Consider the following 108,734-nt stretch of genomic DNA (forward strand, 5'->3'; position numbering starts at 1 on the left):
GAATACATAGTACACACTATACTAGTGTGATTTCAGTCTGTCAGACATCAAATCACTTCAAGCATCTAGACTTAGAGGCAAAATCTAGACTGCTGTTGTACAAACTATACCTTTCTACATTATTCCCATTAAATTAAGGAGATGTCACCCTCAATTTCTGCATCAAATGCAAGACTAATTACCTTTGTTGGATAACATGTTCAGGTTGAGTTCATGTCTGTGATCCTGCACTAGGAGGTTTAACCCTCAGGCCACTGAAAAACTGAGTGAGGTGCCTACACTGATCTCCTCACATAATATATCAATTTAATTCCTGCTTGTCTGTTCTTTATGTTGTCTGTAGGTAGCTCTCCAGCTGGAGTAAATAGATAAGGAAAATTATTCTTTTGCTGCTTCTGTTATTTACTGTTGTTAGCTCTTCAGCCACTGTATCTTACCTTTTTATAGACCCATACTAGGATTTTCCAAACAGATTGAGAATCCTAGAAGTTTCACCTGCATGGAAGACAGAATCAAAGAATCAATTAAGTTGGAAAAGACCTCTGAGATCATCAAGTCCAACCTATGACTGAAGACTACCTTGCCAGCTATACCATGGCACTAAGTGCCACATCCAGTCTTTCCTCAAACACCTCCAGGGATGGTGACTCCACCATCTCCTGCGCAACCCATCCCAATATCTAATCACCTTTTCTGTGAAGAATTTCTTCCTAAAGTCCAAATTAAGCCTCCCCTGGCAGTACATAGGACTATGTCTTCTTGTCCTGTCTCTTGTTGCCTGGCTGTAGAGAGCAATAAGGTCACCCATGAGCCTCATTTTCTCTAGGCTAAACAACCCCAGTTCCCTCAGCTGCTCTTCACAGGACTTGTGTTCCAGACCCTTTACCATCTTCATTGCCCTTCTCTGGACTTATTCCACTACTTCAACATCCTTCTTAAATTTAGGGGCCCAGAACTGGACAAAGCACTTGAGGTGCTGCCTCAACCGTGCTAAGCTTCCCTGGTCCTGCTGGCCACACTCTTGCTGATACAGGCCAGGATGCCATTGGCCTTCTTGGCCACTTGGGCACACTCCTGGCTCATGTTCAGCGGCTATTGACCAGCACCCCAAGGTCCTTTCCCGCCAGGCAGCATTCCAGCCACTCTGTCCCCAGCCTGTAGCACTGCTTGAGGTTGTTGTGGCCAAAGTGCAGGACCTGGCACTTGGTCTTTATGAACCTCGTGCCATTGGTCTCGGGCCATCAATCCAGCCTGGCCAGAACCCTCTGCAGAGACTTTCTACCCTTCAGCAGATCAACACTCCAACACAACCTGGTGTCTATGAATGTGCTGTTGGTAGACTCAATCCCCTCATCTAGATCATTCATAAAGATATTAAAGAGGGCATGGCCCTACACAGAACCATGGGGTGCATCACTAGTGACCAGATGCTAACCAGCTAAGTCATTGCAAATCTTGGAAGGTACAGAAGCTGGCAATTTATGTGAGCCAAGTAAAAGAAACATAAATCCATCAGGTAAATTTTTGTTATTACTTTGGGGTTTTTTTCTTTCTTTAGTAGATCCAGATCTCTGCATTTTCATATGCATGTAACAGACCTCTATTGAATAGTCTCTATTCAGCTATGATATGTGCTTCATTTAAGTATATGCTTAAATATGAGAACGTGCTTGTACTGTATTGACCTAAGGCGAACTGAATGGCAGACCTGAAGCCAAGCACATGTTTGGGGTGAACAGGTGTAGTGGCTAACAGCTGTCCTGGAGGCCTTACAGTTTTAATTAATCCCAATTATAATTTTATAACTGAAATGTAATTATATAATTACCCTAATTATATAGCTTGACTGGTCTGGGCCATTGGAGAGCAGGTCTAGACCACTGGAGACAGGAGTAGCCATTGTCCAGTTAGCCAGGTAGCAACTAATTTAGCTAATCAGAAAAAAAACATGTGGACTTCCAAAACTGTATAAGGCAAACAGTTCTCAATAAAAGTCAGCTATTGTCACATGAACATGGAGTTTTGTGTCATTGCTTCCATCTCAGCTGCGATGAGTGGTGAACCCCAACGTGATTAGCAATAGCCCGGCCATAGGTGTAGCAGCAGAGATGGGATCTCAGTGGGGGAAGGTGGCTAAGAGAGCTGCCAACAGCCAAGAACTGCGGAGGAAGGCAGCCGGAAGGGCCGCCAGCAGCTGAGAGCTGTGGAGGAGGGGCAGCCAGAAGAGCTGCGGAGATCTGGACCTTGTAAATAGAAGGTGCAGGGGACCCTTGTAAATAGAAGACTTTAATAAAAAGAAAAAGCAACTGGAGAAATGGGAATGCGATTTTCTACAGTAGAAAGAAAAGTGGCTTAGAGCCATGGATTACACAGAGCCACAAGAGCCACAGCAGAGATGCCACAGGCACCACCCACAGGAGAAGCAGCAGAGAGAGTGAGTGAACCCTTGGGTGTGCAGGCTGGGAGGATGGGCAGGAAGCCAAGAGAGGGAAGGCCACTATCCAGGACCCCTCTCCCTGTGGCACCACCCAGCCACACTGCTGCCAGAGCTTCCCTGCTGCCACTATTGGCACTATCTGTATCGCAGGCAGGTTCACCCATACTGTGAGCACCCAAGCCACTACTGTTGGCATCAAGTGTGCAGGCGCAGCGCCTGAGCCTGCTCGTGCCACAGCTGCTGGAGCCATCTTTGTACTCTGCCCCCTGTATCGCCGTTGGCGCATGTGGCACACCTCTGCTTGCAGATGATTGGGCTACACAATCAGTGTGTGGTAGGCCCACTAATGGCTATGGTGTGCAAGCGGAACCTGGAAATCAAGTGGTATTCAGCACTGGAAGCGCTAATGCGGAGTTGCGAGCCTCTGAACCCAGAAGTGTTGGTGGAAGGCTGCCAGCACTCTATAATTACCTTCCATATTTGAATGAATTGCTCAATTAATTATTAAGTGTTTCCAAAGATGTATACAATTAAATGCCAAAGATCCTGCAAAAATTATTATACCTGTTGCACAGGAATATTTTGAATGGCGCTTTGCAAACAGCACAGCACTTCAAAGTGCTTTACAAAATTATTCAGGACAAATCACCTACCACCTACCTAGTCATAAACTGTTGCAATTAAGTGGGTCCGCTGCATTGTCACTGAGACCACTGAATCGTCATACACCACTGTAAATTCTCACTGTCTTTACTGACGGTTCTGAGAAAATGGGGAAAGCCATCGTGACCTGGAAGGAGGACAAGGGGTGGCAAACACTCAAAGGTCATGATAGTGGATCACCCCAGTTACTGGAGTTACATGCTGTCACTATGGCTTTCCAATGACTTCCTCACACTTCCGTAAATATTGTAACTGATTCTACCCATGTCGCAGATATAACACAAAGATTAGACCAAGCTTTACTGAAAGAAAGTGACAGTGCCGCACTATTTGATCTGTTAAAAGGTTTGTGGCATACAATCAAAGTCAGAACATCTCCTTATTGTATTTTACACATTCGGAGTCATACTAATTTGCCTGGTTTTATAGCAGAGGGTAATGCTCAGGCTGATTGGTTAGCTAGCCCTACCTGGACAGCATCACAGCCTGACATGCTGACACAGGCAAGAGCATCCCACGCCTTTTTTCATCAGGGTGTTAGAGCATTACAAAGGCAATTCTCACTGACAAACACAGAGGCACGCAACATTGTTAAATCTTGTGCTGACTATCAAGGTCACACTACACCACTGCAGATGGGGGTAAACCCCTGCAGTCTGTGAGACTTACAAGTCTGGCAGACAGATGTCACACTTGTCTCTGAATTTGGACACTTAAAGCATACGCACATTTCAGTGGACTCCTTGTCATCAGCCATATGGGCCTCAGTTCACAAAGGGGAAAGAAGCCGCAATGCCATCACACATTGGTGTTTAGCCTTTGCTGCTCTAGGCATTCCCCGTACAATAAAAACTGATAATGGTCCTACATGCATTTTGCAAAATACTCAGCATTTTTTAAAACTCTGGGGTGTGCTTTGCCACACCAGTATTCCTCATTCCCCTGAGGCCATTGTTGAGCGTGCCCATGGCACCTTAAAACACATGCTTAACAAATAAAAGGAGGGAATGTGTGGTGAAACTCCACAGAGTAGGGTAACTAAACTTAACTTTACAATTTAAATCATTTGACAGTACCTGCTAATTCTCAGAATCCTGTCGTTTTAAATCATTTTTTTATCTATGCAATCTTCCAGTGACATTCAGTCACCCAAACCTAAGGTATTGGTAAAGAACCTCCTTACCAATAAATGGGAAGGTCCCTAGGACCTTGTTACTTGGGGGTGCTGATGCCGTGCCTTGGTCGCAGAAGTGGGTGACGTTGGCTGCCGGCTAGCTCCGACCCACTCTCCCCTAGGCGCGCGTCACGAGCGGCCACTCCCTGCCTCAGCCACCGGCAGGCAGAGGGTAGCAGCTCGGCCGCAGGCTGTGGTCCCTTACCGACAGAAGCAGCTGATAAGAGTGGACCCACGTCAAAGGATTGAGGCAAAGGAAAGAGGGAAGGACCCTTGCTTGCGTCTCCAAGCAGACTTTATTTCTCCCTGCACAGGGAGCTGCACAGGTGACACAGTGTAACAGCTCAAAGGGAATGCAGAGGCAAAAAGGGGATGAAGTAGAGAAAAACGGCAACTTTTAGAGGGGGGCTGTCCCAAGAGGGGAAACAGCCTAACAACAAATTAAAGGCTAGATAGGAGGAGTATGGGGTGGATATATGTAAACATAAAATTAATAGGGAAGGAGAAGGGGAGAGTGCATACTTAACATACCAATGTGTGAAAGAAAATATAACTGACAATAAAGCTTCTAGATAAATGGGTGTAGCAAATAATGACAGACAAGCTGCAGAGGCAGGATTTGGAGGATGGACAGGGAAGGATCTGGAAATACGGGAGGTATACACCAGGACTGACATGGGGAAAGGCAGGAAAACAGGTGGAAAACAGCTTTGGGAAGAGACTATTAGGAAAACTGAACAGGGGTGAATAGGAACAAACCATTACAATATTTTAAACAATTTCTTGAACTTCAAAATCCCACTACCACAGGGCGCAGGTATGCCTGCATTTCCACAGACATTGGCATCCGACAGGTGCCTGCTCAGTGTGTGCATTCTGCTCTACGCTCTGCTAGAGATCACACACAATGTCTCCCCGACAATCCTGCAGCAGACATTGTAGAGCAGTAATTGGAATGACACTTCACATCACTGTAGGAAGATGTGGGACCAGTGGAATGACAGTCTACCTCTACCCATAACTTTACTTAGTCTCAAGAAGACAGACATTTTGGGAAGAAAACTAAGCACTTGGATTTGTACTTTTCAATGGAAACAAACCAGCAAAGTGTTACCCATAACTGTTTTTATGGTTTAACAATTTGAAAATAATTTATGTGTTTGTAAAGTGTTACCCATAATAGTTTCTAAGATTTAAAATTTCTTAAGTAAGTGTTTGTAAAGTGTTACTCATAGTAGTTTCTAAGCTTTAACAATTTTTTTAAGAAAGTTAGGTCTTTGTTATAACTGAGTTATAATTGTGAAGAGTTTGCGGCATACCACCCTGAGAAGCTGTTCCTGATGGCTCCCGGATTATATCATCATGATTATTCTGTATATTGTGCTGTGTTTGTCACCCTGTCTTCAAGGGCCCTGCAGAGGATGACAGACATTACCTTTTGCATTTAAAAACAAAAAGGGGGAACTGTAGTGCCTAACAGCTGGCCTGGAGGCCTTACAGTTTTAATTAATCCCAATTATAATTTTAAAACTGAAATGTAAGTAATTCTATAATTACCTTAATTATATAACTTGACTAGTCTGGGCCATTGGGGAGCAGATGTAGGCCAATGGGGACACGGGCAGCCATTGGCCAGTTAGCCAGTTGGCAACTAATTTAGCTAATCAGAAAAAAACATGCAGACTTTCAAAGCTGCATAACACGAACAGCTCTCAATAAAAGTCAGCTATTGTTGCATGAATATGGAGTTTAGTGCCATCGCTTCCATCTTGACTGCAATGAACAGGGATTCAGGCTATGTTTCATACTGCTAACAGCAAGCAGTCATCATAGTTTGCATCTCTCATTTTCTGACAGTCAGCATGTGGTCAGAAATACAGTTTTACTGTACATATTCATATACTATATATTTTAAAATGTACAGACACACTTTGCAAGTCAAACACACACAAGCTTCTTCTTTGTTCACTAGCATTGGTCTCACTAGTAGGATTGTGACTATGCAATTTTATTTTAGTGAGATCATGCTCAGTTACTCAAATTGAACCTCATTACCACAGCTCAGGGATTGATAGATATTTTTAATTCTTTTATAATTTTATCACAGCTTTTATCACCATAACAACAGAAGACACACTTTAATTTGGCAATATACTATAACCAAATCTTCTACTAATGTATTTTGTTATATACAACTTATAAGAAAGACCAGTGGATAAAAATGTGAAAATACAAAAATAAGCCATGTGGCAACATATTGCAAAAGCTCATGCAACATGTCTCAGGTAGTTACTCCTAAAATTGCCACACTAGCTCATGAGGCCTCTGTTAAGCAAAATGATGAAGGAATTTTCTTTCCTTCATGTCCACTGAGAGATGCCCCACAGGACCACTGTAAGAAAGGGAACAGGTTATCAAGGTACTTGAGCCGTGGTTAAGGAAAAGTGAAGCTCCATCAGTGGAAAATTCAGAGCACCCAAAGCTGGGTTTTCAAGAATGCTCAAGAGATAAAACCTCTCTCTTATTTATAACTACACAGAAACTCCAGAAATACTAACTGCCCTACACCAAAACTAGCTTCTAGATCCCCCTAAACAATCACTGGAATGCAACCATGTATATGATACCCCTAAAACATAATTCAAGGATATCCTTGATACTTAAGAAATTGATGTGCTCTTAATTGGACTTGCTTGATAGCATTGTTTCAGTCTCATCTAACTTAATGTTTCTTGACTATATAGTGAGCTCTCACCCATATAATTTTAACCTCAGACTAGGTGAGGCTGTTGAATGAATTAAGCAATTTGGAGAAAAATATATTGCCTGCTTTCAAAAGACATTGTTCTAGGCTATAGCTCCTCTCTATAATCTTTTTAATTACTTCATGGGGATTATAAGTAATGGACTTGAATGCTGAAATTGTGACTTTTTACAAGAGAGCTTTTTTGTAGAAGACTACCTTTTTACTGCTAACCCCGGAACTTCGGAGAAAAGTGCTGGGCCAATGAGAGGAAATAAATCAAAGAGAAATGATAAATCAAATCCTCCTACCAATTGTTGTTCTCTGTCCAGGATCAGGAGGGCAATAGACCTACCACAAAAACTGCACTTTCTACAGCAACCTCGGGCTGTCAAGAATTTATGTACCTGAGATACAGAAGTACAAAGCATTGTTATTACAGTTTGTATAAGTAACTGAGTCCTAGCCTTGGTCAATATATGAGTTGCAAACCACCAACAGCTCTTCTCCCTTCTTCTAGAGGATCCCCAGGAGAATGGGACAATTTCCTAAGGAGAACCAACATGCTGCAATGTTGCAGTGAAGAGAATAAAGAGATTCTGAAAGCATCACCTCTCATGAAAAAATCCCACTGATTTCAACCTCAAAGGACTAACTGATGATGAGACCTAAAAAACAAATACATTATTATAAACCAGGAATTATTCTGTTTTCATTAATAGAATTTTAAATCTATATGGAATCAACTAGGCAAAAATTATACCAATTTACATGCCCTTAAATTTATGTCTTAGTTTTCTATAAGATTACAACTTAAGATAAAGATAAGAGGTATATAATTAGATAGATAGACAGAGATAGATAGACAGATAGATAGATAGATAGATAGACAGACTGTTTCCCTTGATTTTCATCTCTTAGTGAACCTCCAGTGATAGAGGTTCAGCCTGAATCTAACCCACAGAAAGTCAGAGAATAGTTCCCATAAGCTTTAATGAAGACAGACTATTCAGAATTTTTAAACCAAATACAAGTGGATTTTGTCTCATTTTTCTCATTTGACTACATCAGAACTAAAATCACAAGTGGGAAGCATGTCCTAGATGTGGGAAAGTCATGGAATACTCGCCCCATGATGGATTCTGTGATCCACCATTTTTCTACACAATATTAAATCTGATTTAGCCATTGAAGTGGTATCTCTTCTTTCTGATTTAGCCTCAGTTTTTAAATGTATTAGGCTGAGATCCTAGTGGTCACACAAGCTTTGGCCACTTGTTGGAGGGTCCACTTTACACCACAGCTTTCAAATATCTTGTTTGGCATTCTTGGCACATCTGCTATCCATTATTCAGCCATTCAATGTTTATTATTCCACATGTTAACTATCATACACTCCTTGTATGAAAAGTTCATAGGAGCAATAGTCAATTTATCATCTTTGAGAGATCCAAACCTATTCTCTACACAGAGAAGACACTTTTTGAAGTTGTGTGTGTGAGCTCAAAGCTTGAACTTTAACCAAATAACCCTTCTGCAATCCAATTATTTGTAAAGTCTCTGCTATGCTATGGCTTAATTTAGTGTATACTGCACCTACAGAGAGTTCAGAAAAATAAACTGTGGGACACTGTAGGACTCCATACGACTTACTATTGGCCTGAGATATGCCAGAAGCAGCATAGTAATCCAGCTTAATAATGTGGAAAACACTGAATCTGAGCATCTGGTTAGCAAGAAGGATATTGGTTGATGCCAGTGATCTTAGAAAAAATAAACAGTAAAAGAGAAAAAATAAATAGCCAACCAAAATGAACCCCTCAAACCTCCACAAGGACAGAATTTTTGGCAAGTACAATTAAATTTAAATCAGGGGATTTAAGACCAGGAATGTACATTCCCCAGAGTGATATTCACTACAAATAATGTAAAGAGAGAAGCACAGCAGATGTGATAACACAGCAAGCTCTCTTGTTTATAAACAACATTATTCACATACCTTAGTGACTGGCCCTGCTACAAGAGAGATTCTGGGAGGAATTCAACAGTAACAACCCTGCCATCACATAGACTAGCAAGAAAATATGACACATTTGGAGGTCGATATGACAGTTCCATGTTTCACTCTCTGATTTCTAAAAAGTTGCTTATAGCATCACTCTATTAAAACAAAGTTACACACTCCTAGACCAATCAGGTGGTACTAGCAAGGTTTGAAAAGTCTTGGGATGCTGTGGTGTGGTTTTTGCTTTAAGTTTGTGTTTGCCCACTATTCTCCTCCCTAATCTCCTCCCCTCCCGAGTTACCAATCTCCCCAAGCCCTTCCCTAACTTCTTCCCTCCCAAGTTGTCAATCCTCCCTATCCCTACCCCTTTTTCCAGAGTGTTCCTTGTCTATCTTGCAATATTCAATACCCCATTTGTTACTTTGTATTATCCCCCTCCCCTGCTCTCCCTGATAGGTTTATAGAATGTTAGTCCTGCCCTAGATTCCTCCCCTACCATGCCCTCATTGGTTGGTTGCCCTATACCACTCCCCCTATAAAAACCTCTGCAGACGCCCTAGGTTTTGTCTTGGGGTCCCTGGTCGTGGACTTAATAAATCCATCCAGTTTTCCCCAAGTCCCATGTCATCGTTATCTGTTCCTGTGCTGGACCAAGAGATAACTGGGAATAGCAGAGCTCACGGGGGGAAGGTCGCGTCCCTGCTGTCGCTGCCCAGCACGCCACGACAGCACACTGCGACATTGGGATGTTTTCCAAAATGGAGACAGCAACTGTTGTGCCCAAACTGTGAGACTTTTTTGGTATAGACTCCTCCATCAAAAATGAAAAATCTAAGCTCAGTCGTAACTCCAATTTCAGAGAAAAGCAGAATCTTTGGAAAAAAATTAAGAGTATATTATGGTTCCCTGGCCTCCTTCTGAGTGCCTAGAGACCTATATGTCCCATGTGAAAGCAAGCCATACTTCTGTCCTCAGCAACATCACAAACAAAACAGGGACCAGCCTGGTTGGTCTGGTTACAAAGTACATGAAATCAGTTGAAATATTAATTGCCCTGCCTTCCCTGACACATGATCATTTGTTTAATGTATTGTATATGTAATATGTATTGCAATATGTATTTGCATATTATTGCAATATGTAATACATTTGTCTAATGTATTGCACAGGCATCCCAGTGCAATACATTAAACAAACTATGCTCACAACTAGTTGACAGCAGCAGTGACATATAAGATATACTGCATTTATTTGATTCCCTAACTACAGTATGCCACTACTGCTGCCACAAAAGGCTTCCCGAAAACCATCAGGATCCTGATGAAGAATGTCTACAAATATACCTAAGCTGACTTCTATTTTTAGTCAATATTAGACCTTGTCTAAAATAAATATTAATTACAGCTTCCCTAAAGTCATACACACTCTTATTCTCAACTTAAAAATAAGCTGTTGATTTCATGCATTTGCCTCTTATATTCAGTCTCCCCATTTTATATAAAACAAACAGGATACCTGTGCTGTCTAGCAGCTCATTGAAAGTCATTCTTCATCTTCCCCCTGTTTAAAAACTTATTTCCAAGGAAATACGGATGCACAAGCTCTGGAAAGGCTCAATGAAGACAACTGAAATAAAATGTTTAACTGTTTAACAAATAATTGAACATAAAAGAGAACCTGAAGAAATTACCTGTACAATGAAGGGCTGGCTGTGGCTGTGATTGTTGCCCAGCAACTCTCCAGCCTGCAGTGTTCTTGCCTAGAGGAAACTGCTGGCTCTGTCCAAACTTCTGGCTTGCTCTGCTGCTTTACTGAGGTGTCCACATGCACTCAGTCAGGTGTGACATCAAGTGTAGCTCTCCAAGCAGAAAGGCTCTCTCTAATTATCTAATTACAAAACTTTTTTTGTTTTTTTAAAGAAGGTTTCATACCACTACAAAGAACTAAGAAAGTGCAGCCTATACTGCATATGCTTAAAAGCCTAAACCTAGCAGGTCCTATGCATGGCCATGAGCAACATGCTACAAAGCAACCACATCTCCTTGTAAGACCTAATTCATGCTAGCCATTGCCACAGGTACATTCTTCCCTCTATTATTGTACTGAGAAATTCACATCTAAAAAAGACAACATTAAAACACCAGTGGATGTAGGATAGATACAACTATATATAAAGGCACACCCAGATTCACAGGAACTAGCATGGCAGTTTCCTATTTACTCACTGGTTGAACAAGGAGAGTACTCTAAGATCAGCTCAAATTCCATACTATTTTTAAGTAGCATGTGAATACTTGCATCTTGAGGAAGAGTACACACAACCAAGATCTCTCCTGCTCATCCTGTATCTACCTAGCAACATTTCTACCAGTCCATTCTAGAAATGAGGTCCCACCCTAGCAGAACCTGCATAAAATACACAGAGACTGTGCTTCACCTCAGTTTAATATCCTGAGAATCATTATGTTCTGAATGTGCTAAAGCTGAAAGGCAGAAAAAAATCCACATTTAACTTAGCTAGTGTTGCGGTTTAAGGAAAGTCTAGTTTTCAGTTGTGGGGGCGGGAGGCGAGGGTGGTTGCCTGTGGGGACCTGCCAGAGCTAATGAACTGGCTGGTTTTGAAGGGCCAGTCAGCTGGCTATGTTTGGGGATTGAGGCCTGGTTGGACCACTTGAAGGAGTTAAGCACACCCATGTAGAAAAGCACATTTAAAAAAGAAGGAAGCCCAGGAAAATTTTCTCTTGGCTTCTGCCTTTGAACAGGCTGGACTGGGCCGGGTCCGCACGGTGGGGCCAGGCCGCCCTGGCCCTGTGCAGCCGGGTTGGTGCACAGCTCGTTTGGGATTTCTGCCACCGCCAGGCCATGCCACCGGGACTATCCCAGCACGGTGGGCAACTGTGCGGCCAAGACCAGCACCAGGAGTGGCCCTGCGGCCAGAATCCATGCAGCCAAGGCAGCGATACGTGGCCATGGCTATTTCTGCATGTCTCCCAAATTAATTTTTTTTTATTCCGGGACCAGCGCCAGGAGTGGCACCATGGTCAGCACTGAGGGCAGTCCCGAGGCCAAAAGCGGCCGAGGCTGGGAGTGGCCACCGCCATCCTGGTGTGGGAGCGGCCATGTGGCTGGGACTGTGCAGCCGAAATTGGTGCGACTGTGATGGCGCCACGCAGTTGCGGCTGTCTCAGCATGACTCACAATGGACTTTGTTTGCATAGTTGCTTTTAGCCAGCTATGCTGCAGACAGAAGGACAAAAGGAGCGGCAGCAGTTATTTTCCTTTCTTCCAGCGCCCTGCATGAAAGAAAGGCGCAGGGGTAGCAGCAGCAGCCAGCACGGTTTGTGCAGTGCCAGCAGAGACCACATTATCAGCAGCAACAGATACAGTGATTCCTCGATTGTGGAGCCTGGACAAAATCAGCCTTTAAACATTTTTAAGACTATACAGTTTTAATTGATAAACTTGAGAACAAATGAACCTACGAACACTTTCTCCTGAGTCAGGAAAAGGAAAGGGTGAAAACATGTAAAGAATACAATAGGGACCCTGAGGTCAATAAGGCAGGAGTCAAATTCTAGACTCGGGGTCGGGGGAAGCAGAATTGAGGAGATGCCTCAGTCTTGGACTGAAATTCTCCTGTAAGCCATGGTGATGGACTATGATATATCAAACGCTTGTTTCCTTGTAACTTATAAAAATGCAGTTGGGGGGGATGTAGTGTTTTAACCACAGCCATGAACAGAGGCACCAGTGCTAAAGCGAGCAGATGAAGTGATTTTGATTCAATGAGAAATTTGAACAGAAGGAGATGAGAAACCTTGCCCCAGTGATAGTAATAGATAACCCTCTGTTCCCCGAGATAGATGAAGAGAACTTTTATTTTATGCTAGAACAGCCCATCCTTAAAAGAGCACCCCAATAAGTTGACATGGCCCATGAAAGCAGCTGGGAGACAGCTGCAAGGTATAGGAGAGATTTTTCACACTGCGAGCAGATTTTCCTTTCCTGGGCAACTGATTTGCTGTGACACTGAAGCCACGAGAGACCTGTTTTTTGAGGAAAAGTCCCCATAGCATGACAAGAGAGACTCCTCTCCCTAAGTAGACTGAAGAAAGACTATTCTAGAAATGACAAACTGACTGAAAATCCCAAGTTTTGTCTTCTTACATTGTCACTGGGAAAGAAAAGAAGGTGGGGGAAGAGGAAAAGCGTTCTGAATGTTTTATTCTGATTTTTTTCTTATTTTTTTATCTTAATTCTGGTAATGAAGTTATCTTTATACTCTTTAAGGTTTGTGCTTGCTTTGTTCTCCTTCTCCTAATGCTTATCACACAGCAAGAAAATGAGTAAATATACTCTAGTAAATGCACTGGCACTTAGCTAGTACTAGACCCACTACAGCTAGACACTGTACTGAATATTTGGTTAGATCAGATAAATTAAGTAACAACACTGGAATCTTAGGGCTGAAGTGTGGCATGCTTTAAATAATGTGCAGATAACTCATTGCAGGGCTTCAAGGTCAGGACAGTTTCCTTTAATGTGAAAACACATTTCAGGGAAGTAGAAGGTAGAAGCTCAGCCAAATTACAACTTTCTTTACCATAAGGGAAGACTCTAACTTTTCATCTCACCCTCTCTCCTTTTTCTTTTCTTTCCCCTCTTATTTATCTACGGTTCTGAAAGGGCCATGTAACTGGGCATACGCTGCTGTTCGTTCCTTTTTCTTTAGGCAAAGTTAAACACTTACAGAAATGCTGGACATGCAAGCTGTCCTGGCACAATCAGTATAAATGAAAGCCTGAGGAAAAAAAGGTAGCAACTGCCAGAGCATGGATAGACACAATGCAGAAGAACATGCAACTTACCGCTTGCTTCTGTTCTATCATTTCTAGTTTTCCATATAATGAATATAGACAACCAAAGAGAGTTTGAAAATCCCACACTAGTTGTGCTATGGAGGACCAGCATCTATGAACAGCTACACCATAGCTTGGTCTGGATATTCCTCACATAGTTGAGAGGCTGCTAGGCTTCTGCTCATATTGATGACCATAACAAAGCTTCAATGACGTCACAAAAGAGCTGTTTTTTTCTTGAAATAGCAAATGAAAAATAAGTTTCTTAATTTAACAAACTCCACAGAGGGGAAAAAAAGTATTTTCTGCAGCATACATAGAAGGACAATAGTATTTATGCAAGAGTTTTGATTTTACAAAAATCAAACCGAACTTCTCAGTATTCATTCCAGTTTACAGAGTCTGAAATCCTCATTTTAGAGGAAAGAACCAGATACCACATGGGAGAGTAAATAAATTTTAGTACAGATCACAGAAAGAGGTATTATAAATAGAAGAACTAGAAGTTGGATGGATTTATAGATAATGTTTATAAAAAGTTTCAAATAGTATGTTGCCAATAAATATCAGCCTTCTCACTGAAATGATACATGAATACAATCCCTTGTATTTTTAATCTATGTTTAATCCTTAGAGCACTAGAGGATGCTCAATAAACATTTTAAGTCTTATCTCTATAAACAGATCTACACATTTTCTGCACATGTATATAAGTTAATAAAATTACAAATATCATATATATTGTACATAAGACTAAGGCATGGTTCAATATAAGATGATGCAAATACTTTCTCTTGCAGATGCATCTTCTAACAATCATGTCTGAATGAGTTTAACTTCCTCTAACCTTTCCTAAAAAGGCAGCCCAATCTTTGGTTGGTACTACTAGCACCGTTTGACACTCCAACAACAAGACAAAAACATTACTCAAAGTAAAGCACCCACTTTCATGCATTCACCTTAATGTTATCTAAAGTAATGCCTTATTTACATATTGTCTTTTAAGAAAAATTTTATACTTAGTATACTTTCCATTATATTAAGGAATAATTATGTGATTTCTAATGAGTGTATATATATATATATATATATATATGAAGAAACACCCCAAACATTTAACTTTCCAAAATGTGAATTTGGGTAGTGGTTACCTGATTTTAGTTTTTAAAAAATCAGTAACTCTATAATCCCTCTTGTATTCTTTATTAAGGTTACTTAAGGGAAAAATATTTAGTCCATCCAATGTTGTATGAATATTAAATAGACTATTTCAGTTTGTTCCACTGCACTTAGGTCGCACTTGACAAAGTACAGTTCATAACTAGTTTCTTTCATGGAAAGGAAAAAGAACAAAACCAGAAAATGTGAAAAATAACATATCTGTGAGAACAAGAGAACTGTAGGAGAGCACAGTAATAGTTGCTGTCAAAGTAATAGATGCCTGCAGTGAAGTTCCCAAAGCCTAAGACAACATACAGCTTACATGGAAAACTGAAACTCAAATCTATGTTTTACATTGGTGTAATGATAGCAATTGGAAAATCCCACAAATCCTCAGCCAGCTATGAGAGGAACAGGCTTTTTCAGAGCCAAATATACTCATGTCAAGTCCAGTTGAGGTTGCTGCTCTCACAGTCTGAAGGATGCCTTTCTGCTACACAACAGAAGAAGACAGAAGGACTTACATTGGAAACATAAAAAATACTGGATCTTTAAAACAAATTTGATACATTTGGTATTTGATAAAAGGACAAAGTTTAACCCCTTTCCCCTGAACCTCCCAGAAGCTACTAATGATAAAGCAGCATAAAACTTCAAGTTTTGTCAGACACAAGGCAGTGGGAAATAAAGATGTAACTCTTGGTACTTAACTATCAAAAGGAAACCGTGTCCCTTTAAACCTTAAATAACAATTTAAAAGAAGATGCATTCTTTAAACTGCTAGTGGCCACATTAGGCCTTGGATCACTCAACTTGTTTCAATTCCAGTTTCACTAGAGTAAAAAAATTATGCAAATAAATTCATCTTTTTTTCTTTTCCTGCAGATGACCAAGAAAGGTGAATCCCAGAGCACTTGCAAAAAAAAAAAAAAAAAACAAAAAAACCCCAAAAACAACCCATCCCTTCTGTTCAAAGATGAGCAACGTAGAGGAAACAAAGAGAACTTGTAACAACAGAACAAAGAATGCAATTCTGTCAAGGCAGGAGAGATGTAACAAAGTTTCTAAAATGTAATAAGTATCAGAAGCACAGTAGTTTGCAGAAGAAATTGTAACACAAGTATTTGTTTTAGGGAAAAAAAGGCTGATGTTACTATTAGGGACTTGATCATGTATACTATTGGTTAGCAGATATATGAACAGAAATACTACTGGCTACCCAGGCTCACACTATCCTAACCTGATAGTGAAAATATTATAAAAGCTATATACACTTTTACTAAATGTTTCTGGTTATACCACGACTGCGGACAGTGCCTCATTTATACGTTGCAGACTGCTGCCCCTCAAGTACTTGTTAAAAATTATATTAATGGAGGACTGATCACCCTGAACTATCTTGGCAAACTAACATACATTACAGATATTAGTTATTGATATGGTAAGTATCATAGTAGCTAGAGGTTAAATTTATGCATACTTGTGTATCACTTCAGAGGATCACAACTTATATGCCAAAAAGGAATTACTTAAAAGAACAAAAATACATAATTTTCCATCATGGTGGACTTCTATGATGGAATGACTGCAAAGACCAACCAATGTCATCTATCTAGATATCTGTAAAGCCTTCGATGTGTCTCACATGACATCCTTCTCTCCAGATTAGACAGGCATGGGTTTGAAGGGTGGACTGTTCAGTGGACAAGGAAATGGCTGGATGGACACAGCCCGAGAGTTGTGGTCAATGGCTCTATGTCTGGACAGAGGACAGTGATGACAGTTGTCTGTCAGGGCTCTGTCTTGGGACTGGTGTTCTTTAACATCTTTATCTGTGACACACACAATGGGATTGAGTGCAACCTCGGCAAGTTTAGGTATCCCTGCCCATGGCAGGGGGGTTGGAACTAGATGATCTTAAAGGTCCCTTCAAACGCAAACCAGACTGTAATTCTATGATAATTTAGAACTTTTACAAATCAAACTTCTCTATTTGCTACATTCTCATGCTAGATTTTCAGCCCACTATATTATCTGTTTTGCAGATTGTGACCCCTTGGAAACTTGAATGTCTCCATTGACTTACAGTTTAATGTACTTGGATAGTTGTTCTTATGAGAGTGATTTCAGCCTGGAAATATCTCAGCTAACAATGTCTCCAACAGGAGTAAGAACAAAACTGGTGTGTTCTTTAAAAGAAAAATCATACCAAAGTTGTTCCAAAATTATACAGTAAATAAACTTTATTTCATCTCAGCTCTATTCATATTAGTGCTGTCAACAGTCACAGATCAGCGTATGATACAGTTATGTAGTAACTATTTACAATTTACAGGAACACGCCTTTTCTTCAGAAAATATAAGTACAAAAGCTAGGAGTAAACAAACGAGGTACTGCAATTTGGATTTATTGTAGGCAAAAGCATATAGAAGTGACCTTCTACCAAACAATCAAGATCAAATCAGGAGAGAACAGTCAACAAGAGTGTCTAGTTCATCAGCAAAATCACCTCAATCACTATCCATTCAAAATGTATTGCACAATTCAATCAAAAATAAAAAAAATAAAGAGAAGAAACAAATCATTTATTCCAACTTTTAGAAAACACACAGTAAAACCTGAATAGAGATACAGTAGCAGGCAATTCTTTCCTAGGATAAAGTCTTTTCTCTCCTTTAAAAAAATAACCTTTAACACAAAATAGAAGACCGTATTCAATAGAAGAGAAATAACCAAATAACCCCTGATTAGCATTTCTGCCAAGGCAGTTGATTATATTCACAGTCCAAAGGTGGTGCTAAGTTTTGGTTCTTGCTATTCTGTTTGTGACCTTGAATAATAGCTTTTCTTTTTGTCCCTTCTCAAGGGGCAACAAGAGATATAAGCTCATTTGTAAGCAGCAATGTCATGAGACATTCTCATGACAAAATCTTCAAGATGGTCGTAGCCACAGCTAGAAGAAAGGAAAGTTAAAAGAAATTATCAAATGTTACATTATTAAGAACAACTTAGAAGCTCTAAATATTAAAATAATTGCACTGTTTATTAATACAATTAGGAGACAGAAGAATTTCAAATAAGTCAAACTGCCAAATTATTTGAGCAAGCAATTCCATTCCAGTACCTGCAAAACAGTTGAGAAACTGATGAAAACAAAATAAGATGTAGCAAAACAGTCATCAGTCTCACTGGAAATAGTCTATCACATCACTGTATATTAATCCAAAGAAAAACAAATTTGGACTCTCTTGCATAAGGCTTATCATCAAAATTGAAATGATGATGCAGAATTTTGGACCTAGCACATAGCCTTCTCTACAGGAAAATATCAATTGCCTTCACAATGAAATCAGCATCCTCCTTAATTTCTATGTTATATACATGCAAGAATATGTGACAAAAATACTTGAGATGAAGCAGGCAACTACAATCTAATAATGAAGTCTGAACAGTTTGCATATACATTAGCTGATGTTATGAAAGTGTAACCAATAATTTCTGACATTAAGGTCAGTATCAACAAGCCTTTCTGTGATATGCTTCAAAGGCAGCTCAGAAAACCTGATTTTTTTTTACACCAGCATTACAGACAGCATGACAAGAATGTAAGTTTCAAACTTATCTTCTGCAACCTATTCTGCAATAGTGTTGTAAATAGCTTTGTTCCATTAGTATTTACAATTCAAGTATTTCCAATAAAGGCATAGAGAAAACAGTTGCTCATTTTGTCAGAACTGATGAAGGCTGTTGGCAAACAGTCCAAACTCTACTGCATTTTAAGTGCAATAAAGTGCATTCACTATTTTATTCAAAGATGGAAAAAACACAAAGTAGAAACCGTGACTGTTATAGAAATATTTTTTTTCCTTTGAAAGAGGTATTATTTTGTGTTGAAGGCTGTGTTTGCATGACAGCAGGAGAGGAAGATAACCTGTCAACTGCACTGTGGTAAATAGTAAATGGCAATGGCAATAGCCTTAATTAATTAATTTTGCTCTGGCAGTGAGGCAGGCAAACAAATGCATTTCAGCCAAGAGACCGCAACTGTTTCACTTGCACTGAATCAACTCCTGGCAACTGTGCAAAACTTTCCAGTTGCAAAGGAGGAGAAAAATGTTGAAGCGACCATATCCTATAGAATTCATCTGCAGAGTTTATTAAATATCATATACCACTAGTGATTCAATTCATAATCTTCATCAGCCAGTGCGGAAAGTTTTTTCCTGTGTACTTCCATAGCCTAGTCCTCTGTCAACCAGCTATTGCATATGAGTTGCTTGTTTAGCTAGGCTAGTCTGATGCAACCTGCATCTTCAGGCTTACATCAGCTGTTCCATTCTTGTAATGCTACAACTAGCATTGCAGATTCATAATTGAAGTAGCTTAACAAAACTTGAAGAAAGACACAAACTGAGAGCATAAAGCTCTTCTAATTGTTCTCTGTCATCTCTCTGCTTTAGCATCTCTTGATATCAAACCAAAGCTGTGATTCAGAAAGGTACTGATGTTTAAATGCAATCATATCCTAATCCCTCTGCAGAGAATATTCATCAATCTTTTAAAAGATAATGCATTTTTGTATTTACAAGATGTAATAATTCATTTCCAGCAGTACAGCACCTGTTCCACAAATCTGATTTGTTTGCCTATTCAAAAAAGGAACTTAGAAAATGAATAAATACAAAACAAAGCCAAGTGCAATAAAATTCAATATTACATAATAATTAATTTAAAATCTGATTTTATTTCTACAACTGAGATTTTTGTGGCTCAATCAACATTTGAAGTTATTCTTAGGGTTACGGTCACTCAAAAAGATCGGTTTTGAATCAGTATTTACCATTTTCAAACTCAGCTTTGTAAAGCAAAACATGATTAAGAAGAAAACAAAAATTATCATATGCATATACAACCAAAATTTGTTCTTTAACAAAGGAAAGCCGGCAAAAAAAAAAAAAAAAAAAGCAGAAGAACCATTAATTGCATGATACAGATTTCATTTTACATAAAACCAGAATGTATTAGACTTCACTCACCCACATGCTAGCTAAGCACAGACTGGTGGCATATTCAAAAGATACCACTGCGAGGTGAGGTAAACTACAAAGCCAGGAAGAAAAGAGCTTATTGGACTATTTGATTGATAGCATTATGTAGTGTTAACAAATAAGAACTCTGTGGACATCTATGGATGAGATTGCTGCAGTTAGATTACAACAACAACATAGTAAAAGCCAGATTATTGAAGATTACATTGATCTAGCATATGCTTATTAACCAGGAACTGCTACAAGTTTTCAGAAACTTGTTAAATATATGCCCACTAAGAGGGTATAAAATTACTCACAGATATTTAGTACCACACACTTACTCTAGTAGCACAGTAATTTAATAATTTATACATCAAAATTATTTACAGATGTTTTAGCAATAAACTAAAAGCTCTATGTTAAAATACACATTTATGCTGTAGTTCAGAACTTCATTACTCCTAAGAGCTAAACATTGGATAATTTAATATACCAGCATCAGTCTCTAAGTATGGAGAAACACTAGTGTCATGTCAGTCAATAAATAAAAACCAAAATAAACTAAGCATATTTCTTGACAGAAAAAATTATAAAGACATCTTCAACTTTTTAGTTCTAAACAGAATTATGGAAGACTCATCCCCACAGTAATTTGTGCTTCAGCAGATGAACATATAACATTGAAAGTGAAGTAAAAAATACTTCTTCCTTCATAATATGCCCTAATATTTGAGTTTCCATTAGATGTCTAACTCAATTTCTTGGTGGATTTGGAAAGGAGAAAATTCATAGGCTAGATATGAGCCAAGAAGGGACTGCTATGTGAAACCCAATAGCTCTTTGAACAATTATTAACAAATCAAATCACCTGTAGCCTGCAAAAAAAAAAAAACCTCACTGTGTGTTTTAGACAAAATTTAATACCAAGGATGAAAATTTGTTGGATGAATTCAAGTTAAATTTTAATTTTGTATCAGAAGTTGTGAATGTCTGTTGTAGGGAGAGCAGGTTTAAATATCAAAAAGCTGAAGTGGCTGCAACACAAGGCCCATCTCTCTCAAATTATTTCCTAAATATTACTCTGGCTTACCAAAACAAAACAAAAAAGGCTCATCTTTCTATTTTAATGTCAGAGAGAGAAAATCGAGCTGCAGTACAATCAATATTTTTATATTCTAAAAGTATTTAAAATATTTAAGATTGTAAGGCTCTCAGACATACTAACTGTACAGGAAAATGTTGACGTATTTAACACTTTCCTCAGATGTGATACTGCAAGATGAAAATACTTTAAAATTTTTTTCAGTGAATCAACAGGACTTTAATGTATCTACAAGTGAAATGAAATTATTAATATTTTTATTTTATTCTGTATTTGCAAGCATGAAAGAAATATATATGCAAGGTCAGTGAGAGAAACAGAATGCAATTCTTCCTCTCACTTAAATTCCTAAATATTTCACTAAGATGACCAATTAAGAGAGTGATCACAGTGTTGATTCCAGATACAATACAGAGGAAACTATTACTGCAGTTTTTATGTTAATTAAAAGTAGCTCCTATACAAAAAACAGTAAAAGTGATACCAAAGAAATGCTTATGCTCAAATAATCTTACTTCCTTTTGCATCTGCTTCTCAAAGCTAATTACACCTTTCTAGTAAATAGGTCAACTGGTAAATATGAAGCAAATGTCAAAAAAAAAAAAGAAAAAAAAACCAACACCAAACTGTTGACAACTCTTATTTTTGACCTGTCTTGACCCAGAGTGAACTTACTTATTTGTGTTTTTTCAGTACAAAAATAAAGCAGGCTCACACAAAAAAACCCAAAACCTAATCAAAACCCCAATCTTGTTAGGATACCCACTTAAGATAAAATTGTACACATCTCACTTCAAACACATATCTCAGGTGATTGAGATAAACCACTTTGTATTCTACAAGCAAAATGCCTGTTGTTTTTGCCAGAAATTTTATCCCAGGGCTGGAAATGTTTCTTGATATATTCTTCATAAAAACAGGTATGACTCCACAAAAACTTCTAAATGTAAGAAGCATTAATTTTATATATGTTTATATATATATATATATATATATATATATATATATATAATAGATTACTTTTTTAATTTAGAAAATTCATCCACAGAATAGTAGTGATGCTTGAACTTACTTTGATCCTATTGTACTCATTGCTATCAGAAATATGTCTTAACTGAGGAAAAATACTAGTAAAGAAAACATGCTTGCTGTTTTTCTCACCCTTGCTATAAACTCAAACCTAGAGCTGGAATTTGATATTCCACTGAAGAAGAGGGAAGGAGGGAGAAAAGGAGTCCACTTGAATGTGGACACACAAAAAACAAGACAGAACAAGTTTCTAATTCCTTATTCTTGAAATCTAATCGTCTTGAATAAACTTGATTTACTTACATAACTTACCACTGGTCGAGTATCTTCTCGTTCTAGTATCTTCTGAGTCTGATCTGCTGGGAACTTTAGCACTGTTGTTATAACCTTGGCCATTGTCTAAAGAGATATAGGTTATTCATATATAATTCCACATCCATAAAGATGCTCTGTAATATTTTAAAAATAATCGAATTTAATAATACTGGATACTATTTTATTAATGTCAATGGAAAACAGTGAAATCTGTAAGATATAAATACTTGCATCACATTGTGTATTCATGATGTGAATTACATGAAAACAATGTTTTCACATGGTCACAAACTTCAGCTACTGTAGTGTGATGTAAGTTCTGTGGCATCTATGCTCAAATGATAGAGTACATTAATAAGACAGCATACTAGATAAAGTGCATGCCTAGAAAAATCAATCTGTCAATCTTGTTGCAGATTTCCTGCCAAGCAAGAGGCAAATAATAAAGTTGGACTGGAGGGCAAGACAGTAAAACCTCCCAGCAAATACAAATACACACCTTGGTAAAGCAGTTTACAAAGAATGTGGTAATTACCCACATTACAAGTCATGACACTAATTCCTGACTCTTAGATCCATATCAGCCTCCGCATTTTCCTTATGTCTCCAATACTGTAGACGAACTGGTGCATTCATTAATGTCTTGATTGCATTCCAGTATCATTTACTAGGATTCATAATTGGCAATACATCTTAGATAATTTGCACAGATTCTTTTGAACTCTGTTCAAAAAGAGGAAGCATGTCCAGTGATACCAACAATTCCACTATTGAATCACCTTTGAGACAAGGGATACATATTTGCACTAGTAAAGGGGATCATGCACAAATAAGGGCCACCAAAATGACCTTACAAGACAGAATTACATTTAAAAAATGCCTCTTCTTGTCCAGGAACAAAAAAGTTGACAGAAAGGAATATCTGTACTGAGAAGATAAATTACAATGTAGATATTTTAACTTAAGAACTGTGTTGGGGGCAGTGGTGGAAAGCACAGTAATACTTTAAAAAGCATACTTAAAACTGTTTTTAAAAGTTCTATCATTCACATCATCACTGCTCATGGTTTTCCAGTTCATGTAGCAGGATGAAACCAATTCTCAAGACATATCCATAGATTTATGATTATATTATATAATCCTGAAAAGAGCAGACACTAAGCTCAGTGTCCTCCAGAAACACATCTAATGACTGAAAGGAAACCAGGATATGAAATCAAGAAGCCTACTGTCCAGCTTTTCACTAGTTTTAAGAATGAATTAATAACATCTAAGGTATACTGATTTGGGAATACTATGAAACATCTTTAAGCAATTACTGAAGAGGTATTTCACATCTTCAGCTGGTAACACAGCTACTAGCAAACTGTTATTTAATCCAACTGTAACTTACCATGTTTGTGTCAAGATTACATCAAAAGATCACTTTTTTAATATTCCGCATACCAGCTTTCATTTTACATCAAGTTTGACTAACAAATAGACTTTTGCAGCTAAAACTGTATCTACCCATAAAGGTTTTTGTCTTGATAGGTACAGTAGTGAGACATGTGAAAATCCCCTCCACCTACCACTCATCTTGGCAGGCTGATGAAGTTTTGAAGTTAAGAATCATGTCTCTTTTGGAAAAAAATGTGAGAGCCTATTGAATCCTGTGTCAGAAATAAACAGCATATAACAAATGAAAACCACATGGTACTTCACATCATACAGCAAGGGTGTTAAACTTTACTCTAACCTGGATCACATGTCAGCATATACAAATTTCCATACCTTTGTCTCACGACCCATCATATATTCAAAGAGCACTTTTCTCAAGTATTCAATCTCAGTGGGTTCCTCAAACAGGGAAATGTCATTATGGTGAAGGTTTCCATCTGTGTAAACAAAAAGAAGAGAATATTTATACTGAGAGTCACTCATCCGAATCCAAGTTTCACTAATGGCACAAAACCAAACAAGAACAAATGCTGTAATCTGCACCTTAGATGGAGTAACTGCAGCCCTTCAGAAAGGGGTTGGCAGGAGGTGCAACAGGAGTCACCAGGGTATGTGCCCTTGGCAGCCAAGAGGACTAACCTCATCCTGGAGTGCATCAAACACAGCATCATGAGTCAGTCAAAAGAGGTGATTGTCCCAACCTATTTAGCACTGGCACAGCGTCAGCTTGAGTACTGTGTGCTGTTCAGGGCCCCACCATTTAAAAAGGATATGAAGGTACATGAACACACCCAGAGGGTACCTCTGCTACTTGATAAGGCGCTGATAGGCATGTCCTCTGAGAGGCAGCTGGGGAGTCTGGGTTTGTCTAATTTGGAGAGATGGAGGCTAAGGGGTGACCTCAGTGCTCTCTACAGCTTCCTGAATAGACGTTGATAGGCAGGTACTGCTCTCTTCTCCCTGATACCCAGTGCCAGGACACATGGAAAATGGTTGAAACCTTCATCTATCATGGGGAGTTCGGACTTGATGTGAGGAAACATTTCTTTACCAAGATGGTGTCAAACTCTGGAACAGACCTCTTGGAGGGGTGGTTGATGCCTGTTTGTCAGTGTTGAAGAGGCATTTGGACAGTGTCCTTAAAGACATACTTTACCTTTTCATCAGCCCTGAAGTGGTCACACAGCTGGTTTATGAAACTGATGTTGGTCCCTTCCAGCTGAAGTACATTTCCTGCTTCTCTCCCTAACAGTACATGCTGAGGAAATCCTTGATTGTATTTCTTCCCAGACCTGCACTAGCAAAAGGCACTGAATACCCACAACCATCTCCCATCATTGGCTCAGTCACCTTGAGGGAAGCAGGCATGAACCTTCTGAGGGGATGAGAGATATAGATCATCCTGAGATAATTTGACCATTTGCACAAATTTGCTAAAAGCAAGTGTGACATGGTTTTTGAAAGTCTTCTGAGTTCATGTGGCTAAGATGGGTCCGCGCAGGATGACAAAACCCCACATCTCTAACATTAGCACGGCTCAGTGCTTGAGCCCTCTGTCTCATGCAGTACATACTCCTCAACTAAACAGCCGCAAATCTTTTGAAGGTGAGCAATATGTGTTCATTTCCCTGTGCATTTTTCTATCTTACATTAAAAGAGTCTGAGAGGAACAGTATACCACCAGAAAGAAGGTCTGTAAGCCCCTACTCTATCTCCAAAGTGTCCAACAACCAGTGTCTAAAGGATAGTACACGAGCAGTGCAAGTCTACTTTTGCCTGGGTCCTGGGCCTGCTCAAAGGACTTGGGTGGCTGGGACCAGACTCTCCTAGAACCCTCACCGTCTCCTGCCAAGGGCCCAAGGGATGTGTCCCAGCTCAGCCTGGGACCTTCTGTCCCAAGCTGTGCCCTGCTGTAGGTGTGCCCATCTCTGCCCCTGTCTACTGTATGCTCTTGGGTCCTGTACTGCAGAGAGCTTAAGAATTCTGATACAGAGCTCTTTTGACTAGCTGACATAAAAAAAAAAACATCAAACAAAACGCTGTGTGATTTGGTCATCTGAAATTACACACCAATTCTATTATAATAGACAACAGAAAACAAGGGTATCATAAGTGCATTATGTAAGTGTTTTAAAAAGACTGACGTTTCATTTTCTAGACTAAACTGTATCTTTCTAACAAACGAAAAGCTTATCTGTGATGAAAACTGTGTACTAACCTCTATACGGTGTTCCAACTGATGTGACATACATATTTTTCTCATAATGTTTAAGCCGGTCTTCCAGTACGTGAATCTAAACAGAGAACAGTTGATATGATAAATGGTGTTATAACTAACAGCAGCTAAAATAAGCATAACTGAAACAGTTTCCATATAATCTCTTATAAAAGCAAAATACATTTGCTTTTTAAAGAAGGAAAACATTAGAAACTGTGTTATTAAAAGCTGTCCCAGTGTTGTACATCTGTATATACACATAAAAATACATATAGCAGATGTTATGCATATATTATATATTCGTATTTCTATTTTTATATATAAGCATACATGTCTTATTTATAGATAAAAAAGCATACAACAAAAACTACTTAATTTACTTAAACATCAAAAACGTTTCGTTTTGAAAAAAAAAATCCAGAATTTCATAAAGTGCACTGTTCCCCTTTTCACATTGCTTTGCTAACCAGTATCACAAGCTTGTGGTGTTTTTATTCTCAGGGGATAGAGGAATACTTTGAAAATTACACAGATCTTCTGAGAGCAAGTATGAGTGAAACCTATTTTTTTTGTCTATTATATTCACAGTACCTTGTATGGAGATGTACCACATCATCACTTGAAAAGAACAAATGTTTTAATACTGCAAACACTGAGTATCAAACAAGAATACTTCTTACTCATTCAACGTCACCCTTACCTGCTCTTTCAACTCCTGCTCCTTCAGTTTTGAATCACTGACTAGTGTTGTCTTCTGTGCAAGTAGTGCCTGAAAAGACAATCACATATGAAAATTGTTGAAAATACATCATAGGTACGTTTGCAATAAACCTATTTCTCCTTTTAACACACACAAACTTATAAGCAGAATTTCAGCTTTAAAACTGCTCCGCAACAAAAGTATTAGAATGGAAAATCAATAACATGTAAGACTTACCTTTAGTTCAGTTATTGTGACCTATAACAACAATAAAAATTGAGATTAAAATTTATGAAAAATACTGATTATATCAAGCACTAGAGAAAGGAATATCAATAATTGAGTTCTGATACAGTGTGTTAATTGAGAATGACTAAAATTGAAATTACCCAATAGTAACAACTAGTCTTATAAATAGTTTAACTTATTTGTATTGACAGTACATGAAGCTGATATTTAACTTATCTCATTTGATTCTGTAAGACAATCATCATAAACATAACTTCAAGAACCTAGTGTTTCCAAATCTTCATGAAATGCATATTGGAGATGAATAATAACTGAATGAATATGAAATACATCACAGGATGCTCTAACTACAATTAATACTATTCTGAATATTTTATGTTTTTCCTTAATTCTTCAAGTCACATTTGGAAATGTGAACATATACCTGAAAATAGCTTCAGATAAGAGCTTCATGAGCTCTACATCTTGCAAAGATGTTTATGAAGTACAGAAAAAAGTCTAAGCTGAAATTTCTATCTTTCAGTGTTTCAACTCTAAGGAAAATAATGCTTCAGTAGTCATGGGTATAACTCAAGGCTGTATAAGCATTTCAACATCAAATAATTTATGTGTGAATTTTTTTTTAAGGTAGGCTTAGTATGTATTCACAGAATCATAGAATATTGTAAGTTGGAAGGGAGCCACAAGGAGCAGAGTCCAACTTTTAAAGTGAATGGCCCATGGAGGGATTAAACCTGTGACTCTGGCACAATTAGTCTCATGCTTTAACCAACTCAACTGATCTCAGGGTCAATATTACTTTTTTCTTCCCAAGCCTCTTTGCAATTGTGTCGAAGAGGAGGTTTATTCCCCATCTCAGGTTGATAAAATCTTGGGGTCTCCTACACCCCACAAACATAAAATAGGGGAAAGCCATTCCTCTAAGGATCTCAAACCTCTAATATTTTTCTCCTCTGCCCAGCTGTGGCAGGGAGGGTGAGTGAAAGACTTTAATGGCTGCCTTGCATTTGGCCAGTGTCAAACCATGACAAGTGGGCTCAGGGTCTTCATCCTCCCAATCCCTGCATCTGCCTTTCTTGACTTGGGTGGCGTGGCTGAAGCACTTGCCATTGAAGACAGAGGCACAGAAGTCGTTGAGAACCCCAGCCTCCTCTTTGTCCAGAGTAGCCAGGTTTCCCATTTTCTTCCAAAGAGGGCCCGCATTTTCCCTAGTCTTTCTTTTGTTTGCAACATATGTAGAGAAGCCCTTCCTGTTTGCCTTAATTTTCCTGGCTACAACAATTCTAACTGGGCTTTGGCTTCCCTACCTTTGTCCCTAGCTTCCTATACAATTTCCCCGTATTACTCTCAGGCCACCTGTCCTTGTTTCCACTTCCTAAAAGCTTCTTTTTTTTTTTTTTCAACTCTGAGTTTGCCCATCAGGTCCTTATGCATCCATAGAAGCCTCCTGGAATTTTTGTTTGATTTACTCCTTGTTGGGATGCATTGCTTCTGAGCTGAATACATGAATACATGAAATACCATTACTGGTACATAAATTTGATATAACTGTCCTATTAGTAATACAGAAGATGCATGTATAATACAATACTTAATGACTGCCTATATTTATAGCAGACTGCTATAACAAACTAGGAGTGAAACAGCTGACAAAGAAGTCCTAAAGAAAAAGTACTCTTCAGACTTTTCATAATCATATTTTAGAAGTTAGGAATCTCTTTAAGAATCTTCCGCTAGATAATAATATTATGTAAGACTATCAGTAGGTGAACAAGGGTTAATTAAGAATACAAGGCAGTCTTAGATTTCTGCTTTTCCTGTTATGAAAACAACTCATACCATGGAAAAGTAATATAAAGGGTTTTGTATGCAAGTGCAAGGCCAAAGTAACAAACACTAGGACAATGAGATAATTTGTACTTTCAGTTTCTAATGTCAAATATATAAATTTACTCTTCCCAGGGCTACCTGTTGTAAAAATGAAAAAATTAAAAGTAAGGTCAGTATGAATTCTCATCAACGACTCAACACCTCGTACACTTTTTCTCTCCTCAGTACAATAACAGTTAGTAGTATTTTTACCAAAGAATTCCTCAAATTAAAATGTAATCTCAGAAAGCCAAAAGAATGAAGGCAGTCTTCTTTCAATGGAAGGCCTCTCTGTCCATAATTGATATATTCAAGGCACTACTTCAGACACCTCTGAAATGCGAATTTTTAAAAAATCACTCTAAAAATTACTTAATGGGATTTTCTTTCCTTCTAAAGGGCTTCCAATAAAACCAACATAAAAACATGTAGAGGACAAAAAAACCCCACCTTAATAATAACAACAGAACTGGACTTTTCAACATACCAATTAAAAAGGTAGTACCAAATACTTCCGATTCTAAAGAGATTCATTTACATGACAGCGAAGGCCAGACACATAAATAAAGTCCAATTACAAATAAACTACAGAATTTCCCATGGACCAAGAATTTCATACTTAGAGATATAAAACCAAATGTCAGTGCCAGCTCACTTTTTCACTGTTGCAATGTTCTTCTTCCGCAATCCTTTGTTTGTATTCCTTCTGCAAGTTTTCTAGCTGTGCCTGCAACTCATGAACTTTTGCTGTCATCTCTTCTTCACGAGACTTCAAAATACAGGCAAAAAATTACTTATAAAATTAATAATTTAACTACTCAAAACTTTAACTATGGTGGACATAAAGCAATCAATAAATGTTATACTATACACAGAAAATATATGCTTGATATTTGTATAAAAGCTAGTTACACCAGACTCCTACAGAATAAACCAAGAAAAATAGTTGGTGCTTAACAAGATTTTGTAGCCTCCATCAATAAAGATTACACAGCTAGGATTACAGTTACTTTTTTTTTAAATTCCAAAAAAGGTCTATTTCTCTTGGGCACTAAAACAGTATTCGAGTATAATCCAGTAAATTCATGACGGTCACGAACTTCATGGAAGGGGTAGATGACAACACAGAATTAATTCCTGTATTATGGAAGTGACAAGGACCTAAATCCTTTCTTCAGCCACTCTCACAAAGATGCTATGAAAGCAGTTTTAAGCACATTTTCCAAAACAATGACCAACAATTTCCTGTTCTCAAGAGTCTGGAAGGCAGTATTCAGTGTAGAGGAAAGAAGCAGTAACAAGAATGGTAGGGAGGAAATTAACTCTTCCTGTTTAGGAGAAAATAAAATCACCTAAATCCTAGGAAGTTAATCCATCTATATGGCACTTTGCAAAAACAAGTATTTTTAAAAATTGTGTCCCCTCTGGTCTTTTTATGAGAGAATACATTAGGGACCTTATAAAACAGCACTCCAATTCCTAGTGCATGTCCCTGTTTCTGAACAAAACTAAAACTTTAGTTTCCCTCATGCTAACCGTACACGGCAGTCAGTCAGTTGATGGCTCTACTAACGCATTAGTACTTCAAGTCAAATTAGTACAACTAATTAACTGATAACAAGTCCAGAACTGCTGATGGAAAATTTGTTCTATTCAAAAATCTCAGGAGTACAAATTACAATTATACAGAATATTCTCTGGAAAACTAAGTGTAGGACTAGAAAGCTGATCTAGGCTCAAAAGACTTACGGTATGCCATTACTAATAAAATAATTACTTCCCTCTAAGACCAATTTTTAAGGTGTTCCTTGCACATGAGTTAAGAATAAAACACCTTCCCATGCAGCCCCTCAGTCCGGAATGCATGATCAAAAAGAAATTAAGCAAATCTACCCACAAATAATGGGTACGATGCAGTATTTGAGCAATACGATGCAGTATCTGAGCAATTTTTACAGCCTCAAAGTTTAAAAAATATCCAGGCTCAAACATCATGACCTCCAAACAATGTTAGCTTCTATTCACTCCCATGATTTTTCTATGTCCTCAGAAGTGTATCAACAATTAGTCATATCTAAAAAACTTTTTTCTTTTTTTATAGATGGTTAAACTTCCCAATTAAAAAATTCTCAATACCTGGCATATTAAGGGATAGTGATGGTTGTTGTTTTGGGTTTTGCAGATTTTTAAATTTTTTTTTGTCCACCAAGAATCTAAATTTTACAATTTGTACACAACTGTTTCATTAAATAAATCACAATTGAATGCACTTCATTCTTAGTTATAAAAGGTAGTTGAAAGTCTGAAAAGAAATTAAACTCAAAATGATGAGTGACACTTTTGTAAAAGGGACATACCTGTGAGCAAATATTTGGATAAACCCCTGAAGAGAGATTATTATTTTGAATTTAAAATTAGTAGCGCACAAGTGGGTTTCCAAAATGCTACTGATCTGCATCTACAGTAAGAACTTATTGTTCTATATAGCATCTGGCATATTCTGAAAATAAACTACATGCTATTTGGATTTAATTACAGTTATAGACTAAGACTTCAAAAAAGTTACAGTTTCCCAAATCTTAATCAGAAAGCCTATCCTGTACTCTCATGAAAGGCATGACAACAAATGAAAAGAAACATAACTAAAGTTCATAGTTAGGCTTAAAATAATCTAGCTGGAAAACAGTGTTCAACTTTTCTCTAACGATATAAATTTAGTTGAAGAAAAAATACTTAGCTCCCTAATTAGAGGCTATGCCGATCTAAAAATCCTTTAATTAGGGAGACTTTAATGAAATCTTATGTGATATTAGTTTTCACAAAAGAAAACAACACATAAAAGTGGAGCACTTCACAAGCAAATCATGTGAAGTCTAACAGATGGAATGATTCTTGCTTGTCTTCGAGGATAAATAAACCAAGTTAGACAATTTTTAGCATAAACCATGTTTAAAATGCAAGAGTGCAACAAAGTTATATGAACAAGATTCATTCTTGCAATTGGCTTTATTTTTGCTTCATCTTCTTACCATTTGAGACAAACTAGATAGATGTAAGTGGACTGTTTAAAGCCTGCATTCCAATATGATGTACAGTCTAGTGCTGAAACCATTTAATGTTTTCGACACGTACAGGTAGGACTGGGAAAATTTATTTGGCTAAAACAGGAGGCATCCTTGGTGATGTATCCTTAAATTGAAATAAGCTGGTAACTTCTGGTTGAAACACTACTAGAGAAAAAGTATGTCTATCTGCAAATATCATGCAGAAAAACTGTTCTTTACAAGCAAAGAAAAAGAAATCTTTACTAGTATAAAAACTATGCAAACACATTGCACCCCGCATGGAACAGAACCTTACTTTAAGGGCTATGGCACCAATCTCAGGGCATCAGACGAAGGAGATAGAGAATGAGACTGCCCCAAAACACTCTATTTATAAAAAACAATACACCACCACCACCACCACAATTCTAGTAAAAGCTTAAATGTCACTCAGTTTGCTCATTCCAATCTGGCACATAAACTGCCCAAGGATGTAAGGACTGAGCAATCTAATTTTTATGGAATGATCGAAGTTAGGGCTTAATTTCTGATGTTCTTTCATGCCCATAAACTTCAGAAACAAATATTTTAATCGCAAGCTAGGTCACCAGACATATCAAGTGGAATTCAAGCAGTAAGACCTTTACTAGAAAGAACTACAATTTTTCTATCTAGATATTAAATCAAAAACGAGTAATTTTGAAATTTATGTAGTCATATCACTTTTTAAAAAGGTACCTCAAGGATTTCTTCATATTTTTTCACAGTTCTTTTTAGATCATCATCTTTTTCAACAATTTTTTTATGCAACTGTGTTGTCTCTATGTGATGATTTTCTATCAATTCATTTTCTACCTCCTGGGCTTTACCTACAAAAAAACAAGTTAGGCAGTATTAAAAAACATGGATTTGTTTTTTGGCTTTTTAGGGCTTTTAAAAAATTATGTCATAACTGATAACAAGTCCAGAGCTGCTGATGGAAATTTTGTTCTATTCAAAAATCTCAGGAATAGAAATTATAATGATACAGAATATTCTCTGGAAAAGTAAGTGTAGGATTTACTACATTTTAAAAATGCTTTAAAGTAACTATAAGGAAAAATTGCCAGAAAAATTCATTTTTCCATACTATCAGTTACTATTATGTCCCTTGATCCTAACATGTACAAAATTTGTTGTCTGCAGTTTGGTACCTGGAGCAATTTTTTCTACCTCGTGCTGGAACTAGTTTCTAGAAGATGACAACCAATATTTATTAACTAATTCTATCTCCTATTCTGTCTAGAGATGTGACTGAAACTTTTGCAATCTTCAGAAACTCCTCACCTGTAAGTGTACTTCTAGTAACTGGAATCAAACCATACCTTTTTCTCACTTTTCTAATTTCCAAGTTACACTATGGTGGCAAAAGACCGAGAAGACAAAATATGTTGTACTCTAGTTATAATCACATTGTGTTACAATTACACATCATATCTAGTTGGCACTGTTAGTGGTTAGTGAATGAAGTCTGCAAGATGCAGCTAAGAAAACGCAATTCTGATTCTCAGATGGATCTAAGTTTCTCTAAAATGTAAGTTTCTCTCCAGGTGCCATATATTCAACAATGGAATGTTAAAGTTTTTACTACTGGAGACAAAGTAGCATTGCAATGGAAACTTACCAATGCACTTTCACCTTCAAAATTTTACTCTTTCTTTCCTTTGAAAGAAAGATAGGTATCTATGGCTATCATGGGCAACACTTGCCATGGCAGATGTAAAGAGTGCTAGATCAAAGATCCCTCCTGCAGAACAGCTACATATGCATTTTCCTAATTTTACTACAATTAATATTTAAGTTATTTCATGAGCAAGACAAGTTCTTCCCCTAAGTTCTCTAGACATTCATAAAACACATGTTGTGTTTATCACAGTAACAGGTAAAATCGCTTCCTCAAAACAACAATAACTGAAGATTCGGTTCTCTGACTATTTTACAGATTACGGTTATATTAGGTTATATTAATATTGCACTTACTGATTGTCTCTTTTACTGCAGTTTCCAATTCTCTCTCTTTTTGAGCCAGCTGAGTATTGAACTCTCTTATTAACTGCTTTAATGTGGAGTTGTGCTTTAACTCAATGTCTTCCTGTTCACATCTGTACAAAAATGTCAAAACATACAGCAAGGAAATATAACATTTCAAGAGTGTGTGAAAACATAAGGCAAGGCAAGAGATCTGGGAATTTCTTGAAAACTATTGTAGAATGGGATGGTTTTGAATTATATGAATTCTGAGAGATTCAGGGGGGCTGTATCTTTCTCGCCTATCTAGTTCACCTGGTAGCCATAGGTGTTTCATTTAAAAACAACCCAGAATTGAACCCTTCCAAAGATATGGAGTTTTAGCCGAGGAAGTTGAAGAACTGGAAGAAAAGAGTATGCCATAAAAAGAATTTTTAGGGAATTTTTAGAATTGCTTGAGAAACTATTAAAAGTGCTAAGCAGTACACCGCATTTTCTGCAGTATGTATGTAGAATTATTGGTATCAATTGAACATGTAGCTCTCAGTACTAAGTTTTAATAAACTTTGTTTTCGCTTTGAGAAAAATAGAATTATATTATACGCTTTAGCAATGTTGAAAATTACCATCACTGACACAGATCAGAAACGGTATTACTCTGCCAAATGTCAAATCTCTTTTCTTTCTGTTTCTCTAAGTCTATTTAGAACAACTAAAAAAAAAAAAAAATCAGTCATTATTTCCTTGTTATAAACTGAGCTTTAGAAAAGTATTCTTGAGGTTTTAGTGGCTAGAGATAAAATACAGAAATGGTAACACAGACAGGAACAAAGAATTTACCTGATTTTTTGCTCCATTTCCTCTAATGACTCCTTCTTTACTATGTCAAGCTCTTGCTGATGTTCCTTTCGCAGAGTACGTATGTCTTTTTGAAGATTATTCACCTCTTTGCGTAGTTTCTGTTTCTCTCCTTCAGTCTCTTCCAGTTTAGTCTGTAAGTCCTTCTTCTGGTTCTGCATATCAACTAGTAACTTCTGCAGCTCCAAAACAGATCTGGACTTTTCTTCAGCATTTTCCTCAAAAGCTTTCAGACTGTCATTTCTTTCACCCAACTGTTGCTGTAGACATTTTAGCTTTTCTTCATATCTTAAAGTCATATCTTCCATCTCAATCTTAAGCATTTCATTTTCCTTCACTATATTATCTTCTAAGTCTTTTATCTTCTGTTCTAAAGACTGAGTGACAGCCTCCTTTTCCTGCACTTTTTTCTGTAAGTCTCCAATTATATTCTCCATATCAAGATTTTTTTGTTCTTTAACTTTCAATTCTTCCTTACTGCTTGTTAAAACACTGCCACAACAAGCATGCTCATCCACTAACAATGAATATTTTTTGGTTTGTTCCTCAAGTTCTTTCCTGAGACTTTTGGTCCTAACCTGCTCTTCCTGATGGCTCTTCTCAACACATTCTAGTTTTTTAAGGAGTTCTTTCTGTTTGTTTTGCAGTTCTAGATGACAGTCATTACTCTCTCGTTGTTCTTTCTCATACTTCTGTAATAATGCATCTTTTTCGGTTAAGCCCTTCTGTAACACCTGTATTTTTTCTTTGTATGTCTGTTGGACACTCTCAAGTAAGTTATTTTTCTCTTGTTCTACAGCAGCTTTTACACTCTCTACTTTTTCCAGCATCTCCTTCTCTAATTCTGTGGAATCTCTTGTTGACTTAATTTTTTCTTCTAAGGACTCAATTTTGGCTTCTCTCTCCTGTACTTTCTGCTCCAACTTTCTTAACTGGTCCTCCCTATCTTGCTTAAATTGCTGTTCCTTTTCTTCCATCTGAGACAGTAACTGCTTTCTAATACAACGTATTTTTTGCTCTGCTTTCTTTTTCAGATCAGCCAGCTTAGTGCTGTTCTCTGCATTCAGTCTCTCTTCTAATTCTTTCAGTTCTTCCTCTTTCCTTTTAAGTATCACTGATTTCATTTGATCAAATTCCTTCTCCTTTGCTTCAAAATCAGCTTTCAGTGAACCCATTTGCTTCTCTAGATTAAGCACTTTTTCTTCAGCCTTCTTAAATCTATTCTCATTTTCAAAAGCCACCTTCTCTGCCTGATGGAGTTGCCAAGCTATTTCTTCTTTCCCTGTGTTTTTTTGTTCATTACAATTTTTAAGTTCCTCCAACAAGGAATCATTTTCTAAGGTTTTCTGAACAATGTCTTTTTCTAGTTCAGCAATTTTTGCTGCTTGTTTTTTTAACTTTGAGGTTAACTCATTTTCTTCCTTTTCCCTCCTGTTTTGCTTTTGTTCCAATTCGCTTTTTAAACAATCAAGATTCTTGTTTTGTTTAGCCAGCTGTTCCTTCAGTTTATTTAGTTCTTCATCTTTTTTATTGGCTTCAGTATTGCTTAATTCAAGTTTACTCTGCAAATCTCTGATAGTATCATGATTTTGTGTAAACCTGGTTTGTGCTTTCATCTTCCACTCTGACAGCTGGGCCATGCAATGATCTATCTGATCAAGAGCTGATGCTTTTTCTTGACTCAGCATCTCAACTCTGGATGATAACTCTTCTACTTGATTTAACAACTGCAACCGATCCTCTTGATGTTGTTTGCTTAACAGAGATATGGCTGCTGCCTTCTCTGTTAAACTTACTGTGCTTTCAAGTCTAACATTAAGGTCAGTTACTGTTTTGTTGAGAGCAGATACTTCAGATTGTTTTTCCTGGAGTTCTTCCCTCATTGATGTGACAGCATTGATATTTTCAGATAACTCTTTCCTCAGCTGTGTTATGCAAGTTTCTTTCTCTGATGCTGCTTGCTGCTGATGTCCTCCCTCTTTTTGCAATTGTTCATTTTCTGTTACAAGTCCTGCAATGTCAGCTCTCATGGACATAATTACATCGTCCTTCTGCAGTTCTTGCATTGACTTTTGCAAAGAAGTACTACCAGCAGAATGATGCTCTGTTATTTCTCTAAGTTGAGCTTCCAGTTCAGTTATCTTACTTGTTTTGATTAATATTGCTTCTTTAACCTTTGCAGTTCGGCGCTCACAGTCTGCAATTTTACATGTTATTATGCCAATTTTTCCACTACATTTTTCAATTAATTCATTGCCTTTAGTTTGCAATGAAGCTTCAGCATTCTTCCAAGCATCTAACTGGGCTGTAAGTTCTCCTGACAACTTTTTAAACTCTGTTTCTTTTAGCCGAATTGTCTCTATTTTTTTGTCATAATTTTCATTATCTTTGTACTGAGAAGATTGCACAGTTTGGAGTTTTTCTTCAAGAGTTCGCAGTGTATCAGCCAGCTCATTAATTGTGGCTTTGTCCTTCTCTTCAACTGCTTTCTGTTTACTGAGTTGTTCCTGAAGTCCTGTCTGCTGTTTCAGGGACTGTTTAAGATCACTTTCCAATTTTTTCAACTGTGTTTTCATGTCACTTTCCTTATCTGACAAAGCATTCACCTTAGCCACTGACTGCCTTAGCTGTTCTTGCAATTCCTTCAGGCATTCCTCCCTTTTCACTTGTTCTTCCTTCAGTTGAATTATTTCTGTTCTGGAGTCCTCCTTGTCAGCACTGAAGATGAAAAGCTTCTGTTTCAGGTCTCCAACTTCCTGCTCTTTCTCTTGCAGTTCCATAGCATGTTGTTCCTTGAGCTCTTCAATCTGCTGATTAAGTTTCTTTTCCCAACTTTGGATTACTTCTTCCAATTTCCTTATGTGGTCCTCAGCAAAACTGTCTAACTGCTCTTTCTGATTAGATTCCAGTTTTGACACTGCATCATTGATTCCAGATGAGCTGGCATGTGCCATTTCAAAAATATTAGTATGGAATTCACTCTCTTTCTGACTGAATTCCAACTGCTTGTTTTCAAGCTCTTTTTTAAGTTTAGCTTCCTGCTCAGCAAGTTTATTTTTCAAAGTTTCCTGCATGTCTTTTGATTTCTGTTTCATTTTCTCGACTTTCTTCTCCTGATATTTCAGTTTACTTTCATACTCTCCTTGTAAAGTACTAATTCTCTCCTCTGCAACTAACAGTTTCTGTTTAAGTTCTTCTACTTGCTTGTTCTGTAACTTCTTCATGTGCTCCATTTCATTTTCCTTCTCAATCAGACTTCTCTTCATCTCATCAGCCTTTCTTTGTAGGTCCTTTAGTTGACATTCATATTGCTGTGTTAGAGTGGCTACTTTCTTCATATCTTCATTGCTTTGCTCCTCTAGCTTTGCAAACACTTGGACAAGTTCAGCTTCAGATCTTTCTGCAGACTCCTTCATTTTCTGTTCATGTGCTCTTAACTCCTCCAAATGTCTGTCCTTCTCCTCCAGTGATTGTTTGAGCTTGTTGATTTCCTCTTTGAGTACCTTCTCAACACTTTGAATAGACATTTCATGCTCTTTTAACATTGTTTCAATCACTTCATTGTGCCGTTTCCTCTCTTCTTCCAACTTTCCTTTCAATTCTTGCTTAGCTTCACACACTTTACTATTTAATTCTGAGAGCTCTTGCTCTAAATCATGACGTATTTTTAGTGTTTCTGATAGCTCAGAAGACAGTGCTTCTAATTCTGTTTGTTTCACATCAAGTTTTTCTAATGTTTTTTCATTCATCTCTTCTATGTGTGCACAGAAAATTGTTTCTTTCTCTTTCAAAATAGTTTGTATCTCTTGTTGTTGTTTCTCTCTTATTTTTTCTATTTCAGTTATTTGTTGTTGTTTTAAAATTTCAAGTTTTTCTGTCCAAATCTTTTCTTGCTGCTGTTTCACATTCTCCAGTTCTTTATTGTGTTTTTCAACCATATCGTTTATTTCCTTACTGTGCTGTTTTTTTTCAGACTCTAGAAGAGTATTTAATTCCTCTGACTGCTTTCTGTCATCTTGCAAATACTTTGCAAGAGAGCTTTCCAGTTCAAGAATCCTCTGTTAGAATACAGTTTTAAAAGAATATGAATATTCAAAAGGTAAAAATTGTATTAATTTAAAAAAAAAATTTACCAGATTCACATAACTACAAGTTAATTATTCCATTATTTTTAGTGAATGTCAACTTCTTCAATCAGCCTTTCACTCATCTGGTTTGTTCTCACTTTTGCTTCCATTATGGAGAGTTAGCTAATTAATAAAAAACTCCCTATCTCACTGCAGTGAAAATAAACACAAAAAATTGAAAATAATATAACTAATTCAAATAAAGTAAGTAGTGATATTTATGAGAGGTATGTTCACATTTTCTTCTTAAACTAAAGTACCAACATATAGGATGAGAAATATAGGGAAATTACAATAGTAGTATGGAGTTTTCTACGTGCCTACTGATTTATCATAATTCTACCTGCCATGGAAATGCTGCTGTAAAGCTTTAATGCTTCTTCAGGCAAAACTTTGAAACAAGTATCTGGGAGTGGTGGAATAATGTACAAACTTGCATTAGCAGAAAATATAGTCTTACTCATTACATAAAGCAAAGGACACTTCAAAAATTAAAGCAAATCTTTTTGCTTACTGTGGTGGTGCACTCCCCCTTCCTCTCAGGCTGCACTGATATCTAAGAAATGCTTGTTAGGCCTCAGCCTTGAAAAAACAGTATCTGGACTCAGCTCTTCCCAAGCTTATCAAAAACCCTGTCTATTCCCAGGAACTGCTGCTGTCTAACAAGCTCAGGTCTTCCTTATGAACAGAACTGGAAACTATTTTTCTTGCTTGAATGGCATAATATCCCTGTTCTCACTTTCAAAGAAAGTGCCAACACAACTGCAACCAGGATGAAACATTGTTATGACTAAATCCCACTCTCTAGCAATCCTGTAAACAGTGGTCCAAAATGGGGCCCTTTGAGCTCTCCTGGACCATAGCAGGCTGCAACCAGCAATGCTCCTCTAAGTAGGACACCTATCAGAACTAGTGCACTCTCAAGATTTTTGTACTTGGAGGATCGACAAAAAAATTATGAATACTGGGCCAACATCCTCACTCCTCAAAGCTCAACCCTTCACTTGTTGGGGAGGTGCAAAGGCATCCGAAGTGAGTATTTCACTTAACTTTGAGGGGAATTTTTCACACGCATCTTGCTGGCACTATCTCTTTATGTCTGTGTGCATGCATATGAGCATATGCTATAACAAAGCTAGGAGAAATGCTGCTTTCTTAAATTTTTAAGCACCTTAGGTAGCTATGTAAGTTAGACCTGTAGTAAGGTTAAGTCATTGAGTTATAAGCTAAGTGGAATGCTGCTAAGTGTTTTCTTTGCTAAGTTGCTAATTTTAACTTATAAGTTAAATGCTGTTAAATGTTGTTAAATGATATTCCTCTTTTAAATTGTTAAGGTAAGGTTATAAGTTGAGTTAGGTATAAGTTAAGTGTTATTCCTTTGTTAGATTGTTAGGTTTAAGGTATAATTTAAGTTAAAGTACTCTTAAGTTTGAGTGCTGTTAAACTTTTAGGCCGTATTTTCATCTGTGCTCTCACTGTTCTTTTGTCACATGCACCTAAACACACACACACCCACCCACACCCCCCACCCAAACAGTTCTCAGTTAATTTCTGTTTGCCTGGATTTTGTTTGGTTTTGTTGTTGCTTGTTTTTCCTTAATGTGCTTTAACTGCCCTCTGAGTAGTAGACTGAATCTTGCCAACGAACTTTGTTGTGCTGTTCACCTACCTCACTTAATATTAAATCCGGTTTTCACTGATACCCTTGCTGCTGATTTTTTAAAGTGACCTCAAACACTCATTAGTAACACATACTAAAGTATCCTTATAAGCATTTGTAAGGTTGCAGAACCCAGAAATTAAACAGCCTGAAATTTAACCCTTATTTATAACATACCTAAAAATTAAATAAATGGATACGAATTCATATCCCACACAATGCTATAAAGCAAATGTATTTCTATATTTTGCTGATGCCTTAAGTTTTAGCTTTCATATTTTTCAGATTTTGCGCTGCCTAGGTGTATAATTTTGAGCTTCATATTAAGTTTTAGTAAGATCTCTTCACAGAGTAGGTAGACAAAAAAATCCTTTTTCAGCTTGAGATCTAGGACAACCATTACAAGTTTCAGGCCAAAAAAGCATAAACAACAGTGGACTGAAGAGAGAAAACAAGACGGATGGGACTTTATAATCTGAAGCTGTAATTGTTCAATTAACCCCAATATGCAAATGGACCAAAACTTATAAAAGCGTGAAACCTAGTGACCATTTTGGATCCATCTTGGGTGTAGCCCTGGCCAGGCTCTTGTACTCCCAAGCTGTATCCTTTTAAGGCCTTTTAATAAATACCTACTTCATTCTCTTAGCTCTGTCTAGTCTCTATCCCAGATCAGCCTCTCAAGACATCATGCCACCTAATCTTAAAAAAAAAAATCTAGGGGCTACAGAATAGCATGGCAATATATTAAACTTTTGTCACTTTAATCCCACAAAACCCAATCACAACAAATCACCATTTGTAAACTTGTCACAGTTAAATGCATACTTGTAAATGCTTAGTCTTTTGGAATCTTTACTCACAGTTCTACAAGTCTCTACTTCTTGATGCATCTTCTCAACTTTCTTGTCACACTCAGACTGTATGGCTTTCTTCTGCAGCTCTAATTCTTCTAAAGCTAGGGATTCTTGCTGCTCTTGCTCTTGAAGGACTTTTAAGCACTCACTCTGATTTTTTTCCTGCATGAAGAAGTACAACTAAACAATAGTCATCGCACCTTCAAGAACATTATGATAGGATATTTTCAAGTCAGTAAACAGGAGTCATACATGAATCACCTTTATTTTCTATGCAAAACCAAATGGAGTTTGTTTTCAATTTGTGAAAACATAACTGCAATAAATCACTTCATTTTTTTTTTTGGAAACTCCTTTTGATAGATGAGTAATGTGATGATTGACTCTCACAATTAACAGAAAAATATAATGTAGATAGGTTAAGAAAAGTTTTATAGATTTATAGTTATGTTTTCCCCCTGCATTGTTATCAAGGGACAGCTGGGGTAGGGACATTTGGGAGGGTTGGCTTGTCACTATGGTGACATCTGGCCTCCAATCAGGATTTGAGGAAGTAAATTCCACCACTGGATAGTGAAGAAAGAGTCGATAGAATTTTGGGAGGGGCTAAAGTGTTAAAAGGCGAAACCTCCATTGTGTGGGTGAGCACATGGTGGGGAAAATCCTTTCCTCTCAGCGCTTTCTCTATTCGTTCTTCTGTTTTATTTTTTATACAGTTTAGTAAACCTTTCTAAATTTATGAAAATTAGTATCCTTTTCTCACACCCCTTGTCTTCGCATGAAAAACATAATGCAATCAAGCCTTCCATTTTGGTTCATTTACCACTATTAATTGAGGATAACATCTGAGAGGAATTTTTAGGGGTTGGGTTTTGGTTCGGGTTTTTCTTTTTCCTGTTCCTCCCTTGTTATTTGTGGAATTTTGTTCCCATTGAGTTGCTAATAAGCAATGATGGCAGGGAGGGGGAAACTCCTTTGGTTTTTTTGGGAGCTTTTTTTTTTTTTTTCTTTCTGGCTGGGGGAAGGGGCTGTACTCTCTTTCTGTTTCGGAGGAGGAGGGTCAGAGCCGTGAAAGGAATTCCAGCCTAGCCCAGAGCTGCTTCTTCTACCATGGGGTGAGTCTCTGCTCGTGAGAACAACCACTGAATTGAGAACTTATTAACACTTACCTCAGTAAAAAAGAGACCTATCACCATCTGCTCGGATGGCCAGGATCCTGAACTCGGTTCTCCCTGCCCTGATGGGAGCCCCTCGCCCCCTGCCTGCTGAGATATCCTGGCCGCCCAGCTTGCTGCTTTCTGAGAGTCCTGCTAGGGGCACAGGAACTGGCTGTCCCAAGGTTTTGTGAAGCAAAGCATCTCTTCCACTCCTTCCCATCTTCGGACAAAAGCCACCATTGCCACATGCTCCCCAAGCCCGCGCCAGAGCACCCCCTGCAGCCGCGGGGGAATCATCGCGCCTGCCCTGTCCACCAGGAACCAACAGCGCCCCTGCCGGCTGTGACCATAACCACACCAAAGGGGAAAGTGCCGCAGCCAAAAGGCTGTCACTGGGTTCTGTTTGTTGTTAATGCCGTAGTTGTTGTTGTTTGTTTGCTTTATTATACGTACTAGTAAAGAACTGTTATTCCTATTCCCATATCTTTGCCTGAGAGCCCCTTAATTTCACGATTCTAAAAGTTCAGAGGGAGGAAGTTTATATTCTCCATTCCAAGGCAGGCTTTTCTGCCTTCCCTAGCAGACACCTGTCTTGTAAACCAAGACTGAAATAAAATCTCTTCTCACTTGATTCCACTGCTAAGATATTTTTAAGCTTGTTTCTTACAATTAAGGAAATAACCTGTGAAAAAGGTAGAAGAATATACTCAGGACAGGGCTGTCGAAGTCTCTCAGTCCTAGTGACTATCCATCATGGAGGGGCACAAAAACCAAAACAACATTTGTAACAAATATATAAAAATTATATATATACATGTATGTTACATATATATCAAATATTAAGGCAAAATTACATGATTATCTATAGTGGATTACAGTTCCTGGGCCTGACTGCCAAGGAACACAGATGATCCACAGATAGATATTAAAAAAGCAAGTCTAAAAAAATTTCAAAAAAATAAAGTTTCCACAAGATACAGCTGTTACTGAATACTGACAGTGATAAGTTATCATTACTCAGTCTGGATCATTGCAGCTGCTTTCTTTTCATGTTGCTGAAGTCTCTGAGCTATTTGACTTTCGGAAAGCACTCCTATCTTTGAGCACAGGAGGACTGTGGAATAGTGTCAGCTCAAGACTGCTAATCCAAACTCACACTTAGAGAGATGTCTTTTTATGCATTTTAGGTTTACTTACAAGAGCTGCCTTCATCTTCTCCTGGAATACCTTTTCTTGAGCCTGTAATCTCTCATTTAGCTCCTGATCTTTGGTAGCCAGTTCTTTTTTATGTATTTTTTCTAGTTCAGCAACTCGTTCCTCTGAAGATTTCTGTGAATCAAAGTCAGAAAAAAACTAATTTCAAAATATTAACTATCAAAACACTTTATATTTTTTTCTTAATAAGAAAATAGTGCAACAGACAGAAGAAACCAGAACCATCTCTTTGCTCCTTCTGAATAAGTTATTATCACTTGGAGTACTTAATATTAAGCCCTAACAGTTCTTACTTTCAAGTTTCTATTTATTCATCTTCCTTCTCAAGTCTTTCATATTTGTATTAAAGGAAACACCACATTTTCTAAAGACTCTTCTTCCAAGACAAACTTGGTGTTTTCAGTTCAAACATGATAATACATTGGAAAAGGAACTTTTTGGTAGCTTTCCCAGTATTCTTATTTTATGAGCCCGAAAGTCAAGTGGTAATACTCTATGTAGACAGTTATCTACAACCTACATACGTGCTGTATTTAAGAATAATGTAAAGCACATCAGTGGTCCCCTTAAAGCATCAGTGTATTCTCTTAGAAAAATTAATACCATTATGAATGTCATTACAAGAACTGTAACTTAAGGGTGTTCAAATTTACAGCTTTGCAAGGCATGTGAAGTATTCCAGCAATTCCTATATAAATACACCAGATGAAGGAAATTATTTTAACCTGTAAACAATATGGTAACAAGTTCTTAAACATTTACACAGACTCAGCTAGGATAATGATAAAAAGCTAAAAGTGATTAAAACCCAAGATCCTGGTGGAGATGTATGAGCTTCCTGCCATTAATGTCTTCTTGTCTCTGTTTGAAGTCTCAAGTATACTTCTACTAAATAATTTGATTAAATACTGTGAAGCAAAGACTAATACTATTTATTTTTACATGCCATTAATGAACTGATTTAAATTGCTGAAGAAAAAAAAATCTATGAAGAGTTTTCTATTTTTCATTAAGTAAATCTTTAATAACAGAAAATAATTTTTATGGGTTTTATTAACTAGCAAAAGCTTTATAACAGAGTTCTGTTGTACTGATATATTTTACAACAATGGCTTAACTGTAATAAAGTTTTTACCTTTACCTTCATAATCTCAACCACCTCTTGTTTCACTCTGGTTAATTCCCGCTGAAGATTTACTCTCTCTTCTTCACTTGCCTTTTCTACTGCTTTAATTTTTTCATCCATTTCTGATTGCAGTTTTTTCCGGGCTTCCTCTGTCTTTTGGGCAATACTTACAGCCTTCTCAAGCTCTTCAAAAGCTGCAAAGAAAAAAAAAATTATATGATAATTGAGAAATAGCTATATATTTTGATAGAAGAATTTCACAAAAAAAGTACTTAGGAATTCACTTAGGAACTTAGGAATGCACACGTTTATTTTCTGGAAAGGAAAGAGAACTGACAAATAGATGTGAATTTCTTCCAATACATCCTGTAGCTTCTATTTCTTTGTCTAAAATCACTATAAAATGCATAAACCATATTAATGAATGTACTATAACACTCCTCTTCTACCTATACCTGCTGAGTAAACTTTGAAGAAGTGGAAAATAGCTGCACAAAGAAAGGTAATTCACACTAAAACAAGCTGACAGAAACAAACCAAGAATGACTACTATGCAAGTCAGTTATTAGTGGGTCATGAAGAGTTTCTCCTGAATAGAACACTAATGTATAATATCAGGCACTTTATATACCTAAGAGAAACTCCAAACTGTAAAACCTAGAGAATCATTTCTTTAAACTGTTTTTCATAGAGCCCACAGAGATGGCTTTGCTAATTTCATTATCTCGCTATTTACATTTAATGTACACTTCTATCAGTGTAGTAGCTGACTGTCAGGCACTTCTAACTTCATAAATAAAATGTAAAAATAAAAAAAAAAAAATTAAAAATTAAAAGTTAAGATTTGCTCCCAGAAAACTTGAATAGCTGTAAGTTGTTTCAAAAAGAACACTCAAACTGCAGTGCTGAGATTTATTCACTCTTGCACAGGATGCACAAATCCACTGAAACACATTTTAATTTACAAAATAGAAGCAGTAATTCCACAGCTTCATCTCATGCTAATTAGTATTCTAACATGCTTTATTCACTTCACAGATGATAACTGAGATATAAAAAGAAAGTAAATAAATTCCAGTATTGTGAGCTTGTTTGTTTAATCAATACCCTTAAAGCTCATTACAACCGATGTCAGAGTCTATACAGAATTACACAAGACTAGAGTTCAATCATTATTATGGAAATCTCTTTTCCTGAATAGATCATGAATATGGAAAACTCTGGAGGATGGTAAACCGGCTGGGGAAAAGCTTACTGTGCTCTCCTGGAGGGACAACACTTAAGCAAAAACCTCCCTGGTCACGGCGAGGAAAAAAGCTTCCCCCAGAATGCATTGTTGCCATATGTTGATTCTATGTTGATCCCATTGGCCCTTCTCCTTTGTTCCGCCCCTGTGCCCTCATCTCATTCGTTCTGATGTTCTGCCCCACCCCTCGCTATCCCTATATAAACCCCTGCTCTCTCTGCCTAAAGAGTTCTTTGTCCCTGGACTCCTTCACAGTAGGAGCTCAATAAAAAGCCTCCATGTAACGCCATACAAAGACTCTGTCCCTTCCTTCTGCGTTGCTCATGGCTGAAATCACCTGAGAGCTGAAATCGCTTGGCAAGAGCAAGATGTGCCTGTGTACCCAGGACGTTTTTTTAAAGACATTTCTCTGGGAAGGTTGTGGCACTCTACCACCTCCGCCCACCGCAACAGAAAACCCCTGCAGCATATTGGAAAAATTCAGTCTCAGAACATCCTACTATATGGTTAGTACTTTGCATAACAGAATTTTGGCAAAACACCTCTGTAAAATCCAAAAACACAGTGCCAATATCAAGACTGTAATTTATCAGAGCACAACCTCCTAGAAGTATATTGTTCTATTATACCCTGGACTACTTGGACTCTATTTTGCAAGGAAACAGAAAAAAATAACTTCTGAAGTGTTATTTAGTATACTAAGCTTTCAGCCAATAAACTCTGTCCCCAAAAGAAAATCATAATAGACTGTCACATCTCCAGTTTTATTGATTCATCATTAGTTAGTAGGCATTTACAGCAGTAATTGCAATCTTTGCTTTTTTTGAAATCATATTTAATAACATTCAAGCACGTATATTTGAGAAGTGAGCAATAATTTCCATTCCACATCTTTTGACAACATTAAAAACTGAAGATTTTAACCACAGTCTATACTTTTGAGGCAGTGCTGCAAATATGTTTTCAAGTAACTTAATTCCATAAAACTGGATTCACCAAAATTCTGACCTTCTACAGAATTTTCTTCTGTTTTTTGAGGAAGCCTTTTTCTGACTATTCACAGCAACAATTAAAGTTTAAGGCAAAATGGGGCTGTTATTGACTCTGGCAATACCAAAGCAGACCACTGCACCCACTTTTTCACTTCTGGTTCTGCTTAAATGCTAAAACTGTTAAAAAAATTAAGATCACTAGAGATTATTTCAAGCAGATAGTCTAAAATGTAATACAAGACAGTCTAAAATGTAATACAAGCATGCACAAGCCTTATAGTTCCTTATTTTGCACAGTTCTTCACAGCCCTATAAAGGCATTTTGCCACCTGCCATCTACAGGACTCAAGTTCTCCCCCCTTGCGACACCAGGCTCAAGTTGATTATGAATACTGCAGAATAATGCAAAACTGTGTTTGGAGAATGGTAATGACTTCCCTGATGCTCTTCTCAGTCCTAACAAAAGCAGGCCAAGCAAAACTGGCAAAGTCCTTCAGTATTACAGCATCAGCTTTTCAAAATCAAACAAAAAAAACAACCAAACAAGCAAACAAAAATATGAAACAAAACAAAAATCCACCTCACCCTATTGACCTTTGCAAAGTATAGCTTGAAACTAAAGCCTGCAAGTAGAACATTAAGTTATTTCACTTTTCCATACACATTTTCTGATTCTTGTTCTAAGCATCATGTATGTTATTTTCATTTCAGAAAACGTTCTTTTCATTTTCCTTTATTTTCATTTTCTCTTTCCTTTTCTGAAAAAGGAAAGAGAATACGTTTGCCATAGCCCACAGATCAGCCAAAGAGAAGATCAAGGTTCACAATAGGACTGATTACTGATATGTATTGCTGAGAAATATGCAGTACAAAAGCTGCATCACCATAATCACAAGCAGGATGCTAATACAAAAACTAGACAAAAGCTGATGGTTAAAAAGCCAAGAGGGTATAAAAGCACAAAGAAGTAATACTTCAAAAAATGCAGTTAGGTCTCTAAAAGTTAAATTATACGCATCTCAGGCACATTAAGCCCTTAAGCAAAACAGAGTATTTTCATTCAAAGTAGTTAATTCTAGTGTAGCTGGACGTAACCAAGTTTCAAACCAGCAGAGGGCTAAACTATCATCAAGCAGACAGAATGTGGTCTCTATTATCACTATTACTTTTAATCTGTGAGAGATTTTAATTCTCTGTGTCAAAACATGAAATAAAGTCCATGTTTTTATAAATATACCTACTCTGAATGTAGAGAGTAAAGGCACTGCCTTCTGCATTCTTTTCCATCCTGCAGAACTTTGTTCAGGGAAGATCTTTCAACCAAGTATTGGTTGAATGAAGTCTCACAAAGGCACATTAACAAATCAGAAATAGAAACAAGCACACCAACAGAGTCTCAGGTTCATCTTGCAAAACCCCATTCATGTGACAAAGCCAGACAAATTGAAAACCTTCCTGTGCAGTATGTAAATCACAAAAAATGAGTCTGAGCAGAGTTTAAGGAGTGCATGGTTTGCAAATCTGTTTTTTATATAACATATGCTGGACAGTTGACTACTTTACTTACACCACTCCAAAGTACCAGTCTTGGCTCCCTTCACCTTGCCTCTCCCACCCAGAGTAACCCTTTGCACTGCAAAGCCTTCTTGTTTCCTCTGCTGGCGCTACATACATTCTCCCTTTGCCTAGAGTGCCTCCTAGTGCTAAACATTGTGAAGGAAGCAAACCAGCTCTGTAAAACAGCTGGCAAAGGAGGGATTCACATTCAATTTCTTAGGGCTGAGAACAGGCATCATGTCCAAATTTCAAAAAAAAAAAAGGTTGAAATCATTCTTATAGCTAATTTCTGCATCGAGGCAGAATTTTAAATGCACAGTGCAAGTCTTTTTTTTTTCACTGAAGAAAGATGCAAAGCATATGTTAATTAAGCTTGCAAAAGAAATGGTGCCTACAAACAGGATTGGCTTTCTGAAGAATTTGTTTGCTCATAGACTATTAGTAAGTCAGTAATCTGCATCCTGAGAAGTCATAAAGTATTTATGACTTTTCCCAAGAGAAAAAAACTTAAGTTTAGCTGGAAATTTATAAATATTAAAAAGATCTTTGTTGAAGTAAAAAAAAGAAATGTGTTGCAGTTACCTCAAGCAGAAGTGCCTGAGAAGCACAGAATTTACTTTTTAGAACCTAGTTCAACCTCCCAATGTGTGATGTAAAAAACCAGTGCCCTTACCCCAGACCTGTTCCTACAAAGCTTGGGAAAGGCACCATAATTCACTTATTGGCATGTGTGGATGCACAAAAACAAGATGCTCTGTGAGATTTCAACATAAGGTGCCTCTAACTACAAAAAGAAAAATAACTTAACTGGGGAGACCAAATTACAGTTTACACTGTTTTGTACATAACAAAAAATAAGCATATATATCTTTTCATTATTTCATTATACAAAAATGCATTCACATTAAATCAAACACGGGAGCAATTCACTAAAGTCCTGATTTACAAAGAAAAAGGCCAGAGATCTAGCAGTAAGCAAGATGGCATGCAAAACTATACCACTTTTTAGTCTCCAAGCAGCACTACAAAAGTAAATTTCAAGTGTATTATGCTTATCCTTATTTTATTATAACATAAATGAAATTAACATTTCTACTTCATTCCATGAATTTGGTTCTTCACTAAACCATTATATAGAAAAAGATGTCTAGAATTTAACAGTCTAGATGCACATCTGTGCCATGTGGTCTATGATGACCCTAGCAGACCAGGGATATTGGACCAGATGACATGCTGTGGTCCATTCCAAACTTACCAGTTCTGTGGTTCTGTGAAAGTCTCCTCATGTTCACTATCCAAAAACCAGAATTTTAAATGCTGACCTCAAATACATGAAATTTCCCAATTCATAAAACCATTACAACTCAAATGTTGAGGCCTAAAAAGCAATTTCAGGCTCTCCTGGTATGCAAGTTGGTTTTCTCAAATAATTTAGTTAAATGTATTGAACCACACTAACACTGTAGATTACAATATTTTTGGAATGCATTAAGCCAAGGATGTAAAAACAAAATCTAATAAAGGTCACCTTACAATTCTGTCTTAAAAGCAGTGTTAACTAATTTTCCAAGGGTTCCAACACACATATATGCATGTTTAAGCATGCACTCAAAGGTAAAGTTGATACTTATGCACTGTAAAATCAACCAAAGTACTTAAATTTTTTGTTTAAAAAAGAGCACATTTAACCACAAATCTCCCCCTAGAAAAGTGTAGTGTACTCAACACAACAGTTATTCAAATTAAATTACTTCTCATTACAACAGAAAGTTTTTCAGTTGTCTACAGAATCATCTCTAACCTGATTTCAGCTTCTGGCCAGGCAAACTTGAAGAAATTACTGTATTAATTAGTGTGTGTGGATAGTACATTAATAATTCATAATTGTTTCTCCTGCCTCAAGAAACACTATTGCATACAGCTATGATAATAACTTCATATCTACCAAAGTATTAAAAGATTCTTCTCCTTCTTTTTTTTAATCATGAAGAGCTTCCTAGTCTCCCAGTACCAAACAAAATACAACTTTAGTAGGACTGACTGACTTCTGAAGTATGAATTTCCAGAACTAAAAAGACACATGCAATCTTGAAAGTGTAGGAGAGGAAGGCACCTAATGAAAATGTTTGTTACTTTCAAAAGATGGATGTTCCAGCTGGTTTTCTGCATTACAGCATAATGATTTATCCAAATTGATCTTTAAAATTGCAAGTTCTAATCTAAATCTATATAGATTTAAAATAAACCACTATGAACTGCATTGTCTGAACTCTTCATTGCTTTTTAGAGAAAGAAAATATGTATAATATTTTATTCAAAGTAACACCTGAGCTTTTGCCAAAAGAGTGAGCTTCTTTACATGCCCATGAAAACAAATTAAATTTTTCTAAAAGAATTCTTATGTAGTACATAACAATTTCACTGCTTAAAAAACAATGGTTTAACTTAATTTCATGCAGAAGTAGAACTCCAAGCACACATAATGTTACCTAATTTCCATAAAAAGCAAACTACATCATGTAACAGTCACATAAATGTTCCTCTGTTACAAGCCTGAGGCAAAGGGAATCATTACTGCTGTTTCACTTATATTAGAAATGCCTCCATTAAAATAATTGAAAGAAAATGCTTACTATGGTTATAACATTTTTACTTCTTCACAAACTCTTATACACTCACTGCTATGTTTTCAACGTGAATTCCTGGTGGCATTATAATGACAATTTATAGGTAGTTCCAAGTTTCTCTTCTTAAGTTAGACCAGAAGAAGACTCCATCAATTTTTTCTCATACAAACAAGGAAGTACAGCTGCCTTTCAGAAGTTTCTTTCCTAAATCCAGTTTTATTGGTAACAAACAAATCAGTCAAAAGCATCCCTAAACTCTGCTGTCCAGAAGTGAAGTTAGCAATGATGGCACAGGTGACATGTAGAACAATAGAAAAAAGAGCATCTCTTATTATCCATTCCGAACAACAACTGTAGAAAAAGACCACACTGAAGCTTTCTGATGTACAAATGTGAAAGCAAATAATCCAGGTATATTCTTACCAGCTCTTTCAGATTTTTCTTTTTGCTCTTTTAATTCCTCGCCTTTTGTAGTTATTTGTTTGATTCGAGCACGCAGTTGGGCTACCTCCTCCTCCTTCATTTCCAATGTTTCATGCATTTGCCGCTTTGTCTCTGCAATTACCATGCCCTGTGGAAAAGGTCCTTGTGATAAAAAGCTAGCAAATAAATAAGACATATACCTGGAACAATTTCAAGCCAGGGCACAATCATTTCCAAGAATAAACTGTAGTCTCTTATTACGAGACCAGAGATCATAGGACTTTTCTATGCTAGAAAACAGAAAATGCTAACAAAAAGAAGATAAGAATAGGGATTATTTTTAAGACTACCCAAAATTTATCTAGTGGTGAAAAGAACTCCAGTAAATATGGACCATCCAAAAACTTCCTCCTTCTGATACAGACACTTTCCTTTGAAACATGTATTCTGTAAACAAACCCAAATTAAAAGCATTGTAAAGTCTGTACTTCTCCTTTGAAAATACAACACACAATGTTAGTCATGTCACTTATGACACCACCAGAAGTTACTCCAGGTACCAAGACTGTGATTAAAAAAACTTTTAAGGAGCGAAAAACTGAGAAACTCCTTTATTTTCTATCAAAAGCACAGTTACTTTACTGGTATTATTTTTAAATTAATTTAATTGTATCTCATCTTCATTTGTGTTTGGGGTTTCTTTGTCTGTTTTAGAATTGACATCAAGGAGTGCATTCAGTATATCTGTTTCATCCTAAATAATATCATGTTTCAGTGTTAAGTATAACTTAACAGACATATCTTATGGTATCTATACAAAAAAATTCTTAAGTAGCTTAAATTACTTGTTTATTGAAACATCGATGAAACCATGAGACTACTAAAACCAGCTTCTAATACCAAGAGCTAGATATTTTGTGTTTTAAACAATCTTCATCAAAACCTACAGCTTTGTTTACCTTGTCTTGTTCTAGCTGTTCAATCAAATTCTTTGCATCACGCAGCTGTGTAATCAGTTTAGTCTTCTCAGCCATGTGAAGGTCCTAAAAAAAGATCCCAACCACAAGTTGGTTGACAAACAGCTTAGCTTTGGCTCTGACCCTGCACTATGCCTTGGAGGAAGAACACAGAACACAAGCAAGGGAAACTGAAGTGGGCAGTTTTAAATTACTTTTACATCTCCCAGAGGTAGGCTGCCTAATGGCTTCTGTACCAATTCAGAGATATGATGGCTTTGTTAGAGCCTCCACACGTGGAGGTCTGAGTTGATAAAGTAAAACAAGAAATATGTCTAAGATTTCTGCTCTATTACCTGCATCTTGCTTTACAAGAGGATCTCAGCAATGCAACATAAATGATTGTTACTAGCCATATTCTAGAAAATGTCATTAAAATACTCAAGTCTTTCAGAGATTTTTCAAACCAGGCTAGAGCTCAGAGATGAAGACAGACACAGGAATCTGATCTCTGCAACTAAAGCTAAGTACAGCTATACTTAGCACATTTTCAGGTTTCATTACTATTAGCCACCTTACTTACGCTCCACACTCAGCATTAATGGCCTTAAAAGGAAAACTGAGCAAAGTATTAATTTATTAGCTTTGGGATTGCACTTATGGTCACTACATTGTGATCTCTACTGCCCCGCCTTCCTTTTTTTTCTGTTAATTTACATAATTAATGCCTCATTCACTATGTCTTAAAGATTTAGCTCTGCTCCACTTTTCTCACTTTACCTTCTGTCTTCTATGCTAAGACAGTCTTCTTCTCACCCCAATTTCCCACAAGTATTTATTTCTAATACCATTCTGATGGTTATTTATACAGTAAGTTTTCATACCCTACTTCACCACTCTAGAATAATTGCTGAGTGTATTCATTCCAGGTTGGTTTTGAACCTTTATCTTCAAAAAAGTACAGGGACAGTTTGTTTCATGGTCTGCTCTATCAATACATTTTGGAAATACTGGAGTTCTTACTGTATTTTCATGGTTACTCATAAAGCTAAGAGCATTTTCCATACCTTCATTTTTTCCAGCTCCTGAAGCCTCTCTTCCAGCTGTTCCTGAAGTGCCTCTTTCTCGTTGGTTAATTGGGCACAGCACTCCTTATGTGACCGAATAGTCTCCTTACAACGTTGAAGCAAGTTCTCTTGGCGCTTCACCCTTTGATTAAGAGCTTCCAGTGTTTTAAGAGAATCTTCATTACCATCTGTAAGACAACATACCAACATTACCATAGGCATGCCATTTCCAAAATGCAGATCTGCATTCATCATTCACAATGCAGTGGACTCATAGGTCTCTAAAGAAAGTTGTGTGAAGTCAGCAAAACTTCCTAGTTCCTCCTGTAAGTGCCAGAAACATTCTACACTTACACAGAGTTGTAAAGAGTATTTAACACCAAGTTAGCTTAAAAAAACCCAGTTACTTTATCAGGTTCAAAATGAAGCTATTAATCAAAAAGGATTTTTATGTAATTAAAAAGTCATCATGATTTATAAACCTGCCTGCTGCTACTAACAGAATACGCACAAGTAGGAAAAAATGTGACATAAAGCAAATCACAACTCTCAAGTGCCATGCACACAGATTCTTGCTTTCCCAATGCTGGGCATGACATTAGTTCTAAAATACCCAGGTTGGCAATATTACATTCAGCAGGATAAAGGTTATACTTAGCGTCTTTCTGAGTAGTACTCATAGAATCATAGACTGGTTTGGGTTGGAAGGGATCTTAAAGACCATCTAGTTCCAACCTCTGCCATAGGCCGGAAAACCTCACAGAACAAGTTGCTCAGAGCTCCATCCAGCCTGGCCTTTAACACTTCAAAGGATGGGGCAGCCACAACTTCTCTGGGCAACCTGTTCCAGTGCCTCAACACCCTCATAGTAAAGAATTTTTCTAATATCTATAATTTAAACCTACTCCCTTTCAGTTTGAATCACTGTATAACTAGCACATTTGGCAATATTTTACTGTATGCTTCTGCTCTGATACTCTGGAGGCTGCAAGGGTATTTGGCATTGTACTGGATTTGCATGGCCAAGCTTCAGTAGTTAAAGGGGAACTACAGGGATGGCTTCTGCAAGGAGCTGCCAGAAAGCTTCCAGAGGCTTTCTTCATGTCTGGCAGAGCCAATCCCTGGTGAAATTCCAAAGACAGGTGTGCTGCTGGTCAATGCTGGACCAATTAGGAATGGTGGTAATGCCTCTGTGATTAAAAAATTAAGAAGAAAGAAGAAAAAAAGTTATTGCACAGTTGTAATTGCAGCCAAAGAAAAGCGGGGTGAAAACATGTGAGGGGAACAAATCTGCAGACATGAAGATCCATGGAGAAGGAAGAGGAGGAGGTGCTCCAGGCACTAGAGCTGAGATTACACTGCTGCCTATGGTGCAGAGCATGGTGAAACAGCTGTGCACCTGCAGCCCATGAAGGACCAGGGGGATGCAGAGATCCATGTGCAAACCATGGAGGAGTCCATGCCAGAGCAGGTGGATGCCCAAGAGGAGACTGTGACCCTGTGGGAGGCCCATGGGAGAGAGAAGCCCACTCTGGAGTAGACTGTCCTTCAAGAACTGCACCCCGTGGAAGAGTGACCCACGCTGTAGCAGTCTGAGGACTGTGGGATGGGCTCACATTACAGCAGTTTGCAGGGAGCTGCTACCCATGAGATGGACTCATGCTGGAGAAGTTCTTGGAGAACTGTCTCCAGTGGGAGGGACCCCACGGTGGAGCAGCAGATGAAATCACAAGTGATGAACTGACCATAAACCCCCATTCCCTGCCCATCTGGGGAAAGAGGTAAAGCTGGGAAGGGGTGGGGTGGAAAAGGTGTTTTTAAGGTTTCATTTCACTTCTTATTATCCTGCTCTGATCTTATTAGTAATAAATGTGTTTCTCATCTCTAATTCGAGCCTGTTTTGGCAATGACAGTATTTAGTAAGGGATCTCTCCTAGGCCTTATTCCAACTCATGAACCCTTCTTTAAATTCTCCCTCCTCTGTCCAGCTGTGGAGGAGAGTGAGAGAGCCACTTTGGTGGATGCCTGGCACACTACAGTCCAGAGGCAGACTTACTCACAGAAAACATCTCGAATCACAATCTTTCATTATTGATTAAGCGGTCCAAAAACCATGGCACTAGATAAGAACACCTCTCACCTAACACTTCCTATCATCCCTACATATAAAAACCATAGCAGATGCTGAACAAATATAATTTCAAGATGTATGTTTACCTCTGTCTTAACCCTACCTTTTATGAAGGGTACCAATGAAAGACACTTTTATTATGTATCAGCATTATAATGTCCCTTGCTCAGTAATCAAATATATACAACATTGAGAATTCCACTGATTTAAACAACCTCCAGATGTGAGGAACACTCAGAGTATTCAATAGCAGGAGTATCAAAATTGATCCTTATTTTTACTTTTTTTCTGATAAAACAAGGAAAAAAAAAACCCCAAACTCACATACAAAAAGACAGAGACTGGCAACTAATCTGCTCTCTAAACTCCAGGGATAGGTCCTTACTTATGGGGGACAAAATCTCTTAATTGTATTAAGATGGGATAGTAAGAACACCTACCAACAAAGCAATAATTACAATGTTATTATCAATATTGACAAAGGAAAGACATACCATATCTAAATTCTTATGAAAATTTAGTTTCTTAAAAGGAAATTCTCCTCTAGCTGCCAGATGGTTTTCAAAACAATTGTCTTCTTCTAGAAAATACATCCTTACTAGGACATGGTCAGCCCTAAATACTGTTACTCCATCATAAATAACATCAGGTTTATTCCCCAAAATGTAAGGTCTCTTGAAAAAGCCACAATACATACCATTGCTTCCTGTTTCCACAATATTTTCTGCACTGACTTCTTTCATTGGACTTTGAACTTGTGGTTCTGATTGGACATTTTGATCAGGCAATTCAGTGCCTATCTGTCCATTCTGTAATCTCTGTTTCAGCAATGACACCTAAACAAAATGTTCTTTTTGTTAAAAAAATCCAAGGATTCAAAGCAGATTTTTTTTTAATCTTCAAAACTTAGAAAGAGTTAAATTTATTTTGATATCAGGAAGTAGAAAAAGGAGAAATCTGAGATTTTTTTACCATTTTTTCAAAGTCAGAATTATGCTTCCAATTAACAAAAATAAAATGACTATGGGTAGAGAAACAAAGACCAATTATGCAAAATACATGAATTTTGCAAAAGCAATTTTAGGTCAGACATCTGCTAATGTTGATAGCAAAACATAACAAAGGTATTTAAGTGCAAATCAGCCAATCCTACTTAACATGAGTGAGATTTTTACAAAGGTATCCTCTACCACAAAGACACACTTAATTTCTAGAAAATCCTAAATTCACAAGATGTTTTTCAACTTCAGAGCAATTATAATAAAACATGGATATGCATTATAGGAAATATATAGCTAAAAAGAAAAGGTAAGAAGAGCAATTTTAAACATCTGCTGGGTAAATTATCTTACCTGAGTTTGCAGGACACTAATTAGTTGATCCTTTTCTTCTAAGGAAGCATCAAACTCCTCTTGGAGATGTTTCTTAGCTTGTTGATCCATCTGGAGCTCCTGATAATACAAACACATCTCAAATAAATGTGAACTCAATGAATGTGAACTCAAAAGACTTATAAAAATATTATGAAATAGCACCTAAAATATCTCTTTCATAGGTGTGATCCCAAAATACAACCATGAAGTGCATATTTTTTTACTACACAACATTCCACACACTATAGTAAGAACATCCAATTATAATACCAGGATTAAAACAGCAAGAGTCTAGATTTGATGAAAAATTATCAAGGATTCTTTTTCCTAAAAGTAAGTTTGTACAGTGTTCATTTCAAGCCTGCTCCTGAAAAACTCTCTTCCATACACTCATTTGTCCTGGAAGCTGAAGACTGCACTTTGGAAGATTCCTCATTTCACCACCAGATTAAGTCAACATAAAGAGCAGAAATGCAAAATTCATTATGTTCATTCAATATGCCACCATACTAAAATGACAAATGCCATTCATAAGAGAAGAAAATTGGTCTTTTTACTCCACAAATGTGTCTCAAATGAGAAAGACAGAGAATGCCAAATAATTTAAGTATGTAGTTTTACTTGATACTTACATGCATTTATTTGGCTGAACACTCTTAGAAGCTTGTAGATATTGCCTAAATTCTTTAGTAATATCTACAGAGTCTTATAACATATTTTCTGAAGGAGGTTTTTTTTAATTACTTCCTATGCTTTTAAAGTTTAAGCATTTAAATTTCTTTAAGGAATTATCATTCTAATAGAAAATAAATGTACCTAAATTAATTCACATCTAACTGCTTATTCAGAGATCCAGAACCACACATACATTATGCATGCACTGCAAATATTTTCAGAAACTTTTTAATCTTTTTTATTTATGTATTTATTTAATCCATATATATCTTCCCCATGATTTACCTCAGGAAAAGAATGCTTCTATGACAGTTATTCTGCAAAGATCCCTTGTATAAAAGCAATCACCACCCATAAACATTAGTTTCATTAGCCAGGCAAAGACAGAGGATGACAGAAAGAGAAAGAAAGGATGAAAAAGCAAATGAGACAAAACAGAGCACTGCATGCTTCCTGCGCTGCTTTTCTCCAACTCTAAATCTTATTTTTATGCTGTCTTGCTGTCTATCCCTTACCTCCAACAGTGATTGTGCTGCCACAGATGAGGCTGATATCGGCTTTGAAAACCATTGCTGTAAGAGCTGAGCCTGCCCTGCCATGCACAGGCACGATGATGAGGGAAAGCATCACTGCAAAAACCATTACTCTCTTCCCAACTACACCCACTTCTTAACACTGCATTGCCTCATGTTCTCAGCAATTACTGATCACACTTCTGCCCTGTGCTTCTGAGCTTTAGAAGCAATTCCTTTCAAACAAAGCAAAGCAGGCCAGTGTGAGAACAAGTAAATGGTCCTCTTTGGATCTGAGTCCCTTCTGATCCTTTTCTGTGAAAGAGAACACTGAAGAGTGCTTTAAAACTAGCTTTAAAGAATTACCCCTAACAGGAGGAAACTAAGGTAACATTTATTTCTAGGGACTGTGTCACACTGTTAATTTAGCCTCAAAGGAAGATTAGTTTACTCATATATGGCCCTCTTAGAAGAAACTTGCCTGATTCAACATATTTATGGGAAAAATTCATTGTATGATGAAGAAAAATATTATTAAAATTAATTTCTGATTACAAATTACTACATCAATGAATGAACTATTTTGGACCATGTTAGCTTCCACAATGGAAACTTACCATTTTATTTGTAATTTTTCCTTCGTTGTCTGTTTTACCTAATGCTGCAACACCTGGGCTTCCAAAAGATCAGAAAAACACTTTTTGAAGTGTATCAATTAATGAAAAATAATTTCAGTGTTAGATTTGAAGGAATTTTTAAATTTACAAGATTGGTAAGAATGAAATTAAATTTTACACAAAATATACAGATACAGATGAATATATATAAAAGAAATATATGTGTAATTTATCTACATATATGAATCACAAAGACAATATGACAGAAGTCAAAAATAAAATGCACATGGTCCAATTCTATCATATGCCAAAGATTTAACTCTGTTCCACATTTGCCTTCCTGACTTCAACTAGTCTGGAAAAACTGGAAAACCAATCCTACAGGAGCATGGAGATATGGACCTAACACAGAAAAAGCTTTTTCATTTGACTTTGTAGTGATCTGGAAAAGACACAACCTTGGCAAGCCAATTCTGACAGTAAAGCAATGGTTTTTTCCCTCCTATGCACTGACAGTTTAGCTTAGGACATTGTGACAGTCCAGACACAAGCTATAGCTCAGATGAGCATGGTACTCCCAGCACTGACCCACTGTTCTCAGCTGCTGGGGCAGAAGCAGCACAGATGTGAACCAAAATGCTATCCCACTAGCACACAGAATTCACAACATGCTCACCTGAATTACTCTCTGGATCGTTTAAGAATGCCCAGCAATTTGCCAGTGACCTCCTTTGAAATGACTGGATGCCTGACTAGTCACAGGGATCGGTCCTTGTGGGTGAGCTTGAGCCTTGAGTACACATATGGCCAGAGGCTCACAGTCACCATTCCTCATTATGAAGGGGACAGGTCCAGTCCCTGTCTATGGGCAAAACACCCAACTGCCTGGAGTGAGTCTGCCTTCACATAAAAGGTGGGACCTCACCATGGTCTAATGGCTCCTGCAAGCTCCATGCCAGTGCTGCTGCTCAGTATTGCACATGCCAGAAGCAGGTGTGCAGTCATGAGACAAAGCCTGAAACTTTGGGCTAAATGGTACCCAGCTCTCCAGCAACATCAGAACACAGACAGAGCCCTTGCACATCCATCACCAAATCTGTTGTTGCACTAGCTCCTGAGGAAATAAAACAGCTTCAGCGTCATATTGTGCTTCATCGGGGTTTGACAATATGGCATTTTTCATTTTACCCTTTTAATCTGTTCTGTCCCATCATCTCTACTTGTTTTTTAAGTCCATTGTGTTTATTATCAATACCAAATACACTAGAGCTCCTCCTTCTAATTTCACTATAACCCAAGGAGGCAAATCATAACGCAACCTACTTGATTTTATGATTGAAACCAAACTACACTAAAATCCATAAAACAATGTAAATATTACAACTGAGATAATGAAGAATTTTTTTAAATTATCCTATTTTTTTTGATAGTCATTGAAACACTTACAAAAATGCACCTATTACTTGTGTTTGCCTGAATTAGTATTTGTCATTAATAGAAGAGCAACAAATTGCACAGGGACATCTATGGCTGGGCCCAACAATTCTGCACACACACACTTCTACCTATTTTAAAATGAAGAGAAATAGAGAAGTAGTTCAGTTGGTGATGCACTGCTCTGTCTTAAGAGTATAGCAATAAGCTGCTGAATGGGAAGCAAGCCAGAGGAGTAACCCCATATAAACAACAACAACAACAAAAAAAAAAAGCTGTAAAATACCCTGCTCTGTAATAGAAAATATTTTATGAACAAAAAAGTCAAAAGCTAGGCAGAAAAAGATCCTATGTAGGTGTGATATAAAGTAAACATGCAATCAATAAAGGAAATTACCTCTCTCAGTTCTCCAATTCTGCGAAGTGCTTTATCCTGGCTTTGACTCAGAATGCTCTTAAGAAAAAAAGGAAGAATAAAGATCAGGTGTATTAATGTAATTTTTAAATGGATAAATAAACTCAAAAAAATCACAAATGTAATTATTTGTTTCTATTTCAAGTCACGCTTGATATGCAAGTATTGTCATAAACTGCCAAGTGTGGGTTGGCAATCTATCAATCTATCACCTGAAGTCAACTGATGCAAGAAAAAAGGCTGGAGTACAATACTTTACAGTTATTTTGACAAATTAATTTTACCTTGGCTTCCTTAGAAATGCCAGCTAAGAAATCATCATCTGTTACATACTCACAACACACTGAAAATTAAATCTGTATTGTCACTACACATTTTAAGATTGAAAAAAGCATGCAGGTAAGACAGCATGAAAAGTAATGCTTACCTGTAGCTTCTTCTTTTCCCGCTGGATAACTTGATAAGCAGACACTAGCTAAAATACACAAATTGGATATAAAGATGATAATACATCTGCATATAGCCATCAAAATAATTTCCTTAGTTGTATCACTACCTGCATTTTCAAACTCTTCACTCCACTTGAGAACTTTCTTTTGATATAAATGTACTTAAATTTTCTTAATGTTTTCTTTTTCTATCTATAAAATATCTCCAATGCGTTAAAAAAAACAAGCCTACATGGCAAAACAATGATGTTACTCAGCATTCATACACAGTTTTCCCTTCCCTAAGACAACATACCACATACCATCCTTCAACACAGGGGGTCAAACCCAACAGTATCAGAAAGTTACATCCCAGACAGCTACCCCACAGGGGTGACCACTTGTAAGGGTACATGTACCAGGGAGATTAAGCAAAAATAATTTTACAAAAAGCATACATTAAAAAATACATTTCTAAATTTTACAATAAGAGGTGTAATGTTCTCATCCCATAAGCTTTGCGTATATCCAGCAAAGACAGATTGAAAGTAGACAGTATTTAATTTCTCACTGTAAGCTGACAAAGGGAGTAACAGCACAACTTCGTTTACTTAAATATTTCATTAATTTCATTACAACTGCCAAGTAGCACTATGTTGAAGTAGCATAATAGCATTTGGAATTAGAACATTGTGTTTTCAAATTGATGAAAAATTTAAGAAAAACAAATCTAGAACACCGAACTGAGAAAGTCAAAATATATCTTCAAATTCTAATTTAAAACAAACTAAACATTTTCAGAATTCAAAATTACTTTTAATTTCAAAGTGATATATATTTTGCCCTTGTAAGAAAATCAAAACTGCTATGGGTGGTTTCCTTCACCATATTTTTGAGATGCTAACTTTGCATCCTACTTTAAGAGGAGAAAAATATTTCTGCCTTAATTACTCATTATATATTGCAACAAGTTTCTTCCAAGCTCCAGCAAAACAATTATCTTCAATCAAACTGAAGAAACTCACAAAGCCAGGAAAAAACCCCAAGCCTTTCTGACAGAGAAAGTTAGGACTTGATGGACAGATTACATTAATAAAAAAAATCCCGAACAACCAAAAAAAGCACTAAAACAAACACACAAACTGAAGAATTTTCATTTTAGCAACTACTATTTACATACACTTTTAAAAAATACTTATTACACTAGCTGGAAGTGAAGGAAAAATTACTGTGAGACAACTGCTTTTTCAGGCATATGCTGAACACTGCAGTCACTGTATACATATTTTAGATTCCAGGGATTTTGACAAAAGTCTGCACAGGAATTTTTGTATTTGAGGGCAGAAAACATTAAAAGAACTGTAAAAAACAGTACAAACATCCAGTTTTAAATACAACACACACTTCAACAATTAAAAAACCCAAACAAAATGCCAAAACTAATTAAATAACCCAATACTAAAACACCACCTTCCGTCTGACATCTTTACCTTCCCCAATAATTTGGAAAATGAGAAGTGAACCTACTTATAATTGGTTTTCACTAAAATACCCAAAAAATTGAGATGTTTGAATTAATTCTTCCCAGGGAATACCTAGAAATTATAAAGAATAGAACTTGTTTCTTGAAAACAAAATGTTTACCTATTGCACATGGATAGAATATACACTGTGCATTTCAAGAACACATTGGAAAAAAAATTGCTGTAATGGGAGTACAAGTCATGCTCATCTCTGTAGTGAACTTCACCCCCTGTTAGATACTTGCAGTTGAAATTTCAATAGGCCTGCTCTGTGTGAGTAACCATTAATTAACCTCTACTGCTGACATCAGGAAATTATTTACAAACAAGAGAAGAAAAAGATTTCCATGTTTTATTACCAGAAAAACATTTGATGTTTTTAGGTCAAAAATAACTAGATTTAGAATAATTTAACTTCTGTGTTAGTTGTAAGATGAAACATTTGCTCCAAATAGGAAAACAAAGAGACTGTCCACTGCTGCAGTATCTGTTAGCCTAATCTCTTTCCCCTTTCTGCACAGCTAGACCAGTCACATTGCCTACCTCTGAGTATTTTCCCCTATAACTGCCTAAACTGCGCTCCATTCTACGCAGACGCTGCAGCAACTGCTCTTTGCTGAAGGTGTCCATGTTTCCCAGAGGCTCTTCAGTTTCACTTTCAATGTCAGAAGGTGAATCAAAGGTAGGACTGAAGGCATCCAAGTCTAGTCGATTCAGTGAGTCTCTTGAAGAGCTTCGGACTAGGGACTCTTTAGAAGAAGAGTGAAACAGGGTCTCTTTTACTGGGCTTCGAAACAAAGACTCCATGGAGGGAACTCGAAGCTGAAGCTTCGGGGCAAAAGACTGACTCTCACTTTGCTGCAAAAATTGAAAGAAAGTAATTATTTCTGCACTGCTTTTAGGTAGACAGACACACTAATGTCCAGGAAAGAGACTTGACCTGTGCAAAGAAACTACTGTTGTCTAACACATGCATTACACCAAATAGCTGCTACTCCCTTAAAAGAATCATCTCCCTTGTGCAGAAAAATCAAGCATACAACTACCAGATGTGCACAATTTCAGACAGCAACTAAATCTAATAAACTACAGCTCTGATTTAAACTTTTAGGAGAATGCATTTCTGTGTAAAAAGTGAGGAATCTGTAACTAATATAAATGGTTATTTACTGTTGTCTCAAACTTGAAAAATATAACTGACTCGCTTCTTAATGCATTACACAGAAGACTATTTATCTCAAAGACATAGATACTTTCCTATGACAAAGGGAACAAATTAATGGTAGAAATCCTTGTCGAACTAATGATAGTTCTAGCAAGCCATCTTAAACAATCCTTTTCTTATTTTTATTTTAAATGACTTTACAATTTTTACATAAAACAAAATTATTGATTTATGCTGCTATAGTACTTATTGCATCGTATACCAAAGGTTTCTGTGCTGTGGTAACCTTTACTGCTGGTGCTACAGAAGTGATGTGAAAGTATTACTGCACGATGCTGCCCCATCAAATGTTGGGAGTCACGTGCCAGAAGCCACTGCTAATCCCATTTCAGCAAGCTAAATGTTTCCCTGAGTCATAGTAAAAAATTACCTACATCTTTATAAACAGTGACAACATTTTCAGCCTATCAGTTCTTTTCCTTCAGCTTTCCAGACATGGAATAGGCCCTCTACTTTTGAAAGTGAGTTTAATGCTGCGCAACAAGATGCATCTCAATGCTGGCAGTCTGCTAACCAGTCCTTACAAAAAGAAAAGCTTCACGTATCAGTGACAATACTTAATACCAGCTAATGGGATTAAACACAAACAAAATATCTTAGTATTCTGACAGGCAACTACTTATCCCTACTTCAGCATGAAGAGAAATACCGGGCACTTAAACCAATGTAACACATAGACAACACAGCAGTGGAGGAGGAAACAAACCCCCCATGCCTTCCACATACCTGTGGAGAGACAGGTTCACTTCCATTGTTTTCTGTGGATCCCGGAAATGGTTGTTTATTCAAGTTCTACAGGAGGTAAAAACAACTGTTAGAAGAAACAGAGTACAAGGGCTGTAATTCAGTGATTCCAAGAAACAGCATCTGTGCTTTTTTCTTTGCCTATGTTTTTAGTACTTTCTTTAGAAAGCTTATTAAGGTGTCATCATGCAAACAAGATAGCTTGTTAAATTCAAAACAGATTGCTGCAATATGCGGAACTACAAAGCAGCTATGTGTGCATGGATTAGTATGAGACATCTGCAAATATGAGCATCTCCAATTAAGAAAGTCATAATGATTATTTATATAACATTTATGGACAAATCAAAGACACACCAAAAAGACAAAATTATAGCAGGAAAAGTCTAATTGATTACTAGTATTTACAGCCAATATGAGTTAGAGTTGGCTGTAACACCATCTTTCTTTGTTTCAGTGCATTGGAGGGGGAAGAAACTACCTGGAAAAGTAGTGCTGGTAACAAACTGTTTATAACTCCAACAAGCATGGAAAGAAAATTAAATTTTCAGAAAATATATCTTTAACAAAACTTCTGCATTCCCAAATAAAGGAAAACAAAACACACAAAACATTTTAAAAAATCTCTAAACAACAAAACAACAAAACCCAAAACAACAAAACAATACAACAAAAAACAATAGTCTGGAGTTGGTTGGTTTGTTTGGTTTGGGTTTTACGAGTTTTTTTATTGGTTTGGGTTTGTTTTTACAGTTTAGACATTTCTATTCCTAGCCTGTCTATCCTGCTTTTCCTGTGTCCTGTGTTCAGGTGTTTGCTAACCCAGTCCTAATTTTCAGGAAGGATGACGCTGTAAACTACAGGTCTCTTAGTCTCACTTCATTAACTGGTAAAATTATGGAGATGATTTTTCTGGGAGTTACAGAAAAACAACTTCAAGACAGAACAATCCTTGGTCACAACCAATGGGTTCACAAGGGAACACTGCTGCTTGCCAAATCTGATTTCCTTTTATTACAAGGTTACCCACTGAGATGAGCAAGGGAGGCCACTTGTAATCTTTTTGGATTTCAGTAAATCCTTTGATACCGTCTCTCACAGGACTCTCCTGGACAAAATATTCAGCAAACAGCTGGATAAACACATCAGGTAGTGTGTGAGCAGCTGGCTCATGGGTCAGGCTTAAAGTTTTGCAGTGAATGGGGGGACATCAGACTGATGAAATATCACTAGTGGGGTTCCACAGGGCTCCATCCTCGGCTCTGCGCTCTTCAATAGCTTCATAAATTACTTGAATCCAGGACTTAAAGGTACACTAAGTTTGACAATGATATTAAATTGGGAGGAGCTGTTGACTACCTTGAGGGCAGAGAGGACCTGGAAGAGGGGGCCTCAGCTAATTAGAGGGCTGAGTAATCAGCAACCATAAGAAGGTCAATGAAGACAAATGCCAAATTCTGCACCTGGGATGGGGCAACCCTGGATGTATGGACAGACTGGAGAACAAGACACTGGAGAGTAGCACCACAGAAAAGGACCTGAGAGTCCTGGTCAATGGAAAGTTGGATATGAGTCAGCAGTCCCCTGGCAGCCAGGAAAGCCAACCGTGTCCTGGGTACCTCAGCCACAACATCACCAGCTGAGCAAGGGAGGGGATTGTCTCGCTCTGCTCTGCACTGCTGCAGCCCCACCTTGAGTCCTGTGTGCAGTTTTGGATGCCACAATATAAGATACAAAGCCATTAGAGAGCATCCAAAGAAGGGCTACAAAGATGATGAAGGGCCTTGAGGGGAAGCTGTACAAGGAGCAGCTGAGGTCACTTGGCTTGCTCATCATGGAGGAGACAGAGGGAAGACCTCATAGCAGTTTACAATCTCTTCATGAGGGGATGTGGAGGGACAGGAGCTGTGGTGACCAGCGACAGGACTCGAGGGAATGGCATGAAGCTCTGTCAGGGAAGATTATATTGGATATTAGAATAAGGTTCTTTACCCAGAGGGTAGTTGGGCACTGGAACAGGCTCCCCAGGTTAAGTGGTCACACCATCAAGCCTGTCTGAGTTCAAGAAATGATTGGACAACACTCTCAGGAACATGGTGTGATTCTTCAGGCTGTACTGTGCAGGGACAGGAATAGGACTTGGGTCAATCTTGTGGGTCCCTTCCAACTCAGGATATTCTATTACTCTAACTTACACAAATCCAGATGGTTTTTTGCTGTATAAATCCAGTCCAACTGAATTAGCAGAATATGCTAGAAACCATCTTGGACATGGATTTTTTCAACAGAAGTGAAACACTGGGGCATATCAAACAACATATGGGTAAATTCACCTAAGAGCAGTGTAACTCTTAACTTTTAATCAAGCTGTACCCTGACAGTTACATGCAAGCTGCAAAATCTAAGGTGTACATAGAACTGAAATCTCAATCACAATCACCCTTGTAAATATATCTCCTACATGATCACACTCACAGCTTCTACTCTGGATATGCCAATAAGCATACCTAAACATTAATGTGGCAGAGAAATGATAAAAGAGCTTCAAAAAGGTCTGACATGGAGTAAATTTGAGGTAGTATAGAAATAACACAGAACAAAGAGAAATCCAAATAGTTAAGGAAACCAGAGAACTGAGCAGTTACCCATATGCAGACAAAACAAAACAAGCCATACAAAAAGTCTGGATTTGGAAACTGCTTCACCTAGCTTGAACAAAATCTGCATTCTGCTTCAGAACACTATCCTGTGGCAGTGGATTTGCTCCGAGTGGATTAACAGTTTTTACGGGTTTTAAACTGCAGCACTTCTACACTGTATTCTTGGCTCCATTACCTGTTCTTGTTTTTTCTCCTAACAGGAAAAGTTAATAATAAGATAACTCAAATAAAAAATTATCTTTTGCTTTATAATTTACAAAGCATCTGCTGTGCTACTATAAGACTGGCTATAGAGAAAGACAAACACTTTACCAAGACATCACAAAAAGAGTGATTGGGCATTGGAATGGGCTGCTGAGGGAGGTGGTGGTGTTACTATCTTTGGAGATACTTAAGAAAAGATTGGATGTGGCATTTAGTGGCATGTCTAGTTGGCAAGGTGGTGTTAGGTCATAGGTTGGACAGGATGATCTCAGAGGTCTTTTCCAACCTACCTAATTCTGTGATTCTGTGACTCACAAACTGAATAAACTTCTTTCAAAAATCATGTATTCTGATACACATAAAAAAGAGTTAAAGGAAACTCTGGAGCATTTGTTCATGTTATTCATAAATATAATTTATTATTTAACATCTATTTTAAAACACAAGATTAAGTAGATTTATTAAGTAGATTTATTAAATTTAATAAGGTTTTTATGACTAGAAAGCCCATGGATGCTGTTTGTTTCTGTGAAGATGCTTTAAAAAGCTGCCATTTAAGGACCTATAAAGATCCTTAAAAATGTAATTTCAAAGATAAAATAGTGCTGAGACTTTTAAAAGTTTCCTACTCATTACGCAGGCATCTTTGTATGCAATCTATGAGAACAAAAGAAGAACCTATATTTGGAGTTACACTTTCTATTGGCATAAATAATAAAAGGAATACACTAGTAATCTTCCATATAAAAAATGGACCACTATAGGTACCTGGCTGCTGAGAGTTTACATCACTGTGCTCTAGGGCAAAGGATTGTATTTGGGTATCTACACACTGAATGGTAAGCATGAATGGAAGTTGCTATATATAAGTATAGATCCAAGAGGCTTTGAAAAGCTTAAAAGCCCTAACCTTTCATAAGCCTGAAGAGAGCTTTCAGCAAAATTAGACTCACAGAGCACAAGCAGCCATTTTGAAAGTCTTAAAACCAGCAGTTACATCAGGGTTTCTGGAGACCAATGGAAGTTTTTCCTCCACAAACTCATAGAATGTAACATCCATATCTCTATCAAAAGACAGCTATAATTACAATCTTTAACAAAAAAGTTGCTTTTTATTATGAAGATGTATAAATCAAAGCTCAGTTTCAACTGGAGCATGTTAGGATGTTCCAATAACATCTGTGTCACCTTACTTCCCTATTTCTGAAATGCAAAATCATACTTTTTTCTCAAAGGTATAAATATAGATTAGCAAGCCTGAGAAGTGAAAGCTTAAATGTTTTTATTTAGAAATATTTTACTGCTTTTAATAGTAATACTTTCTCAAGTATTCCAAAACTGAGTAATTATGAAGGGAGAAAGGAAGGAGAGCTTAATGTTTTTTTCCATTATTTTCCTTTTATTTTTTTCTTAAAAAGAAACCCCCACTGCATCCAAGAATATTTTTAACTGTTTCTTCATACACAAAATCTTTCCGGCTTATCTAGTAAAGAGTTTATACTACTTCATCTATGCCAAAAAAATCCACAGTTACAGTCATTTCTCTATGCCGTTCACTCTAAGATCACATATACAGCTAAAATACTGTTTTGTTTTAGCAGAATTAATATGCATTTGTGTGTGATGGTGAAACTTTCCTCTCCTGTATTTTTACTGTACTTAGGTTTTGTAAACATATATAATGTTTCTTAAATATATATTTTTTTAATCAGTCATCCTATTCTCTATAAACTTTCCAATAATTTTCTTCCTCTCCCAGATCTTATTGTGAGTACTGCTCTAGAATTTTCAAGAAGTTCAGAGAACAAAATGAGTTTTACAGGTAAAATATTAATACACACTGGTAACACATTAATAATAATTGTTTCATTACTGCAATCTTGCATATAAATATGTGAGCCAGTAAATATGCCACTGAAGTACATACTAAAAGATCATATAAAGACAACATTGGAGCACTCACACAAACAGTTATGTGAAATGAATTTTTTTTGAGATAATTTTGTTGAATAACGAAAACTAACAAAGCTTACTTAAATTTGCAGTGAATCTTTAAGTAACAATTGCTCAACCTGGAATATGGTCAGAATACACTTTCCAGGGACCACCATTTTCATCATTGTTTCTGTCCAATCTTGTTCAGCTTGAGAGAGACAAGTCCAACACAAGTGTATTGTGCTATGTCCTGGTTATTAAATTTTGATCTGTTTATAACTTTCAGTGACTGGTCAATTTAAACCATGAGCAGGAAAAGAGTACTTACAAAGTAATCATGAAGTATCACGATGAGCTGGGATTCTAAATATTACTATGCTTTAAATCACTTATGGACTTGGGAATGCCATGCCTCTAAAGCATGTGAAAAATGCCATTCCTGTCCTGTGCCAATAAGATTACAGTTTCCATGTCCCTATATCAGAAAGCAGAAGTCTGACTTCCTCCCTATGCCTGCTTCCTTTTCTTCACTTCTTGCCTCCTCTCACTGAGCTTCTCCACTTATATATAGTGAAGGCAACATTTCTAGGCAAAGAAACATATATTTAAAGTAAAATCTAATTATTAAAAAAAAGACTATTCATCCTCACAATAATAGCTGCCAGATTATCAACTAGATGTAGATTAATTTATTTGTCTATATGAAATAATTATTTCCTGCTACCATTAGAAGTAAATGACATGCTACATTTCACCGTATACAGCAAACACCATGTAAGTTTTACACACAACCAATCCCAGTTGGATAATTCTATCCAATCCCAGTTGGATAATTCTATCCGTTTATCTTGAAATACATACAGACATACATAAATATGAAGAGGAAATTTCTATGCAACACACATACAAACTTGTGCAATAGTTATTTAAATTTGTGTTATTGCCTGTATAAGAAAAAATATGTTAATTTTTTAATGTTACAATAAATGCACATCATACCAGCATAACTGCCAGGAGCTATCAGCTACTACCTCTGTGAAATTTAGTGCAGCATTAGCAACAAGATAGTTAAGACAGAGGTCTCTGTAAGAACAAGCCACAAGCAAGTAAGTTTGCCTTCTAGTACATTACTCTCCTCCACCTGCTAAAGGCATCACTAAGAGGGGTGGGGAGGACTCACCACACTGTCACTCTGTGGCTTTGGTTTTTTGGTGGGATCCAAAGCAAAGATAGTGTACTCAGACAGAAAAGCAGGTTCTGCTATCATCCCAGCTAACAGCTGTTATTCAATGCAAAAAGGAGGAAAATGAAAATAAATCAAGCAATAAAGAAAATTGCAAAATTTTACTCAACTTTTCCATGCTATTAAAAACATAACAAAGCAATACAGAAGTTTATGAGAAAACAGACATTGATAAAGGGAGGATGTAACCAGAAAATATACACTAGATCCCTTTAAAACAGCCAAAATACAGATTTGATCAAAATGTCTTTAGAACAAAAGAAGCATACTATTTAAAAGACCCTAGTTTAGCCCAAGAAAAAAATTATGTTTTGGGCATTACTATTTAATTTTTTTTAACTTCTGTGGATGAGTTGTCTTCATGCATCACTGAGCCCTATTTGCTCTCAGTTATTCATTAACAACTTGTTATTCTAAAAATCCTATGAGTATTTCAGTTATATATAACCTAAAATGCTTGCTTTTGACTATTTATCATCTGATGCTTTTATACACTAGAATGCTGTCTACATTTTAAAAAAATCCTTACAATTTTTTTAAACCACTAGCAGACTATTTTGTAAAAATATCATAAGCTGAATTTAACCATTTTATCAAGTCAGTATCTAAAAAGAGATATAAATTTCTAGAGGTGAAAACATGAAGCCAAGAGACTAGAATTTGAATTCAAATTGGATATATACATGTAACGCAATGCAATCTAATGCATTTAGGATGCTGCAACTGAGAGACAAAAATTCCACTCATGATTATACTCACATACCTAAGTTCAAGATTCAACTTCCTTACAGCTTGAGATTTCAGAATTGTACTGATTGCTGACTGAACCAAACTAAATAAAACAAAATTGTTCTGAAATTATGAGACAAACCCCTCTATCAAGTTACTAAACAGTACTTTTAGGAATCAAATACAAGTTAGGAATTTAAATTACTTTTTTTTGGTGACAATTACATTTATTCCAGTGCTGTAGCAGATTAATTACATAAATTCAAATTGAGAGAGAAAAATATTTTCACAGGTAAAAGGTGAAAGGCTACATGACTTTGAATTTATGTTTGCCAAACCCTTCATGACTTTGAATTTATGTCTGCCAAACCCTTTCAGAAAATGCAAGAAGTCGTAGATGTTCTGTGAGAGCCATATACAATAAATAGCCTCAGATTTGCCAGTAACTATTTGCCAACAAAGCTGAAATTTCTCACTTTTAAGTTGCTGCAAAAACTAATTGCTAATAAAAAAGATGGTCACATTCCTCATGCTCTCAATCTTCTTCACACCCTTGGAGCCTCAACACAGTTGCCCTGTACATTCGCTGTGGTAGCAACAACACATTAAGTTTGTTGTCCTCCTCTCTCAGCCTCTTAGAAGTATAATTCTTGAGAGTAAGCTGTTCCCAGAGATTATTTTAGAAATAAGACAATGAGAACTTTTACCTTTAAACAGCTCATCTTTAAAACAATACCCCATAAGTCAACATAGCCAATCAACAAGCTGTAGGAAAGCTTGTAGAAATGGGAAAGGTTTCACGATGGCAGCGTTTCCTGGGCAGCTGCTATTCGTAACAAAATTGAAATCCACGAGAGAACTGTATGATCCTCTTGTAGAGAAGTCTCTATAACCTTAACACAAGGGACTTCTCTCCCTCAGTGAACTGAAGAAAGACTATGTTAAGGGTAGTAAACTGACTAAAAATTTTAAGTTTAGTTTCTTTACACTGACAGTGAGAAAGAACAGGTTATGACGGAGGAAGGGAGGGAGGAGAAGTGTTCTAAAAAGTTTATTTTGATTCTTACTACCTTTTTTCCCCTCTAGTTACTTTTAATAAACTTCTCTTTTGTACCCTTTTAAAGTTTTGAGCCTGCTATACCTTTCTCCTAATCCTATCTCACAGCAAGAATTGAGTATATTAGTAATGGGCCAGCACCAAACCCATCACATTCTTTAGTGCATTAGCTGGGAACATTTCAAAATTAGAAAGATCTTAAATTAGCAAACCAAAACCACTACAAAGATGTAAGACAGTTTGCAAAACACGGATAAATGGATTAGGCAAATATTATTAACCAAAAGATAATGAACATTTTCAACATGTAACATGCATTATCTTCAGCTTAATTAAATCACTTTTAACAATATGACCATCAAGAACTTCAGGAGCCACAGACAATTTAAATTATCTCTTCACAGTAACAGCCTGTTTGTGCTCAAAATATTAAGTTGCAACATTTCACCATAGCAATACTTTGCTTAATCCTAATTGCATTATTTAGTACACCAAAAGTTTGCATTAGAAAGGAATCTTATTTGATCTCTAACTAGTTCATCCCCCCCAAAAAAGATGGTCTGTCAGCTTGTTCAGCATCTATGAATTGTTAGATTTTCAGTAATCCCTGGAAGTCCATGACCATGTTAGTGCAGCCAGGTTCAGGATGCTCTGACATAAATTCACAAATTTACAAATTCATTCTTTTACAAAATATTAATTATAAAACCCAAAACATAAGGTAAGATGACAGAACTTTAAGCAGCGGCACGAGTTCATTTTTAAAATTCACTCAAACTACCTGGTAGACTGATAGGGATATGCAACCCTGTTTTAACACAATAAGAAGATCCAAACTATCCACTGCCTAAAACATGCCAATCCATATAGTAATTATGAATTTGAGAAAAAGGAAATTGATGCAGTAGTGCTTGAATTTGCAGACATACAACTCTAGTGTTTCCATCATAATTAAAAGCTTATACAAACAGTAGAATGCAATTAAAAATTCTGTTCAGTTTCACTGATGCTGATGATGATGCAATAACATTTCTAAATCATCTCAGCTTTGCCCTTTCTTGCTTGTGTAAAGGCAAGCACAGAAGGGAAGGAGGCCTCTTTTCCTCAGTTTTTAACAATAAGACAGGTTTTCCTCAGGACAACTAGCCTCCTGAACTATTAGACAGACAGAGAATAGCCCCCCTGCAATCCAGGAGGAAGCAGTTAGTGACCTACTGAGCCATTTAAAATGCTCACAAGCCTGTGGGGCCAGATAGGATCCATACTAGGGTGATGAGTAAGCTGACATTCTCCCTCACTTATCATCAGTCTTGGCTAACTGGGGAGGTCTGAGATGACTGGAAACTGACCAAATCTAATGCCCATCCATCAGAAGGACAAAAAGAAGGATCCAGGAAACTACAGGCCTGTCAGTCTGACCTCACAGCCCAGCAAGGTTATGAATAGATCATCTTGAGTATAAATCACACAGTACCTACAGGGTGGCCAAGGGATCAGAACCAGCCAGCATGGATTTAGGATAGGCAGGCCCTACCTAACCAACCCGACCTCCTTTTATGACCAGGTGACCCACCTGGTGGATGCAGGGAAGGCTGTGGATGTTGTCTACTTGGACTGAGCAAAGCCTTCGACACCGTCTCCCACGGAAAAATCCTGGAACAGCTGGCAGCCCATGGTTTGGAGAGGTGCACTCTTTGCAGGGTTAAGAACTGGCCGGATGGCCAGGCCCAGAGAATGGTGATGAATGGTGTTGCATCCAGTTGGTGACCAGTCACTAGTGACGTCCCCCAAGGATCTGCTTAATATCTTTACTGATGATCTGGATGAGGGGATCGAGTCTACCATTAACAAATTTGCAGATGACACCACGCTGGGTGTGAATCTCAATCTGCTGGAGGGTAGGAGAGCTCTGCAGAGCAACTGGACAGGCTGGATCAATGGGACTAATCCAATGATATGAGATTTAACAAGACAAGTGCCAGGTCCTGCACTTTGGCCACAACAATCCCCTGCAGCACTACAGGCTGGGGACAGAGAAGCTGGACAGAGGCCAGGCAGAAAGGGACCTGGGACCCAGAAAGTACTGACTGATGGCAGACTGAACGTGATCCAGCAGTGTGCCCATGTGGCCAAGAAAGCCAACGGCATCCTGGCCTGTACCAGTAATAGTGTGGTCAGCAGGACCAGGGGAGTGATTCTTCCCCTGTACTCAGCACTGGTGAGGCCACAACTTGAGTACTGTGTCCAGGTCTGGGCCCCTCAATTTAGGAAGGATGTTGAGATGCTGGAGCATGTCCAGAGAAGGGCAACAAGGCTGGTGAAGGGTCTGGAACACAAGTTCCATGAGAAGTGGCTGAGGGGTTGTTTAGCCTGGAGAAAATGAGGCTCAGGGGAGATATTTTCACTCTCTACGGGAGATCTTTTCACTCTCTACAACTGCCACAAAGGAAGTTGTAGCCAAGTGGGGGTCGGTCTCTTCTTCCAGGAAACAACTGACAGTCTTAAGCTGCATCAGAGAATGTTAAGGTTTAGGAGGTTCAGGACGACATTAGGAAGAAGTTCTTCACAGAAAGAGTGACTGGGCATTGGAATGGGCTGCCCAGGGGGGTGGTGGAGTCACCATCCCTGGAGGTGCTTAAGAAAAGACTGGATGTGGCACTTAGTGCCATGTCTAGTTGATAAGGTGATGTTACGTCATAGGTTGGACTTGATGATCTAAAACGTCCTTTCCAACCTACTTAATTCTGTGATTCAGTGAGCCAGCCTTACAAGTAAAGACAGCACAATAATACTGAGGCAGAACAGTGAGCCCTCCATCAAGCTGAAATTTCAAAATATTTCCTCTTCAGTAGCCAAGATGAATGTTTCACACTTCAAATAGCTACCAAAGACAGAATATACTCAGTCATGGTCCAAAAGGGGTATTTCTTCAATACATTTAGATCTGGCTGCATTTGCCCATTAGTGAGTTCATCCTCCACTCTCCAATGTTAGGTGACCAACAATGAAAATATTTAAGGACTTGCTTATAGTATTTTTGTCACTCTGTGTGTTCATTTGCATGGCCTGGTTTTTTAGTAGTGGGGAAGGGCCACAGAATGGCTTCTGTGAGAAATGGCTGTAAGTTCCCACCATGTGGAACTTCCAAACTCAAACAGCCTACCCTCAGAAGACTGCACCCTGCAGATGAGTGACCCACACCACAGCAATTTCACAAAGATTGTCTGCCCACGGGAGGGATTCATGTTGCAGCAGTTTTGTCAGGACTGCTGCTTGTAAGATTGGAGCCATGTTGGAGGAGTTCACGGAGAACCATCTCCCATGGGAGGGACCCCATGACATAGCAGAGAGAAGACTTCCCTCCCTGAGCAAATAGAAAAAGATCTCGGGTGATGAACTAACCAAAACCCCCACTCCCTGTCTCCCTGTGCTGTCAGGGAGAAAGAGGGAGGGGCTGGGGGAAAAGAAAGGTATTTTAAAGGCTTATTTTACTTCTCGTTATCCTTCTCTGACTCTGTTAATAACAGATTTACCTTATACCTTTAAATTTGAACCTATTATGCCCTTAGAGTGTTTTTTGCCAATTCTTGTCTCAACTCATGAACCCTCCATCAATTTCCTTTCCCTCTCCTCTGCCCATCTGTAACAAGAGTGAGTGAGTGAGTGAGTGTCGTGGTTTGACACGGAAGTGAATTTTCTCAGGAAGTTGGTAGTCAAACCAATCAGTGGTCAGATTTGGATACTGGCACCTGGAGTGACCACTGAAGGCATGGACATGCCTCTGAGAACACAGGGGGTTAAAAGCAAGAACTCTCAGGGGAACTTTCTCTTTGGTTCTGGTTGTCGGATGAGTGCAGACTCTCCCCTGCCCAGCCATGGGCTGGGTCGGGGAGGGGAAGCCATGTGGCCTGGTCGGGGTGAGCCGAGGGGGCTGAAAGATTGGAACCGAGCCAGCTCCTGTGGACAAAGGGTAGAGAGAAGCGGAGATGCCTTTGTCCCCACACCCTAGCGGGAAGGAGACAGAGAGTCTGACAGCACCTGTAAATTTGCCAGCGGAGGAGAAGGGAAAGGTGGGGGGGAAGATACCCAGTGGGGGAGAAGATACCCAGTGGGGGAGTTGGAATTCTGAGCAGAGATTTCAGCTGTCCAGGGAGTCTGAGCTTTTAACCCTTTCCTGAGAAATAAAGGCTTTGTAAAATATTACTCCTCCTTGATTTGAAGTAGAAGAGAGACAGTCTGGGATCTGGGATGCTGGAAGAGGAAATTTTTGGGTGGAAGGAGATGATGGAGTGGCTTGTGGCTGGACTTTTCTTGCTAGCCATAGACTGAACCAAATTCTCCTGCAATAGAGACTGCATTTTAGGGGGATGCAGTGGTGAACCAAAGAGACCTGCTTCAGCAACTGCCAGCACAGGAATGGAGAGAACAGAGAAAAGCTGAGGAGGGAATGGTGATGCCCTCTGTCTTCAGGAAGAAGATGATCTCGGTTCTTGGACCCTCGGCCCCAGGGGAGGAGAAAATGGGGAGGGACTGTAGTCCCAAGAGGAGATGCTGAACTGTTGTCTCTTTTGGTCCATGGCAAAGCATCCTTAAAGGAGCCCTATGAGCAGTCTGTCCATGCACGGTTGTGAGAGCGCTGTGACATGGAGAGTGTCACACTGGCAGATTTTCTCCGGGTAGTTGCCATGTGTGACATGGAGACACAAGGGTGGCAATTGTGTTTCCTGGGGGAGTCTGTGGAGCAAGAGAGACTTCTCTCTCCTTTGAGGGACTGAGTATTGATTATTTGAAGGGTGGCAACTTGATCAGGAATCCTGGGTGGTGTCTCACTGTGGTTTTGTGAGAAATTTGTTGGGGTGGAGTGGTGTTTTGGAGAGTCTTCATCCTGGATTTTAGTGTGTGTGTCTTCTATAGTAGTAGTAGTTTAATAAAGTTTTTTTTTTTTCCTTTGTTATTAAGTTTGGGCCTGCTCTGCTCTGTTCCTGATCACATCTCACAGCAATTATTTGGGAAGGTGCATGTTCATGGGGGCACTGGTATTGCACCAGCATCAAACCATGACAGTGAGTGAGTGAACGGCTTTTCTAAGTGCCTGGCATTTGGTCAATGTCAAACCACAACACTCTGACAGCTCATAACCTGGAACATATTTAGTTAAATTATGGGCAGAGCCCTCTAGTGAGTCCTGTGATTACACTTCATGCTTTCCAATATATACCTGTGTTTTTATCTGCATTTTTCTTTTTTTTCAACCAACTATTCAGTACTATTTAAGAACTGTCTAGTTAACTCTGGGGTGGGGATGTTAGGGAAAGGGTTATTAAAAATCATAAAAAAAATATTCACTTCTGCCTGCAAACAGGCAAGAAACAACCTGCTAGTCAGCCAACATTAAACAGTATTACCACACGGGATTGTTGTGCTTCAGGATTTGTCCTAAAACCCATTCTGAATTATCTTGATAGCTTCAGAAACATTAAATATATCTGGTGCTATACTGCCTAATGTATCAGTAGCAGCATATCAGCAGTAGGCTGGTATAGTAATCAATAAAACTAGACAAGCTAGCATCAACTGAGATGAAGCATACCATAAACAGAAGATGCACAGATGTAGGTCATTCTTTAACCTTTTTTAATCCTAAGAATACCATCATATCACACTTGAAGCTTGCTATAGAAATCCTACTAAGATCTTCCAACACTTTTGTTTCAAATATACTCTGGGTGGAGTGGCTAATACACCTAAAGGCTGTGCTGCCATTTAGCAGGACCTTGATAAGCTGGAGAATTGGGCACAAAGAAACCTAATGAAGTTCAACAAGGGGACTGCACCTGGAAAATAACCCCAAGTATCAGTACAGCTTAGGGGCTGAAGAGAGCAGCTCTGCAGAGAAGGACCTTGGAGTCTTGAAGGAGCTGCAACTTCACCATGAGTCAGCAGTGCCCTTGCAGCTAGGAGGGCCAGTGGTACCCTGGGGTACATCAGGAAGACTGTGCCTAGCAGGCGGAGGGAGGTGATCCTCCCCCTCTACTCAGCCCTAATAAGACAACACCTGGAGTGTGGTGTGGAGTTCTAGACTCCTCAGTACAAGAAAGATAAGGAGCTACTGAAGAGGTTCCAGCAGAGGGCCACAAAGATAATTAGGGGTCTGGAACATCTTTCTCACATGGAGAGACTGCAGGAGCTGGGCTTGTTTAGTCTGAAAGAAAAGACAGAGAAGAGATCTAATCAATACATACAAAAATCTCAAAAAAGGTTGTCAAGAGGATGGTGCCAGACTCTTTTCAGTTGTGCCCAGTGACAGGACAAGGAGTAATGGCCATAAACTAAACACAGAAAGTTCCACCTCAACATGAGGAAGAATTTCTTTACACTTAGGGTAGCAGAACACTAAAACAGGCTTCCCAGGAGGTCACAGAATGTCCCTCTCTGGAGTCATTCAAAACCTACCTGGACACATTCATTTCCTGTGTTACCTGCTCTAGGTGACCCTGCCTTGGAACAGTGTTGGACTATATGATCACCTGTAACATGGTGGCGGGGGGGAGGTGTGGGTCGGAGACAGGGACAACACACACTCCAAAGCTCTTGTGACAAAAAGCCTCAAATTTATTTCTGAAGCTCCTTTTATACGAGCTCAAATTACACATGTGATTCGTTGAGGTCTTAGCACCATCCATCTCTCTGGCCAATGATACATCTGCATTTAGAGTGGAATGACATTGGCTGAGGGGCCCTAGTAGACTGAATCCAACCTATCCTGGCCCACTCAGGAACTCCAATGCTACAGTCTCCAGAGGTTCCTTCCAATCCCATCAATTCTGTGATACTCCAGGGTAAATAATCTCCCTAGCCCATACTGACCTTAATCTCAAGCACCAAATTTATAAGATGAAGGCTGTTGAGGACTACAAATAGTACAGGTAGCTTAGTGTACAATGGCACTACAAGCTACAGGTTGTGCCCTGGGTGGGGAGAAATGGCTGAAACCCCCAGCAATGAGCCTTTTGCCCAACAAAAGGCCTCATAATGCCAGCTGGATTGTGTCCAGCCACACAGAGACTCTGTAGAACCCAATGAACAGTGAGAAGACCCCAGATCAAATATCACCATTAAAATAGGCACATAGAATGAAAGCCAGGCATTCCTTTGTTCAGGGTCCCTAAAGGAGACACCTAACTCCATCTGTCATTATATTGCTGAACCATGATAAAAATTCTTAATGGAAGCAGAGTCTAGGACTCTGCTGTGGGAAACCTTGGGTCAAGGCAGCAAGAGAAATTTGTCTGACATGTGAGTGTCATGAAACTTTTCTCCATGAGCATGTGGGGAGTCAGCTCATTGGAGCTGCTTGTGGTGAAGGGGCTTCAGTCCCAGCAGCAAAAGCCTGGGGTGGTGCAAGTGTGACTACCAGAGTGGCTCATGGGTGGTCAAACAGGAATGTTTCCCTAACAAACTGTGACATTACTGATCTTCTGTCACAATATTTAAGACTTATTCTGTTTTTCTGCAAGTAAAATCCTACTGAGCAACAAATGTTTCTATCTTGGACAGAAAGCTGCAAATGAGGTAAAATGGTTGATGAGGCCAAACGCCAGATGACATTACCTTCAGTATTATCAAAGGACACATACAGTTATTGTTTAAATAACCTTTGTATTTTCAACATTCTGAACAGCTTTTGGAGTCCTCAAGTTTGGCCTAAATGAAGCAGCCTTACTTAATCTTTAAGGACTTTCTGAACTCCAGAAATGACTGTGTTCTTCTTATTATTCCTCATCCCTCTGAAGAATTACCATGCTCAAATCTTCTTTCACAAGGATTCTGTGAGTGGGGTGCAAAGGCCAAAGTACATCAAATTCCTAGATCAAACAGCTTCCTTAATATGCTGTGAAAGAAACCCCAAAATTTAACAGGGATCAGAGTTTGACCCAAGTCTTATTGCTCTGGAGATGGCAGTAGGTGAATATTATATATGTTACATATGTATAATATGTTTGATTGCCAAAAGCAATCACTATTCCCTTTCAGAAAAAGAAGAGAATCAGTAGTTCTAATTTTGTATTAGCCTGTTATCAAGCAAATTTGAAAATTCATACATCTTGTTAGCAAAGTGCATCACAGCATATGTGTATTTGTAGTATGTTAACACTTAAAAGCTTCTATAATTGTACATGAGCAGTTTTGCTGTTATATACCAGCACAGCAAGACAAAAGAAAGAGGATGAGACTACAAAACTTGTCTAAGCGAAAAGCCTCATTTACTTCAAATAGCTAGAAGATGTCAACTATCAGCTAAAGGTTTTGTTTCAACTCTTACTTGAGTTGAAGTCATTCCCCAGAGTAAAATATATAAATAAATTTGGTTATTTGTCCTAAGGGAATAGAAAAAACTGAAGAGCTAAAATTTCAAGAGTTTCTCTCTGCAATAAAGAATGCCCCAAAATCTAAGAGAACTCAACTGCACTTTCAGAAAGCTGTAGTACAGAAATCAAATAGGTCTTTTCTGGTTTGCTTTTCATTTTGATGAGCAATCTAAGCATCTAAGCATCCAGTATGTATCAGGAGTTGTAAAATACAAGTATTTTAGATTCAAACTAGCCTATGCAGCCTCCAAAAATTAGTCCTAAACATCAGAAAGGAAAAAAATACAGATATATCTCAACCGCTACCATTTTTGCAGGGCAACAGCTATTTAGAAGTACTTCAAATAAAGTATATGAATACAGAAAAGACACAGGAGGTACTGAAGGAGTATTATTTCAGCTTTACTTGTCATGCTTTATTAATAGCCAACATTAAAGAAACATTTCAACTAATTTAATAACACAGTCATTATATACCATTAAAGTGAGACCAAAAAGTACCTTGGCTAAGTATCTTTAGGTCTAAGTGCTATATATATTGTGCTCTGCTGTCACTTCCATAACACTCATTAGGATATCAGTGACATTTGGATGCATGACTGGTAGGTCACCCACAGCAATCTATCAGCTGCTTGCTCTCAGCTGATAGCAAACTAGCACTAGCTTTGTTATCTTCTGCAGTTGAGTCTTGTATACTTATAAACAAGTATATTTTAGAACAAAAAGAACATTTTTAACTTACAGGAGCTATAGTGTATACAATTTATGTATTTCATCTCAAACTCTGATCAAATGTCAATGTGGTAACAGTTTAAAAACTGAACACTATTTTTCCATAGAAAAGAATGAACTCACTAAATAAGCATATTTTAATAGTCTAGGGCTGTTTCAAACAGCAGCATACCAAATCAGAAAGCAATGGATATGCAAATTGTCTGATGAAGTTCTGCAGAAGTAGTTTTACCTCACAATGTGGTCATGGTTTATGAGCTACTTGCAATAAGAGAACACAGAACTAGTCAGATGTCTGCCTTTTTCTATACATTAAAAAATGTTGAGGTTTTCTAGAATATTGCTACTGGAGATTCACATTTCAAATATAATACAAGCTAAAGAGGAAAGCTGGCATGAAAAAGAAACTTACCTGGTATTACATAAATAGAGCATACAAGTTGTAGGTTTATTTTAAACTGATAGCATCTTGGAATCTTGAAATATTAAAGTATTTTTTAAATCTTCTCATTGTAGAGCATAAAGCAAGAATTTTGGCACATATGTTTTATTATAATTATTTTATCAGACTAATGATGTAATTTACAACTGTAAATTATTTTTATTATAAAAATAAAGCAAAGATTTCATGTCTGATACTTGCAACTTTAATACTATGGAAGTTAAAATACAAAAACCTGACATACTAAAACATAGTTCATAGAAGAGGACACAAAACATACAAAAAAAATGATGAAACACTAATTTTGCTTAGCATTCAGTACTAAAAGGCTTAGCAATTATTAATGTACTGCAAAAATATTTTAGCATGCAATACTCTTCAACCAAATATTTTCAGTGTATTAAATGTTGTCCAACAGTTCACTGTAATGCCACTGCCACTGACATCTGCACATAAAACAACTGCCTAGTCAAATGAGAACATCGCAAAAAATACCCTCCAAAAGACATCATGCATTCATGTAATCAGGGCATATATTTTCAGTGACAATATGCCATATCTGCACCTTATTTAAGCATTGTATACTGCTGCTGAACTGAATTTTATGAAAATCTAATCCAACAGATTTCCAAGATGATTTGCTTTTAATCATTCTTCCAACATTTATGAGAAATTTTTGGACAATTTAGATTTCTTGTTTTACTCATTTAAACTTAATATTTTGTAAAATATTCAGTTTGATGTAAAACCAGTCCATTCAGGAAAAAAAAAAAAAAAAGAGGTTTTCATCCCCTTAGGACTTCACTACTTCTTGAATTTCTAATTAAAGGATGTGTTTCACAAGTAAATCTGTTATGGCAGCTCCCCTAAGACCAAAGATAACTGCAAATCTGACGGTACTTTAGTACCTCCGTTTCCACTCTTAATCTTATTTCTCCTGCTGCCTCTCTGGTCATTCCAGTCTAACCAGTCTATTTAGAGATTAATGTTCTTCCAATGTAACTTGGCATGTGCTATGGAGAATCCTTTGCTTCTCCTGTTTGTCTGGAACAGCACTCTGGAAATGGAATTTGCTGTGGACAACACATATCTAATGAAGTAAATGTAGTTCTCAACAGAAATCATGAAGAAAACCTTGGCCAAATCAGTTCTTTTGCACATTATACAATAAATAAAAAAAAAAAAAAAAAAAAAAAAAAAAAAACCCACCAAAAAAAAACCAAACAACAAAACACGGGAATCAACTCTCAGTACCAACTCACTCCTTCTAGGCCACAGTAGCAGTTCTCATGTGGCAATACGCTACTTCTATGCCCTGTATTAAGAACAGAAAACTCTCCTTACTGAAAAATTTAGTAATTTTCCTGGATGATGCTGCTTGCTAACATTCTGGAGCACCAGTTAACAGAAAATCTTTTTCCAAGGAGAGAGGGAATTCATTACAGACGTATATACACACATATATTATATATATGTGTATATATATATATATATATACATGTACATATATCACATTAGAGAAAATAAGCATTTATTAAAAATTCCAAAATACAAACCAAAATCATGAGGTACTTTCCCTTCAATTTCTATTATTGCAGGAAACCAACTGCCAAGCTGTAATCACTGATAGCATTCACAATGAAATCTATTGCAAATTTCAGGTATAGCTGATTATCTTCTAAAGAAAAAATGGTGTTAAAAATTAAAGTGGGTTGTTCCACTGCAAGAAAACACATCCTTTTTTGTGGCAAAACAAAGCAACTGAATTTTCTGACAAGGACAAAACATTTTCTCTGAAAAAGTTCACAGAATCTCAGAACCATCCTGCTTTATGCTACCAGCCTATGTCCATGCTCACTAAGTCAGGAAAATGTTTTGTTTATTTGTATTTCTTGTCTTTTTTTTTAATCAAGTTGCTTCAAAAGAGCTATAGTACTTCATATGAAACAAGGTAAGTGCAGATTATCTTCTTCCTTTGTTTTATTATGCAAGTCAAGGTTATCCATCATCCTGAAAATGATTTTAATTATATTTTATGACTGATAATTTAGACTTAGTTTAGTCTGTTGTTCGGGTTTGTTTTTTTTTTTTTTTTGGGAGAGGAGGTGAGGGAGGCTGGGTTGGTTTTAGTTTGGGGTCAGAGGAGAAAGGAAGAAGGGTGGGGGAAATAACTTTGAGTTTGATACTTATTACTGGCACTGTTAGAAACAATCACAAATGCTCTGCATAAACCTTTTGGATCATCCACCTCAAATTACCTGGATTCACCTAGCTTTTCAATCAAAAGTGGGACAAAAACAAAGTTAGTCTCTCTGAATATATCCTCTGTCCCACTACCTCACTGAGTTCAGTTCAGGAGTAAGATATTTAAGACCTGAAGACTTAAAGAGTTTCCTAATCTGGGGTTAATCACTACAGCTTAAAAATCTCTTTTATTACTATTAAAGACTTCGGTATTTAATCTAAAAAACAGACAATTCATATCTGTAAAGATAGAAAATTGTGAGACTGAGAAATAAAAAAAAACACCAAAACGTAATGAAGGACATAAAGTTAGGTTTTTTAAGCTGAAAAGCAGAGAAAAACCGTTCTCAACTGACCTCCTTGTCTGGCGTTAAAGTGTCTTCATGATTCTGATCTGTAAATGAAGTTGTCCTGATTCTATTGCCAGTTGATGGAGGGGATTTGGAAGGGACCTACAGAGAGATCAGGTATATCAACAAGTAATACTATTAACTCCAGAACTAATTATTCTGTACCATAATTTACTTCAAGAATTACTAGCTATATCATCTCAGTGAAGCCTAGTCTAGATCTTTTTAAAGAAAACAACTGTCTGCGACAAGTCATACCTTACTAAAAAGCCCCCAGGGCAAAATGTGTCATGAATCAGCCACAAGAACAAACAACAAAATGGGTTATTTTAATTATTTCTGACTGTGGTCCCCTTAGAACATATTTGAAAAACAAGCCTAATATTTTAGGAACATATTACATATTGCTTAAGTTTAGTGATTTGACAGGGATTCAAGCATTTCCAAGTGGAACAGAATCTGATCAAGAACTTGGAAAATTAACAACAAAAATTACACTAAGAAAAATTATAAACATTACATTTGTAATATTTTTAACATTGAAGCTAAACAATTAAACAATTAAAAAGGCACAAGAAATTGCTGTATTTTTCTGATGTCAATATGTACTTGCTGTTCCTATAAGAACTAAACATCTATTCACAGAAATTTTACAACTTCATTCAAATTGAGGTTCTAAAAAGTCACACCAACTCAAACAAATTACCTTGCCAGCCTCATCAAAGCCCATCAAAAGCCAAATTTCAAATATAAAATTTCAGTATGAATGTAATGAGTAGTAAAGTATCAACAAGCAAATCTATACAAAAGAAAGTAATTAGCAAGATTTCTCATTAGGTATTGTGAAAGGCTGGAAGGATTGTGGACTCAAAATATTTCAGCCATGTGGTGGGAAGAAGAGGAAGGTGAAGCCTTGCTTTGATGAGGTGATGCCCTCCTGCTCAGACCCCATCCCTCTGGACCTGTATCCCAGTCCTGCAGTGGCTGCCAATACCTAGCACACCAGAGGTAATGGGCCATACCCTGCCCCTGAAGCCCAAATCCAGGCCCAGAGTGGTCAGGTGACCAGAAGTTCCACCTGGGGGAAGGGCCCTGGGTACTTAACCCAAGCACATGCATGTTTTGACCCTACCTCTTCTTAAAATGTCTATCAGCTGAGCACTGCTGGAACCAGGAGTGGTAGCTATATTTGTTCTTTTTTATATCAAAATATTTCTAAAATCAGTCACAGTTATAGGTCTGAAGAGGTAGACAAATGTCCTAACTTGAAAATACTACTCAAAAGTCAAACAGCTTACCTAGTACCAAATAGCTATTCGTCATGAAAGCTTTATGTATTGCTGAAAATAATCATACCAAAGTAATCATAAGGTTTGTAAAAAAACCCAATCTATTCATGCTGACAGCCTACTCTTCTTTTATTCCTACCCTCAATCTAATGCCCGAGTTTTGAAGATTATTTGAAAATCAATTTCCTTCTGTTTAATGAGGGCCAGAAATGTTCAAGGACACTTTGTCACTGCTTAGAAGTAGTATGAACATATCTCTTCACCCTGCCCTTAATGGTTCTACAGTTCTTACTGCTGCATTCAGACTTCTTGTCAATTTACAGTCATTTCAGTGGCACTAAGCTTTGCAGCACAAATATTCACTGATCTTACACAAAAAACAGAAAGAGCTGAACAGGACAGTATAGTTAAATTGGAAGGGTTCGACTTCCTGACTAGCTCAGGACTGACTAAAAGTTAAAGCATGGCTTTAAAAGCACTGTCCAAATGCCTCTTCAGCACTGACAGGCAAGGGTGGGGAAGGCATCCACCACCTCTCCAGGAAGCCTATTCCATGGTTTGGCCACCCTCTACGTAAAAAATTGTTTCCTCATGTTAAGTCCTAATCTCCCATGACAGACACTGTTTGAGTTACTCCTGCATGTTCTTGCACTGTGTACCATGGAGAAGAGCTCAGTACCTCCCTCTCTACTTCCCCTCCTCAGGAAGCTGTAAGGAGCAGTGAGGTCACCCCTTCAGCCTCCTCCTCTCCAAACCAGACAAGCCCAGTGCCCTCAGCGCTCCCCAGAGCGCACTTCTGCCAGCCCCTTCCCCTGCTTTGGTGCCTTTCTCAGGACATGTTCAAGGACCCTCACATCCTTTTTAAATGGTGGGGCCCAGAACTGCACACAGTACTCGAGGTGAGGCTGCACCAGTGCTGAATTCAGTGGGATAATCACCTCTCTTGGCTGGCTGGTGATGCTGTGTTTGATGCACCCCTGGATGAGGTTTGCCCCCTTGGCTGCCAGGGCACACACACTGTTGATCCCACTGAGCTTCCTGCCAACCAGCACTCCCAAACCCCTTTCTGCAGGGCTGCTCTCCAGCCACTCCTCTCCCAATTCAGACTTGTGTCTGAGATTACTCCATCCAGGTGCAGAATCCAGCATTTGGTTGGTCTTGCTCAGCTTCATATCATTGGTGACTGCCCAATACTCCAACCAAACCAGATCCCTCAGCAAGGCAAAGCCTCTTGTCCCATGGGAGAGTCAGTAGCACTTCCCAGTTTGGTATCATCACCTATCTTCACATTCAACTGCAGCCTCCAGATCACTGATAAAGAGACTGAACAGAGCTGCCTGTAGACCTGAGCCCTGAGGAACACCACTGCTAACTGGTCACCAGCCAGATGTCTTGTTTGCTGCAATAATTTGAGTTCTTCAACCAATTCTTCATCCAGTGCACTGCATACCTGCTCATCCCACTCTTGGAAAACTTGTCTGGAAGAATACTGGGAAGAACAGTACCAAAAGCCTTTACAGAACCCAAAAAAACTACATCCACCACCTTCCCTTTGTCTACCAGGCAGGTGAACTTACTGAAGAAGGTTTTTTTATTGTGAATCCACACTGACTGTCTGATGATTGCACTGTTCTTTAAATGTCTTTCAACAGCATACAGTATGACTTTCTTAATAATTTTTCCAGGTCCTGAGGTTAACTCTGTAGCTTCCTGCATATTCCCTCATGCCCTTCCAGTAACCTGGAATAATGCTGGCTAGGACCCAGTCAGCAGGGATCTCCCCAGATTCCCAAGATGATTGAGAGGGTCCTACCATAACATCTGCTAGCTCCTTTAGTACCCTGGGTTGAATCCCATAGGCCCCACGAACTTATAAACATTCATTTGACTGACATAACTTGTCTGTAAAAATTTCAGTGTTCACAAATGGAAAGTCAATGTTCCTGCAGTCACGGTCCTCTGACTCAGGACCAGGCAGATCAAGGTATGTCAGTACTATTAAAGACTGAGGCAAAGAAAGTACTGACTGTCTCCATTTTTTCTTCATTCCTATTTGTCAGGTGACATTCTTTGACAAGTAGCAGTTTAAGACACCTGTAACAGCAATAGTGATTTTTTCCACCCTGTCAGCTATCAGAAAGAGATGTGTTCCACAGACTGTGAGGGACAGGTATTCTCAATTTGACAGATGACATCAGTTAGCTAACCATTCATATGAAAGAGAAAGGGCTACAAACACCTCCTCAAAAAAGGTTACATTTCTCAAGTTATACTTGAGAAATTTTTACGTCCAGGTTTACACCAGTCTTAAGTTAGTAAATTTAGTCTTGGACACTACAAACCAAAGTACAAATATGAAGTTTTAGGTCTCAAAGTAAGGGATATGAGTAGAGCATAGAGGATATAGAGCATAGTGAGTGAAGCCTCTCTACAACAGGGTGTAGGAAAGAAAATAGGAAAAATTAATGGAAACACGAGTTTCATAAACTAAGAAATTGTAAGAGTTAGGAAAATTTGGTCTGAAAATGTTTTGACAGGAAGGAATGCATTTTAAGGATCTGAATTACTGATCTGAATAAAAGCAAATGAAAAAAGCATATCCCACACTTTTTGCAAGACTACAGTATATTTTGTAAGCCTCAAAATCTCACTTCTTCCTTCAGAGACTCTGTTTTCAAATGATACAAAAAGTGAGAAGACAAACTTATTTTACTTCTAAGATAAATTTAACTATTTCCCCCTAGTGTTACTTGAGAGCAACCAAAGAGTAAGAAACATTGCAAGACAACTATTTTACATGAAAATAAAAATATGTTGTCATTTCTTGCTTCTGCCTTTCCAATTATGGCAACCCTTGTGTTACATAATTTGCTCTGTCCACAGTACAGCAAATAAGGTATAATTTATTATAAGCTCTCCTATCAGGTTTCAGAGTATTTTTCAATGTTAATTTTTCAAGAGCCAGATAGACTAAAGTGTATTACACTGTTGGGTGCATATATGCACGAAAGCCCATATTTATTCAGTAGAATGGTAATGGTCTTCAAAAAGTACCAACTCTTGAACACTTGCATGAAGTATCCTGAACTAAGTGGATTACAATGCTGTGAGAAAGGTATCATAATCTAGCTGCTGCACATTGAAAACAGTAAATTGTGCAGATCAATCTCTTTTACACTGCACTGAAAGCTCACCACATATAGCAATTAAGACAGCACTCTAAACTGTAACTAACACAAACACACTTCACTAACTATAGAAGGCACGGAATTAATACTATGGAAGGCCTTAAAGTAAGACTCAGCAAGATACATAAAACTTCACAATAGATCCATTTCCAAAAATCTTACCTCTATTTCACAAATGAGTGATTCAAAGAAGAGAACATAACTGTCAGCAGTTTTGAAACCATGGTCTAATACTGAGACTATGCAGCACCAAATCTCCCAGTGGTTCAAATTACACTCAGATCAAGCCCAGGCAACTAATCACCTATTTGTCAAATTAACTAAATTACCTGTCTGTAGCTTAACATTCACAGGATTCAGAGTTCATATTAGTTTTTATACTTTTAGATTCCAAGATACAGAGGATACTTAACCTAGCAATGAGACACAGGCAGACATTATCAGCAGACTTTGCCAATAGGAAGTTAACTTGCTGAAGTCTTTCTACCCAAAATTTGTGAAGAGAGAGTTTATTCTGCTTTGACACATACATGAAATCATCACAACTCTTTTTTGGTCACTTTCACTTAGACAGATACTCTGCACACATGTCCTGTCTAGTGTGTATTATTGCCACTTCAAAACAGCCTTTACTAGAATACATTTATAATACCTTAGTGAAAGAAAGTACATGCAAGAGGAATATGGTCAATTAAATTATGACTAGAACAAATAAATAAGTGCCTTGTTCTCACATTAATACTATATTCTCAATTAATCTACGATTAAGAAAAAATGCAAGAATAAGGTTGAGGTAAGCAAACCAGTTTAACAAAAGGGACATACAGAAGTGAAGTAACAATCATTAAAATGAGAGAAAAGGGTAACTAGGGAACTCAATGCTGGATTGTTATTCACTACACGTGAAAGTATCATTACTTTAAATGCTAAGGAAAAAACCCATTTCTGTTTCACGCTGTTCTATGTTCAGGCAAGAGATGGTTTTTACATTCTTCCACATGACAGCTTTTGTAGAGTGAACAAAACGAAGCACGGTTTCTGGCAGGAGGAGGATCCCTAAAAACAAACTGAGATGACGAAGTTCTAGCGAAGCCGCCCCGCGCTGACAGCGACCCAGGCCTGCGCGACGCGACCCTCCCACAGCTGCGACGACGAGGCCGGTCCGACCGACCCGCAAGACACCAAGGCCTCCCCGGGCCCTGTCCTGCCGGTGAAAGGCCGTCACAACCGCCCACAACGCTCCGGCGGACACGTCTCCCAGCGTCCTCTCCTCGCCGTACCTGCGGTGGGAGTGGGCTCCCACGTCCACCCGCTCCGCGCGGCAGCACCTGCTCCTCGCTGATCTTCTGCTTCAGCTTCTTGAACATGGTGGCGGGAGGGAAAAGGGGATGAGGGTACGGCTTCCAGGCCGTCTGGTCAGGCGGCAAGGGGCGCCCAGGGGGCGGCGGAACCGATGTCCCCTCGCCCCGGCCCGCGGAACAACCGCCCCTCCGCCCTCGGACCCCCCCCCCCGCGGGGCACGGGCAGCCGCGACCGCTGCGCCTGCGCAGCCAACGTGGAGCCGAGCTCTTCGGCCCGCACGGTGTGCGGCGAGGCACAAACTTCCTAACGCAATGCCCGCTGCTACTCCTCCCACAGCCCAGGCGGAGGTGTAGCCTGGCATTGCCTGGCCTCACTCGCTCCATCTCTCCCGGCGAGCGAGGGAGGCGGTGCCGTCCTGGGAAATGTTGCAGGCGGAGGAGTGACCGCTTCTGTCCGGAAAGACGAAAAATAGAGCGGAAAAAGTTGCCGCCTCGCTGCGCCTTTCCGCCGCCGTAGCCGTTTGATTCCGTACCTTAAACCCCGCCACGGAGCCGCTTGATTTGTCAGAATGCTAACCCTGAGGGTCTGGAAGGCCTCGCGTGAGAGTCCTCCTGAGTCTGTCAGCCATAGTGTCGAGGACAAGTTTGCACAAGCCGAAGAACCGGACAGCAAGGTAACAAAAAGGTGTTCGGTTCTAAGGCTTGTGAAAGCTTCCGACTAAAAAATGCCCAATAGCTGCTTTTTGAAGCTGCCTGGAAACCTATCAGCTAATAAGAAAGTCGCGACGTTTTTCTTTTGAGTAGCCTTCTGTTTGTAAACCTGAGATACACTGTTACAACTAAAGTACCATTGAAGGTGGAAAGGCAATATTTGCTACTATTGTTGTTACTACTGTCTCCACGAAACTATGGCAGAAATGTTCTTGGCTGCTCAAGGTTAAAACCTCTGACTTTAGATCCCTTGTTGGATGACGTTTGTGCGTGTGTGTTCAGTGCTGCGAATGTAGATGCAGAGGGCTGTCAAGAGTAGCCAGCATTCATTCTCCAGCAACGGACTATTTTGAAACTTACTGTGATGACAGTGACATTGTATGAAGGCTAAAAAATACATGGTGGTGTTTGCAAGAAACCATGAATCACGTGTTCTTCAGTAAAGCTTCCTATTAGGGAGGCTGTATACAGTAATCACAAATGCCCAGAAATGTTTTCACTGAAATACACTCCTGAAATCTCTAAGTAATTTGCCGGGGGGGGGGGGGGGGGAAGTGGATAGGAAATGATTTTCCCATTTGTTTTACACTGACTAAAAAAATAATCAAGATAAATCTACAGCAAAAATAAACTGGTTTTCCTAGGTTTTTTGCTACATTAAACAAACATATTTTATGTTTGTTTAATGTAGCAAAAAACACCCTTTTTTAAACAAAAAAAAAAATTTAGCAATCTGTTTTGTTGTAGATAAACTGTGATTGGTAGTGACCCTTTTGTTTGTGTGTTCCTGTTAAGACTACTATGCATACTTCAGATGACACCGGTGACTTGCACACTCTACTGATTTTTGGTGACAACAACTGTTGACTTCAAACACCTTGAAAAAAGTTAATCTGAACCTACAAGCTGTAATAGCCAGGTAAGTATCTTAAAAATTTGTAGAGTATCTTTCCTGTAGGTTGAAACAGAATTATAGGAAAAAGTCACCGGGACTAAAAGGACAAAACTATCTGAATAGCAGTCCATAAGGAAATAAGATAAAATGGGCAATTAAATTTACTGCATCCATAAAAATTAAACATTTTCTGCTTCAGTGAGGTAGCTTCTGTTTCCTCTAAATATGACATGTAGCAGCATGGTGGTAAAATTGAGAGATTATCAAGTGAGAGGAGCATGGCCTGGTGAATGCTTTGGGAAACCCTTTAACAACTTTCAATAACCTAATAAATCCACTACCCTCTCATACCTGTGTTCTCTATTACAAATACTAGCTTATATTCTCTTTTTCTGTTCAGATTACTCTTCTGATTTAAACCTAAGTCACTAGATGTAATATGTGAATTTGATGGACAGATGCGTAGTTGTAAGGACACTAGCTCCCATAGCTATCAAATAGAAAAGCACAGCTCTTTTAATTAATTCATAAAATGTATACAATACAAAAGAGAGCTCTGTATTATTTCCCTGGAAAATTTAAAGCTTGAAATGGTATGTTGTGAGTGTTTCTCATGTACTGATGTTTCTGTAGGACTAAAGGCTCTGTGGAATAGAACAAATCTGAGATGAGAAACTATGATTTATAATTTAAAATACTTTTAATCCTTTAGCTAGAAGAGACTTCTGTAACTCTGTAAATACATAACAAAGAGAGATGCTTCCCTTATTGCATTTTCATGCTATTTTATCATTTCTAGGAACTCACCTGTATATAAGGATGACATGCTGACATGCTTCTTTTTTATTCTCCCCTTGTCTACAAAGAAATACTGCAAATGGAGAATCTTGAGATGTGAAAATCTTTGACTTGGAAAATATATTTAAAAGGAAGCAATTACCAAAATGCTCAGAATGCTCTAGGTAACCAAAACTCTGTGTTTTGGTTTCAAGACAAATTTCATGAGAAACTCCCTGGAATGAGCATCTTCTTTAAAGAGAAAGGGCATTAATAACTCCCTTTTATTCTGCCGTAGAAAGAAATGGATACTAGCACGTGGGAAAAAAAAAAAAAAAAAAAAAACCAACCAAAAACCAAACAAAACAGACAACCAACTGCTTATTAACAAAAAAAGAAGGGGATGCCTGCAAGGCACAGAAAAGGATTTCAATTTCAAAACTTTAACCCCCAGCCCCCACCAGACTGCATGGATGTGAGGCAAAGATGGTAGCTGCCCCTCTTTGTCTCAGGGAAGGAGAGGAAAGAGTTCACGAAGCAGCTGGGAACCTGATGGATTTCTGGCATGGGTCTCCTCCTTGCAGTAGACGAAGTTGGTAGAATTTAATGTCCTTTTTCCTGTTAATTCAGCTTCTCCGAGGTCTTGGGTTTGGGGCGGCTGCCCCCCAGCCAGCTTCCTGAACAGACCGAAAAAAGAAGAAAAAGCTAACCTGAAACAGTTCAAGAAAAAACAAACAAACAAACACAAACAACAAAACAAACACAAGGCTGCTGAGAGGATTTGCTGGTAAAGTGTCCAGGCCAGGGTAAGGAAAAATACCAGAAGCTCCTTGCCTAAACTAACACAAACAAATCCAGGGAAGGCAACGAAGTAACAATCCGTGCTGCATCTGACCACTCTGGGGTGAGGAGAGTTTGAACACCAGAATTCTCAGCTCTGGCCACTGGTTCACCTTAAAGCTACAGCAGCCATTTTCTGGCCATAACACAGATCGTCATAAAATCACCTCAAGACATCACGCATCTTCATCTCTTACCATGCACTATTTCAAAATAAATTAAAATTCTAATAATCAAACTGTTCTTTCTCAGACTTTGCTCACTTTGTCACTTTGATACCATACTCCTTTCCCACACATTAGGTCTTTCTCTGCTTATATGGAAAAGGCCAGGATATTGGGTTAAAAATCAGATACAGCTCACAAAATAGTTATGTTTAACTGTTAATATAAAATATAACATCTAGATTTACTAATATAAAATGTTACTTATTGATGAATTTGTCTATTAAAATGGAACACATAATTGCTAAGTAGCAAGGTAACTGTTTTCCAGCTATTCAAAATAAACTCTGATGTCTAAAATTGAAGTATTGCAATGTTACATTTACACAAGAAAAATAAACACTTTAAAAAAACCGTTATCACGACAAAACAGTGACAAGTCTTCACACAAGTATTTCCTCTGGTAATTTCCTTCAAACCACTCAACCTTTTTCTTGACTCTTGTAGGGGAAGGGGGTTTAACTTAAGGGTTGCAATTACACTGTTACATTTTTAATAAACCAAATATAAACTCAGATTATTCTATTATGAAAAACTAGGCTGACCTCAACTTGTCGTGCAGGACCAATTCATTTGGATTAGCAACTTTGGGAGATAAGACAAAACAGATGCTGTGTTGATCAGGATAGTCTCAGTATTAAACTGTATTCGGTATATTTGGGTCAGACAGAGGTCACAATCAGAAACTTCAACTCTAAAATATATTAGAAATTTTACAAGTTTTTTTAGTACTACAATGTAGAGTAAGCTAGCAGGCATAAAAAGAACAAGGCAACTATGTTTTATTACTCTGTCTGGCTAAATTAAAGGATTTCAGGCAATTTCTTATTATACTTCCATTACTGTTAAGTCCTTATGAAACCAGGAATCATATTGGGAGCTTCTCAAGTCTGATTTAGCAGCAATTTGCATGCAGCCAAAGAAACTCAGAATTATGACGGAAGACACTGCTCACTGAAGAATTTACAGCATGATTTCTACTCTTGTGATTCTTATCTGTTAAACATGTGATACTACTTCCCTACAGAAGTGCTACATTGAATTATTTACCAGAGATTAAGACCAGACATTCTCAGGCAGGGAGGCCTGCTGTGACTTCTTGAATCAAAATACACAGAACTCTTGGATACACCAAGATGTAATTCTGTCTCCTACCAGTAATGACTAGAATAGTCTTTGAATAGTCTTTGATATACAAGCATAAAGTGTTATTTATTGTTCTTCTATTATCCTACCTTATTCAGTTCATCCCTGTAACTATTCAAAATAGTTACTAATGTTATTTCTGTGCCATGTAACTCCCTAGACCCCTGTTCACCTCATTCTTCAATATAAAGTGCCACAATCCAAAGCACAAAGATAATCTTGCTGTTGGTATGCCAAGAGAAAAAAGATTATTATTATAGTGAGAAAAAATGTTGCTAACAGTTAAAATTTCATTATTATACTATAAATATGCACTGAAATTCTTAAAAGGAAGGCATAACTTTGTTTTGGCTCTGTTCAGATACTGGAAGTAACTCTTCATATGCTCTCATAATACATTAACCAACATCATGTATTGTAATGAGGGGGAGAGTGGGTTGGAGACAGAGACAACACACCCCCCAGGTCTTCATGTGACAGCAGTGTCTTTTATTGTTCCTACCTTCCTTAAATATGAGGATTTGAATCTCCTGGTCCATACAGCTCATTGGTCTGGCTTAAACACCACCCAGCTCCAGTGCCAGTGAGATGTCTGCAGCTTAGGGTGGAATGTGATAGAGTTAAGTCCCTGTAAGTATTTAAATCCGTCCTATCGTAACTCAACCCAGAGGCTGGGTAATGGAACCACATTGGGTTTCTTATTTATAGCCAAATTCATTGCCTAATACAAGCTAGCTTGTACTGTAGCAACGTATTATATAATTCTTGTTCCAATTGTATCCTAACGGTTGCAATGAAAATGTTTAATGCAGTATTTTCTTCTCCTTCGTTTAATAAAAACTGGTTTATTTAAATTTATCTATATAGGCACAATATGAAGTATCACACATCCATTAATTTTATTATTCAAAGTATTTTTCTGGATATTTTGTTCTTTATAGTCTAGAGGTCCAGACTTTTGCTAGTCCATTAGGAACAAATAAGCAAATAACACACTGCTTTCCTTCTTGCCATCATCTGTTAAAACCTTTTAATTTCTTACAGGTATGAACAATATCAGAAAGTCTCATTGGGTAATTTAGTACCTACAAGCTGTATGGGGCTTGAGGTCTTCTGGTATAATCTATTTAGCATGTGCTCAAGCAGGAGCCATGCAAGAGGGTTAGGTATAGGGGGGGAACTGTGAGCATTATGAAGTAACAAAACACCACAAATAAAAGTACTTTAGCTTCTGTGGTGTCAGTAATGTAGAGTACACAGTGTATACTTTTAAAACATTCTGTCTTGTTGACATCACTTTAAAGCCTGCAAAACTGCCATGTAGCTATTGAGCAGGTTTAGAAGTGACTTTGCTTACCTAAGCAGCCTGAAATACTTCAGAATCAAGTATTCAAAATCAAGAGGCTACTTCTCTGGAGTTCAAAGGAGAAATTGCCGCTTCAGGAGAATACCCAGTCTCCAAAAAGCAAGTTGGAAAAGCCAACATTACACAGGTAAATGCAGTTGTTGCTCAAAAGAAGCCTCAGAGCAGTGGCTCTTCTCTGAGTTATACCAGCTAGCCACCAAACATGGACTGGGGTCTCCAGCAGTAGCAAGCATGCTACAATTTTTAACTACCAATGAGATGACACTTTTGATATCAAGCAGATATCAAAGCTGCTTTGTACCCCAGTCCAGTATATGATGTTCAAGTCTACCTGGCAGCGATATGTAGAAGACCAGGTGCTGCGGAATCTAGAGGTACTGCAGCAACATCCACAATTTGGGGCAGGAGTTGCTCAACTTATGGGACTACCCCCAGTTGACAATCCACAGTTACAGGCATGTTTACATCCTCTAGTATTGGCACAGGCCAAAGACTTGGGAATACAAGCCCTGTGGAAGGTTGCAGACATGGCAACACTGACTCAAAGGTATTCTACAATTAAACAGGGCCCTAAAGGACTATATATACAGTTTATAGAGAGGTTAAAAGATGCCATGGATAAACACATAATAAATAATGATGCAAGAAATCAATTATTACGACAATTGGCATGGGATAATGCAAATGAGGACTGCAAAAGAGCTATCAATTTATTACCATAAGAAAATCCTCCTAAAATGAATTAACTGATGTGTGTGCTAAAGTTGGAACAGATTCATATAACATGGCTTTGTTAGCTGATTCTTTTTCAGCTGCTATGGGGCTGTCGCATCAGTGTTATGGATGTGGACAACAAGGCCACATAAGAGCAGATTGTCCCCACAAGACCAATTCACTAGGGACACATCGAAGACAAAGGTTACTACTCTGGGAAACTGTAACCGATGTCGGAAGCCCAGTCACTGGGCCGAACAGTGTTGGTCCAAGTTTCATCTTAATGGACAGCTCCTCAATCAGCAGGGAAACAGGGAAACAGGGAAACAGGAACAGGAGCGTGGTGAGGAAGCGCACACAGACACAAGCATCTTCCCGTCACCCAGTGCGAGTCTGTGCAACTGGAAAGACAAGAGAGTCAGCAGGTATGGATGTTTTCACTGCCATCACAGTAACTATAAGTTCATTATAGGTACATGAAGTTCCTCTTGAGGCCTGTGGACCTATAGGGAGAGGGTTAAGTGCTCTTTTGCTGGGATAATCAAGTGCAACACTACAAGGCATTTTTATTCACCTAGGTGTCATAGATGCTGATTTCACAGGAGCGATAGGTGCCATGGCGTCAATGCCTTCTCCCCCTGTGACTATCCTAGAAAAAACTCGTATTGCCCAGCTTATACCTTTTAACTCTTGTTTCCACAACAGACCCAAGGACATGAGGAGACCAAGGCTTCAGAGCAACAGGAGAACCACAGGTGTACTGGACTACTCAGGTCGTCTCTGAATGCATGGAACGAATATGGTTTGTACACTCTCAATGCCTCAAGGAAGTCCATCTTATATAGATGTCAGTGGTACAGTAGACACCAGAGTGGATGTTACTATCATTTCTACAAACACATGGCCTCAATCGTGGCATACTGAGGCTGAAGGATCTGTTGTTGCAGGCCTTGGAGGACCACACAAAAGTTATCTAAGCAGCAAACCTGTGTTGGTTAAAAATTTTGAAGGTCAAACAGACACTATACATCCCTATGTTACTGCTATCCCACTTAACTTATGGGGAAGGGATGTCTTATCAGCATAGTCAGGATGGGAATGGATTTTTAGCTAGGGTCATTGTAACAAAGGGCGTAAAACAGCTTACCTTAGCCTTGAAATATCTCACTGAATGGACTGTGTGGGTTCAACAGTGGTCCCTTGAAAAAGAAAAATTAAACGCTCTTAAATCCCTAGTTCAGAAACAACTGGTTCAAGGTCACAATGAGCCTTCAACAAGCCCATGGAACACACCTGTGTTTGTAATGAGAAAGAACTCAGGAAAATGGATATTACTACATGATCTAAGAAAAATTAATTCTGTTATAGAGAGTATGGGTGCTTTACAGTCTGGAATGCCATCACTTACTATGATAACAGCCAATTGGAACGTATTAATTGTTGATTTAAAGGATTGGTTTTTTACTATTCCTTTACACCCAGATGATACCCAAAAGTTTGCCTTTACAGTTCTTTCCATCAATCATGCAGCACCAGTTTAAAGATATCAATGGAAAGTGCTCCCATAGAGAATTAAGAACAGCCCCACAACTTGCCAGTGGTATGTTGCACAGGCACTTCCAATAGTGAGAGAACAATTTCCAGGGGCATATTGTTATCATTATATGGATGACGTCGTAATAGCAATACCAACCAAAGGAGGCCTTTTACAAATAAGGCCAGAATTTATGCAGATACTGCAAAAATTTGGCTTACAAATTGCACCAGAAAAGGTACAACAAAAACCACCATGGGAATACCTGGGAGTCAAAATATTAGATCAAACCATACAAATGCAAAAAATTCAATTTCAACCAAAATTCAGACTTTAAATGATGCACAGAAACTTTTGAGTATCATTAATTGGGTAAGACCTTATTTAGGATTAACTACCCCACAACTGCCACCTTTATTTAACATCCTTAAAGGTGATCCTGAGTTAACCTCATCAAGAAAATTAACACCGCAGGCAAAAACTGTGCTTGAATTAGTAGAACGAGCCATAACAAACAGACAAGTGTACTGGATATGTCCAAAGGTTTGTGTTATAGTATTTGTTGTTATTGCTGTTTTATATCCTACAGGTATCATTGGACAATGGGACACTCAGTGGTCAGACCCTCTACTTATTTGGAATGGGTTTTTCTGTCACATCAACCTAAAAAGACAGCACCTTCCATATTTGAATGAATTGCTCAATTAATTATTAAGTGTCGCCAAAGATGTATACAATTAAATGCCAAATATCCTGCAAAAATTATTATATCTGTTGCACAGGAATATTTTGAATGGCGCTTTGCAAACAGCACAGGACTTCAAAGTGCTTTACAAAATTATTCAGGACAAATCACCTACCACCTACCTAGTCATAAACTGTTGCAATTAAGTGGGTCCGCTGCATTGTCACTGAGACCATTGGATCGTCATACACCACTGTAAGTTCTCACTGTCTTTACTGATGGTTCTGAGAAAATGGGGAAAGCCATCGTGACCTGGAAGGAGGACAAGGGGTGGCAAACACTCAAAGGTCATGATAGTGGATCACCCCAGTTACTGGAGTTACATGCTGTCACTATGGCTTTCCAATGATTTCTTCACACTTCTTTAAATATTGTAACTGATTCTACCCCTGTCGCAGATATAACACAAGGATTAGACCAAGCTTTACTGAAAGAAAGTGACAGTGCCGCACTATTTGATCTGTTAAAAGGTTTGTGGCATACAATCAAAGTCAGAACATCTCCTTATTGTATTTTACACATTCGGAGTCATACTAATTTGCCTGGTTTTATAGCAGAGGGTAATGCTCAGGCTGATTGGTTAGCTAGCCCTGCCTGGACAGCATCACAGCCTGACATGCTGACATAGGCAAGAGCATCCCACGCCTTTTTTCATCAGGGTGTTAGAGCATTACAAAGGCAATTCTCACTGACAAACACAGAGGCATGCAAAATTGTTAAATAATGCATAAGCCTCGCAGGGAACTTGCAGGATATCTCTCCTTGTCACTGCTTCTTATTGTTTTCTTACTGTTTTAGATTTTTCCCTGTGTTCCTTCTCACACTTGGAGTAAGCAATTTCTTATTTTCTTTTCTATCTGGCTTTACCAATCTTTCTCTGAATGTGATGCTTTTGAATTAAGTCATGTACAGTTAAATAATTGTGACAGCAAGATTGCTAAATTCAGAAAACTTATCTCTTTTGGGGCTTTTTTTCCCTGAAGAGATAAAAGATGTGCCTTCAAATCTTCCTATGTGAAGAATATCTTGTGAGTATCTTGTAAAAGATTTCCGTGCAGGTAGTTTGCACACATTTAATGCTATAGTCATTGCTTTGGCAAATTTGACAAAGTGCAGCATTGTGTGTTTTGCAGCTTCTAGGGAGGGGTTTCTAGGCTTTGTCTCACCTAACTTTAGACATCTGAAATTTATCTAGGTATCCTAAATAGTCAATAGAAATACACATACCTCCACAGAACAGGAGGCGAGATACATTTTCCCATGTGTCTTTCAAAGGGATATCTATGTGTGAAAGAGATTCTAGTCAGAATTGTGCTCAGTACAGTCAATGAAGTTGAGAGAGCTATCATTTGATTTTGTAGTATATAGCCCCAGAGGCTGAAGGGCTCTCCATGCTCCAGTGCCTACCAGTCTTCTCAATTATTCCAATCCTTGAGTTGAATGTCAGCAGAAAAAAGTTTTCTTCAGGTGACCTTTACCAAAAGAATCAATGTTAGGTGGAGTAAATCAATTCCTTTTCTGTCCATTTAATAGAAAGGGATCCTAAAGATGAAATACGTTTGCTTAGGTGAGAGAAATCATACTCTTTGTCGATGGCATCAATTGCCCAGTATTGAAAGCAGAAAGAAGCAAAAAAGCAAGCCAATAAATGTGCAATTCAGTCAGCAGAACTTCAAGCAAACCAGTGAAAAAAAATTTGCTTGATATATAATATGAATCTGAGATCTACATCTAGAGTCCTTAATGATGTTTTTTATTCTCATTTAAAATATGAAAGAGGATAAAATGATGATATAAAGAATTCATGGCTTTTAGTTAGAGTATTTCTTTAGAGACATGTACCCTGTGAAAACATGTTTAGCCACCTATTAGCTTCCCATCAGCAATTTTTGCATTTTTAAAAGCTTTTACAATCTATAATTTAATATTTCTTGGATAATTTGGGGGTTTTTTTACTAATATTTGCATAGGCTTTTTTTTTTGGAACACTGGGAAAAATTTTCAGAAATGGTTCAATTGGCTGCTCTGTCATTTAATATTAGAAAGTATTTATGGTGTTGTTTCTAGAAGAAAAATGCACTAAATCAAAGAGTATTCCCATTATACTTCTCCACTATTTTTCCCACCATCGAGCAAAGACAATTTTCTATTCTTTCCAGAATCCCAGAACACACTCCTAATTTATCAAACAGAGCTTCTCATCAGACTTTTAAGAGCAACATGCTCCTATGTTTATTTCTGCCATCTTGCTTGAAGGGCACTTACCCCACTATTAGAATCTAGACGTAGAAGGAAAAAAAAAAAAAAAAGGCATCTCCTCATCTACCATCTAGCTGTTTTTCCTGGTTAATTAATTTGTTGCTCTGATATTGATTGTTACAGATTTTGGTTTCCAGTCTTTGTCAGAAAAGTCAAAATATTTAGGACAAACAGTTCCACATTGACAAAGCAACGGAAAGAATTCTGCTGGAAAGAAATAGTTAGTCCCAGGTATCTGGAAACAAAGGTGTACAATTAATTGGTTACAGCTGAAGAGTTGTTTCATGTTGCATTCTAGGCATGAGCTTCTATTAAAACTGCTGTACATTTTATGTACTTCCCACATCAAAACCTATCTCCTGATAGGGTTAATTAACATTAGAAGTGAGAAACAGATCTTGTGTTAGAAACAATAGCAAACCAAGGAAAAAAAAACCCAAAACCACAAACCCCCCAAAAACAAACAAACCTAAAAGCTCCAACTCACAAACACACTACCAAAGAAACAGTTTCTTTGGTTGCCACTTTTTCACTTCTCTTCCACAATGTAAAGGTAGCTCTTGACGGTTTAAGGAGTAGAAAGTACCCAAGTCTATTTGAAACCATATTGCTTCTGAAAATCTTTTGGCCTGAATATTGTCGCTAATATGATTTTTTCTTCTAAGTAAGCAGCAGCTTCTTCTTCTTCTTCTTTTGAAAATAAGATTTGTCATTATTTCTATGGTTTGAAGCAACTTAAGATGGTTTGGTTACAGGAATAAAATACTCATTTTTATTGATGCTTATACATATGGGTCTGTAGATGATTGTACAAATCAGGTCCGTTTCTTTTCATTAGTTTAGTTTGTTTCATAGACTTTTCTTTCCTACGCTCCAAATTTCACTGCTGTGTTTTGACAATCACTTTGCAAACACCTGGTTGAAGAAGCAAGCCTCCCAATCAATTCCTAAGCATTTCCTTTTGCAAAGTAGATTTCCATTGAGTCTAAATAGCCAAGATGAAAGAACCCCATTTCCCCCCTGAAAGTCAAGCTTTAAAAGGGTAAAAGAAGGACATTATGGAGAACAATCTTTCTTCTCGATCATTCATAAGATCTAGTGGATGTTGTGATAGACGACTTGCCTGTTTCTGATGAAAACCTTTTCGATTTTGCAAAGGAGAAGGGAAGAAGGATAGTGGGAAAACCACTTCCTTACCTTGAAGCAATTGCTAGGCAAGTTCCTTGAGTCACTACTTAGTGCCTCTGCAGTCTGTAGCAGAAGTTCTCCATATTCAAAAAGAATGATTTAGAAGAAATAGAAAGATCTGGAGAAGGTCATTTCAATAGGTGTGCTCAGTCACTATTGAAATGAAGTTTAAAATGAGCTTCCCTCTCAATTGATTTCTGCCAGATGAGGACAAAGAATTGTAGGGACATGCAGCAGCCCAACCTCTGCTCTGTTCTCTTCAGTTATCAGCCTTTGAAGAAATTGTCATTTCTACCTGAATTTCTAGTGCGCACTTTGCAGAGATGTTGCATGAGCTGTAGTTGCAGATTTCTAAGAATGGCTATTTCCTTCTTTTGCAAGCTAAAATTGATGGACAAGGCACCACAGATGTTCAACGTATTTTTTCCCACCAAATAACTTGAAATGATACTATGGTTCATCCATTTGAGAAACTTGCAAGTACTAATCCAGAAGGCTTGATAGGAACTTTGATACACCTCTGCTTATTGAAGTACTTCCTGTGAAAACTGCTGCAGTTCGACTTAGTGCAATGAAAGTGCACTTTCAGCTTATCTGATAGTATTTCTACTTGGCAGAAGCACTGCAATATGATCTTGAAAAAATAGACATGACATAGTTGCATGATTACCTTTGATTTAAAACCAGCTTGCCATTTCATTTCTTGCTCCTAGAATTTCTGTTCTGATTGATGTCCTGCTTTTCCAGAGGGTAAATTTAGGACTTGTCCATTCAAAAGTATGTGTCTCTCATTTAATTCAGTGCCTTTTTATTACATACCTCTTACAAACAAAGCCTCTCTTGGATATTTTGATAGGTCTGAGGAATCAATAGCTATTGACTTCACTATATTTGTAGTGATTATGTTTCCAATCTCAACCTCCAGAAATTCAAGAAAGGAACAACCAATCAAGTTCTTTCTTCAGTTGAAATCTGTTGGATCAAGTAATGTTTTTACTAAGAACACTTCAGAATTTTCTCTATTGATCAAATCAAGTCACGGTAAGGTATTCAGTTGGTAGGTTTGGAATGGGTTTCTCACCACCTTGTTGCCTACATTACACTTCTCACATTCCTCTTGGAAAGCAAATGAGCTTCGGTAAATTTCCAGTGTAGATTTCTTATCTTATTAGCAGTCTAGAAACAATTCTTATGATCTTAAATTGAACTCTGTTTCTAGACGAATGATAGTTGTAAAAATATAGAATGTGATAAAAGAAAATCTATTTTCAAGGTGATGCCTACAATTGCCCTCTACTGATTGCTATTATCTAGACAACCCAAATAGAATTGTGGTAGCTGATATTTGGAAAGCAAGGTGTTGGTTTTAATGAGAGTTTTTGAATACTTGACTGAATCCAGAGTTAGAGAATTGGAACAATTAAATGTAGAGAGATTTCTTGAAAAAATCCCTTCATAAAAAAGGCATGTCGTAGGTGTGTGCTAAACATGCCATAGATGTCTTCCTGCAAAACATGATCTGTCATCGATGTCATTATTCTTTTGTTGCCATAATACTTGGGGAAAAAAATTGCATGCAAGCAACCTAAGTTGGACTAAATGGTTCACATGAAGATGTAGTTAAGACAGTTTTTACCAAATATTGAATGACTTTTATCACAATCTAGGTAATAAATCCAGGTAATAGATCCAGGAAGAATACCCCTTGACTTTGAAAACCAAAGGTTGTTGAACAGAAAAAAGATAGTCCCTTCTTTCAGACCCAAAATCACACATCTGTTTGCAGGGGGAAGAGGTGCAACTGTGTGTGTGAATGGGAAGTATACTCACCCACCAAACTGATCCAATCTTTAGTAACTGCCATCTAGCAAGTGAGTGTGCATAGAATGTTCTGATCTTAATTTCTCTTTTTTTTTTAAAATATTTTCTAGTCTGTTGAAAAATTCTTCTGTGTTTGTGTGAGACTAGAAATGTCCATAAAGCTTACTGTGTAAGGGCAATCCTTTGTACTAGATGATGAATATTTAGAATATTGTATTTTCATCTGCATCAATCCATTTTCTTCTTTTGGAAATATTTTTGTTATCTAAAGTAGTAACTTTCAAGATGTATTTTTAGAAGGTGTAAAAATGGTGTACAAATGCATCATTTGTATCAAAGAAAGACAAAGAAAACCCTTTCAAACCATCCATTCCATCATTTCAATATTGTATTTTTGAATTTTCAATATCTAACTTGAATTCTCACTTTAAAATTGCTTTTAAAAGCTCTTTCTTCACACAAATTTGTTATTGATACATTTCTATACTTTAAAATTACATTTAGGGAAGAGTCATTTACTGTAACTACTTCACAGTTTAGAAATTAACATCAAAGGGAAGGGAGGGAGGGAGGAAAGGAAGGAAGGAAAGGAAGGAAAGGAAGGGAGGGAGGGAGGAAAGGAAGGAAGGAAAGGAAGGAAAGGAAGGAAAGGAAGGAAAGGAAGGAAAGGAAGGAAAGGAAGGAAAGGAAGGAAGGAAAGGAAGGAAAGGATGGAAAGGAAGGAAAGGAAGGAAAGGAAGGAAAGGAAGGAAAGGAAGGAAGGAAAGGAAGGAAAGGAAAGGAAGGAAAGGAAAGGAAGGAAAGGAAAGGAAGGAAAGGAAGGAAAGGAAGGAAAGGAAGGAAAGGAAGGAAAGGAAGGAAAGGAAGGAAAGGAAGGAAGGAAGGAAGGAAGGAAGGGAGGGAGGGAGGGAGGGAGGGAGGCAGGCAGGGAGGCAGGGAGGGAGGGAGGGAGGGAGGGAGAGAGGGAGGGAGGGAGGGAGGAATTTCCAAATGTCAGAAGTCTTAAAAATTATAAAACATTTGTGTGTGTGGTATTGAAATGCCAGGACTGTTACTAGATATAGTAATGCTAAATTGAACATCTATGTGAGACCAAACCAGTTAAACTCATTGGACAACGGTTTCTCAGAATCAAGAGTCTGTTATTTCTATCTTAAACCACTTACTGATAACTGCACAGTGTGAATATTATCATAGAATAATAGAATGGTTTGGGTTGGAAGAGACCTTAAAGTTCACCGAAATTCACCCCCCATGTCACCGGCAGGGACACCTTCCGCTCGACCACGTTAAGCTCAAAGAGCCATTCAAGCTGGCCTTGAACACTTCCAGGAATGGGTCACCCACAACATGTTCCAGTGTCTCACAAGCCTCATGGCAAAGAATTTCTTGCCAATACCTAAACCAAACATATACTCTTCAGGTTTTAAAGGCATCAACACTTTTCCTATCACAACATGCCCTTGTGTAGCTCACCTCCCTCCTTCTGCTAGGCTGCCTTCAGATACTGGAGGCCAGCTATAATATTTCCCCAGAGTCTGCTCTTCTCCAGGCTTAGAAGATGCCTGGAGCACTCAGGCTTCATTACAGATTTCCTGTGCTACACTGGGGGCTCAGACCATTCTTCTTCTTAGAATTGTTGTGTGATGCTCAGCCACTGTTACTTGTTCTTCATTGTGGTACAGGTCATAAATAGTTGATTGCTTTAATAAAGACACACTGGAAATGATAAGAGCTAAATTTTAAAGCCAAATGAATTGGAGAAAAATTCCTTAACCTGTGGCCAGTTACCCCAGCCCATAGACTGATTGTAAATGACATTCCTTGCAGATGTTATGATCCATGAACCAAAGCCAAGTGATGTATACTACTTAAGACAGATGTTCTACCTGCTTCCTGGAATATGTTCTTATACTACTTGTATACTACTAATATGTTCTTATACTACTTAAGACAGATGTTCTACCTGCTTCCTGGAATATGTTCTTATGCTTCTAAAACAAGAGCCTGAACATTAAGAACAAGGGATTCCATCATGAAGTAATGAAGCGATTTGGTTGAAAGGAAAATGCATTTTTTTGAAGGAAATGAGTTTGGGGGTTAGCACAGCACGATCTCAGAAACTGAGGGCCAGCTTAGTTCTCTGGTTCAGAGACAAGTGAAGCAATTCAGGAGTGTCCTCCTGTGAAAAGAAGTTACAGATCCTTCTGCACAACAGTTAACAAGCAGCATCTGAAATGTGTGCAAATCAAATACTAGCCACTACAAGTTTGCCAGCCATGAGTACTAGGGCAACTCAGACTGATAGCAGTGTTCTGCCCTTGTGCCTGTTAGAATAGACAGAAAAGAATGAGGAAAATTATTTTTTCCAACTAGTTTGTTTCAGTACTGATACAAAGACTATTTTCCTGCCCTCAGGAGACAGCAAAAACTGTCAACAACTGAAATGCTTCAGAATTGGAAATTATCTGAATCACAAATTTTTCTTTTCAAATAGAATTTAAAATGAAATTCATAACTATAAAACAGATAGCACTGTTTGAAGATGAATGTACTATACATCCTAAAATATTCCCAGAGATAACCATTGTGTACAAAGTCTGTTGAAAAGTCTAGAGCTCCTGGTAAAATACTTGTACACAACTGAGGTACCTAAATGATAGTCTCTTTTCAGATTAGTGATCCTCTTCAATCTCATCACTTCTACCAATTGATTTCCGTAAGTCCTTAGAAAACAAGAATTTAACTTTTTTTAGTTCTATTTTAAAAAATGACAGTGACAAGAGTTAATTGCACTCCCTATTTTCTGAAAAGCCTGAAAATCAAGCCTTAAGAACGTTCTCTTGGATTTTATTTCCTAGAAAAAGAAATTTTAAAGGAGTGGCAGAGAGAATGGGAGCTTCAAGCAAAAGAATTTAAGCTTCTAATTCTTACCTATGACAAGATGTGGACAGAGAATAGATTTGAGTTAGCAGCTGTTTGACATTTGCACATACTCTTCCCACTAAAGAAGAGCTCAAGGATGGCTTTCTGCCCCACAAGCTGCAGCTTCCTTCAAGGCACATCCACGTGCTGCGGCATGGAGCCCTCCACGGCCTGCAGTGTAGGTATGTGTTCCTCCACGGTTCTCCAGGGACTGCTGGGAGGCAACCTGCTTCACTATGATGTCCTCCAGGAACTGCAGGGGATTCTCTGCTCTGTCAACTGGAGCACCTCCTCCTCCTTGTCTCACCTTAGCATCACAGAGCTGCTTCTCATCATCTTTTTTTTCCTCACTTCTCACTGCCTAGTCATATGTTTTTCACTTTTTACAATATCTTTTCACAGAGATGGATGGGCTCAGTTTCAAAAATGTCTCTTGCTAGAAAATGACATGCTATACAAAACCATGCTTTTATAGAAAAGCATAGTAGAAGTAGAAATCTACTGCTAAAGAACCAGAAAACTGACAATGCTTCACTGAAATATGTCCCCTCACTTTGCCTTCTTTCTCCTTAAGATCTGGAAAGAATACTGGGCATAAGACAGTGTTGTTTCAAGGAAAAGATTTTTTTTTAGGATTATAGGGTGCGTGTTCAAATTTCTGTTGAGAAAAGGCACTTTGTATTTTGTGATAAATATCATGACCCAATAGATGCTACAGAATATCACTAGTGACAAATTCTGAGCAACAACAGCAGATCAAAATCTGGTGAGAGCAAGCAGTAGACCTTGAGTGGTCAGGACAGAACTATGGAGTCATAGAATCAGCTGAATTGGAAGGGGTCCATCAGGATCACC

At 38.0% G+C, this 108,734-nt stretch overlaps 1 protein-coding gene and 1 long non-coding RNA gene across 10 annotated transcripts; one reads left to right on the top strand and one right to left on the bottom strand.

Annotated features, from left to right (window-relative positions):
* Positions 1–17,267: 17,267 nt before the first annotated feature.
* On the bottom strand, positions 17,268–91,118 carry GOLGA4 (golgin A4). Of its 9 annotated transcripts, none has more exons than XM_068201276.1 (26): positions 90,714–91,118; positions 84,963–85,058; positions 70,971–71,069; positions 64,974–65,039; positions 63,566–63,880; positions 61,499–61,546; positions 61,054–61,110; positions 57,398–57,496; positions 56,743–56,881; positions 53,915–54,102; positions 52,851–52,934; positions 51,892–52,039; positions 45,062–45,240; positions 43,903–44,034; positions 41,555–41,710; positions 34,887–38,962; positions 34,059–34,180; positions 32,778–32,908; positions 29,651–29,764; positions 27,115–27,135; positions 26,878–26,946; positions 26,178–26,253; positions 24,293–24,396; positions 22,517–22,603; positions 20,080–20,143; positions 17,268–17,996 (listed from the first exon to the last, which is right to left on the bottom strand). In XM_068201276.1, exons 1-25 carry the CDS (start codon positions 91,116–91,118, stop codon positions 20,114–20,116), a joined length of 7,041 nt encoding a protein of 2,346 aa, XP_068057377.1. In that variant the 3' UTR covers positions 17,268–17,996; positions 20,080–20,113. The 9 variants fall into 9 exon arrangements, with proteins under 9 accessions (XP_068057377.1, XP_068057369.1, XP_068057391.1 ...); XM_068201268.1 differs by having other exon boundaries at positions 22,508–22,603; XM_068201290.1 differs by lacking the exon at positions 70,971–71,069 and having other exon boundaries at positions 22,508–22,603; positions 41,555–41,728; positions 52,839–52,934.
* Positions 91,119–91,275: 157 nt separating this feature from the next.
* LOC137480256 (uncharacterized) lies at positions 91,276–95,566 on the top strand. Its single transcript, XR_011002764.1, has 3 exons — positions 91,276–91,408; positions 92,241–92,364; positions 93,207–95,566. It is a non-coding gene; the product is annotated as an uncharacterized lncRNA (long non-coding RNA).
* Positions 95,567–108,734: the final 13,168 nt, after the last annotated feature.

This window comes from Anomalospiza imberbis, chromosome 1 (genome assembly GCF_031753505.1).
Source record: "Anomalospiza imberbis isolate Cuckoo-Finch-1a 21T00152 chromosome 1, ASM3175350v1, whole genome shotgun sequence".
NCBI classification, from domain to species: Eukaryota; Metazoa; Chordata; class Aves; order Passeriformes; family Viduidae; genus Anomalospiza; species Anomalospiza imberbis.

What these genes read in the sequence shown, in the direction of transcription:
- GOLGA4 (XM_068201259.1), bottom strand. Translation starts at nt 91,118, where the DNA reads ATGGAGCGAGTGAGGCCAGGCAATGCCAGGCTACACCTCCGCCTGGGC. An exon ending in GGAGCCCACTCCCACCGCAG is followed by an intron (nt 85,059 to 90,713) that starts GTACGGCGAGGA and finishes ATCTCTCTGTAG; the next exon opens with GTCCCTTCCAAATCCCCTCC. An exon ending in ATAGGGGAAAATACTCAGAG is followed by an intron (nt 61,547 to 63,565) that starts GTAGGCAATGTG and finishes TGTGTATTTTAG; the next exon opens with CTAGTGTCTGCTTATCAAGT.